This window comes from Scomber japonicus, chromosome 9 (assembly GCF_027409825.1).
Source record: "Scomber japonicus isolate fScoJap1 chromosome 9, fScoJap1.pri, whole genome shotgun sequence".
Lineage (NCBI taxonomy): Eukaryota > Metazoa > Chordata > Actinopteri > Scombriformes > Scombridae > Scomber > Scomber japonicus.
Genome location: NC_070586.1, coordinates 39,356,403 through 39,500,581, shown reverse-complemented (window position 1 = coordinate 39,500,581; position 144,179 = coordinate 39,356,403). Strand labels below are relative to the sequence as shown.

Sequence of the window (144,179 nt, the reverse complement as noted above, 5' to 3'; positions counted from 1 at the left end):
AAAGACACAGTAGATGTAGGTCAGACACACCGCTCACTGCTGCTGCTGCTGCTGCTGGAGACTGAAGCTGAGCAGTGTGTGTTTGCATGCAGCACTCTAATCAACATTTAGTGTTTATCTTCTTCATGGAGACAAACAGGTAGAAAAAAATCAACGGCACTGTGATAACATTATAGGAGAGTTACTGGGCCCCCTTTGACTTAAGTCCTCTCATTAATCATAGGCGTGTTTTGGGTGTAACATGCTGTAAACCAATCAGCATCATCTCCCATTCCTTTTAAAAGCCAGGAGCGCTGTCACTTTGGCAGATTGCTATTATAACAGCACATTTGTTAAGTAATGTGTTTGAAGAATAAAGTTGGCTGATGAGCTGCTAACCTGACATTTAATTCATAAAAAGGAAGAATATGGAGGTTATACTGTAGCAGTCTGGTATCATCAGCTGATTTAATAAACAGACGATTTAATCCATTCTACACAAATACACCAACAACTCACTTTGTGCTGCATATTTTAACGTCTCCTCCCATCAGGTCACTGTGCATGCAGCTGTACCACACAGACATTGTGGAGCTGTTTTTATTTATCCATCTTCTAATTACAACATTTGTTCTTTTTCAAATCCATGTCATCTCAAGAATGTGTTAAATATTGTTCAAAAATATTTAAATCATGTTAACCCTTCATACAGTTGCTCTCCAAGGTGCTGAACCCCCCCCCCCCCCATTAATAAACATACATAGTAGTGGAAGGCTCATTCTCATTTAATCTCTTATTTTTACAATTAATTAAATTTGATAAATATTATGACAATATGACATGTATTTTTAATATGTTGATGTATCCACACTGCTGCCTGTCCCTGTGTGTGTAACAGGCAGAGTGTACATTCATTGTGACCCCGCCTATTAAAATCTTGATAATGCATCCTTAAAATAACAGTGAAATATGCACCAGTGACTTCAGACCTTTTTTTGGTCAGTAGCACAATAGCTTTCCTCTGCCTCAAAATAGGAACGTGCCTACAATGAACCTGACCACACCTCATTTAGAGACAACACGCCTGTGGGTGCACAGACTGATGCAAGTGCATTTGCTATTTAGACAATGCGGGCGCAGGGTGAGAAAATGACAACTGCATCATTCTGAAAGTAACAAAGATACATGAGCTACGCCTCCATCCACTGTGCTCCAGGTGTAAGATAAGGCCGGGTGTGCTTTTTATTGAGCTTACATTTGCAACACCTCTCTGTTCCACTCTCTGTTCACTTTGCAACGCATCAGGAAAACATTGCTGCTAAATACACAGTTTGATATGTGATGTACTAGGGTCTGACCAATACTGGGGTTTTGGGGCCGGTGCTGATACCGATATTCGAGAATAAAAAAATTCTGATAGATATGAGCCAATAATCTTAATAATTATAATAATAATAAATACAGAATTTGTTTATGAAATGCACATTTTTTTCAATATGGTTATCAAACCTTTGTGATAAATATATGTAATGCAGGCATGATAGTTAACAGTTTAACTATAAAAATAGTGCACTGAAACTGTACACTCTTTAATAATTACAAATTCCTATAAATAATAAAATACATGCACCAAAAAACTTATATTTAAACTGATTTAAGAAAAAGGATCAAATACACACAAAACGCTGCATATATAACATACAAAAAATATCTGTGTATATCAGACAACATATGCCGATACCAATCTATCTATGATAAGCCAGTATCGGCTGACCGATATATCGGTCTATTATGTACCATGTAGGTCATGGTTCGGTACGTTATCAGTACAGCTGATCACAGAGAACACTACAACAGAAATATATTTTTGATCCTTTATTATGAACAATGTAAACATCCAACAGTTACTGACACGGTTTAGTTGTGTTGTAGTTTAAAAGTGTTCTGGTTTATGCTGATTCATAGTATAACTGTACAGAGGCAGCTGTTCTCATGAAGAAGAAGAAGAAGAAGAAGATGATGAAGATGATGATGATGATGATGATGATGATGATGATGATGATGATGATGACGACGACGACGACGACGACGACGACAACACCTTGGGGGCTGCATTTTATATAATTAAACAAGACATTACAACCATATTTCACTAGCTGGGTAGGCCTGTCACAATAATTACACTAGTTAACTTATCATACTGAACAATAATGTAATTATCAACATCATCATGTCTAAATATGGACTTATTATATGATTCATGGACATGACCTTTGACCTATTGCCACACTTCACATTAGCAGCTAAGAGGCTATTCATGTCACATTGGCTAAACAAGTAGTGTCCTCCATTCCTCACTGTGTACGTCCTGAGTGGAGACTGCAGTAACCACCCCTAACCCAATAACTCTGTCCCCAACCATAATGACAGTCTGTGTTTATACACAAGTACTTCCCACCCCCCTTACATTATTATACTATTATATTATCATTATATCAGTGGTATAAAATGATCTTCAAATGACAATAATATTGTTTATTGCGATTATTTCTAAGACAATATATCGTCCAATAAAAGTAGTTCTAGTGACAGCACTAGTTGTGGATGTGACTAAGAGCTGTCATAACATCTTCATAGTTCCAGCTGTCACTGCAGCTTTCTTACTAACTTTACCATCAGTGGTTTTCAGCCATTTAAAGACTGTGTAAAGTGAATTCAGACATTTTCTTCTAAACACATTAAATAGGTCATAAATGTATTTCTAAAATATGTGTAAAAAGCATTTCAACCATTTACATTTGAATTGTGGTGATTTTTTTAATCATTCAAATTTGGCAGGGTGGTTAACAACACACTTTTCTGTGGTATGTCAAACTCAGAACACATATTTATTCTTACTTTACACAGACTTTAAGCATTTTTTGACTGCAGGCTTTTCGCTACATTGGGGCTTTGTATCCCAGAATGCATTCACATACAGCAGGTGATCTACTGCATATGGTGACCCTTTGGATTCAGTAACCTGCAGTGCTGGTTAGGTTCATTTAAACATGAGAGGTGAGGTGAATATCAGTGCAGGTCACAGAATACTGTGTAGCACCTGCTGTATTTTTGCTGTAACTTTATTTCAGTTTTAACATTATTTTGGGCAAGAAACTAACCACTTAGATTCCCATAGGTCAGTTTATCCAATTAACAGCTATTTCTACTGTCCCAGCATTGTCTCAGACACACATCATTGTGTCCTGGGGGCTATTTTTACTGTCCCTGGGACGTCTTTAAGGTCAAGAGCTGAAAGTATAACTGTATATTGTCTCCTAGCTTACTGCTCTGACAGTCTCTCCAACCCCCCCAAGATGATTTATGAGCTCCACTACAAGCTTCCCCTGTGCTACAGATGTTTCTTAGTTTAGAGAATGTCTTCTCATGCCAACAGCCATAACTGTAATGTTTTTCTAATTGCCCTCACATTATTATCATACTGTATTTTTCAATGTTGTAATCTAAAGACTGCTATTTTATGTGTTTTATTGATCCTCTACCTGTACTGTACTGTACTTGTCTTTGTTTGTTTAACCGCTGAGCAAACAAGCAGAATTAAGGAAGTGACAGCGATAAAACGACAGCAGCGAGATAACAGATGAGCTGAATAGACCTGTCGCCATGACGATTTAAAAGCCGAGTTCACAGACAAGATGAAGATGTTAAAAACCTGCACTCACACGCAGTCGGTTCAGTTGTGAAAATGTAATTTAATTAAACTGAAATAGAAATTAGTGGAGAATGAAATAATGTAGCAGCATGCTGCGCTATTCTGTCTTATCCTTATTCTAAAACTGTCAGGATTTGAAAGTTCAGGTCTTGTTAAACGTCCTGTTGCCGTTTTAATTATGTTTTTATAAATCAGAAATATGGATTTATTTAATCTAAATGCCTGAAAATCACATGGATGGTTCCATATTACATTCTTTACAAGTATAATCATCTCTACTTTTATTGAATTGGGTGATCATTTGTACTTTATGCTTTATGCCTGTGCAAAATCTGTTTTTGTGTGTGTTTTTACTACAAAGTAATCTGGGCTATTCCAAGTGTTTTCAGTTTCATCCATTTTTTGGAGTGTCTGAGGTGTATTTCACATTTTATCTGCCAAAGCTCCGCTGCCTCTCTGCGCCACAACGCTATCAATCTGCAGCATTTCGTTGAGACGTTTCTAAATCGGGTCAGGAAGTCAGACACAGAATCGGCATAATAAAACAGACAGATAAAGACACCATCTAGCTACATAGCTTACTGACACATGAGATAAGCACAAAAACAAATAAAAAGACCAAATAAACTACATTTGATCAAGTTAACACAATCGGGCCTTTTAGTTGTGCTGCTACTACAGTAAACACGGTAACCTAAAGGCACTTGTTCGTATTTTATTGGACTGCCGCAATTAGTGTATTAACAGTGCAACTTCATTTTAAAGGCAGATTTCTCTCCCAGAACAAGCTCCGTCCTCTGCCCGATGTGAGTTAACACCAGGCAGAGGACAGAGCTGAACCGTGGCGCAGGCGTTTCGCGCCGCTGACGGACCGGTGGAAGTCCTGGTAACTCTGGTCCTTGTAGTCTAACTCTGGTCCTGCTCTGTGTTCAGTGTGTGAGAGGGGGAGGGGCCAGCGGCCAGAGCGGCAGCAGCAAATGTGTGCTTCTTTTACCAACATATTTATCTATGTCTTTTACATTTCTTATCCAAACAACGTCAAACTTGGCACTGCACTTACTCGTGCCCGTAGCAAGACACCTGTCACGTTTGAAATCAATTGGATGAACGGTTCGAGAGATATGCGAATAAAAGACAGACAGACGGACAGATAGACAGACAGAGAGTCAAACCAAACCAGGTCAATTTTGACCCAGGAGGACAACAGGTGTCAAATATTTGAATGTATCATCAGGGTTCTTTGAGACAGTGTGAGTATTTTAACAGCTAGGTGCAAGTATGAAACCTGCAATTGTGCCAAATTGTTTCTTTTTAAATGTTTTATTTCTTGTTGAAAAATGAGGAGGGAGTGAGTCCTCCAGTGTGTGTGTGTGTGTGTGAGTGTGTGAGAGAGAGAGAGAGAGAGAGAGAGAGAGAGAGAGAGAGAGAGAGAGTTTAGTCAATTGCGAGAGTCACGTCACTTTGTGGCAGCAGACTGTATTTTAGTACTTTCCAGTTTCGATAGCTGGAAGGTTAGTCATTTGTAGTTCATACACACACACACACACACACACACACACACACACACACACACACACACACACACACACACAGTTGTTATGACCCTGATAATAATAATAATAAAAGTCTAAAAATCAACAATTGTGAATAATTGTGCTAAATTTCCAGTAAGGGGAACCAGTGCTCCTAGTAAATAAAGCTAGTCTGGAGCCAGGGATCTTACGTTTAGTTAAAATATTCATCATTTCTGCTTCTGTTTTTTGTACTGAAAATGAGGTATAATGTCATTTAAATGAGGCCTATTGACCTTATTTACTAAAATAAGAGTAAAAGTTAGAATGAAGTTGGCTGAAAAAGGTCTAAGACAGAATCAGCTGGTGATTTATACTTTATTAACTGTCACATTCTTGTTTAAATGGATATTATTTTATTATATTCACTGCAGAAAAAATGTAGTGTGTACAGTACACGTGTAAAAGTCTTTTTCTATTTTTTGGGAGAAAATCAACTACTTAATGCAACTGGGCCATAATGCTCCTTTAATTTATTCCTGAGCTTGTGTTTGTCAGGAGGAACCATCCTGCAGGATTGATGCTATGTGAGCAAAAAGTGATGACTGGACGGTTTGGCTGTGATCATCAATCTGACGAGCAGCTTCAGTGAAGCCAAAGCACGGAGAGTTTATAAACCTAAATGACGCAGCTGTTACTATTATTGTTACAGAAGCTCCCCAGTGCCTCTCCTTCTGAGTCTGATGTCTGAAGGTAGTGAGGGCTAAAAATACACCACACACACACACACACACACACACACACACACACACACACACACACACACACACACACACACACACACCCCAAACCCCTCTATCAGGACACCAGCAAAGACATCAAGTGCTGATAAAAATGCGGCTGTGTGAGGTCAGAGCTTATAAAAACACAGCAGCTGACAGGAATGAAGGATTTTCTGATGGCTAATAATAGAACCTGCAGGGATCAACACATTAGATAATCATGAACATCTGGAGGAGAGCGTCTGAACATCTGAGTGATGAGGCCAGATGTGTACAGCGAGGCTGGGCCAAGCAATGTCAACGCACACACAGGCTGCAGGTGTTTTTTTTTGGATGGACACACACACACACACACACACACACACACACACACACACACACACACACACACACACACACACACATCAGACAGGTTGCACCATGCTGCTGTATATCTAGAGCTTTGTGTATCACGTTGACTGGAGCCACATGGCTACGCAGCCAACGTGATATCTTCTCTTAAAAAAAAACAAAATACAAAACAACAACAGCTTTTTCATGTGAGGCTGCCTCCAGCTGCATCTCTGCAACATTTGACTCATTTGTTTGTCTGCGAGTAAAACCACGCTTAGTTACATCAGCGCTGATGAGTTTTCCATTACTCCGAGACATTTTTTTCATTCTGTTTAGGAACAGCTGAGATGACATTAAAAGGAGAATAGCAGGTCCACCTTAAATGTCAGTCCACCTTAAGTGAGCCTCGTCAGATTTCGCTAACCCCCTTTTTTCTAGTAGTTGGGGAAAAAACAGACTAGGCTTTTCTTTGTGTTGAGAAGCTGCAGTATTTATGAACTGCTCTGTATATTTACTGAAACTGAAACATTCACTGAGGCTTTCCTGCTGCTTCCTCTACTACAGTAGGAATGCACTGGTTGTAAAATTCTGGGCTGATAACGACACCTATTTTAAAATAAGGATTTGGCCACTAACCAACATACACTCACCGGCCACTTTATTAGGTACACCTGTCCAATTGCTCGTTAACGCAAATTTCTAATCAGCCAATCACATGGCAGCAACTCAATGCATTTAGGCATGTAGACTTGGTCAAGACGATCTGCTGCAGTTCAAACCGAGCATCAGAATGGGGAAGAAAGTTGATTTAAGTGACTTTGAACGTGGCATGGTTGTTGGTGCCAGACGGGCTGGTCTGAGTATTTCAGAAACTGCTGATCTACTGGGATTTTCATGCACAACCATCTCTAAGGTTTACAGAGAATGGTCCGAAAAAGAGAAAATATCCAGTGAGCGGCAGTTCTGTGGGCGCAAATGCCTTGTTGATGCCAGAGGTCAGAGGAGAATGGCCAGACTGGTTTGAGCTGATAGAAAGGCAACAGTAACTCAAATAACCACTCGTTACAAACGAGGTATGCAGAAGAGCATCTCTGAACGCACAACACGTCGACCTTTGAGGCGGATGGGCTACAGCAGCAGAAGACCACACTGGGTGCCACTCCTGTCAGCTAAGAACAGGAAACTGAGGCTACAATTCGCACAGGCTCACCAAAATTGGACAATAGAAGATTGGAAAAAGGTTGCCTGGTCTGATGAGTCTCGATTTCTGCTGCGACATTCGGATGGTAGGGTCAGACTTTGGCGTAAACAACATGAAAGCGCGGATCCATCCTGCCTTGTATCAACGGTTCAGGGTGGTGGTGGTGGTGCAATGGTGTGGGGGATATTTTCTTGGCACACTTTGGGCCCCTTAGTACCAATTGAGCATCGTGTCAACACCACAGCCTACCTGAGTATTGTTGCTGACCATGTCCATCCCTTTAGGGGAGGCTGTGGGCAGGAGGTAGAGCGGTCGTCCTCCAATTGGAAGATTGGTGGTTCGATTCCCGGCTCCTACAGTCCACATGTCCACATGTCGATGTGTCCTTGGGCAAGACACTTAACCCCAAATTGCTCCCGTTGCTGTGCCAACGGTGTGTGAATGTGATGAAATGGTTAGATCCCTCTGATGAGCAGGTTGGCACCCTGCGTGGTAGCCCCTGCCATCAGTGTATGAATGTGTGTGAAAGGGTAATATGACGTGTCATGTAAAGCGCTTTGAGTGGTCGCACAGACTAGAAAGGCGCTATATAAGTACAGTCCATTTACTTTATGACCACAGTGTACCCATCTTCTGATAGCTACTTCCAGCAGGATAACGCGCCATGTCATAAAGTGCGAATCATCTCAGACTGGTTTCTAGAACATGACAATGAGTTCACTGTACTCAAATGGCCTCCAGAGTCACCAGATCTCAATCCAATAGAGCACCTTTGGGATGTGGTGGAACGGGAGATTCGCATCATGGATGTGCAGCCGACAAATCTGCAGCAACTGCGTGATGCTATCATGTCAATATGGACCAAACTATCTGAGGAATGTTTCCAGTACCTTGTTGAATCTATGCCACGAAGGATTAAGGCAGTTCTGAAGGCAAAAGGGGGTCCAACCCGGTACTAGCAAGGTGTACCTAATAAAGTGGCCGGTGAGTGTATATCGATGATGTTATCATGTGTTTTTGTTATTTATTCCACAGGGAACCAGAGAAATCATTCTAAAAAAAATAACTGAATTGTTTTAAAGTAATTCAACCCATCACTACACTGACTTTGAATGATGCTATATGATTACCTACTTCATAATATAATTCCATAAATACTGCTACTGTTGCTACTGTCTGAGTCTTATCCAGGTGGGGAGTTCTGGTCCTCTGAAATGAAGCCAACGCGGAAGTAACTTAGAGCTGCATTCTATCAAAAGGCCACCAGGGGGCGACCGTCTCTAGACAAGTCAATGGAGAATTCACCAACTTCTCACTTGATTTCTAACCTCAGTAAACGTTTTCAAAATGTGTTTATGGTCTCAATCGCTAGTTTAAAGCCATCTTCAATGCAGTATGATGTTCATTTGGGACATTTTGGCCTCCCTGATTTTATATTTGATGAAAAAGCAGGGCAGTGTTTCCCCTAGAAATTTTTGTAGCAGCTGTGCTGTGTGTCGGTAACCTAGCAAGACTAGGAGGGTCCGGGGGTATGCTACCCCAGAAGAAAAATGTGAAAAATAATAGAGCTGCTATTTTTGAGCTTTTTAAGCTATTTTTATTTTTCCCAGCACGCACCTGAAATTTTCAAGATAGCGCTGCTCAGATTCGGAACTATACTTCCAAGCAGCAGTCCACAAACCAATGGGTGACGTCACGGATGTTACGTCCATTTCTTCTATACAGTCTATAGTCTGACCGTCCAACTGCAAACAACCAGAAAATTGGCCAACTGTATCTTATCTACTGATAGGCTGTTGCTAGTCAACAGGGGGAATATTGGCCGATATATCCGTGCATCCCAAATGATCACAGCTGAATGGAGCTATGCTGCTCAGCCTTGCAGACGATTCCCAGTGGTCACTTGCCTTATAAAAAAGTATCGACTGTAATAAATGGATACAAAGTAATATGGAAACATCTCCATCCTTTTTGCACCCACAGCTAGAAAATATGACTTTTTGTATGGACTTGCTCACAGCCAATCAATACAAGCGCTCCTCGATTTAATGCGACATGTGATTGGCCCACTTTGAAGATTTGAAAAATGCATTTGTGTAACAAATCATTTAGATGTGGAGGAGTGGTGGTATTTGATGTAATGTAATACTTCTATTCACACTACCTACAGCCCAAAATGCATTTCCCTCATACACCACCATTATAAAAGAGAACTGCAAACAAGTTCAAATATGACTTTTTCTTTTATGAATTTATGATTCACGTAGGTTTTATATAACTTTCCTCAAGCCGTATGCATGTATTCCATTATGTGACTTTACACTAAATATAGACAATTCTACATTTTATATATTGTATATTTGTATAGTCAACATTACATATTAATAATAAAAGAAAAACAACCAAATCTTCACTGTTGTACATATCATAGACAATAATTCACCAAAATGATGGAAAAAAGTCACTTTCCTGTTTTGGCTGCAGGGCCATAAAACTGTACAAGGGGCCAAACTCTGTTCTACTGGGAGAGAGTGAGCAAAAGAGCTTCCATTGAAACATGTTGTAGAGGATTGTAGAACAACATCTGCATCATTGACATGACCACAACTAGTCAGACCTGTGCTTTTATTACTGTTATTAGTAACAATGCATCTGAGCTTGACCACAGGCTCAGTCATGTTCATGTACTCAGTTAACTCTGGTTCAGTCATTTAAAAAGATACTGCCTTCATCTCATAGTCTTCTTCACCACTGATCACCGGTTATCATTAAGGCATTTTTTAAAGTCTTCAAAGTGAGCCAATCACATGTCGCATTGAATCGAGGAACGCTTGGTGTTGATTGGCTGTGAGCAAGTCCATACAAATAGTCATATTTTATAAATCTGGGTGCAAAAAGGATAGATTGCAGGTATCATTTGACAGGAGATGTTTCCATACTACTTGGTATCCATTTATTTCAGTCGATACCTTATAAGGTATGGAGTATTGATACGCAGCCGTAGCTGTCATGTGACAGAAGTTCATGATAACTGAACAATGTCCTTTTTTGTCGAACTTTACATGTAGAATCCAAAAGATGTAGCCGTTTAATACACAAGGATAGTCTAATGAGAAGATGATGAGCAGCATTATGGGAAATGCAGTCTCCAGTGATTCTTTAGCTTGCAGGGACTAAAAATCAGCATATCGCAGCTTCTGCTGCTTCACCATACTTCTTTCATCTGTCTGAATGTGACATTCTACTGTACATCACTGCGGTTCCCCTTTCATTTCTATAAGACATTAGACTTCCTGTTATATGATCAAATACTCTAAAATTAGTATATTGATATCTAACCTTAGATTCTACAGTCATAACTGAAGTGACAGAAGTCATATTCTCTTCAGGTGATGTTTAGGGTGGAGTTTCACATTAATATCATGTCATATATTTTGATGTAAATGTCTGTACTGTCACATTGTTTTTGCATTTTATGGCTCATTAAAGGTTTTTATGGATCTATGATCTAGGCTAATAAAAACTTCATTACATCAGAGCACCGGCTTTATACAATGACTTCAAAACTGAGATAAGAGATTACACAATGGAGTTCAACTGTTGTTTATCTACAAACAACAACCTGTTTGACAGTACGAGCAAACAAACAAACACATACACACAAACACATACGCGCGCGCACAGAAGGCTTCTGCTCCCTAACAGCAGCCCGGCAGGAAACGCTTCTCACTGCGGTGTTCTCCTAATGGAGCTGGTAGCGTTTAGACACAGACAGGTGCTGCTAGAATAACCTGAAGGAACTGAACAGCAAGCTGCAGGCAATGCAGCAGCGGAGCAGAGCAGACTCAACCTCCGCCCGTCTGCCTCCCAAAACATACCAAACACACACATCATTTCATATTTAAAAAATCAAAAATGTCAAGGCTTACCGGTCCCCTCCTCTTCAGAGAGATGTTCTTCCACAGCAGGAGATGCAGCTGGTGCAGGAATCCCATTTTTTTGCCTCCCACTTCAGCTTCAGTGTGTACGAAATGTTGTTTTTTTTTTTTTTTTACCAAACGAGCATACCGGCGGTAGTGGCCTGTGGCTGGGTTTAAATTACCGGGAGATTTCTATCCCATTGCCAGGTGTTACCGTCCCGAGTCTGTCCCGATGCTTCAGTGTGTCGGTCCCGTATGAAGCAGTTTTTACTGAGCGCTGGCAGTAAAAGGCGTGACGGGTCCGTGTGTGTGTGTGTGAGCCGTGTGTCGGTGGACCACCGAGCAGAGTGGGAACAGGAAAGAAACGTTAACAGCTACCGTCAAGAGAAGTACAGGAATATCAACACACTTCCGGTCAAAACCCATGAAAACAAAAGAGTGGCAGCGCGTGTTACATTAAAGGTAATCAATCCAAATAAATGTGAAATAATAACAATAAACACATGAAAGCTGATGAAGATTGGTCAGTGTTGTGTATCCTCATTCCTGCTTTGCAATGTGTGTGTTAATAAAGGTCTATTAGCAGAATTACAAAGACTTTTATGAAAGGAACCTTACATTATTTAGTCCATTATTCAAAGAGATTAAATACATATTTAGTGGATATCATGTAATATTGTCAATGCATGCTATTTTCAACTGTCACTCCTGTGACATTAATTCTCTCTCCATCATCTGTCCCACATGACATGAATGCACCATTAGATGACTTGTGTGGCACACCTGTTCTAATTCGAGCTGACCGTTAGCCTACTGGATTTTTGGGGCCGATACTGATACCGATATTAGGGAGTAAAAAATTCTGATTGTTGATATATCAGCTGATAATCTTATATATACTACAGAATATAACACTTTTTAACAAGCTATGTAATGGAGGCATGATATTTAACAGTTTAATAATAAACTTAAATACCTAAAATGACACTGCACTACTCTTTAAAAAATATATCAGCACATATCAGATGGAATAAACAGATAGGCCTACTGATATATCTGTGATATGCCAATATCAGTCAATGATGTAGGTTGACTGACTAGTTTTAATTATCACTTTAAGCATCTGCCTCACAACACAATCTCAACATAAAAAAAAGAAAAACATTTTCACAGAAGCCTTCCCTAACAACATAACACTGTCAAACTAACTTTATATGTGTGACATGACTGATAAAGATCAGACAACTGAAACACTGCAGTGAAGTTAGTGGAGAAAAAAGGCTAAAGCACACTGGCACACAAACAATATGATAATGTTGGGAAGGGAGCCAAAGTGGAAAGAGAGAGGAGCAACCTTTTCTTCCATTTTTTGTTAGTCTGCTTCCTGTTTAAACATGAAAATAAAAGTCTCTGTGCATGAAGAAAAGCTTTTCCTGGTTTGATGTGGAAAAACTTGACCTCATCCTCATCCAACACCTTTGTGATGAACTGGAACATGGACTGTGATCTGTGAGCCAGATCTGATCAACCAGCATCAGAGCTGGTCCTCACTAATGTTCATGTGTCTTGACCCCTGCAGCCAGGGTCCAACATCTGCTGAGAGCCAGAACCAGAAGAGTGAAGGTTGTTATAAGAGCAGATTCATACCCATGGTTGTGATGGCATGTTTCATACAGAGATACTGTATGAATGTCATTTTCTGGCATCCAAATACTTTTGGCCATATAATGTACATAAAGTGTATCATAGGTCTCTTCTATCTGATGCTGCCTTCATTTTAAAGATTTTACTGTAATAATGTAGAAGAGTCAGTCAGCCAGAAGAATGAGAAGAACAAAGACACGGATTATTTCTGATGATTTCAAGCTTTTATTTTAAAAAGATATTATTTTCTTTGTTCTATGGCTGACTTGTTTCATTCTGTTGTAAGCAGCAGGTGGAGTCAAGCATGAGGCAATGTTTTAGGTATTATTTTTGTATTATTTTAGCAGATAAGCAACAATAAATGTCAGTACAGAAATGCCAAAAATATTTCTGAGGTAATCAACATCATAAAAAGGTGAATTAATTCCCAAACCAAAACCAATCAGGACACAGCTGCCTTATCAAAGTACAAAAGTAAAACATACTTTATTATAGTGGACACGTGACTTTAACCCTACTGTTGTCCTAACTGTTGTTATATCAGTAACATTGATTTATTTCATCTATTTGCTCGAAAATTACATGCATGGTCCTATACTATATTCTTTACAAGTATATAATCATCACTACTTTCATTAAATTGGGTGATAATTTGTACTTTATGCTTCATAAAAACAGTCTAAAGCAAACTGACTGACATGTGAGTCACACAGTGGGGAAAGTAAATTGAGTACAAGTTTCACTCACACACAGAATAAAAATGTCACAGCCACATCCTGCTTCCTCACTACACCCATGTTCAATAAACACTGTCACACATGATGATAATAAAAAAAATGTTATCACTATAGAACAGATAATAAGGATATGTGTATGAATAAACTCTATATCCACCATCATATTGAACTATAATTGATGAAAATAGTTGCCAAGTTGCCTAATGTAATCAACTCTGGCAGGAAAAATGTTTCAGTTGTCAGACTGTCAATGGCCTGAAACTTCCAGTCAGGCTGTACTGGCCTCACAGTTATATCTGCAGTCAGGTATTCTAGCCCAGAAGAGGCGTACAGACCACAGAGAGAAGGAGGCAAAGGGTTAATGGAGGCCAGCAGCTTGACTCAGAGGCTGCTTTTAATATCTCATATGGATACTCAGACTCAGACTCAACCAAAGCAGTTGTGTAATGTCGTCTGTATGTCTGCTGTGAGATTTAAAAGCCTGACAACTTGCTCGTACACACCTGTAAATTCAACATTCTTCCTTATGTGAATGTTCATGAAAAAGAAATATAGCATTATTTACAGTATTTACACATCATTAGACAGAAGATGTAGAAATCAACAAAACTTTCTGTTAATGTGGACTGAGTCAGACTCTTTGCTGCCCCCTAGTGCATCTGAAGCATTAAGGTAATGAAGATGTACTGTATAGTGGATGTTTAATGGTTTAAATTACAGAATATTTCAGGATATTTGTTCTACTGGATAACAATGTAAATTATTTTTAGGGGCATTTAGACTCCAGAGATCCAATTATCTAAATGTGTGTGTTCTTTATGCATATTAATCCATATCTGTGTGGAAGTGTGCAGCAGTGAAGGATAAAGACAAACAAATAATATGAAATGAGTCATTATATAATACCATGATGAGTGTCTGCAATCTTTCTTTTTTTTCATCTTTTCTATCAACATCCAGCAATAAAATACAGCAGTCTGTATGTAAGCAGAGAGGGAAACATCTGTGACAAAAGTGGTCTGCAAAGCATCTGCAACAAGTAAAGGTGAAAGACTCAACTTCAAAGCTGATTTTTCAGTTTCATGATCTAATCTGACTCAAATCTGAAATACTAAAAATCAGGGATATGCATGGCTCTGCTGTTTACACTTTTTATTATTATTTGACATATGCACAGTTCAGTACTGAGTCCACATCTTTAACCCTCACATACTGTTCATATTAGTCTCTACACCAATTTACATTCATATATTCCCCATCAGTCATTAATAAATGGTTGATTAATGTTATGGGGGAAAAAGACTTTATTTTAATAAATACAGGTCAGATTTGTGCATTTACATGTATTAAAATATGTATCAGCTGCACATAAAAAAAAGTTTATTATGGGTCATATTAGACATGGGTCTGGCTAAAAGAAAGGTATATATGGTGTTTTTACAGCTCTGAAACGGACCAAACCACACTATGACACATTTGCTTTGTTGTAGCACAAAACACATTAAATGACTACAGCCTTCAAGTTTCCTAAATACTTTTGAACACATTTACTGTACATTGTCACTTCAAAACTCAGAACTCAGGTTCAAACACTAACACGTTCATTCAAAAAGTGATCTACCAAATCATAACCACACTGAAACACATATATATATTCAATCAAAAACAACACATGCTGTCAGAAGTGAAACCACTGAAAGCTTCCTGCTGCATTTCTATGACTAATTCCTATAGCATGGGTCGGGAACCTGGGGCTCGCGAACCACCACTGGCTCTTTTGCTCTCAGACGAAAAAACTTGCAAATAAAGGGATAAGCATAGGCCTAGAGAAAGGCTAAAACAACAGTCAATACTACTTATATTAAAATGACAAGGTTTCTTGGCACATACGTAGGTCTATCTGAGAAATTTAATTTCACTTTTCATCTCATTTGACTCCGTAACCATAGCCTGCAAAATATTGTTACATTCGCGTCTCGTTGCCATGACAACATCAAACAAAATCAGATTTCCCTCCATTTCCGTCAACAAGAACATTTGTTATCGTTGATGTGTGCGTTCGTTGTAGATAAGAAAAATGTCGAAAAGGAAAAAAAACAAAGAGGAAGTCCGCTACTTTCAGCTTGAGCGGACAGATGAGTTTGTGTTCGTGGAAAGAGCTGGGACTGCCACCTGTTTGTTATGTCATGACAAAATTGCATCGATGAAAAGATGCAATATTAATCATTTGCAGTAGAGATAATCATCTGCGAGAGATAGTGGCAAGGTCTGTCAAGATTCAAGGTTCAGGTCGGCCAACATGTATTAAAAAACTGTTGAATAAAAGTAACTGTAAGTTAAATATCCAAACTTTTCTTGTAACTGTCTTTATGTGGCTCTTCTGAGACTTAAAAAAAAGTGGCTCTCCAGGAAAAAAAGGTTCCCGACCCTTGTCCTATAGAATACACTGTGACTCAATCTAGGCCCCAAAATGCAGGACACAGACTTGGTTTGATATCACCAGAGTCTAATGTTGAAGCAGGTGGTGGCTTCTGAACTGTACAAGCAGTTTGAGGGAACCTATGAAAAATGTGCAAAAAACAAACCACAACAAAACAAACAGACCTTGACATCTATACCGTGTGTTAGATTGAACGATGTGGCAGAGTCTTGATGAATGAGCCGGGGTTTATGCTGCAGTGGCTTGCTGAGTTGATTAGGTAATCAGCTGCAGGTGCAGCAGTTGAACAGCAGGAGAGGGAAACCAGGAAATCACATCCACGCAATACACACACACACACACACACACACACACACACACAGACTGTGAACAAACTCACACACAAGAGAGGGGGAAAAACAGAGGAGAACAGAGGGAATATAGGAGACCTGATTCTCTAATAACGGTATGTTCTATAAGGAGCTACACATCTGACTGTATTCAATTCAAATTTATTTATATAGCACCAAATCACAGTTAAGGCACTTTACACATAGAGCAGGTCTAGAAAAAGTCCCCTTTAACAGGAAACCTACAGCAGAGCAACCCAAACCAGTCAAGGTTGGGCTGAGAGAGAAAGAAGCAGAGAGAAGGAGTTGATGATAATAATAATAATAATAACAATAACAGCAGCAGGGGAGGGGTCAGGCAACGTATGAGATGAGAGAGTTCAAAAACTCTGAGGAAGAAGTTAGTGAAATGCATTAATGGTACATGAATGTGAACAGAGGGGGAGGAGGATCATGGGAAGTGCCCTGTAAGTCTAGGCCTATAGCAGCATAAACTAGGAGCTGGTCCAAGGTGAGCCTGGGCTGGCCCTAACTATAATATTTATCAAAACATAAGGTTTTAAATCTTAAATCTCTTAAACATAGAGACAGTGTGTGTCCCTGGATTTTTGATGTGTGTTCCATCAAAACTGGAAGGTAGTTTCCACAAGAGAGGAACCTGATAACTGAAGGCTCTGCCTCCTATTCTACTTTTGGGGGGAGGGGGGTCACATTAGTATATTTGATGCTATTTTGATTTTAAAAATACAAAATCAGTTTGTACAATTCAAACAGATTGAAACTGAAATAGGATTTTGAGAAAACTGTGAAAGAATCAGAAAATGGGACATTTTTAGAGCAGAGGATCAGATGCAGATGGCTTGAGAGATTAAAATTTTGACTCTATTCCAAATTGTTTTTAAAAAATGTGAACTTTATTATTATAGCGTCACCTTGAGGTCAATGAGTGTCATTTTTGTGCCTGAGGGGAAGGTGGAATTTGCAACCCAGTTGCCAAATTTGGTGTTTCTAGATCTTTTGGGAGTTTTGCTGCATAAACACTTTCATCAGAGAAAAATAATCATAAAAAGACATTTTCACAGGCCTGTAACATAATATGACATCAATAACACCTGAAAACATACTACATAAATTAATTGTTTCAATTTCGGGTACCAGGGGATTTGAAATCAAGCCCACAGAGAAGTGGACTAACTGACTTAACCACATGCTTTCTATAGTATTGCAAAATACTACTATAACTATAGTATTTTATGTGTTTTTTTTTACTTAAACAGCTGACACAGTCAAAGTGAAAAACACAATCACGTATTTTTCTGCTGGTTTTGGGTGTTGTCAAATATTCTGACGACTTTGAATGCAACACTGAGTAAAAAGAAAATATGCAAATGTATACAGCATTCTGAGTATCACTGCAGACTCGCTGTTTGACACATTGGAAACACTTAACCACACTGAATCACCATATTGAACATGTCTGAGTCATGTTCTGAAAACATTTGTGTGAAAGGTTAAAGTTTGACCCAAACTTTGTTCACAATTCAGTGGATGTGCTGAAAAAATTCAGCTCTGCAGGACTTACAGTTAAACTTGAATTTTAAAGATTTTTTTTGGAAGTTTCGACTTCAATACTGACAAAAACATGAGTTTCTACTGATCCATCATCAACCAATCAGGACCGAACTTTGTACAATGAATTACAGTGAACATGACAATGGAAAAATGTTCACTTAAAGTACATTAAGTTCACAGGTAACTATGAGATATAAAGTTATTGAATTTGTGGCACCCCTACTTGCAAAAATGTGTGTGTGTGTATGTGTGTGTGTGTGTTTGAGATTTCCAACCTATGTGCCAGCTTTAGGACCTGTAGCTGTTCTGAGATCCAGATGGGGCACAGGAAGAAGCAGAAGAATCCGAAACAGATACTATAGGGTTTCAGCAGCTTCATTGGGCCCCTAATTAAATGAAAACTGTGAGTTGAGGCAGTGCTTGAGCGAGTGAATCAACAGGAAAAGTGTGGGAGTATGGAGAGGGCACCTGTTTTGCATGGGGTTATGCTTTAAAAACCAAACATGAACTTGGAGGCTGAGGGTGAAACAGCTTGTCGTAACGGTTAAGGTGGCATCAGAGCTGTGTGTAATCCTGTGCCCCTTTCCTCTGCAGAGCTGCAAGAACAGGAAGAGGAAGACCAGCTTGTGGTTTACAAACGTAAAACTGACTTGTGTTTTTGAGTGTCACTTGCTACTGGCTGTGCTAACCCTGCAAAAAGCAAAGGCATTACATAGGTAACTAAATGAGTGTAAAATAGGGTGGCACAGTGGCTGTGGTGAAGGGTGTGGTGATGGCCAACACCACAACGTGTCAGTGAACACACCCTAACCATCATCAGATGATGCAGTGAATAAACCTAAATGATGTTCATTCATATTTCAGTTTTTTCACCATTAAAAACCTATCAAGAATATTATTTGCAGACATGTAAGGTAATAATTAATTTAATTTGAAAATGCCAACAAATGCTAGTCAGTCACTGTCACACCCTGTGACAGAAAAGCTGTGTGTGTGTGTGTGTGTGTGTGTGTGTGTGTGTGTGTGTGTGTGTGCGTGTGTGTGTGTTAAGCAAGAGCTTCAAGGGGGGCAGGGTTTCCTATATAGGATGCGTATAGCTGGACAAACTTTATGGGCAACAGACAGCCTGATGCCATTTACCTCAGGTAAGTACCAACATCCCACTGCTAAATTCTCTTTTGTTTTATTCAGACTCTCCTGCTTGCCTCATATAATAACCTGCAAGCACATACAATAATGTATTCACATTTTTATGTCTTTAAAATGAAGTTGAGTGTGTCGTGCAACCAGTTATCAGGGTGTGCCATCTTTAGAAATCTTCTGTCAGGCTTATTTCACAACATATCTTACCCATAACATTCAGTGTAAACCTAAAAAAAGGGGAATCTATTTTCTACAGTAATTTATCATTTTGATCAGATGTCTCTTGTAATTTTGCTGATTAGTTATATGTACACTTTATAGTTTTACTTCAGTGGTTTAAACAGATGATAGTTATAAGATTATATAAATGCAAGATAAGTTTTTATTAATGTACACAACTTGTTAACAATTATACATTTTTCTATGAAAACACGTTATATTATTTTAGAAGTTTAATTGTCGACTAAAACATTAATTAACACTTACATCTGCTAATAGCTACATTATAATGGATTATAAACTATTTATTAAATGTTTAAATAGAGGGATTTAAAGTGTAGCAGTTTTATTCAATTTAAAACTTTGAATATTCATTGTGTTAGCAGTTAGGAATGATCAATACCAATGACTAAATCCTACGAAGAACAAACATCCAGCAGAAGCAGAACTTAGACTGAGCTGAACACAGAGAGGAGGACAGAGAAAGCAGAGTAGATTTCATCAAATGTTTCAGTCTTTTTGTGGAGAAAAATCTGTCATAATCGATAGTATTTTCTTAAACATTTTGCAAAAATTTGACCATTTTAATTATTAAAAAACCTACTGATCCTTTTTTGTCCTTTTTTGTTATATATATAAATATGTATCACTATAATACATACGTATTATGTATATATCTGTTCACTTGTAATAAAATCACCCAGCTGACCAACATCATCTAACCTTTGTCTGAAGAAAAAATAACATTAAGAGTTTAAAACAGACTTTACTTTCATCTGCAGTAGATATTTGTGCAGTTAACACCTTACTCACTCTAGTTCCTGCACTGCTGAGAACATGTGAAGGTGTAATAACACTTCTCTGATCAACCCTTACTTCCTCCCTTGTTCCATTCCAGTGATCTGTGCCCTGTTGAATACACTTGACAGCCATGGCAACATGTAGATCCAGAGCCTTCATCCTGGCCCTCCTTTTCCTCAGCTCCCTCTCATCCCTTTATTTCAGCCTCCTGGCCGACAAGCTCTTTCTGCATGAACGTAATCCAGATGTTCCTCAGAGGAACATCAGCATCTTGCTTTGGCACTGGCCGTTTGGACACCACTACAGACTTGATGGAGATATATGCCATAAGATGTACAACATCAGCCACTGTTTCCTCAGTGACAATACTTCTGCCTTCCCCACAGCTGATGTGGTGGTCTTCCACCATCAAGAACTGAGCAAAGGTCTGTCCTCACTGCCTTTTGAACTGGATCGCCCAGCCTCCCAGCATTGGGTGTGGCTGTCCTTGGAGCCTCCTGTCAACAACGAAAGACTCAAACATTTCAATGGCGTCTTCAACTGGACTATGACCTACAGACGAGATGCAGACATACACATCCCTTATGGAAAGACCCTGCAAGGAGGTGATGATCTCAGCTACCCGGCTGCTGCAAATCGTTCCTGCCTGGTCAGCTGGGTGGTCAGCAAATACCGACCTCAACAGTCTCGGTCTAGTGTTTACCAAAGGCTAAAGAATCACATCCCCATAGAGTTGTATGGCATGTGGAATAAGAGGCCCCTGTCTAGGAAAAAGCTGTTGCCCACCATTGCAAAATGTTTTTTTTACCTGGCATTTGAGAACTCTGAGGTGACGGACTACATCAGCGAGAAGCTGTGGAGGAATGCCTTCCAAGCAGGAGTTGTACCGGTGGTTCTTGGTCCCAGCAAGGCTACCTATGAGGCCCTCGCTCCTCCTGGTTCCTTTATCCACGTGACTGATTTTGCATCCACAGCTGATCTGTCTGCCTATCTGAAGCATCTGGCTTCAGACAGGCAGGCCTATGAAGCATACTTTCAGTGGCATCGCACTCACAGGATCAAAACCTACACTGATTGGAGAGAAAGGCTGTGCCAAATCTGTTTAAGATACCCCCATTTACCTGCCAACAAAGTCTATCAGGACCTGGAGAGCTGGGTTTACAGTTAGGATTTCTGTCACTGAGGTGTTTGATGTAACTGCTGTAAATGTAGCAATATGATGATGTATTGTACAGATCTCATGCAGTTTCAGTAAACTGTGAGGAACTGCACACCACAGAAACAAATCTCTAATGGTTGGTTGACTTCGCTGTGCAATGTACCAAAAAGCGGAAGTGGGTACTTGTGTAACTATAAATAAGCATGCCTCAGCTTATTTATGATCCTACTTCTCACCATAGACCAAACTTTCTTTTGACAAGGAAATAGAAATTATATTTCTGAAATTATATTTTTGTTAAATGTATTTCTTTATACTCCAGAAATGTCATGCTCATTAAAAACCAACAAAACAATGATTTATTTCTCTTTATTTGTCCCCTGTAGAAGCAAATCTGTCTGACCAGGTTTTGAAATTAAAAGCTATTAAATTTATTGGTTTATTGGTAAATTTATTTATTTTTGGCAGGGGGGTTTGTATTAAAATTCCATCCATTTTCCAAACCACTTATCCTACATAAGCTGGGCTGGAGTCAATCCTAGCTGTCATTGGGCGAGAGGCAGGGTACACCATGGATAGGTCACCAGTCTATCACAGGGCTGACATATTGAAACAAGCAACCATTCAGGCTCACATTCACACTTACAGGTAATTTAGAGTCACCAGATAACCTGACCTGAATGTTTTCGGTCTGTGGGAGGAAGCTGGAGAACCCTGGGAGAACCCACACAGGTACGGGGAGAACATGCAAACTCCACACAAAGGTACCAGCCGGCAGGTTCAAACCCAGAACCCTCTTGCTGTGAGGCGACAGTGCTAACCACTGCATCACCGTGCTGTCCTATTGAAATTATGTATCGGAATTTTTTGCCTCTGATTTCAACACTTCAACTTTTCACTTTTATCATTCAGTGTAACTGTAAATGGTAAATAGACTGTACTTACATAGCACTTTTCTAGTCGTTATGACCACTTAAAGCACTTTTACACTACATGTAACATTCACACACATTCATACTCTGAATGCAGGAGCTACCACACAGGGTGCCAACCTGCTCATCAGGTTAAGTGTCTTGGCCCAAGGACACATCGACATGTGGACTGGAGGAGCCAGGAATCAAACTGCCAATCATCCAATTGGTGGACGACTGCTCTCCCTCCTGAGCCACAGCCGTCACTGATTTCATTACAGGGTGTGGAACTTAAAAAATATATTAATGTCAAAATGCAGCGTTACAATGTGTTATCTGTTGAGGTGGAGTTTGTTATTGGGGCTAGGTTGTTGCACTCCAAAAAACAAACTGATTGTGATCAGGTGTGGGTTAGGGACATTAATATAAAATGTATGCCTGCATTTCAGGAGGAACTGTGCAAATTAGCCTAGCATTTACTAAGAGGCTATTGAAAGTATATGAAAAATGTTATGTGTGGCTTCAGTGAAGACTAAGCTTTACGATTGCATTTATATAGTTTAACATTGTTGTCCTTTATACTTAGAGAACTTACTAAATGTCACTCATGTGAATATGGCATGAAAAATATTCAAAACTAAATATAGGAAATACAAAACAATGAATACAAAGACAGAATATGATTGTGATGTCCACCACCTTTTTAAGCTAAAATAGAACAGTACAGTACAAAGAATCAAGCAATTTATTGGTTTAAATTTAGGTATTGACTATAGTAGGCTACATTAATACACATACATTCAATTACAATATTTTACATAATACATAACTAAATACTTGAGGGCACAGTTTGCGAAATTGCTGACACACCAGTTGTTGTGGCCACAATACAAAACATGATGGCTCATATGACCAACAACATATAAAAATACCCAAAATCAAGTTTGCCAAACTGAGTTTTTATTCACAGATAATACCTAAACTAAACTAAACTATGAGAGTCAGGAGCCATGGGCTCAAAATATAAGAAAATGCATAACCTAAACTAAAGAAACAAAGCAGACAAAACTGGACTACCAGGACAACGTCCTAAAAAAAACACCAAAAGGAAAACCCAAAAGTAGTATCAGGTGGTCAGGGCTGCATGCCAGGAGGAAGAGAGAGTGCAGTGGTGGGTGCAGGTGCAGAGGTGAGGTGAAGAGAAAAAGGAGGGGGAGCGTGTAACAACAATGTAGTTCAGTGTTCCCATGATGCAAAGGGCCAAATGAAGATTTTACCAATTGAGCAACATAACACATTACCAACTGTCACATTTCAATGCATAATGCATCGAAATGTGGGAGACGCAACGAAAATGCTGGTCATGTGACGATAACAATAATAAAATGTGTAATCCCATTTTGTTGACGAATAAAAACGAGACGAAAATATTTTTTGTTTTTATTGTAGGTTATTAAAATGCAAGATATTTTTTCTGACTGATTTATTGCCCAATATCGCCGTGTATCTCGCTTCTTCCCCCCCCCTCCCCCCGTGTCTTTGTTGTCACTTTGTAGCCGCTCCACAGAGGGCACATGGCTAATTAATATGCACGTGCTGACCATATATGGTCGTGTCCAGGCGGGAGCGCAGTATGAGGTGTGTTTGGCACCTGGCTAAGTAAGCTCGTGAGAAGGGGTAAATTCACTAATAGATGAACCCTTTGGCTTTGTTTAGCTAATATATTGAAGCCACTGGGGTCTTCTATTATCAGATTTACCTAACCCTAACCCTAACCCTCTAGGTTAAGTTTGTCACTTGACCACTTTTATGTAATACCTCTCTGGACTATTGTTTTTGTTGTTGTTTGTGACAACCAGTCTTAAAATAACACCTCCAGGAGGTTACAGTTCCATCTCTCTACCACTAGGTACTTATACTATATTGACGGGGTTAGATAGAACAACATTACTGAAAAGAGATTAATACAGTTTTCTTTGACTAAAACTAGATTAAAATAGTCAGGGACAATTCTGACTAAAACTAGAGTAAAATGCTCAGACTTTTAGTCGACTAAAACTTGACTAGACTAAGAGTATGAACATGACTAAAACTAATAACTAAAACCACCGCTTGACACAGACTAGACTAAAACTAAGTAAAATAGGCCGCCAAAAACACTAAATGCATTTAATGCCAAGACCCTCGATCATAGAGACAGATCAGTTAAGATTTTCTAAATGATGGTTCTTAAAACATAGCTTCAATCATAAATACTGTTACACATCTCTTTATTTCAAACTTACTTAACCCACATACTGCTCATAATTCATTCAGAAATTAGTCTAACATTAATAAATGTTGGATTAATCCTTAAGAGTGTATTCTAGACAATCATGATTCAGTAGAACATTTTAGATTAATACATGTTTGAATGGTGATTTAAATTTTTTAATGTGCATCAGCTACACAATTAACTGATGCATTTTATTTCCATTTTGTATATTCAGGTTCACATTAGTCCAACAAAAAAAAAGTGTATGTCTTTAAAGCTCTCTTTTTAAGATTTATTTTCAGGCATGTTTTGCCTTTGATAGCAGCTGGCAGAGAGGCTGACAGGAAGCAGGGAGAAAGGAATGACTTGCAGCAAAAGTACCTTGCCGGAGTTGAACCAGGGACGCTGTGGTTATGTGGGCATGCGTGGTGGTAACAACCTAAGTGTATGAAGGAGCGCTTCTGCAGGTCCTTCATTCACACTGCAGTCAGACTGTACAATGCTGCACTATGATTTGCACTTAAAAAGGTCTTTTTAGTTTAAGAATTTTATACATATATTTTCAATATTTGTCATATCCCTATCTTTTTGAGCTGCTGTAAGGATGAACTTTCCACATCAATTAATGTATCTTTATCAAAATGCTCCAAAGTGGGTCAAATTTGACCCTGAACACTATGTAAGGGTTAAGTCATACAAACCTTTAATATGGATGTTTTCATGAATCCAATACTTCCATTTTTTAATATGTGTAAACTTGTGGGGTGGTTATATATTTAAATAAATATACACTCTGTAAGAGGTGGAGGTGTTAGGACCCAATTAAAGCACAGAACACCAGTGAGTAGTTTTAAATGAGCTTTATTATAGTCTGCAAGGTAACTAAACAGGGTTTTTAAAGAGAGTTGGCAGCAGGTAAGATCATGCCAGTAGCACTCACAGACATGAGGTTGACCAAGCTGGAAGTCCTGTGCTCTCCTGACAGGATCGAAGCCGGAGGACTCCATACAGCCACAGGCAGACAGGAACGGGCAATACTCGAGGTCAGGGACAGAAGGCTGGTGCGTTCACCGGGGAAGACACGAGTAGAGGAGGTCCAAGGCAGGCAGGCTCAAAACCAGGGAATCAGTCCATGAATTAGTGCTGGAAGGTCCGGCACGAAGTAAAAGTAAAATGACGATCTGGCCAAGAGTGAGTGGACAACATGAGAATATATATGCTGGCTTGATTACAGATGGGGTGCAGCTGAGAGTCCAGGTGATTACTGATGAAGCCCAGGTGAACAGAGTTAACTGATGAGGTGGGTGTGGCTGATTAGCAGGAGTAGAGCAGGGGTGTGGTGAATGGAAAGTTACCAGCAGCAGGAGAAGAGCAGAACAGACTGTGACACTCTGAAAAGTACATTTTGAAAAGCTGTCATTCATCAGTCTCTTGTGTTAATTGGAAATAAAGCGTTGAGCTAAACTTGTAATAGTTAATCTATTACCTTCTATTCATGAAGGCTTAAAAATAGTATTTATGTTAACATTGATCAGATTTTGCATAGAGGTCAGCAAAAACTAGTAAATGAAAAGCTGATGTTATATGCTGGTTTTGTGTGAACATTCAGAAACTTTACTTCTGTTGAGCAAAACAAAGAGAAGAGTTTCAAGGAAGTATCATTTCTTTGTGACATTGCAACATCTGGAGTGAAAAACATTTTTATTCTGCTAAATGAAATGTAAGCACGAGTCAATGACTTGACCTTATTCTGTACTTGGATCAAGATATACTAAGTATTAGTACTTTGTGGCAGAAAGAAGTAAAAAGTATACTAAAGTACAAGTATAAGCTTTCTAAGTGTAAGTCTTAGTATTAATGTACTTAGTCTTAGACTTTTCTTTATACTTTTCAGTATAAGCCAAGTATACTTCACTATACTATTCTTAAGTATATAAAATATATTATATACAAAGTAAACTTCAAGTATACTGCCTCAGTTTTAGTATAACATAAGTAAAATACTTGCAGTTGTGACATCCCTCTCTCCCTTTTTCCTTGGGCTTCTTGGCTCAGGAGCCGGTGGGTGGGACTAGAGGACATCAGGGAAACTACCTACACCTGTGTAGCTTAGGCCTCAGCCTATTTAGCTGGCTGCTTTGTATTACTTGTTCTCTTCTCTTCCTTCCAGGCCTCCACCAACCAGATGGGTTAGACTTTTGGGTTTCGGTTGTGTTGGCACATATCGCACCACACATTTCACTCATCCACACACTGCATTCATGACTGATATAACTGATTAACATTGTTATTTAACTTATGTTTGTAATAAATATTATTTTAGATGCGTGTTGTCATGTGTGATTCCCATTTTTGTTATGGACTTTGAGCCGGTTCGTAACACAGTACACTTGAATAAACGACTTTTTGCCAAGGGTATCTAAAATAACTTACTAACTTAATACAGAAGCATATGTCCATAGACGCAGCTGTAGCAGCAGTTCACTGAGGTTCAGTTAGTGAGGTTGAGAGTTTAACACTCAGTCTGTTAAAATCATCATTTTCTCTAGTTGTGAAATATCTTTAAAGATTAGCCCAAGATGCTCATGTGTAATGTGAGACATTCAGCACACTGAAGTTGATCCCCATGGTCTCTGCAGCTCTCTGGGCTCCACACCGGATATAGCTGTCACCAGTGATCCATAATAAATGAGTGTAATAGATGCTTCAGGTAATGAAAAGTACAAAGTTAATTATAAAGGCTGGCTCAATTTTGTGTCACATCTGTAGGATAAAAATGGAGCAACAGCTAAAAATATAGATGAGAGTTTTAAAATAGAGACAATGTAATATCAACTGTGTAAAGTCAGGTAGCCAAGACTGTACTACCAAGAGTTTACACTGTGTGAGGCAGGTGTGGTAGAGGCGTCACACACCTGAACAAGGGCCGATCTACTGAAAGAAATAAACATCTTGTAACTAATATAAAAGTACTTTTCATTCTCCAATGTCATTTTTTAGATAATTTCACACAGCGCTCTTGACAGTCACCTGTGGACTTCTATCAGTGGAAAATCTTTGGTGCGTGACAGTTTATCAACTGTGGCATCTTGCTCGAAGGTTAACCCAAGGCTAATCCATTACCTGGCTAGTTAGCTATTGAACCAGCTAAGCTAACAAGCTAAGTATCAATCAATCAATCAATTAATCTTTATTGATATAGCACCAAATCACAACAAAGTCATCTCAAGGCACTTACACATAGAGCAGGTCTAAACTGTACTCTTTAAGTTTAGTTTTAAAGAGACCCAACATTTCTACATGAGCAAGCACTTGGCAACAGTGGCAACAGGAAGAAACCTCAGGCAGAACCAGACTCAGAGTGGGTGGCCATATGCCTCGACCGGTTGGGGTAGAGAGGAGAGAAAGGAAAGATAGAAGAGAGAAGCACAATGAAAATCAACAATGAAGCCAGAAGGTCCGGGACTGGAATCTGTCATCCGGACGTCTACAGGCCCAGATTACCTGTGAGACGAGAAAGCACAGACAACTCCGGGGAAGAAGTTTAGGTTAAGGTACGGTGACTGCAAACACCCATAGCTTCTAATCAATGCTAGACTAGTCTAGTTAGTACAGTCCAGCATAGAGCAAGAGTTAGCAGGTTTAATAACACTTTATTACTGATGCTCACATTTCAGTGCATTTAATACCAACTGCCCCTGCTTGGTTGGAATGAAAACCTGCAGCCACATGGCCCTTTATGGAATAGTTTGGACAACTCTGGTCTAGCGCAAGAGATAGCAGATGTTGGTCATTTCAAGCATCTGGGTCACATGACCAATGGATTTTAACTTGACTGGCTGGATGTTGGTTCAATTTAAGACAGAATCCGTTGCTTATCCTCAGAGTTGCAGATGTTTGATTGACCTACTGAAGTTGAGCAACTTGAAAATATATTGTTTGAATTATTTTTAAATTAAATTTTCTAATGTATAGCAGGGACTAGGGCTGGGTATCAGTACTCAATACATTCAAGGTAGCGACAAAAATAAATTGATACCAAGTAGCATGGAAATGTCTCCCATCAAACGATACCTGCAATTGTTCCTTTTCACACCCAAAGGTGGAAGGCATGACTATTTCAGTGTTGCCTCTCCTGAGACAAATAAGCAACCAGGCCTGTGAAAACAAGCCCAAAACAAGCACATTTTTCTACGGAGCCCCCGTCAGTTTTGCAAAACTGTACCCACGATACACAGTTAATTTATTATTCTCTCCTCTGAGCTTCAAGACAATGACCACAAGAGGGAGTTAAAATCTGTTAGAAAACAGATGGAATATCAATAGACTGAGTACATTATTATTATTATTACTTAGCTCTGTTGTTGGTGCAGCATCTGTCCTCTGAAGGTCACATGTTTCATTTCAGTGAACACCTTTGTGACGTGGGGTGTGGTGACAGAATCAACAGAGAGGAACATTTCAGCCACAATGTTTTTCTACACTATATATATATGACACTGATCAGCACAGGCAGCTAGCAGGCAGCTGAGGGTGGGAAATGGAAATGCAGCTGTAGGAAAAACAAATAAAAAGCATGTGATACATGATGTTATATTAGTCTGTGGTTTGGTCCCACAGCGACTGCACTCCTACACACTGACTGATGACAACTTAATATAATATACTATAATGGGAAAGAGGTCATAACTTTGATTTAAGACTCATGACACACATAGAGGCCGCCTTAAATATCAATAATCCCATGAGTGGTGGACACACCGTGTACACACCTCCTTTTAGCTATAGCCTACCATATATCTCTCTGAAATGATTTGAAGTAGAAGTATGTATCTCAAAAATCACACCACGGTTTGATTTTTGTAAATGAACCATGACAGGAACTGAAAGAAAAGATGAAAGAAGTGTGAGAGTGCATGTTTATATGTCTATCTGGTCAGGATCAGGCTTATTGTCAGGACTAGCCTGAGTTGCTGCTTAGCCTGAAAAAAAGAGATGATTTAATATATTATATGGCAGCAAGACTCACTGTCGGTCCCATAGTGTGTGTGTTCAGTTTTAGGTCACTTAAGGGTGGATGCATCTTTTTCTTCCTATGCCAAGATACAATAATACTTATCTTAACCCTTACATTTTGTTCTGGCCAAATTTGACCCATTTTGACATTTGACAGCTGTAAAAACACCACAAATAATGTAACCCTGAAGTTTGATGACTTTTCCTAAAGTGGCCCAAAATCTACAAAAAAGTGCTACACATGTTTGTCTATTGAGGCTGTTCTGGGTCAAGCCTGAGCTGTATCTATTGCCATGTGTTTTAGTGAAATGAATAGTTAATAGTTTTAATAAGATAGTAGTTATGAGGATTTCTTTTTATGATGTAGCAGTGAAGACTGATGGCTCTAATGGTTCTACAATAAACCCCACACTTCCATAAAGTTATAAAATACATTATTGCTATTTTATATTTTCATGTCTGAGGTCAAATAGGACATGATATTGTGTGATAGGAGCTGTTTTTGGTGTAAAAGCTAAAAACTACACTCTCTCTGCTCTCTGAAACATGAATCAAGGTTTAATCACATTTATTGATCAGTCAGATCAACTATTGATGCTTTCTAAACACATCTGTGCTTCAACATTTGGTATAAACACTTTTTATGAGGTGTAGAATATGAACAGTATGTAAAGGTTAACCCATCCTTAATTTTGATGTTTTATTATAATTATATTTATGATTATTATATATTCATTTTGTCATTATTATACATTTTTCGTGCTGTTAACAGACCGTTGGCCCTCACATCACCTGACAATCCCCTCAGTTGAGTGGCTGCTGCTGTGAGATGCAGCTCTGCCATCTGGTGGTTGCAGATGCACCAGCAGCTTCTAACTCCTGTCTTGTTTTTTTTCATTCTCACACAGTTCACCTTGTACTGTATGAGACTTCTGTTCTTACTCTGTAAAAATAACAACTGATTTTTAAAAAAAATCCTCAATACAGTATAAGTCAAAAAATGTCTTTGTTACAGTAATAAGAGAATATATAATGTGTTACTTCCACATGTTTATTTCCATTTAACTTTAAACCTTATTTCAGACATTAACGGAAAATTTGTACTTTACAGTATAACAAGCTTAAAAACAACAGTGTTATAGATGAAAATATTCAAGAGGATTTGAAGTAACTCTACTTAACTAATCTAATGCAACTATTGAACCTGGTTTTGGTAAATGATAAATGGACTGTGCTTATATAACACCTATCTAGTCCCCCATTCACACAGAGATTCACTCACACACACACACACACACACATTCATATGCTGATGGCGACAAGCTACTATGCAGGGTGCTGGCACAGCGATCGGGAGCAATTTGGGGTTCCGTATTTTGCCCAAGGACACTTTGACCTCATCAATACTGGACTGGAGGAGCCAGGAATTGATCTTCCAGTCAGTGGATGACACACTCTTCCTCCTGAACCATCTGCTTTCAAGGCCATGTTGATTTGGAGGCTGTTAATCAAGTCCAGTCTAATCAAACTGTTAACATTTTCAACATCAGTAAGCTTAAAATGAATCTTATACATATGAACCTTTTACTTGAGCTACAGGATCATTGTATACTTGATCATTAATGCAGACGCAGGTGCAGTAAGTATTGAATGAGTATAAATGTAAGTCTAGTTTAGTTTTATGAACGAATGAATGCAGAGAAATGTTTATAAGTTGGTGAACTTCAATCCTCTCTGACTATAATTAAACATTCAGTCAAGTGAATAAATCATGATCATTAACTGGTATTAAATCACATCAATTCATATTATAGACCCATTTAAACCAGAACACAATGAGTTTAATGAATGTGAATAAATCATTCAAACTCAAACATAATGCATAAAACTACATTTCTGTCTTTTTCTAACCTATGCTGTAATATTTTTCAACTCATTGTCCGCCAAAGCCAAACAGTGGAGACAGTCTAAGGCAGGGGTCTTCAACGTTTCCATGCCAAGGACCCCCAAAGTGATGAAGAGATGGAGCGGGGACCCCCTACTTATATATATTGTATAAAATAGTGTTTTATATTAAACTGGTCCTATAGTGCCATGTATAAATGTACCAAGATATTCAAATAATACCAGACATCCCAACCTGAAAAAAGTCATTACAGGGAGGTCTGTTCTGGGGGTGAGGGGTAGGGTTCCTGTTACACTTTGTATCGGTCTAATAAGCGGCAAGACAGGGCTATAAGGACAGTTTGCTCTCACACGCTCTGCATTTATAGTCACAAACACACACAAAAGCGCTGCATTGATAATCACACACACACACGCGCGCGCGCGCGCTGCATTTATAGTCACACAAACACACACACACACACACACACACACACACACACGGTGCATTTATAGTCACACAAACAGCAACACACACACACACACGCGCGCGCTGCATTGATAGTCACACAAACACACACACGTGCGCGTGCAGTCACTCTCTAGTTCGCGCTCTTGCTCGTTCCAGATTCCAGGAGTTTGGATCTCATTTGCAGGTGTCAGGGAGCCGCTAACAACATGCGGGAGACAGCAGCGATAGGGGCGGGTCCTCCTCGTTGGTGGGACAGGTGTTATGAATGAACTGGTGCCCAGCTTGAAAGAGCTCCTGTGTGTAACTGAATGTGTGCACTGCTGACTGAAAGACGTCTTCTGCCTCCAGTTATCTGTTCACTACAGTGTGTTGGATTCATGTTAATGTGTATTTTAAAGACATTTCAATTTGTGGAAAAAATTGTGAGGGAGAATATAATCAACCAAAATTTTCGCAACCCCCCAGTAGTACCTCCGTGGACCCCCTAGGTGTCGCGGACACCGTGTTGAAGATCTCTGATCTTAGGCATAGGGTGAAAATCTTTGGTTGTGGTGGTAAACTTTAAACATGTATCCCAATGATTTAGTATTGTACTTCCATAACACTGGACAGAAGAATGGTTTTAGTTCTCTGTATGAATCGTTTCAGTATTTAAACTATAATATTATAGTAATCCATTCACTAGTGAAGTAAGTTGGTCAACAACCAGCACTGCTCCCAGTAAACCTCAACCAAATATTGGACACATAGTACTTTTCATGTCCAATGCTGTGCAATATTAGTGTTTCATGTATAATACCAATTTCAATTCAACTGTGCAACATATATACAATATACATATTTTCATCACTTTAATCTGTGCAATAAGAATATCATCTCTGGTATATTACCACCTAATACCAATATAACTTGTGCTGTAAACTATGTAAATAATGTCACAATTATTATTATTATTTATTCTATGTTTCTATTTTTCATACTTATTTATTGCTCTTCTATTTGATTTTACTGTCCACTTGCTGCTGTAATACTGCACGTTTCCTCATTGTGGGTCTAATAAAGGAATATCTGATCTTATCTAAAATGAAAAACAAGCAATACCCTGCACATCATGCTATTATAGCTGCATCTCATCTTTTCATTCTGTGTCATCCCTTTATTGCCGTTTTATTGCCGTACAAGCTAGAACTGCCACTGAATGTAATCAAGTGTCAACAGCTTTATATGGAACCACTTTGTACTGAAGAAACGGTCCTGTTGAACTGTTGACTGTGTGTTCTGTTCTGTGTTATTCTGCTCAACTGACTCTTTGATACAAAACATACAGATAATTAGAACACATTTTGACAGAGAAAGAACCCCACAAAAGACCACATTTCACTTCAGATTATATAAATATTTATTTCTTTCATTTCAGCTCTGGTATATCCACATGCATGCTAAACATGGTGGTAAAGACATTTGTCTCACTGTATATAACTCATCATTTGTAGTCTGAAAACAGTCTGTATCAAAGATAGCTAGTCTAGGTAGTTACTTTTTCTAGAGTTCCTTCACAAGACAGAGAGAATGATCAAAACATGACACCCAGCTTTGCTTTTTGTTTAGCTCTCAGCACAGGTGAAGGGAAAGCAGAGCTTTGTAACATTTCAAAAAAAGGCAAACAACATGAGAATTGGATGATATCTGGTTGTCCCACATCTCCAATCAATATATTGTCTTTCATTTTGTTCCTCAAGCTCAACAGGTTTGAAAAAAACAATAACGGTCATTACAAGACAGTTTAAGATTTCCAGTATTAATACTCCCTGGTATCTGCTGTAGATATATTAGCTAAATATTGATACTTGTGTATGTGTATGTGTGAGGGTCAAGTAGAGAAACATCCTCCTCCACTGTGGGAGAGCTGAGAGGCTGGAACAGTGGGAGCAGGCTGAAGAGGAGCCACAGAGAGCAGCTTTCCTGAGAGACAACAGCAAGAGAGGCCATGGTTACGTCCATGGTTACGTCCAGGGTTACGTCCATGGTTACGTCCAGGGTTATGTCCAGGGTTACGTCCATGGTTACGTCCAGGGTTACGTTCATGGTTACGTCCAGGGTTACGTTCATGGTTATGTCCAGGGTTACGTCCAGGGTTACGTTCATGGTTACGTCCAGGGTTACGTCCAGGGTTACGTTCATGGTTATGTCCAGGGTTACGTCCAGGGTTACGTCCAGGGTTACGTCCATGGTTACGTCCAGGGTTATGTCCAGGGTTACGTCCATGGTTACGTCCAGGGTTACGTTCATGGTTACGTCCAGGGTTACGTTCATGGTTATGTCCAGGGTTACGTCCAGGGTTACGTTCATGGTTACGTCCAGGGTTACGTCCAGGGTTACGTTCATGGTTATGTCCAGGGTTACGTCCAGGGTTACGTCCAGGGTTACGTTCATGGTTACGTCCAGGGTTACGTCCAGGGTTACGTCCAGGGTTACGTCCAGGGTTACGTTCATGGTTATGTCCAGGGTTATGTCCAGGGTTACGTTCATGGTTATGTCCAGGGTTATGTCCATGGTTACGTCCAGGGTTATGTCCAGGGTTATGTCCAGGGTTCCTCCATTTCTACACCATGGGAGCAATATCACTGTCTCCAAAATACATGTACATCCAATCCTATATGTAGGCCCGGTGAGGATAGCAGCTTCAATAAAGAAAAAAGCTGAGGTGCTAATGGTTGGAGATGCACCCATCATCTATCTACCATCAGCTGACAGTTCTATCCTTTCAGTCATGGCAGGTATTGGTAGGAGAGAAAAGGTTGCATTTGGATTGGTGCGTCCCTTATATCTATACACATAAATGTATACACAGTATATGATATATGGAAGTTCACAAATGCCAATATAAAAATAAAATATTTGACTCATATTAGTTTTCCTTTTTCATGTGATTGTGATTAAAATCATTTTCTAAAATGGAAATACATTTTTTTAAGTGATATATAATAATTTTAGATGTAATGTGATTTTTTTGGACTTCCACCCCCCTGGTTTGGGGCTGGGTGGGGTTATAATGTGTGCTTACATCACCACACCTGGGTTTGTTTTTAAAGAGGCTTTACATTTTGACTTTGGCAGCTGTGGATTTCCATATATTCATAACTCCTGAACTTTCATTAGAAATGTGGCAGGATGTCTTTTCACCTCTTCCCTTCCCAGTCCTATTTAGTGTTGTATGATGTTATAAAGTATTCTTATTTACTTTTTCTGGTCTGTACACTAAATATTAAATGCAAACAGCAGCCAGTTAGCTTAGCATTGCTCTGTCCATAGACCCATAGACACCACTTTAATCAATCACATCTCCAGGCAACAACAATGTTCCTTTTTATTTACTTTTACTTTGCACATTCAAGATAACATAGTTGAAACATCTGTGCAAATTCTTATCTTTGGACAGAACCAGGCTAAGTTTTCCCTCTGTCTAGTCTTCATACTACGCTAAACTAAATGATGTCAGCATGAAATAATGTATTTGGGACTAGAGTAAACAGATCTTTTGATTCGTCATGTTAACTATTTGTCTGATGAAGACTTGGTCAGGTTAAAAAGGTTGTTCCTGTTCACTTCAATGAAAGTTCAGGAGCTACAATCCAGTGCACACAAACGCTCGACTGTTTCCTTCATCTCTAAACATATTATGTTAGTTAAAGGTTGTTATGCACAATGACAAATAGGTCAAAACCCAGAAAAATCACCACTTCTCCAGGAAATTCCCTGCCCTCTCCACATGTGTAGGAACCCTGCAAATATAGTCAATGAAAAAGGAAAACATACAACATTTCAATATTTGACACAGCACTCAGGAATTTAGAGGAACATGTGAGAGGTAAGATCTCTTTCCTGTACAAGTTAGCAGCTATATACAGATCACAAAACCTTAGTGGACAAGCCATGTCAGTCAGATAGCACATATACAGGATGAGCTCGCTCTGTTTCAGAGTTCTAGATAAAGAAGTTTCAAATTCCTTTGAAATCATTCAAGTTGTAGATATTTTATAGAATCATCATCAGCAAGTTTGCACAAGAAACTTGTAAGACCTGTAAATGCATATTGACTCCCAGGTTTCATAACACAGCGTCATCCATTCATGCATAGAGAACACAATGGCTACACAGCATACTGATACAGATCTGCATGAAATATTAAAATCACATTTCTTTAAAAAAAAAAAAAAGAGAACTCATAAATGACTGTGGTATTTACTGATCAATAAACTTGGATACCAATGGATGGCTATCAATGAACTGATAATACTGAATACTTGTTATAGCTCAGTGGTGGCATAAAAGTCTCCAAGTATCCAAACTCCATATCATATTCAGTAAGTGTGTGTCTGTTACCTTCTTTTAGATAATGCCTGATTGTAACATTGCTAATAAATTAAAAAAAGGAAAAAAGAGTGATGACATAAAAAAAAAGAAGAGAATGTATCTGAAGAACAGGAGACGTTGGTCCCAGATTCAGGCCTGTGACATCCTTTGAATGTCAGTAAACGCCTCACTTCTTCTTCTCTTCCCTCTGCGCGTACCTTACACTCTCTATCCTGTCCATTAAAAGGGTTGGACTGAGCGCAGCAGTGTATGTGGAGTGTGTATACGTGTGTGTGTGTGTGTGTGTGTGTGTGTGTGTGTGTGTGTGTGTGTGTGTGTGTGTGTGTTAATTCAACTCCATACACACAGGTGCTGCATTCGTTGTGTGGAACCTCTAGAGGATCAGGTTTACTTGTGGAACCTTTGAAGGTAAAGGGTGGAGTCATCAAACAGCGGGTTCTTCACCTCCATCTCCCCTGTCTGCAGGAGGGCAAAGAGGGGGAGGAGAGGATTCTGGATAATGCAGTTCAGTATAAAAATGCTACAAATGATGTTATGTTTATTGTCATGACATGTTTGTACATATATGAATTTCATTTTATGCATTTTTTAATGATGTGTCTTTATGAAGTGCACTGTAACTGCACCTTAAAGTTTAAATGGATATTGTGCACCTATTTAACAATACATGCACACAATGTATGGAAGATGATTAGGGCCACTGTGGAAAAAAGTGAGCTCTGACTTTTTTCTCAGAATTCTTTGAAGTCAGAATTTACTCTAAGAATTCACTTTTTTTCCCACAGTGGCCCTAATCCTCTTCCGTATTTTACAATGATTCAGCATCTCATTCATATTTGTGTTGATGCAAAAATATATAAACTATAATTTTCAAAAAAAAATGGAGATCTTAATGCCTAACTCACCGGTGCCAAACCAGGACACTCATACACTGTGAAATCTCCGTCCTCATTCTCCTCGTCGGTTGATGCTCCTGAGTCAGGAACTTTTGGCTCGTCCCTGTGTCTGCAGAGGTCACACACACACACACACACACACACACACACACACACACACACACACACACAATCATAAAACATTCAACAAGGAAAACACAAATTGAACAAGGCAGCGAGGGCAGGAAGGAGACAGACACACGTGTCCCTGGAAAGATGAGCGTGTCTGGGCTTGGAGGGGTGACTCACTTCTCCAGAGAGAGCATCTGCTGCTTCTGATGCTGGTAGTGGTACATCTGGGCACTGTGGGCCAGCCTCTTGTCCCCAGGCTGGACGCACACCGAGGGGGCAGAGGGAACACGACAAAGTCAGCGGTATTTATCCACATGGCATTCACTTTGCAGCATATGTTGATACTGCACGTGTACACTGCTAAAGGACAGGTGTGTGTGTGTGTGTGTGTGTGTGTGTGTGTGTGTGTGTGTGTGTGTGCTCTCTGAGGATCATGTCCAGGCTTACCTAACATCAACCAAGGCAAGCATAACATTTACATATCATAATGTGTGGACCTGGTGAGTTTGAACCAGTATCACACACATTTAAAGACTGTGTAAAGTGAGTTCAGACATTTTCTTCTAAACACATTAAATAGGTCATAAATGTATTTCTAAAAAAGGTGTAAAAAGCATTTCAACCATTTAGATTTGAATTGTGGAGCTAGGCTTCACAAACTGTGTTTCAACATTTCTGTGTTCAGGATTTAGTGGGTGGGTTTATGCAAATCATTGATTCCCTGCTGCTGTAGAGATATAAATACATTCAGCACACACTACTACTACTAGTCTACAGTTAGCCAGTTAGCTGAGTTAGCCGCCGAGCTAGCTGCCAAGTTAGCAGCTGAGCTAGCAGCAGAGTTAGCAGCATACAGCTCTCAGACATAGCGTCCATGGTTCTGGTAGAGGTGGTGACTTTGATTGGCAGGTGACACTTGGTAGGGGGCGGGGCTTCAGATGGCACTCCCACAGTGTTTGGGAGCAGAGAAAGAGGCTGATTTTTACACAACTTTGAAGCCTAATTTCATATATTTGGTGATTTTTTTAATCATTCAAATTTGGCAGGGTGGTTAACAACACACTTTTCTGTGGTATGTCAAACTCAGAACACATATTTATTCTTACTTTACACTGACTTTAATAACTATGTCACTTTCATTAAAGCTAAACACACTACACCATAATTCACATTTCTTAACTAGCTTAGATCAGAAATGGAAATGACTACTGATATGTAATATAATCTATTCTTACAGTAATAATTACTAAAACATACAGTTTATACAGATATATACAGCATTCATGTACATTTTAATTTTGACTTGAAGACAGTTTAACAACCTGAAAACAGATTGTGACATGTTATCACCTTAATAAGCTGCTGTGGTGAATATACTGTACTGCTTATTTACACAGTCAGCACACACAGACCTACAGTAGCATTCATTTGGAGTCATGTCTGTGTTCACCTGATGAATGTAAGTGTATTATTTCATCTCTTTTTAGCTCTGCTTTGGTCTATTTTCTGGTGCTAAATGCTTGACTGTGCTCACATGCTGGTAGTGTTTTTATCTGTGGGTTTATTTTAGAAAAGCAAAATGATGAGCGAACAAAAAGATATAAAAAAAAGTTATATCTTATAAAATATAACTAAAAGAGAGAAGTGATAGTCATTTGATATTTGAAACTTTTTTTTTATTCTTACTAAAAAGTGATTTAGCACATTTACTCAACTACTGTACTTTTTAGGTCAAATTTTGAGGTATTCACACTTTACTGCAGTATTTCCATGTGATGCTACTTTCTACATCTCAGAGGGAAATATTGTACTAGATCCACTACATTTATTTAACAGCTTTAGTTACTTTTCAGATGCAGAATTGACACAATGGATAATATAACAAGCTTTTAAAATACAACACATTGTTGAAAATGAAACCAAAAAGCAGTGTGTAGTCGGCTCACATTTCAGATGTCTGAGTTGTTAATATCTCACCAAATAGTGATTTTCCCTTCTCACATGCTTTTATTTCAATAAATGTTCAAATGATCCAATATTTCAGCAAAAATCAAAAAATAGAGAAAAAGTCCAAAAACTGAAAATACATTTGTGTATCAGAACTTAGTTTTTCTTCTTTCCTCACATTGATCTGTATGTAATTGTACATTTCTTCCCTTGTGGCACTGCTGGGATCTGTTTTACTCACCATATTGTCAAAGGTTTGGGCTCTCATCAGCCCATATACAGGGTAGTCCACCTTCTGTGTCAGGCGCACTCCTTTCTGCAATCTGTAACAAAAAGTTACAGTTGTATCAAACTTTTTACTTTTCCCTCCCACAGTAAAGGTTGCTATTTCTTTTCTCAGCATTTCACCTGCTTTTAACAGATGCAGAACACTCTTGACTTATTACAATTCCATTTTTGACCTTTGATGAATTGATGACATGCATTACTGTCACTCTTTTTTATAACAGCACTGCAAAGTTTTAGTTTTTAAGCTGCAGTTCAAATTATTATTAGTGGCAGTCCTAGATTGAAGTAACCCCTCAATATTCAACATGTACTGTATTTGATCATTTTAATAATTGGAGTTTTAATATATTACTGACAGAGTAAATCCATCCTGACAGGGGACGGACAGAAGGAATAAATGTCTTACCTGACCCAACAAGCCCCCGCTACGATCAAAGCTAGCGAGCCCACCACGATGAAGACGCTGCTCATGACTGAGAAGAAATACATAAAGACAGTCAGAGGGAGAGAGCGCTTTGTATATCTGGAGTCAGATGAAGACATGATCCCTGACTGAAAGCTCTGAGGATGCTCAGCTCAGCGAGGAGCTTTTGAGCGTCAGTGATCCTGGAACAAGATGTTTTGGCTGTGTGGTACCAACAGTAAAAACAAAACAAATAAAACCCAGATAACAGTAATGGAGCATGGCACAACTAATTGACAGCAACATAAAAGTTCTGTTCTATATAAACCCAGAGTAAATTTGAGGTCAGTCCTGAGATTTGAGAGCACCCAGTCCTGACTTTTCACCAGACAAAGGAGTTCTTTTAACTCAGCTCAATCACATTTCCAAAGTTCTTTAAATGCTTATTAAGCAGCACAGATCCATGATTGAAAATAAAGAGAATATGAGTAGATTCCTTCAGCCTGTTCTGCAGATAACCTTTCTCTGGGGAAAGAGCAACGCATTTCCAGGAAGTTTTAATTGTAAAATCACCTTCATCTTCTAGTTCTGCTGAATTTATTATGTACATTACATAATGTGTGTCTTGTGGTACCGTTTGTCTCGTCAGCTGATGGTTCTTTCTTTGTATATTCAGACACACCCTGAGGCTAAATAACTGTTTTCTAAGCCCAAGCGTTTTTAGTTGCTGCTGTCAAGCATTCTAAACTTAATCCAGCAGACATGCAGTTTGTAATAAACAGTGTTAAAGTATTTGGATGACTTTTCTGATGTAAGGAGTAACCTAAAGCGTTAAGTTCTCAGTTGTTTTGTTATGTTTTCAAAAAAAAAAAAAAATTAACCAACTATTCCTGTAGCTTCCTTTTTACCACAAGAAAAAGAAAATCTACCACAAATTCACACTGTTACTACTTTTTTGGCAGGCAGACACCTGGCTACATGCTATGGTTATCACTGCACGCATGTACGGCAGCTCAGAAGGGACAGCATTCACTTGGTGTAAATATTCACATTATTTGCATTACTTGCATTTATGGGAGGAAATAAGAGCAAGAACATTACAGTAACATGTAAACATGTACATTTAAAGGAGGTCTGGACCAAAACAACACAAGGAATCACAAAGTAACACTAAAGTAGTCTAACCAGTTACTGTTCTCACAAGATAATGCTGGAATGGAACTAGTTACTTTTTAATGGCACCAACTTTTTAATGTAATTAGTTATAGTACTCTGAAATGTAACATTCCCCAACACCGCTAATGATAACAGTGGCAGATTAACCATCCCAGCTGATTTCAAACAATGGGTCCTTTATACAGAAGTAAAAACAAAAAAAACTGTTTCTCATTTCTAGTTGATGGATTCAGTCTGCTGAAATGAGATGTGATCAGCTGTAGCTAACTGAAAACACACCACAACTCTGTGACTTGGTTAGTTTTAAATAACTTGTACAGTTGTAGGTGATGATGTGCCAAAAGTATTACAGTATTACAGTGTATGGCTAATTAGTCCTAGTATAATAAGTGTGATAAATAAATGAACACCATCCTCCAAACTATATACTATATAAATAAATGTATTTCTAAAAGGTGTAAAAAGCATTTCAACCATTTAGAATTGAATTGTGGAGCTAGTCTTCACAAACTGTGTTTCAACATTTCTGTGTTCAGGATTTAGTGGGTGGGTTTATGCCAATCATTGATTTTCTGCTGCTGTAGAGGTATAAATACATTCAGCATACACTACTACTACTACAGTCTACATTTAGCCAGTTAGCTGAGTTAGCCGCCGGGTTAGCCGCTGAGCTAGCCGCCGAGTTAGCAGCTGAGCTAGCAGTTGAGTTAGCAGCAGAAAGCTCTCAGACATAGCGTCCATATTTCTGGTAGAGTGGAGCTAGGCTTCACAAACTGTGTTTCAAGATTTCTGTGTTCAGGATTTAGTGGGCGGGTCTGAAAATCACTGCCACGTTAGCATAAACCCGCTCCTGCTGCTGTAGAGGTGTAAATACATTCAGCGCACACTACTAATACTACAGTCTACAGTTAGCCAGTTAGCTGAGTTAGCTGAGTTAGCCGCCGAGCTAGCCGCTGAGCTAGCAGCAGAAAGCTCTCAGCCGTAGTGTCCATATTTCTGGTAGAGGTGGTGACTTTGACTGACAGGTGACACTTGGTAGGGGCCGAGGTTTCAGCGTTTGGGAGCAGAGAAAGAGGCTGATTGCTACACAACTTTGAAGCCTAATTTCATATATTTGGCGATTTTTTTAATCATTGAAATTTGGCAGGGTGGTTAACAACACACTTTTCTGTGGTATGTCAAACTCAGAACACATTTATTCTTACTTTACACTTACTTTAATCTCCTTCTTGTTAAAGGTAGAGTCAGTTATTCTGGAGAAAGCTAGTTGATATTTGAACTAAACACCCCTCCCTTTGTACTCCCTCCAAATGGAAAAAAATGAATCTGATGACCTCTCAATGTCCTGTTCACTAGATAGATAGATAGATAGATACTTGTGGCTAAAGGACTTAGCCAGAACTTACTGATGAAAACGTGGTCGTTGGAGGGGTATGGGAGGATGATGGGATCTCTGAGCAGAGCGGGGGTTTGGTTTGTGGTGTTGGTGGGCTTCGCCGTGCTGGTAAAGGTCTCACTCTGGCTGGTGGGCTGCTCTGTGGTGGACGCTCTGAGGGTGGGGCCGGACTCTAAGAGCTGCTTGGATTTGGGTATGGAGACATCCTGAGAAGGCGGAGCTGAAATAATGAATGAAGTTAGTCATAGTGACAGCAGTGACAGGGTGGTATGTATGAATTTGGACAGTATAGAGGTCTGTCCTGTACCTGGCAGCCTGGACTCAGTTCTCTGTTCAGTGATGACAGCAGAGAGGAAGTCAATCTCCTCATCCAGCTCTGGGTACGTGCTCATCTTACCTGGAGGAACACAAAACCACAGTCTGAACACTACAACGACACAAGGGGTTAACAGGTTTCCGAAGGCCACTATCGATCAATTTCTATCAGTTCAAGAGCATAATAATCAAATATTCATACAATGTGGCTATACAAGGCCCATCTGACACTGTCTTAGTGATCTTTCATTGTTCCAGGATTGTTCATACAAGCTTTCAAGACCTGAAGAAAGTGCTGCAAGTCAAATAAAAGTCAGGCAAGTCTAATAGAAGTCCATTCTTCACAGCTCTTGGGTCGGCAACATCAAGTCTAGTGAACATACTGACACGGATGAACAGATGTCAGCGCTGTAGCAGCTACTGCAGGAAGTTAGAGCCACTTGTCAAGTCAGTGGTTAGAAACAAAGATAACACCACCATCATGTGGCTTAAAAAATAACTGCTGTCTTTGGGGCGACTGACTCCATAGATTTACACAACAGCATGTGTTGGTTTTGGGGAGTGCCACTGCAGAGGGAGCTGTGTGAAATCTGATAAACTGCCTCATGTGCCCTTAGTCACCATCGCATGGGCTGAAGACTACAAGTTCTGAAAAATCTGAGGGTGTTACAAGACCTCAGTTAGCCCATAAACCTAGTAGCTCCCGACTACATTAGAGAGTACATGTAGATGCTACATTTGGTGCTGCTAGTCATTGTATGTATCCATTACCATAGCTGACATATTGTCCTCATCTAGTCCCCCCTCTGAATGCATACAGATATTATCAAGTAGATCAATCAGTCAATTAAATTCAATCCATTCATTTTCTAGTAATTTGGGTTCATGGAATACAACATATTGTAATATTGCAAAATACATGTATTACACGGTTTCCATACCAGAATTTAATGCAAAGTAACTGTAAACTAATATTACTATTATAAATTGATGTTACTATGAAGTTCCTCTGATGAAATTAACCCTTACATATGGTTCAGGTCAAATTTGACACTGAAATTTGATGACCGAAAATGCAAAAAAATGAAAATATATTAAAATGTTACGCTTTTGTTCAGGTGCTACAAACCTGAGCTGTATCTATTGTCATGTGTTTAGTGAAATGAATAGTTAATAGTTTTAATAAGATAGTAGTTATGAGGATTTCTTTTTATGATGTAGCAGTGAAGACTGATGGCTCTAATGGTTCTACAATAAACCCCACACTTCCATAAAGTTATAAAATACATTATTGCTATTTTATATTTTCATGTCTTAGGTAAAATAGGACATGATATTGTGTGATAGGAGCTGTTTTTGGTGAAAAAGCTAAAAAATACACTCTCTCTGCTCTCTGAAACATGAATCAAGGTTTAATCACATTTATTGATCAGTCAGATCAACTATTGATGCTTTCTAAACACATCTGTGCTTCAACATTTGGTATAAATACTTTTTATGGGGAAGGATTCTGAGGGTGTAGAGTATGAACAGTATGTGAGGGTCAACTCATAAATTCACTACAAAGATGAATATTAACATTAATTGCCTACAGTGATGTCAGTACATTCAATTCAACATGGTGCTGTCAGAGCGTTTTGATGGTGATCAGATTGCATTGTGGGTAATGTATCATTAACAAAAAAATGCTAGAATTGTCCATTATGGGTCTGACAGTGTTATAGTAGAGTGATGCTAAAGTGAAGGAGTTAATGAGTGTTCATGTCCCCTCCACCTCCTGCCTTCTGCACTGCTACACTGCCTGGGAGTTCATAACACTGATGAGCTGACCGAGTGACGCAGTGTGTGTGTGTGTGTCTGTGTGTCTGTGTGTGTAAGGGTAATGTACATTAAAGGAGGCTGAAGTCAGAACAGCACACTAAACTGCATCGTAATCGGAGTATGAAGAGATTTTTATATATCATAGTACTGTATGGTGTGAGTATGTGTGTGCTGCAGTATGTAGGTGGATGGCTCAATGCTCTGCTGTCACGTCTGGAATACTGGAGCGTGGGAGGATGGCAACAACACAGAACAAAAAAAAAAAAGACAGCAAGAGAGAGGAAGAGGCAGATGCGAGTGAGGGAGTAGGTCTTACTCAGAATCATCAATGAAAAGCATCACCACGGCAACAGGGTGGAGAGAGAGAGGACAAGGAGACGGAAAAGGGATTGTGAGCAAGAAATCACCTACTGTGTAGTGTGTTGGATGAACAGTGTGTAAAACATTTTTTTCAAAAAATCCATGTTCTAAAATCTCCTACATTCCAAAACCTGCACATTTTCTCCCTCATCCCTCCTTCCAGCAGGTTTTCAGATATCTTTCTATGAAATTGAATTAGTGCTGCTTACCGCTTTGAAAACACATTAAAACAATTCATCAGCAACATTTCTTTCCAGTAACAATGTCTCCATGTTTCTGTCTGTCTACTGTCCACAGGGACTATTTCCTCATTAGAATAAATGCTTTGGGATGGAGGCAGAAAGCTCATAGACAGACATCACAATACTTACAACTACAACTAAATGCATGAGTAGACACTATAGGGATAAGTGATACAGTTTAGGTGGAATGACCCTTTAACCCTTATACATTGTTCAAATTCTACACCCTCACAGTATGCTCAGTCTAAGAATCCCCTCATAAAAAGTGTCTATACTAAATTTTTTGAACCACAGAGGTATAAATACATTCAGCGCACACTACTACTACAGTCTACAGCTAGCTGAGTTAGCCGCCGAGCTACCAGCTGAGCTTGCCACCGAGTTAGCCGCTGAGCTAGTAGCCGAGTTAGCAGCTGAGTTAGCAGCAGAAAGCTCTCAGACCTAACGTTCATGTTTCTGGTAGGTGACACGTGGTAGGGGGTGGGGTTTTAGCGAACTCGGCGGGCACTCCCACAGCGCAGAGAAGAGTTTTACACAACTTTGAAGCCTAATTTCATATATTTGGCAATTTTTAAATCATTCAAATTTGGTAGGGTGGTTAACAACACACTTTTCTGTGGTATGTGAAACTCAGAACACATATTTATTCTTACTTTACACAGACTTTAACTATTCATTTCACTAAAACATATGTCAATAGACACGGGTCAAGTTTGTAGCACCTGTATAAAAGTATTTTTGGCCACTAAAAGGACAATATTTGGGTTGTTACAGCTGTCAAATGTCAAAATGGGTCAAACTTGACCCAAATCCATAGACTGTATAAAAGAAATGGACGTAACATCCGTGACGTCACCCATTGGTTTGTGGACTGCTGCTTGGAAGCCAATCGTATCAAATCTAGGCAGCGCCATCTTGAAAATTGCAGGTGCATGCTGGGAAAAAAAGAACACGGATTCTACTTATATGGGCATGAGGCGGAGTCATGGACGGGAGTATGGGCTGGGCCAATGGGGGAGCGGGGAGGCTGCGATTGGTTGCGAGGGCTGGATCTCAAGGACATTGGTCAATCAACCTGTCAATCACAACGTAGCCATGTAGCCTGCTTTATCATCAAATATAAAATCAGGGAGGCCAAAATGTCCCAAATGAACATCATACTGCATTGAAGAAGGCTTTAAACTAGCGATTGAGACCATAAACACATTTTGAAAACGTTTACTGAGGTTAGAAATCAAGTGAGAAGTTGGTGAATTCTCCATTGACTTGTATAAAGACGGTCGCCCCCTGGTGGCCTTTTGATAGAATGCAGCTCTAAGTTACCTCCGCATTGGCTTCTTTTCAGAGGACCAGAACTCCCCGCCTGCCCAAACATTATGTAAGAGTTAGAAAAATATACATCTACCAAGGCTTACACTGTTCAGAATCAGATAAGGATACAGTAAGTTTTGAAGCATTTTATTCTAAAATGGATGAAAACAATATTAGGTCATCCCTCAATGTTACTCATTTGATCTGTTACTCATTTTATGTCCATGATGTCAGAGACAGCAGATATCTGATCTCTAAAGGTCAGGCTGTTGTTATTGCGTTATATTAGATTTTTCACTGCACTCAACAAATCCCATATAAAAAAAAGACCAGGACCACCAATACGTTTAGTCCATCTCTGAATACTGTTTGTGGCTCTCAGCCCAGAGCACACTGGTTTCTTGACATAAACCTTTAAATATATAATTTAATTTTTCAAAAAGATTCAATCATTTCCGAAAACAGCAGATGATTGTACTGTTCAGCAAATGTTACTCAAACAGGAAAAATTTGTGAATTGGGAACTATGTTTTATTTTATTTATTTTTTATTTTAACTTTTATTTATTGAGGGTAATTATAACATGAATATAAATACACCACTACAACTACATTATGATCTGCTGGCCACTGCAGCAGGTGGAGTTAAGGGCCTTGCTCAACGGCACCTCAGTGGTGGTAATGAAGGAAGGGCGAGTGCTGCTGATTCATCCTGCCAGTCTGAGGTGTTGAACCTCATGGTGGATAAATTCCTATTGTTGCTCTAGTGGGCAGGTAGCTAGTTTTACCTTTTCACTTCATTGTTGGTTTAGCTTTTTGATTTTTTAACTATAAGAAAAAGTATAGAATATTATCCTCAAATTAAAGGTCAGCCTCTGTTGTTGTAAAGCACAGACAGGACCTGTTTGATTGGAGCTATGAAGAAACCACTTCATTTGATTTGAATGTTCAGTACACTGTATATTCATTTCACAGCCTTTTGTGTTTTTACAGACAAGGCTTCAGACCTGAGCAGAAACCCTCTGAGAGGAGCAAAGAGAACATACTGAAGTATAAGACGTGGCAGGGTGGAGGAGGACAACGTCACTGTGACTGTCTTTCCTCCAGTGGAGTGTTGAGCTGGCAGCAGGGCACTCAGTCACTCAGTCACTCAGTCTAGCTCAGTCAGTGTGTGAGACTGACAGGTAAGTCCTACTTGGCACAGAGTACAGCCTTTCTGTCTGGGTGCAGAAGGAGATAGGCAGTAAAGCTGTCTCATCCCATAAATGTCTACACAAACACAAGCTAAAGCTAAGGATGACACTCCCTCTGCTTCTTCATCAACTGAGGGCTTTGCACGTGCACGCACACACACACACACACACATACACACACACAAAGTTCTGAATAAATAAATAGGTTATTGATCAGGACAACCATACTGATACACATTGTACAGTAAAGTAAAGTGTAGTCTAGTATAAGGTAGTATAGGGTAGCATAGTGTAGAAGAGTATAGTATAATATAGTATAGTATTGTGTACTATAGAGTAGTATAGAATAGTGTAGTATATTATAGTGCAGTGCAGTATAGTATAGTATATTATAGTATAGTATGATATGGTATAGTATAGTATATTATAGTACAGTACAGTAAAATATAGTATAGTATAGTATAGTATAGTATAGTATAGTATAGTATAGTACAGTACAATATAGTATAGTATAGTATGGTACTGTACAGTACAGTACAGTACAGTATAGTATAGTGCAGTATAGTATAGTATATTATAGTATAGTACAGTACAATATAGTATAGTATAGTATAGTTATAGTATAGTATATTATAGTACAGTACAGTATAGTATAGTATAGTATAGTATAGTATAGTATGATATGGTATGGTATAGTATAGTATAGTATAGTATAGTATAGTATAGTATGGTATGGTATAGTATAGTATAGTATAGTATATTATAGTACAGTACAGTACAATATAGTATAGCATAGTATAGTATAGTACAGTACAATATAGTATAGTATAGTACGGTACAGTACAGTACAGTACAGTATAGTATAGTGCAGTATAGTATAGTATATTATAGTACAGTACAGTACAATATAGTATAGTATAGTATAGTATAGTATATTATAGTATGATATGGTATGTTATGGTATAGTATAGTATAGTATAGTATAGTATATTACAGTACAGTACAATATAGTATAGTATAGTATAGTATAGTATAGTATAGTATGATATGGTATAGTATAGTATAGTATAGTATAGTATAGTATAGTATAGTATAGTATAGTATATTACAGTACAGTACAATATAGTATAGTATAGTATAGTATAGTATAGTATAGTATGATATGGTATAGTATAGTATAGTATAGTATAGTATAGTATAGTATAGTATAGTACGGTACAGTACAGTACAGTACAGTACAGTACAGTACAGTACAGTATAGTATAGTATAGTATAGTATAGTATAGTATAGTATAGTATAGTATGGTATGGTATGGTATGGTATCGTATGGTATGGTATGGTATTGTATAGTATAGTATAGTATAGTATAGTATAGTATAGTATAGTACAGTAGAGTACAGTACAGTATAGTATAGTATAGTATAGTATAGTATAGTACGGTACGGTACAGTACAGTATAGTATAGTATAGTATAGTATAGTATGGTATGGTATGGTATGATATGGTATAGTATAGTATAGTATAGTATGGTATGGTACGGTACAGTACAATATAGTATAGTATAGTATAGTATGATATGGTATGGTATGGTATGGTATAGTATAGTATAGTATAGTACGGTACAGTACAATATAGTATAGTATAGTATAGTATAGTATGGTATAGTATAGTACGGTACAGTACAATATAGTATAGTATAGTATGATATGGTATGGTATGGTATGGTATGGTATAGTATAGTATAGTATAGTATAGTATAGTATATTACAGTACAGTACAATATAGTATAGTATAGTATAGTATAGTATAGTATGATATGGTATAGTATAGTATAGTATAGTATAGTATAGTATAGTATAGTATAGTATATTATAGTATGATATGGTATGTTATGGTATAGTATAGTATAGTATATTACAGTACAGTACAATATAGTATAGTATAGTATAGTATAGTATAGTATAGTATAGTATGATATGGTATAGTATAGTATAGTATAGTATAGTATAGTATAGTATAGTATGATATGGTATAGTATAGTATAGTATAGTATAGTATAGTATAGTACGGTACAGTACAGTACAGTACAGTACAGTACAGTATAGTATAGTATAGTATAGTATAGTATAGTATAGTATAGTATGGTATGGTATGGTATGGTATGGTATGGTATGGTATGGTATGGTATGGTATTGTATAGTATAGTATAGTATAGTACAGTAGAGTACAGTACAGTATAGTATAGTATAGTATAGTATAGTATAGTACGGTACGGTACGGTACAGTACAGTATAGTATAGTATAGTATAGTATAGTATGGTATGGTATGGTATGATATGGTATAGTATAGTATAGTATAGTATGGTATGGTACGGTACAGTACAATATAGTATAGTATAGTTATAGTATGATATGGTATGGTATGGTATGGTATAGTATAGTATAGTATAGTACGGTACAGTACAATATAGTATAGTATAGTATAGTATAGTATGGTATAGTATAGTACGGTACAGTACAATATAGTATAGTATAGTATGATATGGTATGGTATGGTATGGTATGGTATAGTATAGTATAGTATAGTATAGTATAGTATAGTATAGTATGATATGATATGGTATGGTATGGTATGGTATGGTATAGTATGGTATAGTATAGTACGGTACAGTACAATATAGTATAGTATAGTATGATATGGTATGGTATGGTATGGTATGGTATAGTATAGTATAGTATAGTATAGTATAGTATAGTATGATATGGTATGGTATGGTATGGTATGGTATAGTATGGTATAGTATAGTACGGTACAGTACAATATAGTATAGTATAGTATGATATGGTATGATATGGTATGGTATGGTATGGTATGGTATAGTATAGTATAGTATAGTATAGTATGATATGGTATGGTATGGTATGGTATAGTATAGTATAGTATAGTACGGTACAGTACAATATCGTATAGTATAGTACAGTATGATATGGTATGGTATGGTGTGGTATGGCATAGTATAGTATAGTATAGTATAGTATAGTATAGTATAGTATAGTATGATATGGTATGGTATGGTATGATATGGTATAGTATAGTATAGTATAGTATAGTATAGTATAGTATAGCATAGTATAGTATAGTATAGTACGGTACAGTACAGTACAGTATAGTATAGTGCAGTATAGTATAGTATGATATGGTACAGTATAGTATAGTATAGTATAGTACAGTACAGTACAGTACAATATAGTATAGTATAGTATAGTATGATATGGTATAGTATAGTATAGTACAGTACAGTACAATACAATATAGTATAGTATAGTATTGTATGATATGGTATGATATGGTATAGTATAGTACAGTACAGTACAGTATAGTATAGTATAGTGCACTATAGTATAGTATAGTATAGTATGGTATGGTATAGTATAGTATAGTATAGTATAGTATAGTACAGTACAGTACAATATAGTATAGTATAGTACAGTACAATATAGTATAGTATGGTATGGTATAGTATAGTATAGTATTATACAGTACAGTACAATATAGTATAGTATAGTATAGTATGATATGGTATGGTATAGTATGGTATGGTATGTTATGGTATGGTATAGTATGGTATGGTATGGTATGGTATAGTATAGTATAGTATAGTACAGTACAGTACAGTATAGTATAGTATAGTATAGTATATTATAGTATGATATGGTATGTTATGGTATAGTATAGTATAGTATAGTATAGTATATTACAGTACAGTACAATATAGTATAGTATAGTATAGTATAGTATAGTATGATATGGTATAGTATAGTATAGTATAGTATAGTATAGTATAGTACGGTACAGTACAGTACAGTACGGTACAGTACAGTACAGTACAGTACAGTACAGTACAGTACAGTATAGTATAGTATAGTATAGTATAGTATAGTATAGTATAGTATGGTATGGTATGGTATGGTATGTTATGGTATAGTATAGTATAGTATATTACAGTACAGTACAATATAGTATAGTATAGTATAGTATAGTATAGTATAGTATAGTACAGTACGGTACGGTACAGTACAGTACAGTATAGTATAGTATAGTATAGTATAGTATAGTACAGTACAGTACAGTACGGTACGGTACGGTACGGTACGGTACGGTACGGTACGGTATGGTATAGTATAGTATAGTATAGTATAGTATAGTATAGTATAGTACAGTAGTGTACAGTACAGTATAGTATAGTATAGTATAGTATGGTACGGTACGGTACGGTACGGTACGGTACAGTACAGTATAGTATAGTATAGTATAGTATAGTATGGTATGGTATGGTATGATATGGTATAGTATAGTATAGTATAGTATGGTATGGTACGGTACAGTACAATATAGTATAGTATAGTATAGTATGATATGGTATGGTATGGTATGGTATAGTATAGTATAGTATAGTACGGTACAGTACAATATAGTATAGTATAGTATAGTATAGTATGGTATAGTATAGTACGGTACAGTACAATATAGTATAGTATAGTATGATATGGTATGGTATGGTATGGTATGGTATAGTATAGTATAGTATAGTATAGTATAGTATAGTATAGTATGATATGGTATAGTATAGTATAGTATAGTATAGTATAGTATAGTATAGTATAGTATAGTATAGTATGATATGGTATGGTATGGTATGGTATGGTATGGTATAGTATAGTATAGTATAGTATAGTATAGTATAGTATAGTATAGTATAGTATGATATGGTATGGTATGGTATGGTATAGTATAGTATAGTATAGTACGGTACAGTCCAATATCGTATAGTATAGTACAGTATGATATGGTATGGTATGGTGTGATATGGCATAGTATAGTATAGTATAGTATAGTATAGTATAGTATAGTATAGTACGATATGGTATGGTATGGTATGATATGGTATAGTATAGTATAGTATAGTATAGTATAGTATAGTACAGTACAGTACAGTACAATATAGTATAGTATAGTATAGTATGATATGGTATAGTATAGTATAGTACAGTACAGTACAATACAATATAGTATAGTATAGTATTGTATGATATGGTATGGTATGGTATAGTATGGTACAGTACAGTACAGTATAGTATAGTATAGTGCACTATAGTATAGTATAGTATAGTATAGTATGGTATGGTATAGTATAGTATAGTATAGTATAGTATAGTATAGTATAGTATAGTACAGTACAGTACAATATAGTATAGTATAGTACAGTACAATATAGTATAGTATGGTATGGTATAGTATAGTATAGTATAGTATGATATGGTATGGTATAGTATGGTATGGTATGTTATGGTATGGTATAGTATGGTATGGTATGGTATGGTATAGTATAGTATAGTATAGTATAGTATGGTATGGTATGGTATGGTGTGGTATGGCATAGTATAGTATAGTATAGTATAGTATAGTATGATATGGTATGGTATGGTATGATATGGTATAGTATAGTATAGTATAGTATAGTATAGTATAGCATAGTATAGTATAGTATAGTACGGTACAGTACAGTACAGTATAGTATAGTGCAGTATAGTATAGTATGATATGGTATAGTATAGTATAGTATAGTATAGTATAGTATAGTATAGTATAGTACAGTACAGTACAGTACAATATAGTATAGTATAGTATAGTATGATATGGTATAGTATAGTATAGTACAGTACAGTACAGTACAATACAATATAGTATAGTATGATATGGTATGGTATGGTATAGTATAGTACAGTACAGTACAGTATAGTATAGTATAGTGCACTATAGTATAGTATAGTATAGTATGGTATGGTATAGTATAGTATAGTATAGTATAGTATAGTACAGTACAGTACAATATAGTATAGTATAGTACAGTACAATATAGTATAGTATGGTATGGTATAGTATAGTATAGTATTATACAGTACAGTACAATATAGTATAGTATAGTACAGTACAATATAGTATAGTATGGTATGGTATAGTATAGTATAGTATTATACAGTACAGTACAATATAGTATAGTATAGTATAGTATGATATGGTATGGTATAGTATCGTATGGTATGTTATGGTATGGTATAGTATGGTATGGTATGGTATGGTATAGTATAGTATAGTATAGTACAGTACAGTACAGTATAGTATAGTATAGTATAGTATATTACAGTACAGTACAATATAGTATAGTATAGTATAGTATAGTATAGTATGATATGGTATAGTATAGTATAGTATAGTATAGTATAGTATAGTACGGTACAGTACAGTACAGTACGGTACAGTACAGTACAGTACAGTACAGTACAGTACAGTATAGTATAGTATAGTATAGTATAGTATAGTATAGTATGGTATGGTATGGTATGGTATGGTATGGTATAGTATAGTATAGTATAGTATAGTATAGTATAGTACAGTAGAGTACAGTACAGTATAGTATAGTATAGTATAGTATAGTATAGTATGGTATGGTATAGTATAGTATAGTATAGTATAGTATAGTACAGTACAGTATAGTATAGTATAGTATAGTACAGTACAATATAGTATAGTATGGTATGGTATAGTATAGTATAGTATAGTACAGTACAGTACAATATAGTATAGTATAGTATAGTATAGTATGATATGGTATGGTATGGTATAGTATAGTATAGTACAGTACAGTACAGTATACTATACTGTACTATACTATACTATACTGAGTATAGTATAGTATACTGCACTATAGTATAGTATAGTATAGTATAGTATGGTATGGTATAGTATAGTATAGTATAGTACAGTACAGTACAATATAGTATAGTATAGTACAGTACAATATAGTATAGTATGGTATGGTATAGTATAGTATAGTATAGTACAGTACAGTACAATATAGTATAGTATAGTATAGTATAGTATGATATGGTATGGTATAGTATGGTATGGTATGTTATGGTATGGTATAGTATGGTATGGTATGGTATGGTATAGTATAGTATAGTATAGTACAGTACAGTACAGTATAGTATAGTATAGTATAGTATATTATAGTATGATATGGTATGTTATGGTATAGTATAGTATAGTATATTACAGTACAGTACAATATAGTATAGTATAGTATAGTATAGTATAGTATTGTATAGTATAGTATAGTATAGTATGGTACGGTACGGTACAGTACAGTACAGTACAGTATAGTATAGTATAGTATAGTATAGTATAGTATAGTATAGTATAGTATAGTATAGTATAGTATAGTACAGTACAGTACAGTACAGTACAGTACAGTACAGTACAGTACAGTACAGTACAGTACAGTATAGTATGGTATGGTATGGTATGGTATGGTATGGTATAGTATAGTATAGTATAGTATAGTATAGTACAGTAGTGTACAGTACAGTATAGTATAGTATAGTATAGTATGGTACGGTATGGTATGGTATGATATGGTATAGTATAGTATAGTATAGTATGGTATGGTACGGTACAGTACAATATAGTATAGTATAGTATAGTATGATATGGTATGGTATGATATGGTATAGTATAGTATAGTATAGTATGGTATGGTACGGTACAGTACAATATAGTATAGTATAGTATAGTATGATATGGTATGGTATGGTATGGTATAGTATAGTATAGTATAGTACGGTACAGTACAATATAGTATAGTATAGTATAGTATAGTATGGTATAGTATAGTACGGTACAGTACAATATAGTATAGTATAGTATGATATGGTATGGTATGGTATGGTATGGTATAGTATAGTATAGTATAGTATAGTATAGTATGATATGGTATAGTATAGTATAGTATAGTATAGTATAGTATAGTATAGTATAGTATAGTATGATATGGTATGGTATGGTATGGTATAGTATAGTATAGTATAGTACGGTACAGAACAATATCGTATAGTATAGTACAGTATGATATGGTATGGTATGGTGTGATATGGCATAGTATAGTATAGTATAGTATAGTATAGTATAGTATAGTATAGTACGATATGGTATGGTATGGTATGATATGGTATAGTATAGTATAGTATAGTATAATATAGTATAGTATAGTATAGTATAGTATAGTATAGTATAGTATAGTACAGTACAGTACAGTACAATATAGTATAGTATAGTATAGTATGATATGGTATAGTATAGTATAGTACAGTACAGTACAATACAATATAGTATAGTATAGTATTGTATGATATGGTATGGTATGGTATAGTATGGTACAGTACAGTACAGTATAGTATAGTATAGTGCACTATAGTATAGTATAGTATAGTATAGTATGGTATGGTATAGTATAGTATAGTATAGTATAGTATAGTATAGTATAGTATAGTACAGTACAGTACAATATAGTATAGTATAGTACAGTACAATATAGTATAGTATGGTATGGTATAGTATAGTATAGTATAGTATGATATGGTATGGTATAGTATGGTATGGTATGTTATGGTATGGTATAGTATGGTATGGTATGGTATGGTATAGTATAGTATAGTATAGTATAGTATAGTATAGTATAGTATAGTATAGTATGGTATGGTATGGTATAGTATGGTATGGTATATTATGGTATGGTATAGTATGGTATGGTATGGTATGGTATGGTATAGTATAGTATAGTATAGTATAGTATAGTATAGTATGGTATGGTATGGTATGGTATGGTATGGTATGGTATGGTATGGTATGGTATGGTATGATATGGTATGGTATGGTATGGTATGGTATGGTATGGTATGGTATAGTATGGTATGGTATGGGATGATATAGTATAGTATAGTACAGTACAATATAGTATAGTATAGTACAGTACAATATAGTATAGTATGGTATGGTATAGTATGGTATGGTATGGTGTAGTATGGTATGGTATGGTATAGTATGGTATGGTATGGTATGGTGTAGTATGGTATGGTATGGTATAGTATGGTATGGTATGGTATAGTATGGTATGGTATGGTATAGTATAGTATGGTATGTTATGGTATGGTATAGTATGGTATGGTATGGTATAGTATGGTATGGTATGGTATGGTATGGTATGGTATGGTATGGTATAGTATAGTATAGTATAGTATAGTATAGTATAGTATGGTATGGTATGGTATGGTATGGTATGGTATGGTATGATATAGTATAGTATAGTACAGTACAATATGGTATAGTATAGTACAGTACAATATAGTATAGTATGGTATGGTATAGTATAGTATAGTATAGTATAGTACAGTACAGTACAATATAGTATAGTATAGTATAGTATAGTATGATATGGTATAGTATGGTATGGTATAGTATAGTATAGTATGGTATGGTATGGTATGGTATGGTATAGTATAGTATAGTATAGTATAGTATAGTATAGTATAGTATGGTATGGTATGGTATGGTATGGTATAGTGTAGTATGGTATGGTATGGTATGGTATAGTATGGTATGGTATAGTATGGTATGGTATGGTATAGTATGGTATGGTATGGTGTAGTACGGTATGGTATGGTATAGTATGGTATAGTATAGTATAGTATAGTATAGTACGGTACGGTACGGTACAGTACAGTATAGTATAGTATAGTATAGTATAGTATGGTATGGTATGGTATGATATGGTATAGTATAGTATAGTATAGTATGGTATGGTACGGTACAGTACAATATAGTATAGTATAGTATAGTATGATATGGTATGGTATGGTATGGTATAGTATAGTATAGTATAGTACGGTACAGTACAATATAGTATAGTATAGTATAGTATAGTATGGTATAGTATAGTACGGTACAGTACAATATAGTATAGTATAGTATGATATGGTATGGTATGGTATGGTATGGTATGGTATAGTATAGTATAGTATAGTATAGTATAGTATGATATGGTATAGTATAGTATAGTATAGTATAGTATGATATGGTATGGTATGGTATGGTATGGTATGGTATGGTATAGTATAGTATAGTATAGTATAGTATAGTATAGTATAGTATAGTATAGTATAGTATAGTATGATATGGTATGGTATGGTATGGTATGGTATAGTATAGTATAGTATAGTATAGTATAGTATAGTATAGTATAGTACAGTACAGTACAGTACAATATAGTATAGTATAGTATAGTATGATATGGTATGGTATGGTGTGGTATGGCATAGTATAGTATAGTATAGTATAGTATAGTATAGTACGATATGGTATGGTATGGTATGATATGGTATAGTATAGTATAGTATAGTATAGTATAGTATAGTATAGTACAGTACAGTACAGTACAATATAGTATAGTATAGTATAGTATGATATGGTATAGTATAGTATAGTACAGTACAGTACAATACAATATAGTATAGTATAGTATTGTATGATATGGTATGGTATGGTATAGTATAGTACAGTACAGTACAGTATAGTATAGTATAGTGCACTATAGTATAGTATAGTATAGTATAGTATGGTATGGTATAGTATAGTATAGTATAGTATAGTATAGTATAGTACAGTACAGTACAATATAGTATAGTATAGTACAGTACAATATAGTATAGTATGGTATGGTATAGTATAGTATAGTATAGTACAGTACAGTACAATATAGTATAGTATAGTATAGTATGATATGGTATGGTATAGTATGGTATGGTATGTTATGGTATGGTATAGTATAGTATAGTATAGTATGGTATGGTATGGTATGGTATGGTATGGTATGGTATAGTATAGTATAGTATAGTATAGTATGGTATGGTATGGTATGGTATGGTATGGTATGGTATGGTATGGTATGGTATAGTATGGTATGGTATGGTATGGTATGATATAGTATAGTATAGTACAGTACAATATAGTATAGTATAGTACAGTACAATATAGTATAGTATGGTATGGTATAGTATGGTATGGTATGGTGTAGTATGGTATGGTATGGTATAGTATGGTATGGTATGGTATGGTGTAGTATGGTATGGTATGGTATAGTATGGTATGGTATGGTATAGTATGGTATGGTATGGTATAGTATAGTATGGTATGTTATGGTATGGTATAGTATGGTATGGTATGGTATGGTATGGTATGGTATGGTATGGTATGGTATGGTATAGTATAGTATAGTATAGTATAGTATAGTATAGTATGGTATGGTATGGTATGGTATGGTATGGTATGATATAGTATAGTATAGTACAGTACAATATGGTATAGTATAGTACAGTATAGTATAGTATAGTATGGTATGGTATAGTATAGTATAGTATAGTATAGTACAGTACAGTACAATATAGTATAGTATAGTATAGTATAGTATAGTATAGTATGATATGGTATAGTATGGTATGGTATAGTATAGTATAGTATAGTATAGTATAGTATGGTATGGTATGGTATGGTATGGTATGGTATAGTATAGTATAGTATAGTATAGTATAGTATAGTATAGTATAGTATAGTATAGTATGGTATGGTATGGTATGGTATGGTATAGTGTAGTATGGTATGGTATAGTATAGTATAGTATGGTATGGTACGGTACAGTACAATATAGTATAGTATAGTATAGTATGATATGGTATGGTATGGTATGGTATAGTATAGTATAGTATAGTACGGTACAGTACAATATAGTATAGTATAGTATAGTATAGTATGGTATAGTATAGTACGGTACAGTACAATATAGTATAGTATAGTATGATATGGTATGGTATGGTATGGTATGGTATCGTATAGTATAGTATAGTATGATATGGTATAGTATAGTATAGTATAGTATAGTATAGTATAGTATGGTATGGTATGGTATGGTATGGTATGGTATGGTATAGTATAGTATAGTATAGTATAGTATAGTATAGTATAGTATAGTATAGTATAGTATAGTATGATATGGTATGGTATGGTATGGTATGGTATACTATAGTGTAGTATAGTATAGTATAGTATAGTATAGTATAGTATAGTACAGTACAGTACAGTACAATATAGTATAGTATAGTATAGTATGATATGGTATGGTATGGTGTGGTATGGCATAGTATAGTATAGTATAGTATAGTATAGTATAGTACGATATGGTATGGTATGGTATGATATGGTATAGTATAGTATAGTATAGTATAGTATAGTATAGTATGATATGGTATAGTATAGTATAGTACAGTACAGTACAATACAATATAGTATAGTATAGTATTGTATGATATGGTATGGTATGGTATAGTATAGTACAGTACAGTACAGTATAGTATAGTATAGTGCACTATAGTATAGTATAGTATAGTATAGTATGGTATGGTATAGTATAGTATAGTATAGTATAGTATAGTACAGTACAGTACAATATAGTATAGTATAGTACAGTACAATATAGTATAGTATGGTATGGTATAGTATAGTATAGTATAGTACAGTACAGTACAATATAGTATAGTATAGTATAGTATAGTATGATATGGTATGGTATAGTATGGTATGGTATGTTATGGTATGGTATAGTATGGTATGGTATGGTATGGTATAGTATAGTATAGTATAGTATGGTATGGTATGGTATGGTATGGTATGGTATGGTATGGTATGGTATGGTATGGTATGGTATGGTATGGTATGGTATGATATAGTATAGTATAGTACAGTACAATATAGTATAGTATAGTACAGTACAATATAGTATAGTATGGTATGGTATAGTATGGTATGGTATGGTGTAGTATGGTATGGTATGGTATAGTATGGTATGGTATGGTATGGTGTAGTATGGTATGGTATGGTATAGTATGGTATGGTATAGTATGGTATGGTATGGTATAGTATAGTATGGTATGTTATGGTATGGTATAGTATGGTATGGTATGGTATGGTATGGTATGGTATGGTATGGTATAGTATAGTATAGTATAGTATAGTATAGTATGGTATGGTATGGTATGGTATGGTATGGTATGATATAGTATAGTATAGTACAGTACAATATGGTATAGTATAGTACAGTATAGTATAGTATAGTATGGTATGGTATAGTATAGTATAGTATAGTATAGTATAGTACAGTACAGTACAATATAGTATAGTATAGTATAGTATAGTATAGTATAGTATAGTATAGTATAGTATAGTATAGTATAGTATAGTATAGTATGATATGGTATAGTATGGTATGGTATAGTATAGTATAGTATAGTATAGTATGGTATGGTATGGTATGGTATGGTATGGTATAGTATAGTATAGTATAGTATAGTATAGTATAGTATGGTATGGTATGGTATGGTATGGTATAGTGTAGTATGGTATGGTATGGTATGGTATAGTATGGTATGGTATAGTATGGTATGGTATGGTATAGTATGGTATGGTATGGTGTAGTACGGTATGGTATGGTATAGTATGGTATGGTATGGTATAGTATAGTATGGTATGGTATGGTGTAGTATGGTATAGTATAGTATGGTATGGTATGGTATGGTATGGTATGGTATGGTATAGTATAGTATAGTATGGTATGGTATAGTATAGTATAGTATAGTATAGTATGGTATGGTATGGTATGGTATAGTATAGTATGGTATGGTATGGTGTAGTATGGTATGGTATGGTATGGTATAGTATGGTATAGTATAGTATAGTATGGTATAGTATAGTATGGTATGGTATGGTATGGTATGGTATGGTATGGTATAGTATGGTATGGTATGGTATGGTATGGTATGGTATGGTATGGTATGGTATGGTATGGTATGGTATGGTATGGTATGGTATAGTATAGTATGGTATGGTATGGTATGGTATGGTATGGTATGGTATGGTATAGTATAGTATAGTATAGTATGGTATGGTATAGTATAGTATAGTATAGTATGGTATGGTATGGTATGGTATGGTATAGTATAGTATAGTATAGTATAGTATGGTATGGTATGGTATGGTATAGTATAGTATGGTATGGTATGGTATGGTATAGTATAGTATGGTATGGTATGGTATGGTATAGTATGGTATAGTATAGTATAGTATAGTTATTTCATAGGAGGATGTTTAACAATGAAGAAAATAGCTATGTGAAATCCAGTGTTCATAGTGATGAACCAACAGAGAATACTTACATACAGTTTGTTTTACTTTATTTTTTCGATGCAGCTACATATGCTTCTCTTGGGAGTTGAAGGAGACCAAACCAGAGCTAAAATGTGACTGAATACTGGACTCAAACACAGATGGTGCTAAATGAATGATTATGTTGCTCTGAGTCTGCTGGATGTGTAAACTTGGAACAGCTTGCCAACATGCCAATATGTCAGATGATGTGTTTTAGCATATTCTGCCTGTTTTCAGCTCATTCAGCTGCTTCCAAATGGCCAAAAAACAATAAAATGCTGCTTTAATGGAACTGCTTAATAAAAGAATACTTAATTCTGAAATGTTAAATGTTGTTTAAATACAATCAGCCATACAAAGGGTTGTAATATAAAGAGATTTAAATTAGGCACTGAGGGATCAAATAATGGGCAAACTAAAGATTACAAATATGAGCCGGCTTCTAAAACTTAGAGATACAATGCTTCCTGTCTATTGAACAAAGCAGCTCTGTCTCCACAGACATCCTGCACTGGTTCACTAACACTTCTAAAAAGTATTGACAGCAAGACAGGAAAGCAGCGACTCATAAGTATCATTAGTGTTGGACATTAACTGTGACACACACTGAGTGACACCAGCGTTGCACCCACTGGGAGTCTCTGGAGTCATGCTCATGACTCATATGTAGAGGAAACACACATTAGATATTTAGCACATAGTTCAAGCTCTACTGGCTCTTCATATTGTCTTCCTATGTCTATCCTAATAATATATTAGTAACTCTAAAAAAAACTCTAGGGTGCTAAGGCAAAAAAATATATACGACACAGTCATCATGGGTGAGTACTGTAGTCTATTCACTATGAGAACTATGGAGCCTCTAAGGGGACAAACAAAACATTTATATTTATATGTTGAGTAGGGCTCTACCCATACATTTTGATATTGATATATATTGGCCGATAACACCTCCATTACATATCTTTGTCACAAGCATTTGAAAACCATATTTGAGGAATCATTGCAAAAAAAGTACTGTATTTACATAAACACACATTTCCCTGATGATCCCTCAAATGTGGTTTTTAAATGCTTGTGACAAATTTATATAATGGAGGCCATGATATTTTACAGTTTAACACATTTTAACTAACAAAAGCTGAATAAAAAAAAGCAATACGAAAAAATCATATGCATATATTTTTCTGTAGCTGCTCCTAAATTATGGAACAAGCTTCCTTTAAATATTCGACAAGCGTCCTCACTGTCCATTTTTAAAACTTGTCTTAAAACCCATTTTTATTCCTTGGCTTTCAACCCAGTTTGAGACCCTGTTTTAGTGTTTTATGGTTTGTTTGTTTGTTTTTTAATTATTGTTTTATTAACAATAAACAATTATTTTAGTATTTGTTTCCTGTTAATTGTTTTATGTTCCTGTGTTGTTTTATCTATTTATGTACAGCACTCTGTTTCAGCTGGGGTTAGGGTATCAGGGCTAATATCACCTGACTGATATATCATCAGGGCTCTAATACTGAGACCACATTTCACTACATTGTGCGCATGAAATACAGTTCATTCCCATGTTCTGGCATGCACACAAGTCATTTTCTCACCTGGAAACATATTTAAACTTAATAAAGTGCAGCAGGTGCACTGCATCTCATAGTCCAGAGAGAAAGGCTGGTCTGTTGTGCTGGCTTACCTGTCTCTCAAAATGTAGAGAACTAATTGTATTTCCTTTCCTTGTATTGCACACAATGTTGGTGTTCCTTATTGTTTATGCCCACATCCGCTTAGGGGCTTCATAGAAAACAGTAGAAACTGTAGAACATTGTTTAACTCTGATGATATCTTCAGGCTCATCTCAGCTGGACTTTGGAAACATATGAATTAGTTTCTAACAGAAGGCCTGCACCATAGAAACACAGAAGTACAGAATGGAGTTCTCATGAACAAACACTGAAGTGTAGTATGGGTAGTGAAGGAATGCTAGACCCATAGTAGAGACTAAAAGTTTACTGTTGTATCAACCGTGTCAATTCTAGTGTTGCTTTGCAGGCTGTACTATGTATGTGATACTATGGGCAGCAGTATACACTACCATATATTTAGAGGTACATATAAGTAGGGCTGGGCAATTAATCATAAAAATAATCTAAACAAAACATTTAGAGACTCTAATGGACTTAATCTTGCTCATGTCAATTAATGGTGGTGTTCACTGTTGCCATGACAGCAAAGGTTGCATATCTTTGAGTAAACTTGTCTCCAGTGATCATTTGAACCCAAACCATGATCTTTACATAGTTCTAATCAAGTAAACTAGACATTAACCCCAGCGGCACACCTTAAAACATCTTTGTTTTCACTCCCTAAAGATTCTCATGTGTGAGGAAAATACTAAACTAAAGAAACTGTGAAAATACATCATTGTTCATCAAGGGAGGAGATAATCCTTCATTAATCGTAATCCAGGTTAAAAATTCAATTCATCGTGGGTTGGATTTTTGCCATAATCACCCAGCCCTACATATAAGATATAATTTAGAAGATATACATCTTCCTTGAGCGGTTGTTGGGTCATTATAAACCTTCACCAGTAGCAAGCTGTCTTGACAGTGCTGACCTTTGAGAGAACTGAGAGCAAAATGGTCTAAAATGAAGGAAGCTACTGTAGCTTAATAGCTGTGATGCATCATCCACTTTTATTTAAAGTGCACTTTGAATATATAGAGGTTAGCACTGTTATTCTGAAAGTCTAGATTCAATTTTCAATTTAAAAACTCCCTATGTATCCTATACTGACCCTTCATCATTTAATGCAATAATTAATCATATCTAAAATAATGATTAATCAATTAACTGTCAGCTATTTAAACCATTATCACTTCATACAATCTACGAGCTAATAACACTAATGCTACAGTGCTGGAGCCTTTCAAATAGAATAATCACTGGTATATTGTTTTATAATGTGGGGTTTAATGTCTTGTTAATAAGAGGCCACCACCAACCTTTAATGGACTGAACAGAGTGAGCAGCGTGCCTCCTTTTGACCACACAGCGGCCATGGGAGTTCTCCACCAGATGGCGCAAGCAGGGGCCGCAGTGTGAGCTGCCCGGCTGACAAAAGTGTCGTCCCAAGCGGGCACAGTCTAAAGTTCGAGGGCACAAATGAGATCCTGTGGAGAAAGACACAACAGAATGACTTTACACGAAATACACTGGTCAAATCTGTTTTCCATTTTTCAGTACAACAGTCAAAAAGAAAAGCAAGAAAAAAAGAATGAATCTGACAAACAAAAAACTACTGAAATTAATTCTTCAGTTTTCTGCAGTTAATTTGATAACAATTTATTAATAATGCTTATTTGCTATCAGCAAATAAATATATTTCCTATTTATTTCTTTAAAAAGAAAAGTAACCTGATGTCACATGTAAAGCCCGACCAATATATAGGTCAGCTGATAATATATTGGTATTAGTGAAAGTTATCCAATTATTTTTTGAATTATTAAGTTATTAAGTTGCATAGACAGCATTTTATGTATATTTCACCCTTCTCTTAATTCAAGTTTGTATGTTTAATATATATCATATATAATTCTAATTATTCAACTCTGTAAAAAATCATACTGCCATTACATTTGAGGCTTCATCAAAAAAAAAAGTGTGTCTATCTATATGTTCTGCACATATAATATTATCAGCCAATATATGGATATCGGAATTTTCTACTCTCTAATATCAGTATCGGCCCCAAACATCCAGTATCGGTCAGGCTCTAGTTACATGTTACATTGACCATGACATCAGTTGTCCAAATCTATTTAATTATCAACATAAGTAATATATATAGTTTAGTATGGCTGCTAAATCAAATACACAACAAATATTCAATAGTGTTTTTATAGGCAGTCATTACGCAAGCCATGTACCACATATTTTATAATGTGACACACTAACCCTAACCCTAACCCAGGCTGTGACCCTATAGGACACACTGTGAAGTCTTCCTTTGCATTGCATTGTTGTTATTTTTTAGCACTGCAAGATATTGAATATACATTGTGCATTTGGGGGTAAAGAACAACAGAGGTGTTTGTTATATGAGTGATATATACAGGCAGGGTTATGGAATCTGATATTCACTCATTACTGTCATCTTGAACTAGAAAAAGCACAGACTACTCACAGACAGCATTTTTATTTCATTTATTTTTCTGCTCTCTAAATTCATTATTATGGAGCAGAGTGTATGTCAAATGTTTGCTGCTGTCATAATAACTGAATTACCTGCAGTGAAGATTAGATAGGTATCATCCTCACATCGGGATGACGTACATGTTTTTATTCTGAGAAGTCTTACAACCATTTGTCTACTAAGTCAACACTAGCAATGTAACTCTCGAAGGACTCACGAGTCAAAGCAACCATTTCAAAACCGAGCAAAAGCTGTTTGTCTGAAGGCCAGAGATGATAGCTCAGTGTTATTTCAAGGCTTCTCAAGGAAAATGCCAGCTTTGGAAATAGTCTCTGAAACTTGGGAAAAGATGAGAGTGGGCAGCCTGACCTCGTCTGGCCTGCCTCTGTGATTTTGTTTTGCTGCGGCAGAGACCACAGCAGCCTGTCTGGTGTGATATATGACAGTGTAAGAACGAGAACGGACATTCCTGGAGGTTCTATGGGTTAGCAGGCAAAGACGACAGAATGAACACACCTCAAAGGGATAACAGTGTGGAGGGACATAGTCAAGGCTCAAGCTAAAAGTAGGCTGACACATCATGTGTTTCTGCTTCCTAAGGCCATCCAGCATTACAACATTAAAAGTGAAAGCAGTAAAGAGAAAGTCTCTTGTCATTGTGGACTAAATCTGGGAAATTGTCCAAAAATATCTGACATGCAACTTCTGTAAATTCAGTTTGAGGAAATATGCCTATTGGCTTTCTTTCTGAGTGACACGAGATGATGGATATCTTACGTGTGTGTGTGTGTTCAGTACAGACTTAGGATGTGGTCAGCCCAGTTTAGCATAAAGACTAAAAGTACATGCTGTGTCTCAAAGCACAACCTTCTGTTAGTACACTTCTGTTAGCACACTGTGAACACTCTTTACTTACTTGTGCAGTGCGCATGTATAATCCACTTGAATAATGCTAGGAAATATTGTTTGATTAAATTCTGTTGTTATAACAAGGCCGGCTAGCCATGAGGGTCCATTAAACTCACAATAGTCTGGGGCCCATTGGAAAGAATGTTTAAGGGACGCTAAAACAGATTGAATAAAAAATATCAATCATTATATAATGGACAATGGGTTCTCTTACATAAATCACTTTCAAATACATAATATATATTTATGAAAAGAGCTATACAAATAAAGTTCATTATTGTCATTATTATCTTTATAATGGGTACATGATTACATTCAAGCAGACGTCAAAAGGCAAAAAAGCAGTACAAAAAAACAATATAATCTTCTTATCCACTAAAATATCATTGTAAGGTGAATAAAATAGGGTTAGTTTGGGTTTATCTGCCCTGCAGGAGGGTCACCAGAGAATTACAGTATTGCTGAATGCGCTCCCCCTCAGAGAGTATCCATTGCACTTGTTGTTTTGATGTAACACTGCATCCATTCACATCTCAGTTTTTTTTTTTTTGGTTGACAGAAGACATCTGAGCTCGACACCAGCATGCAGAGAAAGAAGAAAAATGTACTCCTCATCCTGCAGTGCTCCCGATGCCACAGGGAAAATAATTAGACCGAGCTATCAATATTAACCCCTTTAGCCTCCTTGTCAGTATCGCTCTCGTCTCCTGCTACTGAAACCTAGACAATGGTTGCCATGACAACTACCATGGCAACTGAGGTGTGACATCATCAGGCGGGTGAGTCACCGTACGAATGCACAAGTCAAGGATGGAAGGTTTGTCTCAGCCTGTTGTGTCGAATAGAAAAAGGCAGAGACAAACGAATGAAGAAAGTAAAGAGGGCGGCTATGATTGTTCCTTTCAGTGAATAGACTGTCAATAATGATTAACAATGCTTAAAGCCAGAACACTATAGAGCTGTGCATGACTGGAACTCTTCTTTGCTGAAAATTAGGACTCAAGCACAAAAGTGCCAGGGGCCAAACAAGGAACCTGTTGTTTTATGTGGAGATTATTATTATTATTCTCCTACCTACACCATTACATCCTGCTAAACACACTGCTTGGGAAAGAAATCACCACAATTAGCACACACACACTTCAGCTGGAGAAGTCCTCATCCTCATGCTTGATACATGTCCAGGCCTGAACACATCTATATTGAGACACGGTCATAGCGCCACCCACTGATAAAAGTCAGCCTTATGTGACAAACATCAACCAGTTTACAGGGAATTTTCATGGTGTGGTTTACACGACATACAGCAACATTACATATAATAAGTGGATGTTCTCTAGCACCACACAGTGGACAGACGAAGTGACATTTAACTTCTTTGTGCAACTTATTGACTGATGATCATGAAAAAAGTCAGGTGACCTCCACTAAATGTATTGCTGCATTAATGACTCACTTGTGTAGCACTGCCAACTGGCAACAGGAAGTGAAGAATAAGTAACACATTGCTCATCAAACACATGCAATTTCCAATATATTATATCCAGAATCACATAGTCCACACAGCAAATAACATTTTACCCATTCACACAGTTTCTGATAATCCTGAAAATTCAGACACATGCAGGGTGTTAGGTCTTTATTGCAGTTTGCGGCTTTAATTTTCTTAAATGTTTAATGCTACACTTTACAACAGCAGTGTAGATGTGTGTGTTCTTGTCATGGTTCCTGCATGCACTATAATTATTGCCACAGATGAAGCAGCTATCAAACTGTACCTGTATGTCATTCAGACCCAGATAATGGCCTACCCAAGGAGGCTCCAACAGCAGAGGCTAATCTATGCAAAGCTTTACAATTGATGGTGAGCAGAATGCAATGAGACAATATACTCCTCTGTTTCTCTCATCCACACTGTTAAACCACAGATACTGTGTGCATGACATGAAGTCTCTGCACTACCATGACATTTGTCGATACTATGTGATATCCTGATTGTGAGACTGAATTATCAGCAGTGATGTATCCATCCCAGTGACATCTTCTTCACTTGACACAGAAGTTCAGATTCCAGTTTTTAGCAGCATTTACCTCTCTCATGTCTATCAGACATATGTCAAGCTAAGAGATGCTATTTCTGTAAATTAACTTTTCAACAACCCATACAGCTGCATTGGTCTTATCCACCTTTGCCCTCTGAACCTGTGTGTATTATCCCAATGCGGGCAATGTTGAAAATCAATGAGCAAGACCACTTTAAACTGAATTGCTGAGGGGAAAATCAAAGATGTAGTTGGTCCCCAAGAGGATCTAATAAAAAGATACTTGAGTTTCAGTACAAATACAAAAACAAAGACTTTTTTGGACAATTTACTTTTTAATTGCAGCTTTTTTCTTTTTCTAAAAGTGCTTTACAAATTTGACCTCATTTAGAAATTCACACCATTATTTACATCTCCAGTGGAAACAGCTTAGTGCTGAGAGCCAGACACAGTATTGCTGCAGACAAGTATTGAGTGATACATTGTTTGTTTGGGTGTTTTCATGATATGTAATGAACAGTTTCACCAGCTTTATCCAGGGTCACAGTTTCAACGGCTTTTTTGGGGCAAAAACTGAATTCTCACATTACACACCAAACATTCAATTGTTTTTAAAAGAGAGATTCAATATACTGTTTACCTACACACTAAAAACTCTTCACTATATAACTGTCAATGGGCCAACATGAAGAAACAGTCAGTTCTGTGTGTGCCTGTTGCACTTGGCAGACAAAGTGGAGTGTAACTGTGAACACTGTGTGCTTTGAATACTCCCACATTTAAATGAACCTGACTGCAGAGAATCTTCATCAGCCCTGCACAGTGCATTAGAGTGCATGTATTATATCAGGTTTTTTGTTCTTCTGTCAGCAGCATCGGAGTTCAATGAGCACTAATGACATTCCCACTGTGTCGCATGCACTTTCTTCGAAACTCAGTTTCCTAGCAACCTCTTGTCCTGTGTTTGATCAAAGAAGAGGAAGTGTGTTCATTCTCTCTTTTCCCTTTCACTTCATATCAAGGCTGCTTAAGAACTACTAAGGAACTAGTATAGGGTGTTAGCAGATGGGGGGTTATACTATTGCACATATACTGTGTGTTTGGGCCTGCCAGCTCAGACCGGTACCTTCCCCTATAGGTCAGGATGAGTCGACCGAAGACATGGAAGGAACCCCTCCTATAATCCTGCTTTCTATTTCTGGTTGATTGACATCTTGGTGAAATGAAGTTGTTTCATCCATTAGAGGCTTCATGTCCAGGTTCACCGGAAGTCATCTTAAATTAGAGTCAGACCCAGAAATAGAAATCTTATTGCGGCATCTGCCAGAACACTTTGATCAGTGATTATTACAGGACCGTGTCCGAGTCACTCATCTTTTTAAATAGCAGGTCACTGAGTGTGCATTGATGGTTATAATAAACTGTGTTTTAATGAGTCATTATTGTTACCGTACGCTGCTGTCTACTAAACCTATTAAATGTGGAAGTATAACAGTTTCTTACGGCTGTGTTGCTGCTGCCTCTAATATCTGCAGCTCCAGACAAATTGATCTGAGTCGGCTCGACATTATACGGAACAGAAAATCATACTGACTACCAGCAGCACTGACATTCACTGGGATGATCCCTAGGGTGCACAGATACGGAGGTGTCGAAGTGTGGGTGTGTGCAAAGGCTATGTGCAAGCTTGGCATGCAAAGTCCTAATCACTATCATGTCTGCAGACACACTATGTGTGCAGCATTACAGCACATAGCTAACAGCTATGCATGGTACATTTCATGCAAATGTAGTTTCAAAATGATTTCAAAAATTCAGTGCTGCATGATTCCAGGAATTTAAGTGTGTGTGTATGTTTTGCATATTGAAGACATACATACATACATAGCCAACACATTTGCTCCTCTGGTTTCAGTAAATTCAATTAGAAGTTAAATAATGGGTACTATATGAAAACGGTGCATGGACTGCATGTGTTGTACATGCTTCAGAACATATGCCAATGTTCATCCATCCACACACACATACATACAGTGATGGCAGAGGCTACCATGCAAGGTGCCAACCCAGTGTTTCTAGTGCTCTCTCTCTCTCTCTCACACACACACACACACACACACACACACACACACACACACACACACACAAAATTGTGTGTGATAATTTTAGTTAAGCACAAAATAGCTCACACATTCTTCCTGTTTTTCCTATAAATTAGTTATTTTGTTGATAAAGTGAGTGTTGCCATCAGCAGAACTCCTCATGGACTGGTCATAACTGTCTTTTATTCTCATTGCAATGTGGACATTCAATTTGCGATAATGCAACTGAAATGAAATTGCAGAAATTCTTGCAAAATTGCAAGCTTCTTTCTCTGGCTGTATTTACTTTTTCTGATCAAGACATGGATTATTTTTTATTTTCTTGACTGAAAGGAAAAGGTAAACTAACAAGTGATGTTAATATATGAAGACTGATAGTGGTGAACATGTACCTTTAAGTGTGACCCCACAGTCTCTAATAACATTATGTTGGCTGATGGTGTGGTTGGTTGGTGCTCCCTGTTGCTGTCAAAGATGTGAAACATTACTGTAGTGTTGATTTGCCTCGGCTTTACTTTTTGTACAGATTGCTGGTTATAAGTTTTTAGCTAACACATCACTACTGTTGAGTGCCAGCAATCAGCAGAACTCAACTGGTTCCTTACTTACTAGCTAATGGTAAAGCTACGTAGTTTATTAACTTTTTGTAGTTTTAATTGACCTAATGCATCAAGACTCATGGGACCACATTTAAATTTTTAGCAGGACAACCATCAAAGCAACCAAAGAGCTTTTCAGGGTGGAGAGATGGAATATCCTTAACTGGCCAAAGCAATCACCGGATCTCCATCCCATTAACTTTATAGTAGGGCTGGACGATTAATTGAATTTTAATCGCGATATCGATTTTGGTCTCCCGCGATTATAAAAACGTAATAATCGACATAAAACGATTATTGTTCCGCCCGGCGCGGCGCACCTGTGACATAAATCCAGCGCCCCCCTCTTTCCCAGCAAGTTCTGTGTCCCGCCCCTTATGTTAGACCCGCTGGAGGAACGGCGTGTTTCTGCGCAGATCTGAGAGATTTAAAGTGACAGAAAGGCCTTTGGTTGACAAGAAGAAAGGTATGACTGGGACCTCTTCACTGCTCTTAAGTTTCATGAAAAGTTTGGCGTGAGATCACACAGCTATCAGGACGCTGCGCTCTCACACGCGCTGCATTGATCGTCACACACACACACGTGCCCGCAGTCACTCTCTAGCGCGCTCTCTTGCTCGTTCACTCCAGACTCCGGGAGATTGTGTCTCATTTGCGGGCGTCAGGGAGCCGCTATCAATATGCAGAGAGTTGGGATGTATGGATTACATAATATATTCATTTCTGTGCGGTGGGATCTATCACTTCTCAGCGTGAGAAATGACAGGCGTGGCGTGAGAGCGTGTGAACTGCTTGACACAGTGCAGGGCAGCCAGGGGATTTTTATTTTGGTAGGTTTTGGCTATTTATTTTAATTTATTGTTTTTACATATTGCTATTATTATTTCCATTTATCATTATATATATTTTTCTTGATATTAATTTATTTCTGGTTGTGCTGTTCAAATATATTTCAAGTTGAGTTCTGGTGGTTCAATAAATGCTTATGTTTAGATCTATGAAGAATCGTGTTTTATAATCGCGATTTCAATATCGATCAAAATAATCGTGATTATGATTTTTGCCATAATCGTCCAGCCCTACTTTATAGTGTTATCGTTATAGTGCATTCATTTCGATGCTTTGTGGTCAAAATGTCAGCCTCATGGCGACGCTAAAGGAAAAGAGGATGAGATTGCTTCATTCTCATGGGACAATAAATGTCTGCACAAAAATCCACTGCAATCCATCAATAGTTGTTGGGATATTTCAGTTTGGACCAAAGTGGCAGACTGACCTCCTTACATACCAACATTGCTAGTACAGCTAAAAAAAACAAAAAAACAGATTATATATTTTTTCCTTTGTAGCTAACTCAGTGGGCTCTTGTGTCCCTGTGTTGTCCCTACCAAACAGATAGCAGATGGACAGCTTGACACTCACAGTTATGTTGTCCCTGTTGAGAGCAGCGTGGGGTTTAGTGTCCGTCAAAGGCTTATAGCTGGGCTCAAGGGGCAATAGAGGATCACTGCTAATAGATGAGAGGTGTGTTGATAATGCTGATCCACCTCCCAGGTGCAATGCTTAAGAAAATCCTGAGAGTGAAGTCCAGGTCCAAGCATGACTGTGTAAAAACTTCTGCTTTGAGAGTTAACTAAGAAGATTCATATCTATCTCATGTCTATGTGTTTAGTATAGAGTTGGATTTAGGATGCTGTTAGCTTAGCATAAGCAGTGAGATATGCTAGCCTAACAACATCTCTGAAGCTCACCAATTTGTTTAATCTCTACATATGGAGTGGATGTCAATGAAGACCTTGATAAGAGCAGTCTCAGTGCTGTGGTGTGGTCCAAATCCTGACTGAAGGACATCAGTTTAGTGCCAAGTTTAATTTTACTTAAAAATGAGAGGACCAACCTAGCTAAGTGGTTACAGCCCATGCTATATACCTGCAACATCTGGCAAGGGACCTTTGTTGCATGTCATACCCATTTCACAGACACAACACACAAATGGTGATATGGACCTATAAGTATTCATTAGTAAAGGGTCTAGATTGTTCTTTTGTAAGAGCAGCTTAATGACTGCAGTTCTCAGGGCCTGTGGGAAGAAACCTGAGAGGAGAGACATGTTGAGAATCTATAGAAGATCTAAGGCTGTGCAATTTGAAACATTTTGAAAAAGCCTGTTGACAGAATATCAAGGCTGCAAGAGGAGGATTTCAGATGTTGCAATTTCCTCCAGCTTTTTATGGCTGACCAGACTGGTTGACCAAAATTGTGTCATTGTATTTGAATTGATTTTAGGTGGACCCAGGGACAACATATGTTCTGTACCTGATATGAAGACACTGACTGCTTGTCTATATTCTGAATTTTTTCAGTGAAGAAGGAGGCAAATTTATGTCTTACTGACACAGGATGGTTTATTAAAAATAGCAAACAAGGCAGGTGCATTATTGTTTTTAGTGATGATGTCAAAAAAGGACTACCTGGTTGAGCATAGCTCAGCGGGTAGCGCACCCGCCCCATGTGTTGAGGCTACAGTCCTCGTTGCAGGCGACCCCGGTTCGAATCCCGAGCCGAGCGGTCTTATCCTGCGTGTCATTCCCCCTCTCTCTGCCTCCTGTTTCCTGTCTCTCTCCACTGTCCTGAACATTAAAGGCAAAAAAAAAAAAAAAAAAAAAAAAGGACTACCTTACAATTCTCAGTTCCATATTATAAATACAATGTCTCTCTTCCTAGATGTCATAATGAACCTGAAGATGAACTGCGTTCAGCATTTTTCCATGGAGATCTTTTCTTACCTCCACCGCCACCTTTACCTTAGTGGGTGCAATGCCATCAATAACATAATGTATGTCGCTTTAGAACGGAAATGATCTCCAAGCTCAATGACTGACACCAAAGAGAGGGCAGCTCTGGAAGAGAAAGCCTGAATAAATATTTCACTGGTGTTTTCAGTGATATAACATTCTGTGTGTTCCTCTGTTTGAACATTTGTGTGCACCTGAAAACACCTGTATGATCAGAGAGAACATCTGTCACTACAACTGTAGGAATGTTCAGACACTTGGAGATGATGAAGTTCAGTTGTGCCCTTTGTTGTCTGTGGGCTCCATTACATGCTAAGTCAGTCCATACAGTAGTTATCAAGAACTCAACACAGTTATTTAGTCCTTCTGTCCCGGAGATTGTCAGCATGGATGTTAAAATCACCAACAATAACTACACAGTCAAAGTCAATACAGATAATAGACAGCAGTTCAGCAAAGTAGTGGAATTGAGAAAGATTGTCCCCCGAAAGGTCATGAGTGCCATTAGCCTTGTATCCTGGACACAGATATCAGTTAGAGTTTGCAGTATTTAATACACAGACAACTGGACATGCTGTGCTTTAATAAGGCTGGGGAGGAAGGGGGGAGGTGGTGGGTGCCATAGTGGGCTGAGGACTTAGAGCCAGTATTGGACAGTTAGGTGTTTAGGGGAGAGAATATGAGAGCACCACAGGGGATACGTTTAGTCCTAGCAGTGAGCAGCTCTTTCATTTGGTCAGTGGAGTCCAAGAGGATTGAGGAGGAGACATGGATTGACTTTGAAGACAGTTGAAGAAAGTGAATCGTCAAAAGGTGGTTATTGGTGAGGGAGGTGGAGAGGCAACTCTGTCTAGTTTCTAAAGTGTTGCGTTATGTCTTCTTGTTTTGATTCCTCTTGTCTCTTGTCCTTGACAGACAGAACAGATGAGTGACGCAGGAAATAAAATAGCTTAGAAAATTATATTACCTTAAAGCACAGTCCATCTTCCTTAAAAAGCTGTGTCCAGTCCCAGAAAAAGGTGAATAGTGCACTTAATGTACAGTACATGCAGTTGAAAGCCAACTATCTGTTGATGGTAGAGGGTCACTAATAAACACCTCAGAATTTAGAGAGCTGACTGTGTACAACACATCAATAAGATCTCTTTTGACAACTTCAGGCTGTTTCGCAACATCATTTATTCTTATGTGCACCATGATGGTTTGGAGTGATAACAGTTTTTTCACAGTGCAGGGATAGTGTGAGAACACTGAACATAACACTGAGAGAGTGGAACCAATCGGGAGTCTTTAGGTTCTTCAGCACAGGTTTTTAAGAGATAGGCCAAAATCTGACTGCTCCCTTAGATTTCTCAGTGCATATCTGACTGAACAGTTACTGCACCTTGTAGCTGTCCACTTTAGGCTTCATGCTCAAGTTGTCCATGGTACAGTCTAAAACTTTATTGCACTAGATGGAAAACTCCTGGGTTGGGTCATGAGTCTTTGATATGTCTTTACTTCCATATTGGTAGTGGTTTTCATTGAATCCCAAAGTTTCTTAAAGTTCATAGTTGTAAAATGCTGTTCAGTAATGCCATTCTGTTGTCTCGTGGCCTCCTTTTACAGCCGATGAAGTACATTTTGTGTCATTTGTAACTCAAGCTGGCTACTCATACATTGGGTAAACAATTCTGTCTCTTTTGGTGACACAAAATTGTCTGCATAAAAATGAATATTGCCCGTTGTCGACTCTGTAGCCACATTGATATCAGTATAATTTAAGTATTCCAGTCTGTCTTCTGACCACAAAGTCACAGGTCAAAACTGACTTTGTGGTTAGAAGACAACATAGAAAAACTAACCCTAACATCACACACTTGGGCAGGTCTATTTGAGATGGTTTGGCGGTATACAAAGCATCAGCAGAGCGTTTCGGGTGCAGGTGACAGGTATTTGAGCCTCTATGCTTGCCAGTGGATGATTGGCATATTGTACCCCGTTAACTCAGAGATAAGTGGACATATAGGGTGAACATTATGTGAACTTAGCATGTTTGTTCTACATTAATTTTAAGTAGATGTCACATTCACCCATTCACACACATTCATACACTGATGACAGGAGCTACCACACAGGGTGCCAACCTGCTTATCAGAGAGAACTAAGACATTCACACACCGTTGGCACAGCCATCGGAGCAATTTGGGGTTAAGTATCTTGCCCAAGGACACATCGGCATGTGGACTGGAGGAGGCGGGAATCAACCCGCCGATCTTCCAATTGGTGGATGACCACTCTACCTTCTGAGCCACAATGCCCCAAAGAAGATGAGAGGTCACCAAGATCATCAGACAGAGATGTTCATATATTATTGTTCCTTAAATGCAATCCATAAAAGTTGGTAGCAGTTGTAGCTGCCAAATATGTTTGTCTGAATGTAAAGTGAAATTTATGGCTCCATATGTACAGATATCACCACAGTTCAACTCATATCCATGAATATAAATGCATAAACACTGCTGTTCCAATAGCAGACAGTCGTACCATGTCCTCCTCCAATTTGACAAGTTTGACTCCTCAAGCAGGCAAATCCAAACTTGGCATACTCTGTATTGAGAAAGACTGATACTGTAGCTAGGGGTGTGATGAGATCTTGTGGCACGTGATCTCGCGAGATGAAAACGCAACAATATTTCTCGTCGAAGTGAATTTTGTCTCACGAAGCTATAATTATATATTTAGAAAGTAGAAATGAAGTGATTCATTTAGGCGTGGGCTGGTATGAGATTCTGACGGTATGACAACCTTAGGTAAAAATATCACGGTTTCACGGTATTATGATTACAGCTATAAAACGTGATATTTTGAAATGTCTGTATTTAAAACCAAAAAAAAAAGAGAAAAAAATTCCATTGAACGGTCTTTTATTTTTAAACATATATAGAACATGATCGAACATTAGTAAATATGTATTTAAAATAAATAATAAGAAATAACCAAATTCTTTCTAAATGAATATAATTTAAAAAAATAAGTGCAGTCCTTTAACTGAGGCTAAACCTGCAACTCAAGTCATGACATAAATAAATTATTTGTTGAGAAAAAAAAAACAACACAAAATGCAAATAAATGCAATCACTGAACCTGTGGCTCAAGATCAGAACATAAATAATTGAAAAAAGTAAAAGTACTTCGAAGATAAATATAAATAAATAAATGCAGCAGGAGCTTAAAACTGAATCTCAACAGTTTTTGGAGACTTGTTCATCATCATATTGGATGTATTGCCTCCTCGCGCTGCTACTGTCCGCAAGCATGTTTTACACGTTGGGACCGTCTTCCTCCTCCGAGCCGTGGCCGTCTGTCTTTTTACGGTAGCCGAAGTATAAATACAGCCGACTTGGTCCTTTTAAACGGGGGGGGGGGGGGTTTGGGGGGCTCGCCTCCTTCAGCCAACATACAGCCTGCAGAGCTACCTGCTTGTAACAGCAACCGGAGGTGAGCCGGAGGAGGACTACTTTAAGCTGCAGCTGCACACGACCTGAGAGACCTCCACTTTCTCTCTGATGAGACGTCAGGGCCGGCCCGTGGCATAGGCAGTATAGGCAAATGCTAAGGGCGCCGTCCATCCAGGGGGCGCCACAAACGGGGGAAGAAAAAAAATGTAACTTCCACTATTCTTAAAACTACTTGGTATCATGTCTTAATATGAAGATAATAAGCCCACATTAATTTAACTGCATAGCAAAGCCTGTTAAATAGGAATACTAATAATAATAATGATGACACGTTACTTTCCTAAGACGCCCCCCCCCCCCCCCCACTAATTAGACTGTACCTGCTACCTGGGGGAGGATGGTCATTTTTTAACGTGACCCCAAGGCAAGCTCGACAACAATATGTCATAACGTCCCAAACTGTCTGGTGCCCAGGGGAGGAAAAAAAGAAAAGAAGAGGAGGAAAAACGAGACAAAGACAGAGGTAATGTTACAATAAAGATGATGTCATGACATTATTTGTGTGTTGCAGAACGACGATAATGTCGTTAACCATTAGCATAACCATCCAGTTAATGTTATGGAAGGGCCTAAGTATTGGATGGATAATAGTAATGTAACTACTCCCACCTTACTTCCCAGCAAGACGTCTAAAAGACGTGTATCTATGGTAACCGGTGAAAAGACGTTGAAAATTGGTTGAAAAGTGAAAGTTTTTTACCGGCTATATGGAGACATTTATTCAACTTTCACATAGAAAACATATTTCACCGGGAAATGCTGTATAGAAAAGTCCCAGCTTTAGTGTAAAGACATAACCTATATAGTTTCATATTTATGATATTTTATTCAACATTAAATGCTTTGAAATTATGTTTTGTTTAGACGTCATTTCACCTCCTCTCATTTATAGAAAACGCGTCAAAAATAATCAATACAATCTCTGTAGAGAGATACAACTGAGCTAATTATTAACTGAAAGCAAACAAATGTGTGTTTTGTGACACGTTCATGTTGTAACTGTTTTTAGACGGTTGAAAAGACGTTCAGACCTCATATCAACCTGTTTTTAACCGGAAATCAAACGTTGAAATTAGGGTTTGTGCTCGCTGGGTTTCCTCAGGGTAATGTGTAAATATTAGATCTATTCAGCATTTTTATTAACATCTGGTTAGCTAAGGTTTTCTTAGCTTGTAATAGTCAATCAAAATGCTATTCCTTTTCCACCCTTTTATTATAGTTGTAAGCCTACAGTAGCTGTATGTTGTGTTACTGTTCATATTGTCTAAAGTGTGTTTATAGTGTTAAACTTTACATCAGTGTTAAAGTGCACATAATTCATGTTATAGCATAACTTATCATTCCCACATTCTATATTATACTGCAGTTTACTACTTCTTTGCATTCTGCTAATCAGCATTTTGTTGTAATGACAATAAAATTGAATCTTATATAATGTGCATATCAGAAAAAGTACATTGTATATTATACATGTACAGTATAGTGAACATCATGCATGTATCTCTTAGATTTTTCATTTATATTATTTCATTTCATTTTATTCTTGAAATCATGTTAGCCTATGTATCATATCATATTTATTATTAGACTGGTGTCACATACTCCCCTTCTCTCTTCAGATGCACTGTTGAGGTTTCTCAGTCCCACCCCTGCAAATCTTGGGCCACCTACAGCATCAAGCGCTCCTCCTGTTGCCTCCACCTCAGCAGCACCACCCAGAAGTGATGCAGCAGCATGTCACTTGTTTACACTTTTTATTTTGTGGGTATTTAAATCTTATACTTTATGTAAGCTATTTATATTATATTTCATATATTCATATCATATTTTTTTGTATTTCTTTCTAATTTGTTCTAAGTATTTTGATTGGGCAATTGCTTTCTTTAAATAAAAGAATGTCCAAGATAAAGCTATTCAGTTTCTTGTGAGTATGTACACCAGCAGTGGAATTTACTTCGATGCGAGGGGGGCGCCACCTAAAATCTTGCCTAGGGCGCCACATTGGTTAGGGCCGGGTCTGTGAGACGTCACATTCAAAAAACCTGCTCATACCGCAGGAACGATATGACGGAACATTTTAGTGGTTTTGAAACCGTGACTTTTTCATACCGTGGTATACCTTGAAACCGGTAACCGGCCCATGCCTAGATTCATTACAAGATGATTAGTTAAAACATTTCAATTCAATTTCCATTTTGTGAATTTCAAATAAAAGAACAGTCATTTATTTCCTCATTGAAGTTTTCTTATATTTAAAATCTCGTCTCGATCTCATGAAACCAATATCGTGTCTCCTCTCATGAGCTGAGTGTATCATCACACCCCTACTGATAGTCAATATATTGTACAGAGTTTGCCGACATTGAGTCTAAACATGAGATTTTTTGATGTGACTACTTGCAATTTGTGCACAGTATAAAGTTTGCTCTCACTGATAATTACATACAATGTAATGTCATGTCATAGGTGTAAGGTGTAATGTCAGGTCTGGTGTTACTGCTGGATGTCGTACTGATGGAATGATTTGATTTGTGTATATTAAGTGAAATTGAATGTAGAACAATGTTAAATAATATGATATGGTGATTCTTCTGATAGGCCGGTCAGACTCGTAAGCCCTGATGACTACGAATCAGGAAACTCAAATAGAATATGAGAGTATTAACTAGAAATATTATGCAGAACTTGACACTTCATCTGAGACGGTGACCTCGAGCCAAAAGTTCCCTGTGAGAAGAGACTCTGCTAAACAGAGCATCCTCATGTTGTTGAGCCCTGCAGAGCAGCAGCACACTGTGTCTGCAGCAGAGCCTCTCTCACACAGCACAGGCCATTATCAGGTTATGTGGGTTTTAACAGGCTGAGTGGAAGCCTGCTTTCAACTCATCAGGGAGCACAGCCAAGCCAGAGGCTCAAACCTCCTCCTATAAATGCTGCTTCAATGAATTTCAACAACACTCACTCCTTTGACCAACAAATTCTCTTTTTGTTACAATCCCCCCCACTGCAGCTCAACAGTGTAACACAGAGAATTAAACTACATGTACTACAATGTCAGTGAATTTGACACACTTGATATAACTGTGTTGTAGAGTAGCTTCAGATAAACTTTGGAATAAATTATTATCTCTTATTTTGAAATGCATGGATCTTTTAGTGGTATGGGGAATTATTACAGACAACAGTTTGAATGTATATATGGGCATCAGACTGTTGTTTTAAGACATACAGTTAAGGGGGACAACAAGACGTTATGTGCATTAGGGAATGGCCATACCTATCCTGTGGGAATGTAGACCTCAGGGAGGAAATTTACTTAGAAATAAGGGAACATAGGTATGAACCCATCACGACCATTCTAGGCATGCCATGGGGTGTTCCAGAAGCATCTAGCTAAAAATATGTACTTGGTATTTTGTACAGAAACAGCTTAAAGCATTTGGTCAGTTTTCAAAATAAAATACAGACTGTGCAGAAAATTTCAGGTGCATGCTGGGAAAAATAAAAACACGGATTCTACTTATATGGGCATGAGGCCGAAGTATGGGCGAAGCCAACGGCGGAGCGGGGAGGTTACGATAGGTTGCGAGGGCTGGATCTCGAGGACATTGGTCAATCAACCTGTCAATCACGACGTAGCCACGCCCTAATGCATACCCTGCTTTATCGTCACATATAAAATCAGGGAGGCCAAAATGTCCCAAATGAACATCATACTGCATTGAAGAAGGCTTTAAACTAGAGATTGAGACCATAAACACATTTTGAAAACGTTTACTGAGGTTAGAAATCAAGTGAGAAGTTGGTGAATTCTCCAGAGACGGAAGTCCTTTTGAACACAAAACGGTCGCCCCCTGGTGGCCTTTTGATAGAATGCAGCTCTAAATTACTTCCATGTTGGCCTCATTTCAGAGAACCAGAACTCCCCGCCTGATACGTATGGAGCCTTCTGTCCGTGCTTCGCGTTCATTTCGTCCGTATTTCTGCACGTTTCCATAAAGCTTACGGATACGGACCAAACGGAGCAGTACCACCGGAAACCATAAGGGGGCAGTGTTGCTGTCACTACTCGATACGTAGCTCTAATGAGACACAAAGAAGTAAATAACAATGGCGGACCTTTTGAGGAAAGGTGGTTGGTTAGAAACTTTAAACATATCGTTTTTGTCTTTTATGGGCCTTTAATTTAAAAGTTGATAGGCTGAGCTTCTGAAATGTTCCCAGTGGGCTAGGATGTCAGGGGGGTGGATGGAGCAAACTGCATCAGAGCTGGAACGTGGCATACACACACCCGGTGGGATCTCTGGGTTATCCTTTCCTGCACTCAAGCGGTTCAACAAAATTCATGTTCATTTATCGAGTGACCTTATCTTTTACTTTGCAAAGCAATGCAGTTTTACTTACATATCCATCCATGAAGGGTTGCTTTGTTCTGTATTTTAACCGCCAAAATGTCCTCCAGTGTGTCAGGGTCAGACAGTGAGAGGAGGCTGAAACCTCTCAGAAGAATGAAAGGAAGAAAGTTGACATTGAGTCACTCTAAAATTAAATGCCTCCTGAGTTTTTATTATCACTTTGACTTTTGCCTAAATAACACCAATCATCAGGACATTATAAGAACACACACAAACATGGAAACACACGCAATTTAGGCTTATAAAGTCAGTTGAGACACACACACACACACACACACACACACAGCACAAATCTCTTCCCCATCACAGATAGTGCAGCATCAGCGTTTGTGCATTGAAGGTGAGGAAGCTGAGAAGGCTTCATCAGGCTGAGGGTGAGGATATCATCATGATAAGAGCAACAGTGCAGTGAGCCACAGAGAAGAGGGCCGGCCATCAGGGACACAGCTTACCATCACATATTCTAACAGGTGTGTGTGTGTGTGTGTGTGTGTGTGTGTGTGTGTGTGACACTACAACTTGGACTGGATCCTTTCTCTATGAACTATTTTTATTTTTGTCTCTACATTAAATGAATCCATACACGAACACATCCTAAAAATATAAGTCCAACCCTTATTTATAGAAACATGTTATTACTTAAAGCTCTACTAAAACTGAGCTTTAAGCTACATCTCTCGGCCTTCATGGATAATGTGACAAGACTGCATCAGACACCTCTTACTGTATAAACCACCTGTTGTCACATGATCAAGTTCCATACTCAGGTCACCTGATGACAACATCACAACTGAACAAACTCGGTCTGATAATGAAGATGTTGACGCTGTGGATCAGTAGTTTTGTCAAAAACGTTGTTTTGTTTTCTATCTATGTGTGTAATTTCATGCAGGATGAGACAAAACAAGAATACAAGCTGTGTTTATGATGGGATGATATCACAGCACCACTCTGTACTGTATCTGCTGGGTTTATGAGCAGTCATGATGAGATGATATCACAGCACCACTATTACCCCTTTTCCACTGAGCTGGAGCTGGTGCTGGTTCGGAGCCAGAGCCTGACTAAGCACCGGTTCTTTGCTTTTCCACCGCCCAAAGCTCCAGCCCCGAGCCTCAGAATGGTGCCAGAGCGAGCACCAACTCTTTGCTGGTCTAAAGACGCGCGTTGGCTACGTTATACAGTAATGGCGTGGCTCCTTGCGGGTGGAGAAGATTCACGGGCAGGTTCGTAAGAGGTGCTTGGATTAGCACCAACTGAGCATTGGCTCTAGCACTAGCTCCGAACCAGCACCGGCTCCAGCTCGGTGGAAAAGGGGTATAAGTATCTGCTGGGTTTGTGTGGATATCAGAATAAACTGTGACGTCAATGGTTTTTATACAGAGCTCTTCAGCTCTGACAGCAGGAACTTGTTTCTGAGCACAACCAGACCACAGCCAACACCTCTGCTATGATAACTGAAGCTGTGACCCCCCCCCCCCCCCCCCCCCAAACACACACACAGATACACAAACAAACCCTAAAACATCTTGTTCCATTCTTCTCTCTGGGACTGAATCATCCTGCTTCCCTGACTTTCAGCCTAATGTGATCTCAGCTGTACACTCAGACACAACAGCACACATCAGGAGGAGGAAAAACCATGCGCACACACACACACACACACACACACACACACACACACACACACTGCTGATCATTTCAAATGAACAGTATGTTGTTTTTTTACTTTATCGCTATAATTTATGTATATTCGTAAACATTAAAAGGCAATTTTAACTACACACAACAAAATCACCTTGAGTTAGGCTTCAATCCACACAGGCTACATACAAATACAATAACACTGCATAGGGTCCAAATAGACACTATAGATCCAAACATCACTTAAAGTCACTAAAAGTCTTAACCAAGGTAGACAATAACAGGTGTCCATCTCCTTATATTACAGCCTTATGTGCAATATTTAGCATATTAAGTGCAATACTTTATCAGCACTGTTTCACATGTAGCACTCCTTATCTCTTTGTATGTTCTTGTACAATGACAGTAAAGGCTTTCTATTTCTATCTCCAGTTCTATAAATATAAATGTAGGTATATTTAGCTGTAGGAGTGCAGTCATATGTTCCATCACATAGACGGGGTTAGACTTCAGCCAGTTAATAGTAATGTTTCTATAGCATAGGATCATACTAACCTGTATAGTACTGTAATACTTTCATCAGGTTAAGACTACTAACTGGAACTTTGAGGATTCTCACTAATGCCAGTGACAGAAGGCTGGCAGTCACATCTTAATCAGCTTCATCTATACAGCACTGCATAAATAATAATTACTTTCATATAGAGCAGACATAATTATCTGATTATGATGATGTGACAACTTGTTTCACCCTCTATTAATCTGTTGGGTATTTTCTTGATTAATCAATTAGTTGTTTGGTTTATAAACAAATCAGAAAATTAAGAACATTGTTCACTGTTTTCCCAAAGTCTAAGATGATTTCCTTAAAGGTCTCAACACAAAGATATTCAGTTTACTGTCATGAAGGACAACATTTTTTTAAATATTCACATTTAATTTTTTTTCTCCTTAAAATGATAAGATGAAATAATTATTTTTTTTTAACTGATTCCAGCTTCTGGATTTGCATAATTGTCACAGTTAAACCTCCGTAATGCTAAACTGAGTCTCTCTGGCTACTTCAACACATCACCTCTATCTACTGTGTAGGAAACTACAAACATGTTTCACTATTTCATGACAATTCACAGGCCAATCACTTTAGTGATCAATCAAGAAAATAATCATAAAAAATGTTTAGATGTTTTTAATCAAATAAAATGTTTAGTTGAAGGCATGATAACAATCATTTGCTCAATAAGAATCAGAGTGATTTACAGCTGAATGATTATTTGATTCATTATCAGAATGAGCAAAAAATGATGAATTATTTGAGCCATTATTTAAGCAAAACTGATGACTGGATTATGACCCTGTCTGAAGCTGCTCTGTGAAACTGCTGCTGGCATCTGATGTTTTATTAACACACACACACACACACACACACACACACACACACACACACATCAATGTACTGACAATATCATTAAGCATTAACTGCAACCCTAAAGAAATGCAATAATAACAATAATCTATACAGATATGAGAATTATTATTGTAGCAAAAGATCACACTACCATAATACAGTTAGGAATGTTACCTCATTATAAACTCACTGTGCTGAGTACCACCACTGATACAAATAGCCTGTGTTTAATTCTAGGATATGATGAATGCTGTGAAACACACCATGAGGTCATCTTAGTGCCATTAACACACTGGAGAAAAGTATATAGTACAGGCACACTACAGAGGAAGGAGGAGGACACTACAAGTCTATATAGCATCACAACAGTGACAGTACGGGATCTTCCTCTGAGGAGGAGGAGGAGGAGGAGGAGGTTGCTTGCATTATAGAAAGGGTTAAAGGCGGATGCACATCAGCTCTGCAGGCCCTTTGCAGCTTCACAACAGCAGCCTGTGAATGAAGGACATCAACCAGCAGCAGTGTCTTACCTGTCAGGCAGGTGCTCAGCGCCAAGAGGGCCGCAAACACCGCAGCCTGGCCGAGCAGCGGGGCCCGCATCCTGGCCAAGGCTCCGACGACTGACGGGGGACACGGAGACCGATCGGAGGAAGAGGAGGTGGAAGAGAGTCGTTGCTGATCATTCCCCCATCCCCTGCTGCTCAGGGAGGAGGGAGGAAAAAGGACTCAGGAAGACACTAAAAAAAAGACAACATAAAAAAATGAAAAGAAAAAAACAACGTGTGGGTTTATCGTAGGGACGCTGCTGTGTTCGCCGCAGAGTGTGTGTTTTCCTCCCGCGGACCTGCTGCACGGAGCACCGACGCACTGACTGCCGGTAGTTTCCTCCGCCGAGTACTGATAGAAAACGTAAGCCTGTGACGTCACACACTGCGCTCCCTTCGTGTTGCCTTCAGGTGCATCTGATGATCAGACAGTCACCAGCATTTAACATGAATCACCAGCACGTAGTAAAACCTCACTAATGTAACCCATAGATCATTGACCACAGACCTGCTTCTACTATACTTTAAACTGCACTGTTTTACAGCCAGACCGATATATCGGTCTGCTGAAATTATCGGCCGATATTGACCTAGCTTAGATTAGGGTAATGTGGGACACTTTTTGCATTTCTGACTTGTTCACCATGAATCCAATACATTATATCAACATCTAATATTATGAAATCCGTAAGATGCTTCCTCGTTTAATCAGAAGACATACTCAAAAGGAAAATGGCATATTAACGTTGTGTCAAATGGTTTCAGAATTTGTAGATTTTGTAAGGTAGGACTTTTTTTGCTTTCTGCGTCAGATAGGTTAAAAAACTAGTAGCCTGGATGTTAATGTGTAATGTTAAACAATATAACTTCCACATACTAGTTAGCTTTAAAATAATTGAATAGAAAAAGAGATAAATACACTGCAGCCTAGTTGTCCCACATTACCCTAATCCACCCTATCACAAATACAGTATAATGGTATCAGAGTTTGATAAGTAGGCTATTTATTTTTCTGACGACTTTTTACTTTTACTCCATACATGTGGGATGTATCATAAAGTTAATGACATTTAATTTAATGATCAAGTCACTATGACTTCATGTGACTAGTTCACACTAAGTAAATCATCAATTGAGGAATGTAAAATAAGTTACTTCGTACGTCAATCGATGTGCAACAAGTTAGCTGGATTCCAGTCACATACATTTATTTTGTGTGAACACTTGACACATTAATAATTGAACTAGCCTACTAATGTCATATATAATATTTGACTGTAATATTTCTTAAATGAGTGTTTGAGAGGTTGATATTTTTCAACATTTATTTCACAAGACTGACACAAGCTGCAGTGCAGTCAGACGCGCTGCTCTGAAGACCTCTGTAGAATCTTGTCCAACGTGCTCTGGATGCTGGTCAGAAACACCTGGTTTCCAGCTGTGGTCAGGTGCACTCCATCAGGCAGAAATGTGTTCTTGTTGTAGAACTTCAGGTAGAGATGTTCGATGAATTCACCTCCCATGTAGTCAACGTTCTTCTTCATGAACCTGTTGACAGACTTCCTGTCATTATTTATCTGCACAGGTTTTCCATATCTCCACTGCTGCCGCTCACTGATGCAGGAAAAAGCTATCTGCATGGAGGGAAACTGTGCACGCAGCTGCTGTAAATCCCTCTGCATCAGGAATGCCAGTTTCTTGGGGGACATCAGTCCAAGGTCGTTGCCACCGGCATGGACCACTAAAATGTCTGGAGGACTCTGGTTGGCTAACTCAGCATAAAAACGAGGAAGAACACCACCCCAACGCATCCCTCCTTTACCAAACCATTGAATGTTGGCATGAAGTCCAAGATTCCTGCCGTATTCTTTCTTGGCTGCTTCCTCCCCTCGACGAATGTAACTGTCGCCGATGATCCAGATGTTTGACACTCTGGATGTCACCGTACAGGGTCTGGTTCCTCTTGAAGATACCTTAGCCACAGTGCAAGGAGTCTCTTTGGAGGTACTTGGCAGTACTATGACTTTCTCCTCTGTGTCGGTGGTAATCCTCCTTCTCTTCCTCTCTGGGGAGGACATCTCTGGGTCTCTGTGGTCATCTTGTGACACTTCAGAGAAGGGCCTTTTCATGGCAAGTCTTCTCTTGCAGATTTTTATCTTCTTCCTCTGAGGAGAAGAGAGCTGTGCAGTTCTGCGGCTGTCCTGTGTTATTTCTGTGTAGGACCTTTTCACAGCAGATCTTCCTCCACAGAGCCTCCTCTTGTCCTTTTTAGAAGAGAACATCTCTGGGTTTCTGTTAATGTCAGAAGCAACAAAACAACTGGAACTCGCCATTTTACAATAGGAATCCTGTTCTATGAAACACTTTCTGAACTTTTTCTAAAACTCTTCTTGATAAGTGATCAGGACCTGGTCTTGTGTTCTGTACTCACAAAGTGGAACAAAGCGGTTATAGAACTTTGATGTATGATGTTATAATGTATGATGTCATAACATATGATGATGTCATAATGTATGATGTCATAACATATGATGATGTCATAATGTATGATGTCATAACATATGATGATGTCATTTCTGTCAGGTTGTCATGGTGACAGAGCCAGCTGGCAAAATGCAGCTTCACAATAATCTGAATAGTAAATACAGATGTCTGATGGTCTACTGATATATACTGATTATTAAAATGGACAATTTGTCTTGATAACAACCTAGAGTGTTTGAACAGCTTTATGACAGGAAGTAAACTTTGTCACACATTCATTTTGCATTTAACATTAAAGGTTTGCACGTAACTTTAAGTCCTCCCTATTTACAGCTAATAAACGGTTCATAACACAATGTAATGTACTTGTAAGCAGGTATAAGTGTATATAAATGCATTTGTCCACAACAACCATAAATAGAGCTGGTGTATAAACAGTATATGCATGTTAGAAGGGAAAAGGGAAAGGGAAACAAAAAAATACATTGAAAAAAGCACTATAAATATCCACAGTGTTGGAGAGTAACTAGCTACATGTAGCGGCGTTTCATAATTTAATTACCAAATAAATGTAAGGAGGATGATTACAAAGGAGGTTCTATCTGAAGTCACACCTTTAAGATTTTACTCAGGAGGGTTTTTTCCTCATTATTTAATATTTAACATGTTACTGAATACATATATTGCTGTTTTTAATTCTTTGAAATCAATATTTTGTTATATTTAGTAAATAAATCATGATGTGGGATTATTTGGAGCACACGTGGACTTAAATGGTGTCACAGTACCAATTAAACCCACTTTATTCATCAAATATCTTTATTTTATATTCCAAAATGTACATGAACTAATGAATACATTTTTTTTTTTTTAAAGATTTTGTTGGCATAGACACCTTTATTTATCAGTAGATAGACAGGAAACATGGGAGAGAGAGGGGGGTGTGACATGCAGCAAAGGACCTCCGATCGGGATTCGAACCGGGGTCGGCTGCATATATGGTATGCGCTCTAACCACTCGACCACCTGCGCGCCCCATGAATACATTTTAAATGAGAGATAAATGTTCTTTATAAGAAATGATCTCTCTTATAAATCATGTCAGTATCCATGAAAAACAGCTGGACTTAGATTTTGGTGTTTAATGGGAACATTTACCCTAACAGCTGAAGACATTGGTTAGAACATTAGAAAAGTCATCAAATGTAATTAGTTACATTACTTTGATGAAGTTGTTGAAATAACCTAATGTAATATAATATAATATCACAGGCTGCTCAGACAGTGTTTCCTGTTTCTCTGTGGTGGAAGTATAGTAACAAAAAGACTTTGCTACTAAAAACATTGTAACGTTGAAACATAGCGAAGCTTCATATTAGCTTCACATCTACTTTTAAATCCATGTTTCCACAGAAGGAGGACTGTGGATTTAGTCCTCCATCACTTCCATTGTAAACATTATGAAGGGATCTTCTAATGGTCAGTGTGAACAGGAGGAATCATTACAGACAGAAAAACAGGTTTCAATATTCATTTGGGTTCCTGACAGACTGGTTATAGTCAGGATTTTATAAAAGCAGGTCATGGATCAAATTAATCTGCACACCTATTCACTCTCTGCTTTATGTATTTTATTCAACTAAGTTCTGTATATTTATCCCTAGCATTAAGCTCTAAATAATGTTCAAAGCCTCAACACACTGGCAAGAAAACTGCTCTTGTGTCTGGATGTGGTTTTTATGGAGGGACACACTGCATCTTCTTCAGCTTGTTCATGGTCTGCCTATAAATCTTCACTCCTGTAGGTCTTATCCTTGGCTCAACAGACCTAGTAAAACATGGCTTGTTGTACGTGACCTGGGTCCTGGTGGGAATGCAGTTTGTCTTCACAAAAACTGACATGACATGATATAGTGTCTGCATACTTATCTAGATCATCTTTTCTTAATTCTCACCACAGGCTTCATACATTTAAACTACTGATTTAGGGCTGCACTAGTGGGAAAACAGTGAATGCTCTAAAAAGTACTCAAATTTAAACTGGAATCATCATCTAACAATCATCTAACCCTATTCCCACAAAGGTTTCAACTGTAAAATGTTAACCCTAACCCTAATGTCATCAAGCGGTGTGGAAAAGTTAAATGTTCTCCTTCAAAATGAAATTAAACACATTTCAGATTGGGTAGAGAATAACAATTTAGCTTTGAATGTGTCTAAGACCAAATGTATTGTTTTTGGATCAATGTATGCACTAAGGGAGGAGAAGCAGTTATCCATCTCCATCAAGGGCAGCTGTATAGAGCAGGTCAATGAGGCTAAACTTCTAGGGGTCACCCTTGATAGTAAACTATCATGGCAGAATCACATTGATAAAATTATTGGGAAAATGGGGAGAGGAATATCTGTTATAAGAAGATGTTCCTCTTTTCTTACTCCAAGTACCACATTGCAAGTTATTCAGGCTTTGATACTGTCTCACCTAGAATATTGCTCAGCTATCTGGTCTAGTGCAGCTAATAAAGAGCTGTATAAGCTTCAGTTAGTACAAAATAGAGCAGCCCGTCTTGCACTCAGGTGTTCAATAAGAAAAAGTACAGACCAAATGCACGCTGATCTTGCCTGGTTGAAGGTGGAAGATAGATTAAGACGAAGTCTTTTAACATTATTCTGGAATATATGTGTTTTTAAACAACCAACCTGCTTATACTCAAGAATAACGTTTTCTAGGGACAGACATGACCATGAAACAAGACAAGTGAGGAGGGGTCATGTTGTAATTCCTAAACCTAGATCAAATGCAATGAAAAAAACTGTTCTGTATAGAGCCAGTTTTCAATGGAACAAATTACCAGACTATATTATTCAAACTGCAAATAAAGAACGTTTTAAAAAGCATATAAAAAGGTTATTCTTGGGTGGAGGCCAGCAAAATATTTATGTATCATTGCTTGGTTGTTGTTTGTTTGTTTGTTTTCATAGTTTTTTGTTTGTTGTTTATAGTGTTGTCTCAATTATTTGTGTGTTTTGATACCAATTATGTAAGCTGGTTTTAATGGAATTGTACGAAGTTTGAAGTCACTGTTTTAAAGGGGGTGGGGGGGGTGTCACTCTTTTTATGTATGCATTTATGTTATATTGTAATTGTAATGTAATTGGTTGTATTTATTTTAATATGGAGCCCAGGAAGAGTAGCTGTTGCCTGAGTAACAGCTAGTGCTGATCCAAATAAACTAAACTAAACTAAACTAAACAACCAGAACCTCAGTGTTCTCAGTAGCTAAATTAAGTGATTTGGGATTTGACGGTGTAAAATGAGCAAATGAGTCAAAGGGCTGTTTCTACAACAGAATAATTCTACTTAAAAGAATTTCAACCAGTACAAATAGATTTCAGTTTTATTGTAACTGCCATGTCACAATAAGAACTTCAGTAGAAAACTGTATAAGCAATATATATACACACACACCATTTGTGACAAATCTAACAGTGTGCTATTTCACAGCTGGAACACCATACAGCAGCTTTCACATCAGTCAGGAGCTTCAGAACCAACTCAGCTCCATCTATAGACATAATACAGCTGCTGCTTCCACATTGAAAAGTCAGTAGGAAATTCCAGTATGTAATATCTATCATTTGGCCCATGGAAAGCCTGCGTACATCATATCCATCCTGTCAGTAGTGGACACACACTGGCTGAATGTATGTGTAAAAGCAGGCACACATGGTCTGAGTGTGTGTTTCAGTCTCTGTGTGACAGCCTCTCAGCTTCAGGGGGCGCTCTGACTGTGAATACAGCAGGGGCAGCAGTGCAACGAGTCATGGATGAAAAGATCACACTCCACACAGAAGACTTTGTGACACGACGGACAGGTGAATACCTAGAAGCACAGAGAGAGAGAGAGAGAGAGAGAGAGAAAGAGACTAGATAAATAAAGACAAATAGACATAGTGAAGTTGAAATGAATGAATGAACTATTTTTTACATTAAAAAAAAAATTGACTCGCAATTTAATGTCACTTCTATACAGTAAGGGGACACATGGAGTATTGGTGCAGCAGGAGATGACATATTCTGACTTTTTTTAGTTCCTAGCATGAGTCCTACACTTCCCATGATGCAACTTCTAGACCTTAATGTCTCGCAAAAAATGTCTTCCAATTTCCACAACTCTGCTTTCAGTCTTCTCGTTAAAACGGGTTATCTGAACGTCTTCATACGCAGGCTATTATTGGATGTTGCATGAAATGGTGAAATAACACTTCCTGTGTTCACTATGTAGACACACACACAGCTGCTTCAAAGTGTGTTTTGAGATGTTTCTAATCATATAGCTGGTATGAAAAATGCCCAAATGTGGAAAAATTGTGGCAATCATCACATGATATCTATGCGTACTGAATTTCATACTTCTACGTCGATCTGGAGTGATTTTAAGTGTGCCTAGGTGGTGCTGTTGAGACATTTTGCCCCGCCTTTTTGCAAGGACCCATAAAATATTGAATTTTTCACCAGACCTGACGCACGTTTCTGGGATGTTGCTACTGCCTAAACTTTAAAATGGAAAATAATAATAAGAATCCCTTCGAAAACAATAGGGGCTTCACTCCAGTCAGCACTCGGGCACTAATTACATAAACTGAACAAATATAATTACACTCAAATCAGATTTAACTCCTTAACTCCTACAGTTCGAGACATTTTAACACATTTTTAGACCTTGAATATCAAATTTAAAACTAAATTTAAGACATCATCAAGGATCTGTGGGGAGTCGGGACGCTGTTAAAATAACTCATGGCAAATCTGCTCTAGAGCCATGGAATTTCACAGTGAGTTCTCATAATGATTACCAAACTGAAAGAAACCCTTTATTGTAACATCATGTTGACCTGAGAAGCCTCCATTGATAAAAACACTTACACTTTTATCCTTCAGCTCTCCTTCACAGCCTTGACAGAACCTAGAACCAGATCACAACAGGTTAAGATATACAGTAATGAGGCACAGTATCTGTGTGTGTGTGTGTGTGTGTGTGTGTGTGTGTGTGTGTGTGTGTGTGTGTGTGTGTGTGTGTGTGTGTGTGTGTGTGTGTGTGTGTGTGTATGTGTGTATGTGAGTGTGAATGTGAGAGAGAGAGAATTGGGAAGTGAGTGAGTGAGAGACTGAGAGAGAGATAGAGAGAGAGAGTGTGAGTGAGTGAGTGAGAGAGAGAGAGAGAGAGAGAGAGAGAGAAGTACCTGTCTCCTTGGAGCTCTTCCAGAGGACTCTCTGTAAAGGCTTGGAGGGGGAAGAGGTGATGGAAGGATCTGGCAAGATGAGGGGCTGACACCAGAGTTAAACCTTGGAGACAAAACCACACACCCCCCCCCCCACACACACACACACACATACACACATACAGTCAGAATCCATGGTGCTTGTACTGGTTTGAAAGATGATGATTCTTGTAATATGACAGTGAATCGTGCTGCTATCAGACATACCACAGACTTTACACTCCACAGGAAGCTCTGTGTACTTGGCGTGACACTGTGGACAGAAGTATCCTCCCAAAGACAGACCAGGAGCACCACTGCTGCTGTCTAAATGACTAGAAACACACATCAGAAGCAGCACGTTACACAGAGGATTTACAACAAGTGTAAAACAAAGCACCTGCTCACAGTACGGGCCACAGTGCTGTTCTCTACTTACGACATGCTGAATGAAGGCTTGGAGTCCTGGTCAGTCAGAGAGGCGATGGTGTGCTGAGGAAAACCTGAACATACACACCATTTAAATCAGTCTCATACAAAAGATACAAAAATCTGCTCTGACCTGCTAAACTTTGTTATTTCATGACCTATTTAATGAAACTGATGGAACATATGAATTCAGATCAAGATCAAGTGATTAAATAAAGGCTTGCATTCAAATATCTAAATAAACAAATTCAGCATTTGTAGGATTTTCAGATTAATGTTCTATTTTAAATAAGACAACAATATAATAAAGTGTTATATGTATTTCTGACTTTATATTTTAGTTGCACAAGGACACTAATTATTACTCCAGTACCTCAAATACTCTCAAAAACATAACATTTTGGCGTCTGTAAGGACAAACAACCCAAAATTAAACAAACCTGAAAAACTGAGCTTTGTGTTACCGTGACAACTAGTAACAGTGAGCAGTCACAGGGATTTAGATATTTATTGCTTGTATCTATCTATTTTGTAAAGATTACATAAATATAGTAATGTGGTGAAACTTTATAATAGAACGCACAAAAATGGGAATCAACAAATAGTGCAGCACCCATGGGAGTGCTGTGCAAGCTGAGCGTTGATTGGTTACTGTGCATGCCACATGACTGTTAAATCCATGATTTGAATCTAGCCAGTGATCTTTTTCACATGTTCTACTCGTCTCTCTGCTCTTGTTTCTCGTTAGCCATCTCAACATCCTCTGTCCAATAAAGGCAATAAATCTTAGAGAATAAAATAAAATACTGCAGCACCCATAATCTGTCCTTATGCCCCCCACGGTGTTGTGGATTCACTGTTCACCATTTTATAGGTGTTGCTGGGCTACAAAAACCAACTGGATAATCTCAATAGTGTTTCTTCACTATTGCTCAAGTTCATATGAACAGTAAAGAGGTTTTCCTCTCTGTAATCATTCCTCCTGTTCATACTGACTATTAAAACATCTTCAAATGTGCTTTCAGTGGAAGTGATGGAGGACTAAATCCACAGTGTGTCCACACAGTCATTTAAAAGTAGATGATCAACTTCTATTGAGCTTCAGCAGTGTGAGTTAGTCATATCAAGTGATATCTGACACATTTACTGTCTTTTTTATCACTTGTTGCTACTTAAAAGGACGAGGAGAGACAAAAAGTCTAATAAGAGATTTGTTAGTGACTAGACATTTTGTAAACCAGATTTAAAACATTAGCAGCTATTTGAGCCCAACTCATAGACTGTATACGTAGAAGAAATGGATGTAACATCCGTGACGTCACCCATTGGTTTGTGGACTGCTGCTTGGAAGCCAATAGGTGTATGCTGGGAAAAACAAAAACACGGATTCTACTTGTATGGGCATGAGGCAGAGCCATGGGCGGAGTCATGGGCGGAGTGGGGGAGGTTGCGAGGGCTGGATCTCAAGGACATTGGGCAATCAACCTGTCAATCAGGACGTAGCCACGCCCTAATGCATACCCTGCTTTATCGTCACATATAAAATCAGGGAGGCCAAAATGTCCCAAATGAACATCATACTGCATTGAAGAAGGCTTTAAACTAGAGATTGAGACCATAAACACATTTTGAAAACGTTTACTGAGGTTAGAAATCAAGTGAGAAGTTGGTGAATTCTCCATTGACTTGTATAGAGACAGAAGTCCTTTTGACACCAAAACGGTCGCCCCCTGGTGGCCTTTTGATAAAATGAAGTTCTAAGTTACTTCCGCGTTGGCCTCATTTCAGAGGACCAGAACTCCCTGCCTGGCTCAACCACACAATTGGCTCCTTCCATGCTAAACCTTGCCCACACAGTGCCACATCTCAGCAATACATAGATAACTATCCCTGTATTGTTTCAAACAAGCTAAAGACACAGGGCAGGTGTGATGGTGTTACATTAGCTGCATCTGTACACTGACCCATGCGTATTAAAGAGCATTCGGACGAGGAGCTGGCAGGTGGAGGTTTGACGTGCAGCATCAGCAGCTCTTTGAAGTGGCTCTCATCCAGGATGACGTGGTATGAGCCACCCGTCTCCCTGGTCAACACCGTGCACACCCGCACCTCCGCTGACAGGCCGATCACAGACACCCGCACCTTCAGAGACTTCAGGGTCTGACAGTGGAGGACACACAGGAGGAATAACACATTACAGGAGGAAGGATTTCTATGGCTCTTATTTAGAATTTAGAGTTCTTGATGTCTGTAATTTATCATTAACACAGTTGATTTACTTCTGTGCATTTTTATTATTATTTTATATATCATGTACTATTACTTGTGTGTCTCTGTCTTTACCTCTGTATTCTCCTCAATCTGCCTTGTTCGGTATTAGTTCCTCTTGTAAATCACTTTGTAACATTGTTAAAAGTGCTATATAAATACAGGTTGTTATTCATTATTATTATTATTATTATTATTATTATTGTTACCTGCCATTCTCTATTGTGATAAGCTGTCAGAGGCTGCAGCTGTGCTTTTCCTGGGTTTATGATATCCACTTATAATTCTTCTCTATACATAATTGTGTTTGTAATTTTGTGTATCAGCTGCACAAAAACAGTTTTAGAAAGTTGAAATATTTCCATTTTCCTATATTCTGAGTCACAGTCATCACATTTCTGGCTAAAAGAAAGGTTTTTAATGTTTTTTTTCTCTCTTGAATGTTCAAAATGGGTCAAATTACAACCTGAACAATAAGAGCCTCACTCACATAATGCATCCTGAACTTAACTATTTTACATTTTACTTTTACCTATGTATTTATTATGCCTTTTATCCATATACTTAGTGTTTTTATACTGGGCTCTAGCAATGCTGAGGGTGAGAAGGTGTCTTTGTGCCATGTTTGTGCTATCTATCTATCTATCTATCTATCTATCTATCTATCTATCTATCTATCTATCTATCTATCTATCTATCTATCTATCTATCTATCTATCTATCTATCTATCTATCTATCCAAATTTGTAAAACTAATTGTTGGGTTTTTTTGTATTTGTATTTGTATTTTTATTGATCGGTCAGGCTCTAATCTTGATCCCAAACTGCACTGAGGAGACTTGTGACCAGTGTGACGACGGTGTGTGACTTCACCTTGATCAGCTCGTAGATGTTGGCTGGGTCACATGTGGTGAGGCTGCTGAGGACGATCAGGATCTCCCGGCTCGTGTGTCCAGGCATGTGTCTTCATACAAATACAGGCGACAGCTGAGTGACATTCAGTATCGATCAATATCAGAGAGGCTGATCTTTATAAACACAGTGAGGAACCTACTTGAGAGTCTGTATGGCGAGGTTGAGAGAGTTGTAGAGGGACGGCTCTCCTACACACACTGTGTCCACTGCTTTCTTCAGAGCAGCAGTGTGCTTCTTTGGATTCCCTAGTGGTGAAACATAAACATTACATCATAGTACAATGAAGATGTGCAGATAACTTGACAGACTGGAGACTGTGGCTGGCTGCTAGTCTGAAGCTCAAAACCCAGAATACCAGTAAGGTGCCATAATCACAGACACGGACACTGCAATGCTTTAGAGAAAAAAGGCAGTAAAGGTGTGACAGAACCAGAAGATGGCGATGTATGTCACAGATAGAGATGTCTATGGCAAGTAGCAGGAATGAGAAAATCTTAACATGGGTTTTAATGACAAACCCTTAAAAAGCAGAACAGAGATTTCTGGCAACAAATTGACTGACTTCAAAGTTGCTCAGAGAAGGAAAAAACTGTAAAAAAGTCGAAGTAATACTTGTAGTATAGAACAACTTTTTAAATATATCAATGTTTTAAATTATGTATTTGACGTTCTTAGTTTTGGGGTGAATGTAGTACAGTAAAAAAGATGTGGCTTACATTTAGAAGATTTCTCTGCTTGCATATAATTTCTGCACATACAAGCCAATTTTCTAGGTCATTTCTTTTTCTAATTTTTTTCTTGGTTAACTAATATTACAGATATTTATCAGTATTGGTGTTTATACCATCCGATATGTGTCAATATTTTTTTTAAAGATATATAGGCAGCACTTTATGTATATTTAATCCTTTTTCCTCATTCAAGTTGAAATATAAATATATATATATATATATATATATATATATATGTGTGTATGGGTGTAACGGTACACACAAGTCACGGTTCAGTACGTACCTCGGTATGGGGGTCACAGTTCAGTATGAGTTCGGTACAACGGGAAAAAAACAACAACAAATCACATGTAAAAGACTAGCTTTTTTCATTTATTTTGAACACCAATTGGCTGCAAAATAAAAATACATCTCCTGTTATAAAAGTAAAAAATAAATAGAATAAAACATAAAACAAATATATTAGGAAGCTTCACATTCTGTTAATACAGAGGAGAAGATAGACTGAGGTAGTCAGGTAGCACTTTGATAACATCATTATAAAACATTCTCAATGCATCACATGTGTGATTAACTGAGTCAGTTAGGTCAACTATGCACCTCTTGAGAAGGTACTAAAGTGTCATTCAATTTTAAGGTTTTTGTTCAAAAAAATGAGTTTGTCTACATTGTCTGTAGTGAGGGCAGACCTGCTGGCAGTAACTATATCACCTGCAGAGGAGAAAAGCCTCTCACTGGGGACTGAGGTGGCAGATACAGCCAGGTAAGGCTTTGCTAACATGGCTAGGTTAGGATAAAGAGACTCATGAGCCTTCCACCAGGCGAGCGGGTTGGAATCAGTTGAAATGCTGTCCTTTGCCATGTAGGCGTACACTTCATCCTTTGACTGCTGCCTCCAATCAGGCTGGTTACTCTGCTCTGTTCTAAAGAGTGGGCTAAAAAGTTCTGCTATGGCGGACTTCTTTGGTGGAGGGGGAGATGCTGCCTTAAACTGTGCTGTCTGTCTGGTCTCATCCTGCAGGACAAAATGATAAAAACAAGTCATAATAAGTGAGTGGAGAGTTCAACTAGGGCTGGACGATTAATTGAATTTTAATCGCGATATCGATTTTGGTCTCCCGCGATTATAAAAATGTAATAATCGACATAAAACAATTATTGTTCCGCCCGGCGCGGCGCACCTGTGACATAAATCCAACGCCCCCGTCTTTCCCAGCAACACACACACACACACACACACACACTCTCTCTCTCTCTAGCGCGCTCTTGCTCGTTCGCTCCAGACTCCGGGAGATTGTGTCTCGTGCGGGCGTCAGGGAGCCGCTATCAATATGCAGAGAGTTGGGATGTATGGATTACATAATATATTAATTTCTGTGCGCTGGGATCACTTTTTAGCCTGAGAAATGACAGGTGTGGCGTGAGAGCGTGTGAACTGCTTGACACAGTGCACACCATGGCAACACGACCAATTTGTTTAATAAGCTCGGTAGCCAGGGGATTTTTGTTTTGGTAGGTATTGGCTATTTATTTTTATTTATTGTTTTTACATAATATATTTTTCTTGATTCTAATTTATTTCTGGTTGTGCTGTTCAAATACATTTCAAGTTGAGTTCTGGTGGTTCAATAAATGCTTATGTTTACACATCTATGAATAATCGTGAATTATAATCGCGATTTCAATATCGATCAAAATAATTGTGATTATGATTTTTGCCATAATCGTCCAGCCCTAAGTTCAACCGTTCAAGTTAAGACATGAGAGAAGTTGTTATAAAAATATGAAAACATCATCATTAGTGTAAAATCAATACATACCTGTTCAGCTCTGCTCAGGACTTCTGTGATGAGATCCTCATAGATTTTTTGTTGGCAGGTAGGCTCCAGGTGGGGAAGTGTCTTGAACCTTGGATCCAAAGCAGTGCACTTGTGAAGGAAATCCTGAAGCTCGGGGTCAGAGTATCGGTTTTGCAGATTTTCTCTGATCGCATGCTTGATTTCCCTGACAGTAGGAATGTCCTCATCATTTTGTTCCATAGATTCCAAGATCATTGTTTTCAGTGGTAAAATCATAGAAACTGATGGTGCTGTTTCAGTGCTAAATATTGTGGTGATTGTCTTCAGAGGCTTCATGATCTCAACCACACACTCTGCGACGCTCACTTCCTGATCAGTCAGATTTGCTATTTCCTTGTTCGTGAGGGACTTCTCTGTTAGTGCTGAGTAAACACCCGTTTGCTGTTCAAGATACCTCTCAACCATCTCATAGCTGGAGTTCCAGCGTGTGGGAACATCACTGGTGAGACAATGTTTTGGCAAATGCAGCATCTCCTGCTTCTTCTCCAAAATACGTGCAGTCGCTGTGCTCCGATGGAAAAAGAAAACAGCTCTTCGAATTTTTCCCAGGAGTCGAGATACCTGGTTGACTGCCATAGCTTTCTGTGATGCAGAGTTTAAAGTGTGGGCAAAGCATGCAATCTGTGGACCCAGTCCTGCTTCGTTAACTACATTAACAATTAGGGCTGTGGTCAAAAAAATCGATCCGCGATCCGATATCGATTCACGCTGAAAAAGCACGATATCGATCCAAAAATGTCTGGATCGATCTTTTCCAGGTGACTAAAGGCACTATTTTCTTTGACGCGCAAGGCGCACTATAAAAAGCGAGTGCCGGCTAAACGAAACCGAAACTTAAGATAGCGAGATGGCTGAAGCGGCACCACTAAAATCACCTTCTGGAATGAAGGCTGATGTTTGGCAACACTTCGGATTCAGACGTTACGAGGACAAAGACGAACTAGACAGAACAAAAGCAGTGTGCAAACTGTGTCAGACAGAGGTAAAATATAGTGGCAATACCACAAATCTCCGCAACCACTTATCCAGGCACCACAGCGACCTAGCTAAATCTGCCGCGAGCCAAACAGCACTGGAAAAGGCATTTGGTGTTAAGTTTCCCTCGAATTCTACGCGTGCATTGAGCATAACCGAGGGTCTCGGAATATTTATTAGTAAAGACCTCCGACCCTACAGCGTAGTGGAAAATGCTGGATTTAAACTACTGATCAAGAGGCTAGAACCACGCTATGTCCTGCCCTGTCGCAAACATCTGAGCGAAACAGTGATTCCACAAATGTATGCGAAAACAAAAGATGCCCTTGTGCATTCGCTGAAATCTGCCGAGAGGGTGGCGTTGACATGTGACTGCTGGACCTCGAGAAATACTGTGTCCTACCTGACAATCACTTGCCATCACATCGACGAGGAGTGGAGACTAGCCTCTAGTGTCCTTCAGACCAGAGCAGTTGAAACGAGCCACACTGCAAGCAATCTCTCAGACCTGCTCGCTGAAGCCATAGAAGAGTGGGGAATTTCCGACAAAAACCCCGCTCTTGTAACGGATAACGCAGCCAACATCGTGAGAGCGGTGCATCTGATGGGTCGTTTTCACATGGGCTGTTTCCCACCTCCTCAACCTGGCATCCCAAGCAGGACTAAAAACTCCTGCTATCACACGCTTACTAGGGCGGGTACGGCGGATTGTTGCGTTCTTCCACCGAAGTTCCACTGCGAGCCAAGTACTGAAACTACTTCAACTGCCGCGACATAAACTCACTGTCCACCAGAACTTGAGTCCAAGGTATGTTCATTTAACATGGCTGTGTAGTAGTAGCAGCACTGAAATGCATACGTAGTTTTAAAATAGTTTTGTCTCTGATTTTGTTCTCACATTCTTACATAGAATAGAGCAGTGATTTTAAACTACTATTCATAATGTTTGCATGACTGTTCCTGAATTTACTGTAGACCTACCCTGCTATCTATCTAAAGTGATATGTGTTCCTCTATATAGATATGAAGGCCTGAAGGAGACCTTGTGTGTAGCATCATCCTTGGATCCACGTTTCAAGACGCTACCGTTCCTGTCTGATGAGGCACGTGATGCTGTCTTCTTGAAATTGACCTCTGAAGCTGCTCATCCAAACACATCAACCGATGTAAGTTTGCAGATTATATAGTGTGCCCACTTGAATATTTAGACTATTTTTCTCTTAATTGAGCTGCAAAAGACTGAATTCAGGTTAACTTTACTGGTTGGACCATCACTGTTACTTGTCCTGTCTTGCACTTAATGTCAGTCTGTAAATGTCAGTCCCATACTATGTCTGTCAATGTCCTTCATGGTACAGAGAGAAAACGTAATTTCAATTTCCTTGTATGACCTGTGCATATGAAGAAACTGACAATAAAAGCTGACTTGACTTGACTAATTTGTGTATTATTTTCTTTTGTAATATTATTCTGCATCAGAACACTACACCAGAGCAAGAGGACACCCATGGTTCAACGGATGTGACTGCACCTGCACCAACTCAACCAAAGAGGCCCAAAGACTCTGCTCTGATGGCTTTACTGGGGTCGGCGTACACACCACCAACTCCACTACAGAACAAAACAACAACTGAAATGGCAGAGGAAGAGGTCACCACCTACAGGAAAGTGCCAGCTATTCCTCTTTCACAAAATCCACTGACATGGTGGTAGGTGCATGCAGAGGATTTCCCTCTTTTGGCAGGCCTTGCAAAGCAATATCTTTGCGTACCTGGGACCAGTGTCCCATCTGAACGAGTTTTCTCAACAGCTGGAGACATTGTTAGTGCTCAAAGGAGCTGCCTCACTCCACAGCATGTTGACCAGCTCCTTTTTCTCCAGAAAAATTACACAATTCCTGAAGACTAGGACTCTTCTCAGTCAGGCATATTTTTTCCCTTTGTTCTTGTTACTGAGCTGGTTGGTTAGTTCATGTCTATTGTTTTACTCCTGCCATGGATAGGCCCATGTTATTCTTTAGCACACTTTTACATACATTCAGCCCAAGGTCTCTCTCTCTCTCTCTCTCTCTCTCTCTCTCTCTCTCTCTCTCTCTCTCTCTCTCTCTCTCTCTCTCTCTCTCTCTCTCTCTCTCTCTCTCTCTCTCTCTCTCTCTCTCTCTCTCTCTCTCTCTCTCTCTCTCTCTCTCTCTCTCTCATATAGAGGGCCACTTAATTTAAATTTATTTATATTTTATTTGGTCATTGTTTTAATGCCATGGATATGTTACTGAAATTTCAAATAATACTTTATTTATACTTTATATAAAATTTAAACTAATACTTGATTCTTGACTCTTCTCTCTCTGTGTCCCTCTTACACGTACACAATCACAAACACATGGAGCTGTTTTGTCTATGGGACAGTATTTATTTGCATTATGGCATTATGTCTGTAAATAGATCGATATTGAATTGAGTCGGATCGAATCGTGGATCGAATCGGATCGTGACCTTATGAACGGGATTGGACCGATCCAGGAAATTCGGATCGATTCCCAGCCCTATTAACAATGTTTCCTGCGTTGTCTGTGGTTACCGCAATGGTTCTGGGCTTTTCAAGATTCCAGCTAAATGAGTGCCGATGTGTTGTTCGTACACTTGCCGTGTTAATAAAACTGCATTTTTCATTTTCCACTCAGGAGTGATGAAGTGGGCGGTAACCGTGAGGTAGCTTTCAGTGGAACGGGAGGTCCACGCATCAGTTGTGAGTGCAACAGCTTGTGCAGTAGACAGCTCATGCTCTACCGCTGCTCGTATACGCTTGTAAATGGCAGGGACCACAGACTGGCTGATGTGTGCACAGGATGGGACACTGTAACGTGGCTCTAGCACCTTTAATAAATACATGAAGCCGGGCTCCTCTACTACAGTATATGGGTGCATAGATGTTGATATGTATATGCCAATTGCTTCTGTGATGTTTTTGGCCCTGTCTGTGTTAATGTCAAGAGGAGGCCTAAAAGCTGCGGGGATAAGTTGTTGCACCAAAGATGTTTTTTTTCCTCCAACCGGTGACAGATATGTCGGGGTGATGCCGTCTTATGTGGGTTAGCAAGTTTGAGGTGTTGCCAGCGACATGCAGCACCTCCGTGAAACATCGCCGGCAGAAAGTGGCTTGCACTCCAAATTGCATTTATATATTGTGTATCCTGAAAAAGAAATGCATTTCAAATGTCAAACTACAACATTTTGTTTCCACATGTTGATGCAACATTTGCAGTTAGCTACACGTGTCAGTGGTCAATGACAGATTTTGCCCCTCCCCCCATGCTTTCTGCCTTTTGGATTTTAAATTATACAATAAAAATTAGTGTAAATGCTAAGCTTTAGTTCATCCTCCATGACTGAGATTGGGACACGTGTAAAGAATACAGCAGAGAATACAGTTACTTTTATGTTGCACGGCACGCTTTGCATGGCCTTGCAGATGTTTGTGGACTTTACTCCAAACTGTTGGTTTGAAGATCTGAGGCCTGCACTACGGGCAGTGGACAGAAGTGCAGCAACTGGTGCATCTCTGTGGTGTTGGTGTGACACCCATAGGCTGTATGGTGATGTGAGGGACAGACTGTAGTAGAGTACATTACAGTGCAGAAAAGTAAAGTTGGGAGTATTGGAGGGGAGGAGAAGGGAAGAGAGGTAGAATGTTGTTAATTGAGAATTGTGTAAAAAAACTGAATGAATATTTTGTAATAGTATCCATTAAAAAATATAAAATTACATGAACAGATACTATTTCTATGGCAGTCTTTGAGTATTATTTTGCGCTCAAAGAACTTCAACGTAGCATTTTTGTATTAGATAGTACAAGGGTTAAAGTGAAATCCGAGGCTGGCTTGTCTTTTCATCATTGTGGTGCTCGGGGTTTTCATTAACCCTAACCTTTACACATCCCACAGGTTGCAAAAAACATTTATCAAATAAACAACCATCTCTTACTGTGAACTAACGTTAGCGTCATATCGGCCGAATGCTAGCTAGCTCGTTAGAAAACTCGCTAGCCAACACTGGGTAACGTTTAACCATAAACAGAGGCTACACAAAGGCAACATTATCGTAGCAAAGCTTACCTTGTTTTTAAATGTCTCCATTACTGAGCACGGAGTATTGCGCTTTCCATCACTTTTCTTCTTTGTCCTTTTTTGTAACTACTACTTCTTCTTCTTCTGTAATGACTGTTTCTGGCAGCTTTTCGGCTCATTACCGCCACCTGGAGTAAAGTGAGGACTCGACTTTTTTTTTTCAAACTCACTTAGACGTAATCGTCATATGACGGTTTGGGACGTATACAAATACCGTTACACCCCTGATATATATAAAATGTGAAATTATGATGAAAATGAAGTTTATTCTTATAATGTAAAATATCACAGCCTCCATTACATATCTTTGTCAAAATGCTTGGAAAAGAAGTGTGTTAATGTACATATTATGTGTATAGAAGATTATCGGCTAATAAATTGATATGGGAATTTTTTTAACTCCCTAATATCAGTATCGGCATCGACCCCAAAAATCTGTATTGGTTGGGCCCTAGTTCTGTATACTACAAGTGTTGCTGACTTTCTAAAATGTTTTAAATCCTAATAATTTACCACACCCCCTCTTGTGGTTTGAATAAAATACAAAAACGTTATAAACATCTGTACAGAGGAAATGTTACATCTTTATATTCAGTGTTGAGAATCTGATCAACAGTTTCTTTTATCCTCACCTGCCAGATCAGTCAGCTTCTCAGCTCTTTTATTCTTTGTAGTGATGATGCCCACCTGAGGACACAAAACACATGTTCTTCAGTCACATAACAGTTGCTGGGTTCAGTTCAACCAGATGATGACAGAATATTAAAGTCTCACTCTACTTCTTTGTCATCTTTCACCTCAAACTGAACAATCAAATAGGCCTGTCACTATAACTACTTTTGTTGGACGATAATAATTGAGATGAATGATATTATTGTCATTTGAAGTTACCATTATGGGCCGGGACACAGTTATTTAACATTATTGGCAAAGGCTAAAGCTGAAATGTAAAGCTGACAAGATTGTACAAACTTACCTGACTGATGGGGTTTTGGTCAAAATACTCTTCAACAAAAGCTTCCATCAGCTGAAGGTAGAAGGAGAGAGGAGATGATGTTTTATAGCTGAATGGCTGCTGGTGTTAGGTGTGATGAGTCTGCAACAGAACGTACCTTCAGAGTAGAGGTGAGACGGTTTGGCTTCAGGTCTTGGTCTTCCATACTTCTTGAACAGTCAATCACCACATAGAGATGACGCATCTACATCAAATGTAATCAGAAGTTATTTGCTTATAATAATCTAATTCTAAATGACTTTATCCCCAAACTTAGTGTAATGTCATGCCAACACTGTGTGTGTCCTGAAGTGGTCCTTTCATTTAGATTCAGAAAGTGTATTGTCATATGCAAGGTAAAAACATGGCGGTTTTTTGCTGCTGTCCTTACACACAACAAACACATGACAGATGAAAGATGCATAAAACGATAATACATTAAAGTTTAAAAAGATAGACAGGCTAAAAAAAATAAGATTAAGAGAGATCAAGAGAAGTGCCAAATGTGCTTTCTGTCAGTGTGGATGCTGGAGAGTGAGGAGTGTAGTATTAATGTGTTGTATTGTTCAGGAGCCTGATGGACTGTGGATAAAAATTGTTTGTGAGTCTTGTAGTCCTTGATTTGACACTCCTGTAACTTCTACCTGGCGACAGTACTGTAAAGAGACTGTGTTGTGGGTGTGTGTTGAACTTAATGATGTTATGGGCCCTCCTGATGACCATGGTGTTATAAATGCCCTGTAGTGATGGGAAAGCTGTTCCACAAATGGAAGTGAACTGAAGACATTCACTGTGTAATAGACAGTAGAATATAAACACTGTTGCAGGTGGTAAGGTTGTACATGTATCTAGTTCCATGTATTTAGATCTGTGACTAGAACTACTAGTTGGATGATATATTGTCTCAGAAATAATCACGATAAACGATATTATTGTCATTTGAAGATCATTTGATACCACTGATATAATGATAATAATAGTATAAAAAAGTAAGGGGAGTGGGAGGTAATTGTGTAAAACACAGACTGTCATTATGTTTGGGGACAGAGTTATTTACCTTTAAATCCATATAAGCGACACCACTCGTGAATAGCCTCTTAGCTGCTAATGTGAAGTGTGGCAATATTCAGGTCAAAAAATGGTCACGTTCATGTCCATGTATCATATGATAAGTTCATATATAGACATGATGATGTTGATAATTATGTAATTGTACAATAAGTTGATAACATATTTATTGAGACAGGCCCATACAAATAAACTCACCTTGCAAGTTCAAAACCCACTGAATATTTAGTGGTTCTATCTAGCAAGTCACATGATCTCCAAACTATTGAAACAATTTGGTCATATACTACATTGACAAAAAATGCTCATTACAAACATGTAAAAGAAGAGATGATGTAGTGTCAGTGATTAGGAACCCTGCAGATACAGAGTGGAACTTTAACCCTTACATACTGTTCATACTCTGACTCATAATTAGTCTCTACACCAATTCTACCAATTCACATTCATAAATTCCCTGTCAGCTACACAAAAATAAAACAAAAACTAATATTTATGTATATTTGGAGTCACATTTGGAGAAATGAAAAAGAAATGTGTATATGGTGTTTTTACAGCTCTTAAATGTTAAAAAACCCAGTTTGTAAGGGTTAAGGTTCTGTGTGAGGAAAGCTGAAGTCACTCACCATGCCCAGCCTCACTTGTCCATGGCTCTCTACAACCCTGTGATGTAAACAAAGACCATTTCCATTCATTATTTTATTCATTTTATATTTATTTAATATTCTGCTTACTAACATGTATTTAATGAGTTACAAATAATAACACTATTACTTCAGTGAAAAATGAACTAGAAATGATATTATATATATATAGACTGAACACACCACAACGACAAACTACATTTTAAACATTTTTGCTCATTTATAAAAAAGTAAGACTAAATGATTGTCGCATCATATCCAAGAAGACTTTAGGCTGTAATCGCTGCCAAACATGCTTCAACCAAATACTGAGAAAAGAATATTTCTCTTAATGTCATATTACACAGAATGTTTATATGTCATATTGCATATTGTCAAGAAAGAAAGAAAGCTGTAACATCAACATCTAATGACACACACACACACACACACACACACACACACACACACACACACACACCTTTTCCTTTTGGACTGGAACAGGATTTCCTCCACTGTGGCTTTGAGTGAACCGGACTCATCCTCCTTCAGTACTTCCCTGTGAGAGAACACACACAGTGAGTTCCAACAACAACATGTGATCACATGATCAGACCTCCATGCTTTCTCCAGCAGTCTCACCATGTCCTCTCATAGCCTCCTTCCCAGCGCTTGGCTCTCTCTGGTTCTTCATCCATTCTGACTTTCTGATATTCAGGAAGATCTGGGAAACAACAGAGTCTTCACTTCTGAAAAACATTTGTTACAAAATTACACGACTTCATCAAAAAGCACACTGTATGAACAGCATTGAGAGCTGATAGGACTTTGTTTGCAATTATAGAATTTATGGGAGAAATATTAAATGCAATAGAAAACAAAGAATATGCAGCAAGGCTATTTCTGAATGATCAGAAAAGCATGTGACACACTCAAATATTTGTGTTTGTTGGAGTTTCCCAAATAAGGACCAAGAGTAGTTGTAAACTGCCTTTAAAACCTGATTAAAAAGTTACATTGTGGTGTTTTCTTGTAAAACAAAAAAAAGTTATGTTGTTGTTGTATATTACATATTAATCAATCAATCAATCTTTATTTATATAACACCAATAGTACAGATACGGATAGTACTTCCTTGGCTGACAGTATTTGGGAAAAATATTGACGCAAGTTTCAAGTTACTTTGGAAGGATGTATTTTTAGGTCTCATGGAGGAAAAATTCCAATTAATTCATGATATATCTTACTAATTACTAAAATGAGCAAATTTCATATGCATACATGTAAATCTAAAGATTAGAAACCATGCTGCTTTATTGCATTTAGCAATGAGATCAAACAATGCATTCATTCAATTATATACTCAATTAAAACTGTAACACATTGTGCTATGTTAAAAACCTTTCACAGATCCTTATCTGTTGAAATGTGCACATTTGCTTTTATGTGTACTGTAATTACTTTTCTTTGTATTTGTTGTATGTACACAGAGTGGATAAGGTTATGCACGTTGTGTTTTTCCCTCTTTTTTGTCAATAAAATAATACCTTGTCACCATTATGAGATGGTTAGCAGAAAGCAGAGTACATGACATTGACACTACTTTTTTGTTCTATGGTTTAATATTTGAGGGCATAATATACTGGTTATAAACACTCAGCATACATAAATAAATCGGAGGCTCTGCTCTGTATGACAATAAACTGAATTGAATTGAATATTATCATAGACAGTACAGACGGTGATGCTGTAACGTACATGGGTATGACTGGGTGAAACAGATAAGACTCTCTTTCTGTGTCCATAAGCGCTCAACTGTTGCTCGGTCAGTCATTAATATGAGGAACGTTGCGTATTTAACATTAGAGAATCGTACAGACTGCTCCACACTGTTTACACCAACGTGAGAAAAGAAATACTAACCACTATTGTGCACTTCCTTTAGTTTTTTTTTTAAGTCATTTTCAGACATCAACGTTAAACACGTATACCCTACAATGTCTCCATAAACCATACTAACAGTGTAAAAAAACTTTTGCAGAATATTTTGCCATAATAGAAAAGCTCAATATTTCAACGTAACGTTGCAATTATATGAAGTAATATCTTAAACAGAAGCGACTGAGTCTTTAACACAGCTAAAGTTCAGCGAGCTAGCTAACAGTCGTGTGAAGCAGATTTAATGGAGAATGTTACAGCTATGATATTTCCCATCTATTTCATTCCTTTTTCTACTCAGTAATACAACTTAATAGCCAAATATTTTAAAGTCAATCATCAGTCATACCTTCAACACCGGTGCCTAGTGCCAACTGGTGCAACAGATTTTTCTTCCGGAGAGATACAAGCTCTACAGAGAAAAGATTCCGCCCTGTTAACTACTAACCTGGTTTGTTTTACAGAATCGTCTCAGGGATTTAGAGATGGCCAAAGAGGTAAAATTACTCTGATTTCTGCTTATTTCTGAAAGTTAAAATATAATTTATTTTGCTTCAAATGTTCATCATTTATAATTGCCTCTTAGAGCAATGCTGTGCTGGGCCAGAGGAAGGTTGAGGCGGAGCGGAGTCAGGAGAAAAATGAACTGAGAGGAAAGGTGCAGGAGCTGAACAACAAGGTGGATCAGATGAACCAGGCTATGCATGAGTGGAGAGCCACAGAGGGACAGCTGTGCAAAGGGCAAAGCAGCTGGAGGTTGGGAAACATTAAAAAAAAAAAAACTGATTTCCTCTTTTTTTTGATCTAGGTGTTTTGAATCAGACTTTCCTGTTCCTGGTTATTCTTATTTTGTCCTAAGAGGGAGAAACAGCAGCTTGAGGAAATGTTGAAGGATGTGAGATGGAACAAGGAGGAAATTAAATAAACAGAACATCACATGCACTACAATAACTGCATCATTATAATAACTTTCATTATTTTCTAACACAGAAACACAACGAACTCTGAAAAATAGTTTTTTTTATTGGAAGCTTATATCCCTGCCTTCATATACAAACGGATATGACCATGTGAGTATATTGCACAAAAAATATACACTTTGTGTAAATAATTTCAGAAAAAATAACAAATACATCAATGTGTGGAACAAAAAGACAAATATGAAGGAATTGTTCATTTGCTGTAGAATAATGGAAGTGGAACTGAAACCACTACAATAGAAGACCAATGTTATGGCGCACATACAAGGAACAGAACCTTACACTTAGGCTTTTCCTTTTAATATCCACCATTGGAAAGGTCTATAATAAGAATATACTGTCACAAGGGGGGAAAAAAACTTTAAAAATTAAAAATATTATCTCTTACTTCAGGAGAGAATGCTTATAATATACATTTTATACACCTTCATTGTTCTTCATGAAACTCACAGAGGTTGAAGAATTTATCAGATTATAGTTAAAAAAAAAATATATATATATATATATATATATATATATATATATATATATATATATATATATATATTCTTCAGCACTTCTCATCTAGAAAAACCTCTCAGTTGATTGGATTGATAAAAGTAACAGGCTTGTGATTAGTTAAAACACAGTGGTGCCAATTTGTCTTCTTGCCCTTCATGAGAGGGGTAAGAGTCGGTTCAGGGCCGGCGGTCGTATTCGCTGATCTTCCTCTTGATGTGCGACAGTTTGGACCTCAGATATTTACATCGCCTCTTCTTAATCTGGTAGTCTGGGGACTAAACAAGAAAGTTCAAACTATTAGATTATATTCATATAACCTTTGATGTGTTTCTGTATGGCTCTGTCTATGCCTTACCTTCTTGAGATTCTTTAGTCTGTTGTAGTCATCTATGGCATCCTGAGGTTAGAGACACAGAGGTCAGTGATGTAAAGTGACCATTCAGAGAGAAGCATCAGTGGTAACCTGTCATGTCCTAAATAAAGATTTCTCAACCTTTTCAGCTTCTAACACCATTAAAAGTTCCACACACAAAAAAACTATGAAAGAAAACATTCAATGTCTGCAATAAAAAAGGTGTGATGTTGGAATTTGATTATGGCACACTTTGTCATCACATTGTCTGTAACATTGGGGAAATTCCCAATTCACTAAATTATATAAATTAAACACATACTGTAGGCATGGTCCTAAAACATCCTTTGAGAAACGTCGGTCTAAACTGAAAGTAGTGTTCACCTTAACTTATCCTAATGACAAAGGTAAATATATACGGTACCAGACACACTTTCCCATTCACATCAATGAGAAAGTGTATCCAAACCTTTGACTGGTACTGTACATCATGTTTCTGACAGAGGTTAAGTTTAGGCCAATGTTCTCATGACTCACAGAAATTCCTGACTGTAACTCTCCTCTATCTGTCTCATTCTACTCACTTCAAAAGACCCATACTCACCAGGAACTGTGGACTGCCCTCAGTGAGTCGATCCAGCTCTTTGTCCAGGTCAGTCAGGTCCTGGTTTATGCTGTCCAGCTCAGCCTGCAGGCCCTTGTACTCCTGGTGGTCACGGTCAAACTCCCGTTTGTAATTCAGACGTTCCTGCTCATCCACAACAGAAGGAAACAAACTGCAGAGGAGAACAGAATGAAATTAACATCGCTCATTATCATTCTAATTATTACCAATCACTGATTAACATCTCTTCACATCTACTCACGTGCTGAAGTCCTCCTCCTCCAGGTCATCTCCAGACTCTGCACCAGTGTCATAACCATTCATTCTGGGCTTCAGGACACTCACAGAGCTGCTGATTTCTGAGTCTCTGCAAATAGATTCACACATTTTTGTAGCAGCTTATCCAGTATTCTTTTTGCTGAGGGTGATGCTTTCTTTCCAGGAATACTCTGTTCATGCTCACACAGTTACACACATTGACAGCTGGAAGCCCAGTACAACCAGTCTGATCTGTCAGCCACTCAGCTTAATCATTTCATTGTTAATATTCATTATAAAACAGGTGTAACTATAATTCATACATTTAAAAGTATTAACTAAATATATAGACATTCTGCACTCTGGCATTAGAATAACTAACATACATAATAAAAGGCAACGCTGAAGAGTTCTATGGGATGTGGACACCTTTACTGCAACTTATATGTAACTGGACTATAATAATAATAATGATAATAATAATAATAATAATAATAATAATAATAGTTAGTTTATTTTTCCTCTTATTATTTATTTTTAAAGTTTATTCTATTTGTTTTTTTGTTTAACCCTAACCCTTTTAAATGCTGAATTCATACATATTTGAATGTATGTATATGTATAAATGTGTGTAAGTAAGTGTAGGTATGGGTGTACATATGTGTATTTATTGTATATATATTAGTGCTTATATGGTTAATTGGAGTATTTTGTGAATACTTATTTTTAAATGATGTGGATACACTCTTAATTCTTCTTTTTGTTTAGATTTTTTTTTCTTTCCTTATTGCTGAGACTGTTATGTGGGGATGTTATATGTTGTGTTTGTTTTAATAAACACAGCACTAAAAAAAACTACATATAAAAACAATTAACATTCACTATTAATGTACACTCATTTTTACTGGCAAAGAGTCTGATTTCAATTCAGCTTGAATGGGAATGTCTTGCATATTTTAGCTGGACTGTTAATACAGATTACTAAACATTAAAAAAAATCAGATTGATAAACTGAGACAATTTGACTATCATTTGAAATATTCAGAGATACATACTGAGTTGGACAAGCATTTCTTTCAAGAGCATTCAACCCATATACCAAACTGTGTTTTTCAACAATCAGGAATTATTTAAGTAAGTAAGTAGTAAGTGAGTGGGGCTGGTCCCAACTCAGCAGAGCTGGTGACTCGGACTTGCGACTCGTACTCGAGTCGCACTTAAGTCGCACTACACATTGACTTCAGACTCGACTCGGACTCGACCTCAAAAGACTTCAGACTTGACTCGGACTCGAGGCTGGAGACTCGCAAATGACCATTATTTTCATGTTATCATTTATATTCTCATTATTTATTATCTGTCATTCGTCCTCTCTGTTTGCATTTGGGAAGTGATCTCTGGCTGTTACTGAGGATGACAGTAAACACCAACATCACGCACGCGCCGTGTGTACGCGCGAATTTCGAGCAGAGCCCGTCTACTACTATATACTGTATTAGAAACTCTCTGATTTCAAGACAATGGCGAGTGAAAGAAGCCCAACAGGAGTCCCTTGGATCGTTACATTTGGCTACAATGCCTTCACGCAGTCAGCCAACAAACGGACAGCAGTGTGTGTTATCAATTACAACATTACTAAGACACAGTTATTTCTTGTTAAGGAAAATATTTGTTTGTTTTTTTTTCAGGAATGTGAAAGAGGTTTTAAAGAACCAGTTTTTCATTTTTAAGTTAGTCAGTCAAATGAGTACAACTCATAATTGACTTGCACCATTGTGGGTGTGTTTCTTCATTTATTGTTAAAATGCAAAATATTGTGTGCTGCGTGCCTGTCAAAATACATTGTTGGTGCGATATATTTCTTTTATTGTATTTTACAGCATTGTTAAAAAAAACTCTTGTTAAAGAAAAATACAGTTATGAAATTGAATTATTTGTTCCACATCACATTGCTGTAGATTCTAATGAAACAATCATCAATACTGTCTTATATAGAGGATTTTACAGCTTATAGAATTTGATTTAGTGTTTGCGAGAGACTTGAAACTTGACTTGGACTCTTAACCAGAGACTTGAGACTTGACTTGGACTCTCACTCAAAGACTTGAGACTTGACTTGGACTTGCAAAAAATGACTTGTGAACACCTCTGCAACTCAGTAAACTGGATTCACAGTAAAAACCCAGAAATGTGTATGACTAGTTTAGTAGTCAATTGTTTATTGGGAACATGTAGAGTGTTAAACATAAACATCTGATGTACTATACCACAGTTAGCTTGTTGCTCATTTATATCTGCAGTCCCTTCAGTAGGTCAATATTAAAACATATAACAGCACAATAATAAACAGTGAAAAGCAAAGTCATCAAATCTAGTCCTGATGAACTGACCTAAACTGCCCTTTAATCCATATCCAGGGAAACAGTAGTATGGCATTTCTATTACAAAGCTAGCAGGCTGCATTAGTAGTGTTAAAAATACCATAATATACATGACCAATGATAGTCAAAATTAAAGTGAGTGGGAAAGTGTGTCCAAACTTTGGATTGGTACTGAATTAACTAGTACCAAGCTCCTGAATTAACTTCAAACTCTAAGTGAGACAGAAACCTTTGTTCATTCTTTCCAGCAGTTGTTTTGACATGTAATGACTTGTTTCAGCCACATGGGGTCAGAGCAGCCTTGTTTCCTCTTACAGGTGGATTCTCTGTCCTTCTTGAAGTTGTCAGGTAATACACATGCGAATGTCAACTCATATGCTCTTCACACTTTGAGCTACCATTGTCACCTAGTTTCTGTCAATATTTATATGGATGTGACGCAGGTAAACTGGCTATTTTCTAAACTTCATATTAGAAATATGTCTTTGTTGCAATAGCTCTCCAGTGCAGTGATTCTTAAATCAAACAATGACAATGTGGTTTAAATGCTGACTTTTTAATCTGAGGCTGTTAATATTCTCATAAAAATATACTTCTTAGTTCACTCTGGTTTAATTCAGTTCAGTATAGCCTACCTAAAACACAAGATCGGGCTCATTTTAAACCAAAAAAAAGTCTTTAAAAACACAATGACAGACCCTTGTGAGGCTGTACTGTATAGAATACATGGCTTACCCTGGTAGGTAAAGAGGCCTGTTGTAGTCCAGCCGGTCCAGGTAGTCCCTGGAGCCTCCAACTTTATCATTATAGTCATTGAGAGGCACTTCTGGGTCACCTGACACATTTTTCACCTGGGGCGAGACACAAAGTCAAACAGTTTACACAAGTTTTCAGTTTTGACTGAACAAAAATACTGTAGAAAGAAATCTGAGGCTCTGAATTAAAAACATTATTTCTTAAAGGGGCACTAAACCAATTTTACTGATAAATATAATTTGCATACACGCACTTGTCTTGTTTTCATAGGATTTTTAAAATTTGTTCTTCTAGATTTCGCCCATTAACAATAACAATATTTTCCAGCATTTTGTCCTACACAATGCCTGAGGTTTCACTACATTTTTCCTGAGGCTCCTCTTATACTCTTCCTACTTTATACTACAGCAAGCTCTTCTCTCCATATGATAAACACTCTGGTTTTGTGCACCGTTCACCAGGATCAACCGGTTCCACAGCTTCTCCCTGCATGCCATAATACTACTGATACCATCACGAACATCAACAGGAAGGTTCACACACCTAGAATGACAACTATGCTGGTATGGAAATAGTTTTAAGGTTAACACTTTAGTTTCAAGTTAGCACTGTCCTCAGAACATAAACTATGGAAATGTCATTGGTGGAAATATAAAGGCACTGTGTCATTTTTTCCAGTTGGATTCATATTAAGATTGTTGGGTACATTCACTCAAGATGATTTCAAAGATTGATCTATATGTTGTTCATTCTAACTGTTGTTGGATACAATTTTATTTATTTACATCACAGGACAACATGCTGGAACTAAGAATGGCAAACAGGCCACACCCAGAAACTACAAATGAAACTGTCCTTTCCTGCTCTACATCTCACCTGACATACATACACACACACACACACACACACACACACATACACACACACACACACACCCACCCACACACCACTTCTCATCTATCCTCACAAACACTGTGTCATTCCTAATTTTCTTAAGGAATGTGCCACTGAGTATCTACTCTCACTGTGCTCCTTGCTTCCTTGAAGTAGAATATTTTCCTATGTAGCTTACATATGGCCTTGGGAATTCATACGTGTATTTCAAGGCTGTATGAAAGCTTCTTGAAAAGCTGTATGAAAATCTTGTTATTAATTACACAAACTTATTTATATTTTTAAAGTAACATATTACTTCACAACATGTTTGTCTGAACAAAAAACTTTTTTTTTTTTTAATACAAAATTTTCTCCCTATATTTTACATGTCCACACTGTAAAAAGACAACAGTAATGGATTGAAAAGAAATTAAGATTAACCTCTAATCATCCATGTTTCCCCTTTCTGTCCTCATAAGTAGCTTTAAGGGTTTTAAAATAATCTCTTATCCGACTTTATGGGACAGTATCACATATAATGTGCATCATTGTTTGATGTCTTCATTAAAGTTTCGTCACTGAGTGAAATATTCAAACCCATGATTGCAGAATTTTCTGGATGTCTTTTGCATTAATTTGGACACATTTCCCAAAATTAAGCCCTACATACTGTATTTGGGGTTTTTTTCATATGATGATATGATCTCAACTAGAATTTTAAATAAAGTTCTGGAGTTATGTGCAATGCTGCACAGGATGGGTTTCTACTAGCTGATTCATTTAAGCAGGTATTATGCAGATTGATAGAAGGTACATGCTTACAATTATAACAGTATTACACTTTTAATGTATTATGTATAACTGAGCTAAATACGTAAAAAAACACTGACTAGAATTTGTTAAATGAACCTGATGTGTTTAGTTTAATCAGTGTCATATGTTGGTGAATACAGGTGTTGTATATTTAGTTAATAGTGCTGTAGTTAGTTTAGTTAAACACATCATGTGCTGTCATACAAATACAAACACGAACACACACACACACACACACACTCACCCATTCTCCGACACTGTTGTTTGTAACATCATTGAGGGTCTTCACTTCTTCCCACAGAACGCGGTCTCTGCCCCAGCGCCTGATAGTGGAGCGAGTCTTGACTGCAAACACCAGCAGGATGATGAGGGCTACAAACACCAGGAAGCCCAGGACAATAGCTATAGCCTGCAGTCAGAAGACTCAACATAAGCTGCTTGAAGTAACATCCACTAACATGGATAGTACATGACAATGTAAGTCTGAAAGTGCAGCTAACACAAGACTCAAACTCAATACTAAGTCACAGGATAGCTCCATCAGCTCCACACAGGACTATGTTAAAGCATTCAAGTTTAAAAAATGAAATAAAAAATGCAAATGAATTGCATTTGGTTGAAGAACAAGTTCACAATTTTGCAAGTCTGTCAGGAGCCCATATAAGCACTGAAGCCTGTTTTTCATTCCCCCTGTTCATACTGACCATTAGATCCCTTCATAATCCACTTACAATGGAAGTGATGGAGGACTAAATCCACAGTCCTCCTTCTGTGTAAACATGGATTTAAAAGTTGATCTGAAGCTAATATGAAGCTTCAGAGTCCAAATGAGTCAAATCAAGTAGATATGTTTAAACGTTACAGTGTTTTGTTTTGGCTTCCAGTGCAGTTTTTCTTGTTTCAGGAATTTTCAAGAAACGAAAATCTTGAAAAAAAAAGACTAAATAAAGCCTGACTGCAGCAACAGTATACAGTATCTCTAGAACAAGTTGATATAGAACTGAGAACAAGCTGATTTGGCATTCAGAAAGGGAGAAATATTCTTATCCTATAGGCAGAATTTTGGTAACATACACTCACGTAACATAAAATATGACTTTAAAATTCATAAACATAGAAAATGAACAACATTTTGTAGTATTTGATATTCTTTGCACCACTCAATTCCCTTAAACTGTTTTGGGGTTTTTTTGGACAGATGTTTTTACTAATCACAATTACTCAAAATTATTAATCAATTACTGTTACTATAAGAATTAACCTGAATAATAATAATGATCTATCTTTGATATCTGTATACACACATCAGTGGCTTCCTGTAAGAAAATATGACATACAATACACTCTGCCCCACTATAACCCAGACACCACGATGAAGAATAAACTTATTTTACCTCTTGGGGCTCCACCACACAGTAATGGTAGAGGTACTGGTTGAGGAAGATGCCCTGGGCCTGGTTCTGGTTCTGGTACTGGGCACAAAGCTGGACCACCTGGCTGTAGTAGACAGACCCTGTGGACTGGGCTGTTGGGTTCACCGCCACTAGGTACACAATGGTGGCAATGATCATAAGGAATGCTAAGATAGCACAGATGATGATGGTTGCTAGGTAGAACTTCGGTGAGCGGGCGGTTTTTTGCCTCGATATAACCAACACAAAAATGACGAGCACAGCTATGAAGGTAATGGCAGCCATGGCGATGATGAAGCCTTTGCCAGCTTTGGGATCCATTCTGGTGTTTCCACCGTAGGAACCACCGGCAACACCACCTCCGTAGGAGCTGCCATAGGCACCACCATATGAGCCACCATAGGAGCCACCATAGGAGCCGCCACCATAACCTGGCAACATGCTACTACCGCCCAGACCCATGAGGCTCATATCGTAGTCCCAGGCCAGTGTGGAGGCCACGCAGGCAAACACAGCCACGCACATGACGATGATGATGATACACATTATCTTCATCACACCCGGTGATGATGTCCAACGATAGAAGTGAATCATCCTATCATCAGGGTAGTAGGAATAGGCTGGGTTGGACATGGGCTCACTGTGCCTGTGTCTGCCACTGTGGCTGCAACAGAAAAGGAAAGCTGAGGTCAATGTTATGTGTAACAGAAGATCTACAACCTGCTGTTTCACATGTTGTACATATTATAATAAGTTGGATTTAAAAGAACTGGAACACAACTACGCACGTGATTCTAGACAAAACTGACATGAAGCTAAACTAACTTCTTACTTATTACGCCCAAACTTTATTGATATGTCTTTTCAGTCCCTGGAGTACTGCTCAACCACATCAGTCACAAGCTAAAATATGGGGTCTAATAAAAGTGGTCTTGTTTTCACATGACATCTTGGCCACCAATTTCAGAATACCCTGGGTTTACTGACAGAGTGTGGCAGAGCTAAAAATCCTGGCAATCTCAGTGAGGGCAGGAGTCACTGAGCCAAGCTCCAAGCCTAATTATTCAATTCTATTTGTACACTCTTGTTAAATACACAAGTCGAGAGTAATATTCCAGAGGAAGATAGGTAATCGTTACCATTGCTCCTAAATAACTACACTCATTGTTCCAAACAGCACTATGGGAGGTGGTTCTGTAATACACAATGATGTTCCACAAGAAGATCATGCGACCTGTCATCGATCAAAATATACTGTGTGTCTGCAACATAAGGGTTTTAAATATAGGAGAATATAAAATGTAGCTGTCATATGACAAGCCTGGTCTCATAATGGCTTTTTTTTTTAAATGTATTCCCTTCATTGTGTATGTTCCCAAATAGAGATATTAGGCTGGCAAGAAACTTCACAATAAATTTGTCAGAAAATGTTTAAGCAGATTATTTACCATATTTCTGTGTAGACTCACAAAGATTTAATGATTGATCGTGTTTGCCTAAACCATGTTTTCCAAAATGTCAGACTGTGAATGTTTGTAGCTCTCAGTATGTGTGGTAAAAAATGAAAAAGTGAAACAAACAATCAGCTCAGTCAATAAACAAGTGGAAAAGCATACAGTGCATTCAGAAAGTTCAAATTCAGACCCTTTCACTTTCTTCACTTTTTTTTATGTTACAGCCTTATGCTAAAATACCCTTATGCACAATATACTCAACACCCCATCATGAGTAAAAATCAGGATTTTGGACATTTTTGCTAACTTATTACATATAAAAAAGTTAAATATCTCATTCACTAAGTATTTAGACCCTTTAGTTGAAGCACCTTTGGCAGCGATTACAGCCTCAAGTCTTCTTCTGTCATTCTTCTCTGTGGATTGTCTCAAAGCTCTGACATGTTGGACAGGGGAAGTTTTTGGACAGTCCTCTTCAGGTCTCTCCAGAGATGGATGTTTGGTTTCAAGTAAGAGCTCTGGCTGGACCACTCACTAAACTAGTCCTGCATTGTCTTGGCTGTGTGCTGAGGGTCATTGTGCGGTCGGCAGATGAAGCTCAGGGTCGAGAGAAAGCTCAACGTCCTTCATGGAAACCTCAGGGCCTCAGACTGGAAGCATCGTGTTGTGGATGTTTTGCAGCAGCAGAGACTAAGGGACAGCTGCCATTAGGGTTGCAAAGGGGTGGAAAATTTCCGGTAAATTTCCGAAAAGTTTCCAGTAAATTTCCATGGGAAGTTAAGCTGGGGAATTTTGGAAATATTCCAAATTGGAAACTTTCCATGGGAATTATGGAAATAAATGGGAATTATGGGAATTTATGGCAACTGAGGGTAATTTAGTGGAAAGGTATCATTTGATTGATTAATTGGATAAAAAAAGTCCACCCGTTCATTAAAAAACATTATTTTAAGTTGATGATGAAAAAAGGTGCACAAACAATGTCGCTTGATGTGCCTGAGCTGTTGAAGTTATATTAAATTATAAAATTATTTATAATTTAATATAAAAAAACAACTAAATGTTATTATTCTTAATGGTTTCACACACAACTCTGAAAAAATACAACAATGTGTCTGTGAAGCTACACATCCCTGAGGGGGGGGGGGGGTTTCCAATGTATCCTGGTGGAGATACAACTCATAAAATCCAAAATATACAAGATGTTTTTAAAACTATTAGTTATTGTTATTTACTTAGGTGCAAATGATATAACTAGTAACATCAAAGTTCCACTCCTGTCTGTTAAAGTGATATTTACTGTATAAATTGTGGTTTATTTGGTTTTGACCAGTTTTATTTTTTCCACCATGAGGCTAAATATAGCACTTACTCATAAAAATATCCCTAAATATATATTACCATATAATGTCATCAAAACCACGGGCTCAAAAGTCTGGCTTCAAGTTGTGTGCTCTGAGCTCAAAAGTGTGGTCTAGGATTGTAGAACTCATCTGTGCATGTGATGGAGGAATGCACAGTGCATGTAGGGGCGTGGTCTCCGTATGCACAGTGCATGTAGGGGCGTGGCCTCCGTATGCACAGTGCATGTAGGGGCGTGGCCTCAGTATGCACAGTGCATGTAGGGGGCGTGGCCTCCATATGCACAGTACGTGTAGGGGGCGTGGTCTCAGTATGCACAGTGCATGTAGGGGGCGTGGTCTCAGTAGCCCTGCAGTAAACAGTGTGCTATGTGAGCATGTGATAGCATAGATATTCAACTGTACTGCATGATATCTGGTAGTTTTATCCAGGATTATGCTAAAATATTATTTTACACAACTATATTTAAGTTCCCTAATAAGAACATACCTTCAGTTTAGTAAATTCCTGGTTTATTCCCATTAATTCCCGTTAATTCCCATTAATTCCCGTTAATTCCCATGGAAAGTTTCCAAGTTTGAAAATTCCCGGAATTTTGCAACCCTATAGCAAATATGAATATTTATGTGATGTTTCAGTTTCTCCTTTTAAATACATGAGCAAAAAGTTCGACAATTCTGTTTTCTTTGTTTTGAATGTAAATTCATATTAGTGTAGGCTGCAACATAAAAAATGTGAAAAAATGGAGCTTGGTGAATGCACTGTATCTGCAGGTAGGGAATGCGATGCCTCCCCTGAAACCCAGGTCTGAATTGGAATGGCTTTGCATTAGTAAGACAACACAGTATTGGTTTGTCTGTAAAGTTTGGCTTTTTTATTGTTACTTGAAGGAACCAGCAAATGAGATCAGCACAGCATGTACACACACACACACACACACACACACACACACACACACACACACACACACACACACACACACACACACACACACACACACACACACACACACACACACACACACACACACACACACACACACACACACACACACACACACACACACACACACACACACACACGGCAGCTGAGCAGAGAGAATGAAACCTAGTGATGTGAAAGACACCTTTATAATCAAGCTGACAACTACATCAGGAATGCAGGTGCAGTACTGAGGGACACAGTCGATATAGTTTCACTTACGGTTTGCTGCCATTAGAATGGTGATGGGATCTCTGTTTATTGCTCGGCATGCTGAAATCCAACTGGAAGTCCACCTGCCACAAAAACACACAAGCAATGATTTTACAAAAAACATTACACAATGAAGTCTTTCATCTTTTGTTATTTATCAACCAAACCTCATTCAGTGGCATCAGATTTTTTGCCAACTTTCACAATTAAATTCAGACTTTTAGAACAAGCAGGGGCTATATTTGAGCCAGGCAGCCAAAACCTTACATTCATTTCCATACAGTTTGAGAATTGCTTGAATAAGTAGAAACCACAATGATCATCATGTCTGTCATTAATGGAAGCAAAGTTACAGTAATGCAGAATTTGCCAATAAATCTGCTCCTTCATATCACTATAGAATACTGAGATGGACTGGGTAAAAATATTCAATACTCAGCCAATACTGGATTTTAGGGGCTGATGCCAACACCAATATTAGGAAGGAAAAAATATCCAATATATAATTGGGCGATAATGTTATGATCCCTCAAATCAAACACTTGTGATGGATATTGATAGTTTACAATTGAGCAATAAACTTTATTGTATAAAATGCCATCAGTGCACTGAAACAGTAGGAATTTAATAATTAGAATCAGCTATGAATAAAAACACAGAACAAAAACACACACACACACACACACACATATATATATATATATATATATATAAATAAAACTTGAATTAAGTAAAAGGTCTATCTGTGATATGCCAATATTGGCCAACAATATTGGCTAATTGATATATTGGTTGGGCCATACACTAAAGCCATCATTTATTCATGTCTTGTTTTTGAGAAATATAGCGAAACATGTTTTTCTGATGAAAAATTTGTTTCCATTCGACAAAAAAGCCAAACTTCTAAAATGTTAAAATGTACAAAAACAAGCAGCCAAACCTACATTAAATTGTCATTCATCGTATGAATTGTAAATGTAAATGAAATCAGTACATTTCTTATTAAAGAATAATTAAATAAAACTATTTGATACCAGCTTTCATACCAATAAAAGCATTTCTGTCAGTACCAACGTGTTCCTACAGATATTAATGATAACCGGCGGCTGCCTGGAGGCTACGGAAAACATTCACAATGTAAAAGCCCTTGTGTTAATGTTACTGTTCTATTTGTTTGTGAGAGGTAGTGAGAGGTAGTGAGCGGTAGTGAGAGGTAGTGAGAGGTAGTGAGCGGTAGTGAGAGGTAGTGAGAGGTAGTGAGAGGTAGTGAGCGGTATAGTAAGTCAAGCATCACAACATGATTGATATCTCGTCAGTGAAAACAAATCTTTGAACAGTTTCTGGAGAGGCTAGTCAAACAGGCCTACTGCTTGGTCTCCAGGTTTGTTTGTGGTGAAACAAAGAAGACAGTAGGTGGGAGGAGATCTGCTGCTGGCACATACACTACTGACACACACACACACACACACACACACACACACACTTCACAAGCAGCTGAGAGTCAAACAACTGGGTGAAACTGACTTGTATATACTGCATGCTGACTGCTATATTTTGACTAAAGCCCTATAATAAGTCAAGTAGTATTTACTGGGACTAAACATTCTCACATTCTCAAATACAGTACAGGCAAACGGTTGTTTAATGACGTAGTGTTAATTAAATCACCAATATTACTTTTAAGCCACGATTTTTTAACAATAACACAATGAAAAACATAAACGCGTTAAAGCTCAGCAGAAAATAACAAGTAGTTTTTTCTTATAACATGAAACATCAGCTTATAAATGTTTAAGTTGACCAACCTAGATTGCTGAACCGTCTGATCCACACGGAGAAGGCTGTACTGACGCTCAGGTGATGGACGCCAACAACACACACCAGAGGCGCGCGATTGCACCTTTGCAGTGACGCGCGTGCTCGTGAGAGTACAAAGAGACGCCCACAGGTGTGTGTGTGTGTGTGTGTGTGTGTGTGTGTGTGTGTGTGTGTGCGCTCGTCACGTGGTTTCCTCCCCAGGTATTACAGGACTAACCTGTCCCCTCCCCGCAGGAAAAGCTGAAGCCATGTTTGTGTGTCAGCAGGGTTTCACTACATTTGAATAGGCAAAATTGTAAATTGCAGTGTTTGTATTAACTTTAGTTACATGGCAGCGTCTTAATCATTTCAGTATCTTCCATATTCAACTAATCAATGTTTTAAAATCATTAACAATTTTGTACTAATTTTATGAGTATATATAAAATGTATTTATAAAATGTGAATTATTTTTACAAAAGAAACATTGGCGATGCAGTAGTTTAAGTTAAACTTAGATTATTTTTTATTTATGTATTTATTTGTTCTGATCATGGCAATTTTCAAATCATACAAACAAACAAGCAACAAAGAAGAAAAAAAAACACAACTATCATCTGAATCATTTTCCATGACCGACAAGGAGCAGCAAGAAGAAAATCTTTTGAAATGACTGTTAAAGTAAAGCCACTAATGAAATGTAACCTGAGGCTGAAAGGCTGTCATGCTGATCCAGTCTCACTGCTCAGTAAAGAAACAGGAAAACGCCTCCAGTGTTGCAAAACCTGACACCGGGAAGAGTTTTGAAAAAATACAAAAGCAGTCCTCCAGGCTGTTTACCTGAGAGACACAACAACAGCCATTTTATGAGTGTGACAGAGCTAGAATTATAACTCTGCATGCAGTCCAGTCCAGACAGGACTTTCTAGATTGAAAGAATATTCAGTTTCACAGGATTGATCATTCATCCCAGAGAGAAGCCACAACTATTCAGTAAAGAAGCTTCTTTGATGCATCACAGCAAATCTCCAACATCCAATTAATAATATGAACAATATTGAAGTATCAAACTCACATAGACTTCCTGTGCATTGTTCTTCTATGGTGCTTATTATTTTTGATTAGTTTAATATTTCACCTGTTTACTTTAATGGTTATTTTGAATACTAATTTCATGCAGCTATTGTAAACACTGATGTTCCAGAAAAATATTGTTGCTGTAATTATTTCCTCAAAAATAGAAAAAAATAATGTTACAGCAATAGAACACCACACATGTGAACTATACATTTGACTATGTACTTATACTTTATACTCAAGGGGGGAAAGTATAATAATAAAAGCACTGGGTAACATAATGAATTAAATTACAGGTCTCTGATGATTAAAGTGAAAGACACCCTTAATCCTATCTGTTGCACATCTGTTACATTTTGGTCTAATCTACAGTACAGAAGTTCAGTGATATCGAATGTGTAACCATCCCTTTTTCTTTTTTTTAATTTAGCACCTGCAAATGTATGAAAGCTGTAAAAGGCTTGTTTCTAATGCTGCAATGTTATCCTTATGGATTATCTTTATAATCCTGATTCTATTTTTCTGTAAATGTTATCTAGTGAAATGTTAATCTGTCTTTTGACCATCTTAGTTTTCTCTTTGTTCTTTGATGAATGTAACCCTTTCACTGGAGGGTGCATAGATTAAGCCCGCCTTTTTGCTTTTCATTATATCTTATGTTGTTTATATGTACTGTATATAAAATATGTGTTTGTGTAAAAAAAAATCTAAACAGAATTCACTTAAAAAACAAACAGGATCAGATATAATTAAGTGTAACATGACTTTGTTCTGATTGAACTGTTTTGGGGTAATTAGTTACTCTCATTTATTAGCCCTGCTGTTGGACAGAAACAGTGACAGGCTGATGTAACAGAAGTCACTTAAACTCCACATAAGAACTAAAGAAGGAACATCTTAATAATTGAAGTCAAAGAAGGCAAAATCCAAGCAGATAAAAAAAGTGATTCATTGTCAAATACGATACAGAGAATATGAATATGAGAATATAAAACATGATCATGTACAAAGAAGAGTTTACAAAAGGACTGATTAAAACTACTAATAAAAACACATTCAACAGATTTCAGTAATAAGACTAAGCAACAACTGTTGAGAGCTGCAAGTAAATATTCTCAGTTAGTCAGAAGAGTATTGGACAGAAGAACATGAATGAATCAAACAATAAGGATTATGACAAACAGCTAAAGCTCCATCTACAGCAGCAGGAAGTAGCCTCTATGTAGATATACATCCCATCTGAACAATGTCAAACTCAACCTTAAATCTACATTAATATTTACATCATTTACATTCTCTGTTGATTCATCTGAGCAGCCAGTGTGTCCGCATTTCTACCTGGTGTTAAAGGAACAGTCTGATATTTTAGGGAACTTGGTTACATATAAATAAAAAAAGGGTTGGTAAGCTGCACACATGATCATTCCAAAACAAATAGCTAAAAGTGATGAATACATTTGACTTTTAATTTCTAGAAGTTGATTTATTAGGTCCATTAAAAGTCAAAGTCAAAAAGGTCTCAGAAAGCTACATCAGTCAATTATTTTAATCCTATTCATATGTGCGGGAGGTCGACTTTCATTGGGTTGAATGGAGCACCATCTTGGAAGCTAGCTGGCTAGTTACGCTAGGAGTGTTTGTGCTAAGCTAGACTAAACACATACTACATTGGACACACAGTTGACATGTGTAAAAATGTATACCTCATCTATATCAGAAAATGCTATAATGTACAGTATAATGAATAATCCCATGATGCCCTTTGGTTAGGTTACAGCTGATAACACTCTACACACGCTTTTAGAGACGCTCACTTTCAAAACATGATGTTTCTATCTGACATGATGACATTTTTAACAACAGTGCTGCATTTCCACCTGGTTCTATGTGACAATGATGTATGTACAACAAACAACAATGTTGACAGTTATCATTCACTGTGTAGTTTGCATTTCTAACTTGCTGACCCTGGAAGATCCCACCATCACAATACATAATCTGTGCTCTGTGTAGCAGATATGTGTGTTTCCTTTTATGTACTGTAGACACATTTAGTGTGTTCATGGCAGTTTAGTCGCCATCATTCCAGTCCATGACCTTGTTGTACTCCTGAATCTTCTGTTTGATGTGAGAGAGCTTGTTTTTCAGGTAGTCACATCTCTCCCTTTTCTCCACAAATGCTGGGTCCTGACAAGAAAAAGAAAAATAGAGGCAATAAATTAGCTGTAGTTCATCTATTTCCTTTCTACTCGTTACAGAATTCCTGTAGATCAGGGACAGCCTCACAGGGCTAGCCAGGGAATATTAAGGACTTACACTTGTGGGGTCCTGTTCATTTCTTTACATGATTTTCATCAAACAGGACAAACATTAACAAACCAGGAGGGAAGAATATTTTGGGTAGTGGAGGCACTTCAACTTCTTACAAAAGCTATGTAGAAGTCATGTCAAAACATCACACTTACTGTACATATGTAGTAATTAAAGGTGCAATCCAGCGATTTACATCTCCATACAACTTGTGGGGGACTGAGGGATTTAGAAAAATCTAAATTGAAGCAGCTGGGGTAAAATTATCCCAACTTTTAGTCCAGAGTACAGCTCCATGACCCCACCATGCCTCATATGTTTAAAACTGTGCATGGCCAGTTTGTCATTTGTGCTTTGTCCAAATCTAAAACAAGATAACTCTGATGACATCACTCGGTTGATGACAATACAGTTACGTTTCTCCAGTGTGAGTCATTGGTTATGATAACAACATGGAGAATTCCTTCCTTAACTCTGACACTCAGGTATTGGTACCTGGTTTTGGTTGATGCAGCTGGGACAGTATGATCTGTTAAGAGTCTAGTTTCACTTTAAATACGTGTTTGGAATGATCAAGTGAATACTGGATCAGCAAAACATCTTACATAACATCATGACTTGCTGAAAAAGTTTGTTTAATATTCTGTATTAAAACTTAATGTGATTTTTATATTTATTTTCTCAGTAGCACCTATTTCAGATTTGTAAGTACACCTATCTGTACTATTGGACTACACAGGGAGAAGTCAGAGAATTCAAGTGAATGTTTGTATCTATGTAAAATGTGTTGAGACTTGAAAGGAAAGGTGGTATTGTATATATCTAGGTGTGTAATATGGTGTAGATGTGAGTGGACTGTAAACTAAAAAAAACTTAATGTAATACCTTGATATCATTACACATGTGACAGTGTTTCCAGTCTATCTCATGAGAATACTTATGCAAGTTCTAGATTTTCCAAAAATAAAGGCCACGTTTCCCATGATTCCCTTTGCTTCTTGTGCTCTGATTGATTTGGTAAATTATTGCTGCATTTTTTAATGAAATTACTTCTTTTTTTTAAAAAGGGACATATAGAATATATGTCAGAATTTTAGGGTTTATAAATGAACATTAATGAATTATACTATGGAAACAGCCATTTAGTGAGTGACAGTTGATGGATCATAAACACATCTTATCATGGATACTTACAGCTTTCTTTCTCTGATATTCCTGCAAAATGCTATTGATCCGCTCCTTTTCCTGAAAGAAAATCAGCAAATTATGGGACGTACTTATACAATGTGTATTCAATGTGTGTGTGTGTGTGTGTGTGTGTGTGTGTGTGTGTGTGTGGACTGGACTGGAATAGAGTCAGGGTTGTACCATTTGGCTGGAAGGTCGAGGGGGCAGGTTCTGCATCATCTCATCCATCTCTTCAAACTTCTTGGCCATGGCGTGAACCTCAGCATGCAGCTCTTTGTACTCAGCATACTGATCGTTGAACACAGCCTTGTACTGGTCCCTCTCCTCGTCTGAGCGGATGCTGGGGTACTTCCTGTGGAAACAGGGCCGAAACACACAACAGTTTATTGTGCTGCTGCCTACGTTCACAATGCAGCTGAATATGCCTCTATCTCTTTGCAGTCAGTCCAAAGGGTGACAACATGAGTCAGTTCATCTATGGTAGTATGCCTACAGGTTTTTGTTCCAACCCAATAAGAGCTGTCTGTTGATGAAATGAGTGAAGCCTGATGTGCTCCTGCTTGGTTGGAATGAAAACCTGTAGCTACATGGTCCTTTATGGAATAGGTAACCCTAACCCTAACCCACACTTCAGTCCAGAGTAACATATGCCGGCATAATTATCGTTACATTTGCTTCAGATATTTGTGTTTGTTGGGGTTTCCCAAGTAAGGACTAAGAGTAGTTGTAAACTGCCTTTAAAACCTGATCAAAGAGATATATTGTGGTGTTTTTTTGTAAAGAAATAAAAGTTATGTTCACATTAAATATTAATCAATCAATCTTTATTTATATAGTGCTAAATCACAACTAAAGTCATTTCAAGGCACTTTTCACAAAGAGCAGGTCTAGACCGCACTCTTTCATTTAATATTTACTCGCCAAATCACACTGTGAGTATACTTGAGATCTAACAAACATGTTAAATGCATTCCTTACTAATGTGACAGTGGAGAAGTGGATTTTTAAAGTGTTTGATTTATTGTTGAAGGCCCTGTTCCCTAGTTTACAGTCTGGTGCATTGATGCATTTCTTGGCACATAACCACCTGTAGATCTGTGGAATAGTGTGAAACCATTGGTGTGTTTTATCAAACATTTTACCGTCATTCACCTCTTTCACTGTCATTTACATACTAAATCAAAGTTGAACCAGATTAAACTCAACTCACCTCAGATTGAGTCCATTTGCATGTGACGGAAAATGTCCATCACTCTGTTCTACACAGACATGAATGGTTAGTGAATTTCAGTCTGTCTCTCAAAACTGTCTGACTCCTATCCCCCATTTGTGGCTCTCAGCCCCAAACCATTGGTTCTTTTTCAAAAGTCTTTAAATAGCACTCAAATATGTAGTTTTTTTTTATAAAGACACTGGCAGTTTTAAGCAAAAGTTATTCAAACAGGACTATTTTCAGTGGTGGATTAATCCATGTTTGGTGCTCTGGTGAGTATTCTGGCAGCAGGACATATGGGACTGAGTTGACTAGGGCTGGGTACTAGTACTTGATACCTTTAAGGTATCAACCAAAACAAATCAATACCAAAAAGTCTCCCGTCAAACGATACCTGCAATCGATCCTTTTTGCACCCACAGCTAGAAAATATGACTGTTTGTATGCACTTGCTCACAGCCAATCAACGCAAGAGCTCTTTGATTTACTGCAACCCTGATGATTTATCAGGCTTCACACATGGTACGTGTTAGGGTTGATTTTTTGTTGGTTTAGCTGTTTGTTTGTTTTTTAGAGATATTTATAATAAGTAAACACAAGAATATGACTAGACTTCTCTTTTAAGGACCCTATACACAACGATTTTGTGGCTTCCATTTGATTTGTCTCAAAGAGTGATTATTCTGATTAAATTAGCTTCTTTCAAGAATGTACTGATGTACAAACAAAATGCTGAAGCCCATTTTACTGCTGTCTCGGACATGTACTCGCCTGATAATCAAAATACTTTAAAGACAAGTACTCACGCCACATAGTCCGCTATGATAACAGGTTTGGGAATGTGTCCAGCTGGGATGTGACCTCGGAGGATCTCTGGCTCCAGCGATATCGGAGGATATCCTGCAGTGCTGTTCGGAGCGTCCATGATGTCTGGCTGCATGGTGGGGAGAGGTGTCTGCTCTGAAGCCCTGGAGCCTGAACCCAGCTGCAGTAGATGTGAAGAGTTGTGTGTTCAGTTCAAGTACACTGAATTTAATGCAAAATCTGACATGCAATCCATTATACTTACTACAGACAGAGGCACTGATGATCCAATAGTTTTCATCTAGGATTATTGTGATGGGAAGAGAAGATAGAGAGGGATTCATTTTTATTCACAGTGTGATCAAAAACAATTTATTCAATGTATTCAATGAACCATAGAATGCCCTAGACCACTTTTCAACTCTCCTCAGTTTGATCTTTATATTAAAGTTAACTGAAACCAGTAGCTGACTGGATGGTAGGAAAACAAATTGGTTATGTTTTTGAACATGGTGTAAAATATGCATTAAAAATGGGAGACAACATGCAAAATGATCATTATGATCCATTAATTAAACTGTTCTAGAATCAAGTTTGACCTGTTAGTCTGAGAGTGAAAAACAGAGTATTCAGAATGTGACAAATGACACAGGTTGGAAAAGGTTTATTTGTCTAGTGTCAAGGTCCCATTCACAATGAATGGCAGCCTGTTATGCCTTCAGTGTTCAAGTCCATAAGAGTGAAAGAGCAACCAACAATAGATGTATGGCTGACAAATGTCTGACAAGAGATGCAATGCAAACACATTATAGTGACCTGTAGTGGCTGCTTCTTTGATATCTTTGAAGTAACGAATTGGTCTTCATTGTCCTAACTGCTCAACTTCTCCTTAGCACCAAAATGAAAGACTACATCACTCTGTGCCAGACCCTCCTCATGAGCTTCCACTCTGGAAGAGAACTGATTATGACTTCTTACTGTTTGGTTTTAAACCTTACATGCTGGTCAGGTGAAACCTAACCCATTTTGACATTTGACAGCTGTGAAAACACCCCAAATGTATTTTAATCTGAAATTTCATGAAATTTCCATTCTTAAAGTGGCCCCAAATGCACAATAATGACAATATTTTGATATGTTATACTTTTGTATAGGTGCTACAAATATTTGTCCATTGAGGCTGTTTTGGGTCAAATGTGTTTTAGTGAAATGAATAGTTAATAGTTTTAATAAGATAGTAGTTATGAGGATTTCTTTTTATGATGTAGCAGTGAAGACTGATGGCTCTAATGGTTCTACAATAAACCCCACACTTCCATAAAGTTATAAAATACATTATTGCTATTTTATATTTTCATGTCTTAGGTAAAATAGGACATGATATTGTGTGATAGGAGCTGTTTTTGGTGTAAAAGCTAAAAACTACACTCTCTCTGCTCTCTGAAACATGAATCAAGGTTTAATCACATTTATTGATCAGTCAGATCAACTATTGATGCTTTCTAAACACATCTGTGCTTCAACATTTGGTATAAATACTTTTTATGAAGGAATTCTTAGACTGGGTGAAAACTTGCCCAGAACATATTGTGAGGGTGTAGAATATGAACAGTAAGAGCTAATAGCTGTCCCTCTCTTATATTACCTTTAAAGCCTCAAATCTCATCTTGGTCTTTGAGCAGCATATATAATACCATCAACAATCAGTGACTTTGTGTTTAGTATATTTACTTTTCCTAATGCTTTTTTCTTATGAAATGCTGAATAATTATACCTTTTCAGGCGTTTACTATTGATATAACCGTTCAAGAAGGGAAGCAACTGAACCATTCTAAAATCTTACATATGCAACCTGTCACAAAGGTTTGCAAGTAGGCAGTGTTTTATAGAAAGGGGTTACCAGTCCTATTTGTGATATCAGCAGTCAATACAGTATTTCACTCAGTCACAGCATTCCTTGCACAAAAATTAGGTGGAAAATAAAAAGGTGAGGAGATATTTTCATAATCCAACACATGTCTATTCTCAGCCTGCAGTGATAACAAGGTAGCCATCAGTGAAACAAAGATTTCAATCCAACATTTGAACACTTATGTTCTCCGCTCTGCTGGGCTAGCTATGGCAGGCAGGTGGATTAGCAGTCTATAGCCTGTAGAAATAATTCAATGTTGGTTTTTGCCGACATACAAACATTTTATCATTTCAGCCAGACTGTAGACAAATCAAGTTCCTTTAAGACAAGTCAATACTGGAAAACTTTTCCCCTATCGATTGTCTTTGGAACACTATGTAACTGAATTACGACGTAACTTAAGGGGTGCTGAGATCACATAGAGGCCCAAAAAGTCAAAGCAACATGAGAGAATGACTGCTTCAGGAATACATACAATGTTCTTTCTAAGCTTATTTGCAATGAAAGCTACTACAGGTCCATTTTTCATTCCATTCATATCCTGCAACAGTTGTAAATAGAGAAAAGTGTGTGTATGTGTGTGTATTTCAAACCTCCTGTGCCAGCTCCTCCTTCCTCATCCTTGCTGCTTCATGCCTCCACAGCTTCAGACACACTCCCGCGCTAATCAAGTAGAGCACCATGGTGATGAAGAGGAAGATGATGGCTGCAGTCTGGCCGGCCTCGGTGCGACAGAAGGCTGCGTTTAGTCCGTTACTGAAGACCGGTATGTTGCACAGCCCCCCACGGTTGGTGTCCCTCACATACACTATCCCTGCTGCTAAATAGAGCACTGCCAAGACCACGTTGATTGCACACTCTGTCAGCGGCCACCAAGAAGAGTCTAGAAGGATGGCTCTGTAGTATAAGGTCATTCCAAGAACTACAAGGATTACAGTCACTATCCACGCGAGACCAGCCACTACTAGGACAAAAGGTGTCTTAGGTCCGGTGTAGTAACTTCCAGATCCACCTACGCCCCCACCAAGCCCACCATACAGCTGCGGCTGGGAGTATCCATACATATTGAACCACTCGTTGTCCTTGTGTACATAGGCACAAACGCAGGCGAACACGGCTGCTCCCAGCAGCAGTTGCACACAGCCCAAGATCCTCAGAAGGCCGGCCCAGGACTTCATGTAGGCATAGCGCTGGTGGTACTCCTCCACCCGCTCCTGGTAGGTTTGGGCTGAGAGGTTGGTAGGCACAGCAGATGCAGACTCGAACGCGTCTGCACCCAGCATAAGCCCATCCTTCTGAGAACTGTAGGGGTCCCGGTAGGAGCCAGGGAGGGAAGGGGATGGAGGGGCAGAGTGGGGGGGTGAACAAGGGACCCCTGCTGTGGTGTGGCAGGCGGCACTCTTCACAGATGAAGGTGCAGAGGAATGGGTTCCAGGTAGAGATGGAGGACCGGGTATGGACCAACCCTTGCTGCCACGGTTACCACTGTTGCCACGGAAGAAGTTCTTGACAGAGTCCGGAATGAAGCGACGGACAGGCTTAATGTCCATGGCATCACAGTTGCCCTCCATCTGCTCATCTTCATCAGAAGGGTAGAAGGACTCAGGCCCGATAGCGGGTTGGTTAGGTAGAGGAGGAGGGGGGAGGGGGTCTAAGCTGAGGGCTGGTACTATTTCATGCATGGGCGGCGGAGGGGGAGGCAGCCTCTGGTCCCAGAATAAGGAGTCCACAGGGACCTGGTCATATTGTGGGATATCCCGCACCCGGTCGAACCTGGTGACAAAACCACCTCCTCCTGAAGACATGGGGACCTGGTGTCAGTGCTCTCTATAGAGAAAAACTGAGGATTAAAACACAGTCCGCTGTCAGTGGAATACAGTGGTTTTGAAGGATAGTTATAGTTTATTACTTGAGTTTTAATTCTGTAGCTTTGATAAAACATGGACCTAAATCCTGTTAGCATAGCCTGAGTCAGATAGAATGTTAAATGACAGATTCTCTGCCACAGTGAACACACATTCACAAACTTCCTATTGTTGTTCAGTTTGGCAGATATTCAACAGCAATCCAATCATTTAAAATACAACACACTGTTAAAGATAATACCAGTGGTTTCCAACCTTTTTGTCTTTTGACGTCTTACAAAAAGCAGTGTGTAGTCAGGCTCACATTTCAGATGTCTATGAGTTGTTAACAGCTCCACCAAATAGTGATTTTTCCCTCTAAACTTCTCACATGCTTTCATTTCAATAAATGTTCAAATGATCCAATATTTCAGCAAAAATCAAAGATTAGAGAAAAAGTCCAAAAACTGAAAATACATTTGTGTATCAGAACTTAGTTTTTCTTCTTTCCTCTCCCATTAATCATTTCACCAGCCCTCACATTTATCTGCTGACCCTTTGGAGGGCCCCCACCCCTAGGTTGGGAACCATTGGACTAAACTAGCTAACTGTATATAAAGTAGTGTAAACTAGCTAACTGTATATAAAGTAGTATAAACTAGCTAACTGTATATTAAGTAGTGTAAACTAGCTAACTGTATATAAAGTAGTATAAACTAGCTAACTGTATATAAAGTAGTATAAACTAGCTAACTGTATATAAAGTAGTGTAAACTAGCTAACTGTATATAAAGTAGTATAAACTAGCTAACTGTATATAAAGTAGTATAAACTAGCTAACTGTATATAAAGTAATATAAACTAGCTAACTGTATATAAAGTAGTGTAAACTAGCTAACTGTATATAAAGTAGTATAAACTAGCTAACTGTATATAAAGTAGTATAAACTAGCTAACTGTATATAAAGTAATATAAACTAGCTAACTGTATATAAAGTAGTGTAAACTAGCTAACTGTATATAAAGTAGTATAAACTAGCTAACTGTATATAAAGTAATATAAACTAGCTAACTGTATATAAAGTAGTGTAAACTAGCTAACTGTATATAAAGTAGTATAAACTAGCTAACTGTATATAAAGTAGTATAAACTAGCTAACTGTATATTAAGTAGTGTAAACTAGCTAACTGTATATAAAGTAGTATAAACTAGCTAACTGTATATAAAGTAGTATAAACTAGCTAACTGTATATAAAGTAGTGTAAACTAGCTAACTGTATATAAAGTAGTATAAACTAGCTAACTGTATATAAAGTAGTATAAACTAGCTAACTGTATATAAAGTAATATAAACTAGCTAACTGTATATAAAGTAGTGTAAACTAGCTAACTGTATATAAAGTAGTATAAACTAGCTAACTGTATATAAAGTAGTATAAACTAGCTAACTGTATATAAAGTAATATAAACTAGCTAACTGTATATAAAGTAGTGTAAACTAGCTAACTGTATATAAAGTAGTATAAACTAGCTAACTGTATATAAAGTAATATAAACTAGCTAACTGTATATAAAGTAGTGTAAACTAGCTAACTGTATATAAAGTAGTATAAACTAGCTAACTGTATATAAAGTAGTATAAACTAGCTAACTGTATATAAAGTAATATAAACTAGCTAACTGTATATAAAGTAGTGTAAACTAGCTAACTGTATATAAAGTGGTATAAACTAGCTCCACCTCCAGCAGCTACAACAGTAACATGCTGGTCTAACACTGATGCTTCACTATTAATAATCTAATGATGTCATATATAATAATATATCACTACTTTTACTGTAATACCGCATACTACATCACTCATAATACTGCAGTACTTTTACTGTAGGAGGATTTTACATGCAGTACTGTTACTGGAATTGAGTGGGCTTATTTTGACATGATTGTATTGTATGTTTACTGAAGTAAAGTATTGCATTACTTCCTCCACTACTGGGAATAGTTCTTCCTATGAATAAAGGGAGTTTACTTGAACAGATAACTTCTGACAGTCTCCCTATGTAGAGTTCTACATTCATCCTGAAAAATGTATATTTCTCAAAGTAGAAAAATTGTCAGAACAACTCCAGGTGTTCTCATTTTGTCTGTTTCAAGTTTGTCTGGAAATGAATGACTTGACCCCTATCACTTTCTTACATTCAAACAAGCAAGTCCACAATTACACCATAATCTGTGATGTGTGGTCACAACACATTGTTCTGTTAGTTGGTTGACCTACATCATAATAAAAAAAATAGGCAGGAAACAGGACAGGAAATGGAATGTAGCTCATTATTTTAACCATCTCTATGTCGACTTTACTGTCATAACATTCTCTGAAGTTGTAAAGAGCATGATGACACAGTTGTAGCAGTAGAAGAAAACAGCTCTCAGGTTTGGTTAACTGGCTCAAATTAGAAAGCAAGGAAATGAATCAAACAAGCGCGCTTTAAGTTTACAATGAATAACACGATGCCGACAAGCCTTCTCGTTGTTGTTTTTTATATGTACTAAATCTACAATCCTGTCCTGAACAGAGCAGTAAATCACATTTATTTATTGGATATTGAGACGCGGACTTACCTGCTGTTAATTCTCCGTGTGTTTTCCTCAGTGAAACAGGTGCAACATCCTGTCACACTGGCTTTGTTCTCTAACACTCTCACACTGATCTCACATCAGTCTGTGCCATCTCCAGTTTAACTTTAGGATAATAAGCGGGAAGCAAAACTGACCTGAGATGCCTGCCGCGGTGAAACTCACCTGTCCAGTCTAACCAGCCCCCACGATGCGTTCACGGCCTACATCCGCATATGAATTTCCAAACTCCAGTTCGTCAAAACTCAATTCGTTCATTATCCAAGTTGTGCAAAAGCTTATATCGGGCACGAGCAGGACGCAGTAGGATATAAAAGTGACATACACAGGTGATACAACAAAATATTAAGATCTCACAAATATACAAGAAGGGATAGGAATGAGTTAGAGGCAAATTTATTTGTATAGCACATTAAGCAACAGGGCAACACAAAGTGGTTTACATAGCCTATATAGTGCAAAAGGAGAACATAAAAAAGCTAAATGAAACATACAATATTTTTTTTTTTTAAAAAGAACAAGAGAAAGAATTAAAACAGCTGAAAATGAAAAAAAAACAAACATTTGAAATATGTCTAATGAAAATTTGAAGTAATGGATAAGGCTTCAAACCTTTGAATGACGTTTGATGACACATTTGGTTTAAAATCTAAGATTTTTTCAATCTGAAGTTATGAGCTGAGCCCAGATCACATTGTGTGTTGTAGAGTGAATGTGTGATCATGTTTTTCCTTGTTGGAAAATTCATTGTAACAAACTGATACATTAGAGTTTGATACATGGCATCTAACAGGCCTGCGTGTGCACATTATTCACACACTTACATAGTTCCATCAAAACATAAACAAACACGACACATGTTATACCTGATGCAGTTAGTTGTAGGGAAACAGGGTTGTCTTCTTCATTGTTGTTGTTGTCAGCTGTACCTTATGGTTGTTCTGTCTGAGTTATTCACTTCTCCAAAAAGTACTGTTTCTACTTTACCCCCTCATCCCATCCTGACTAAAGGTTTTATTGTCATATTCAGTCTTGCTGGTCATCTCTGACAATCAGTCTTATCTAAATCATCTGTAAATAGGTCTGAAGGCTTTCCTCTCTGTTTCTGAGCTGCAATGAAATATATCTCATACATCACATCAATACTGAAGAGTCTATCTTTGCTCTTGCTTGATATCAGACAGAATTTTCTTAATTCCTATCTTCCATTGTCCTTAATCATGATAATTATTCTTTAAGGGGATTTTAATATCTATGTCAGTGAGCTATGTTGCCACTTAAACATTTCTGATTCATTCAGTCAGGTGAAGCATGTCCGAGGCCACACCCTTGACCTTGTCTTTACTCTAGGCCTGGCTATTAACTCTCTCTCATTGATAAACCTTGTCTCCAATCTTAAATGTATTCAGTTTGACTCCTACATCCAGACAACTTCTCCAATTCAGAAGAAACAGTATGTTCCTGCATTTTTAATAGTATTTTTAATAGAATCTGTCTCATCTATTTTCTCTGATTTATATAACAGCTATATTCAATCCTCTAACATAAATGATTTTGTCATGAAAGAACTTTTTAACAAAGCCCTCCACCATCTAGCCCCTTCTTACCTCTGCAACCTCCTCCAGGACTACAGCCCCTCCCGCACCCTCCGCTCAACCTCTGCTGGTCTATTAACCATTCCCACATCACCCCTCAGCACCATGGGTGCCTGAGTCTTCAGCTGCTCGGCACCCAGACTATGGAACTCCCTCCCCCCACACATGAGACAGTCAGACTCCATCACAACATTCAAATCCAATCCTGTCTGCAACAAAAGGCTGGATGCCTCAACTTTCTTCAACTAAATTCTGATAAAATAGAACTTCTCATTTTTGGCATTGAATTGAAAATATTACAAAAGTCATCATGCAGCGTATTGACCCACTTGTCCCCATTTGAAAACATATTTCTTAAGCTTGGCTTTTCCATAAGGTTCAATAACTTCAATGATATGTGCTCTGAGTAGTGAGCTGTTGCTGTGTGCTTTCTGTGTTCATATGTGCATAATGCCTGTATGCATTCTTGAATGTGTGTTTTTCAATGTATTTCTTGTTCTTTGTTTTCTTTGTGTGCTGATGTCAATGGAAAGTATTTTGTAAAACCTGTTACAAAAAGAAGAACTTCCGACTCGTTACACTTTACTTGGTTTAGTGACCAGATTCAACACTCTGGACCCATTTAACCTTGTTTTTAATATCAATGTATTATCAATGTCTTACAATAGCTAATAATAATAATAAGACAAGGACATGCATGTCTCTGTGTTGGTAAAATCAGTGTGATATTCTAGAGGTCACTGTTGGGGAGGGTTTACAGCATCATTGATTTACATCAAGAAAAAAAAGTTGAGATTTGAGATTTGAGATTTTTCCAAATGCTGCAAAACATTAAGATCACATTATGTTGATCCTCATGAATGTCAACACTGCAACACTGACTCACTATCACCATCTACTGTTGCACAATGGTATAAGCCATAAAATATACAAAATAAAAGGTGAACTCACTGTCACTGAGCAATAACGCTGTAACAATATCATTCCCACTGTACCTATAAACTCTACATATTTAGTTCAAATACAAAATGTGCAATATAAATATATATATAAGTAACTTCAATGCGTAAACATACTTGGCCAATAAAGCTGAGTCTAGAAATGATCTGCTTCCCCAGTTTCAAATAAAAAGCTCTAGTCCTGACTGTAAACACTGTCAGTGTCACCATAGGTCGCATTACATTTGTTTGTAAGTGCAGAATTCATTTGACACAGGTCACTCCGTCATGAAACCTGCCTTTTTTTTAAATGTAGTATGTAGTCCAGCATTGGTGAGTTTATCACCTTATAAGCCATGAGCTTTTAGTGGTTTCATCAATACATGTTTGGAGTGACTTTTTGGGGAAAATTCTGTAAAAATTGGAAAATTCTTCAGAAAATCCATGTTTTGTATGTTAGCTAGCAAGATCATCACCAAGCATATCAAATAGTCATATGCAGAGTTATAGCAGACAATATATATTATGAATGTATCCCTGAAACATGAATGGACGCCTTACAAGCTACAGATGTTGTAAAATTAGTCTCTATATAATTTATAAATACTGAATACAATATTCAGTCTATACATTCATAGTAAAATGCACTAGAAATAGAAACGTACAGTACACACTAAAGAAAGGAAAGTGCAAACTACATATATAGGTGCAGTATATAAGTGTTTTGAAGTATAAATGGGGGAAAGCATGGATTATCTGTATGAAGAGATGCACCATCCTGCAAGTAGCACATATGATCAAATCAGCAGTGAAGGGTGTTTGAGATTGATGAACACTTGAAACTACAGCTTCCCTGTAGAGAGAGAGGAGACTGATGGCCAATGGGAGGAAGGGTCTCTTTTGGCATTCAGTAGAGCACCCTTAGGTGGGTTTCACTGTCAAGGGATTTAATGTTTTGAGTTCATATGTCTGAGATAAACTCACACAGATTCTACAACCTAAACACCAGACCTTTCACTGATTAAAGGACAGGTCCACACATTTCACTTCAGTCTTTGCATGTCAGTCTTAAAACAGCAGTCAGGAGCCCAGAAACCTGTTTTTCTTGCTGTAATCACTCTTCCTGTTCACACTGGTCATACAATACATTTAGGCTACAACAGGGCCAGTCCTCCTTCTGTGCAAAAATGTATTTAAAGGAACGTTACAGTGTTTTTAGTACCAAAGTCTTTTGTTACTATACTTCCACCACAGCTCAACAGGAAACACTAAGAGGGAATTTGATGGTAAAAAGACAGTAAATGTGTCAGATATCACTTGATATGACTAACTCACACTGCTGAAGCTCAATAGAAGTTGATCATCTACTTTTAAATGACTGTGTGGACACACTGTGGATTTAGTCCTCCATCACTTCCACTGAAAGCACATTTGAAGATGTTTTAATAGTCAGTATGAACAGGAGGAATGATTACAGAGAGGAAAACCTCTTTACTGTTCATATGAACACCTGACTGCTGCTTTAAGACACACTTGGAGAATCCTTGTGATCTTCTCTGATACTGAATTTGGTTGCAAACAAGTAGTCTATCAATGAGCCAGAAAGCTCCTTTAACTATATCTTCTTGATGTGTAAACCCTTTTGTGGCAACAACAGTACATTTTTCTGACCCCAACATCATTGCCCCTCAACTGACTGAATGCACATAGCACACAGCACTTAACCATGAAGCACAGAGCACAGAGCACTCTGACTGTGACGGTCACTTTATGTGATTTTATGTTGTTGTTGTTGTCTGTTTGTCCTTTTTAATGATGCTGCTCCTCATGCCTTTTAAATTGCCCCTCGGGAACAAATAAAGTCTTTTGAATTGAATTTCATCCTCTAACCTTCCCTTTGCTTTATTTCCTTTAAAGCTCTACAATAATGCTCTGATGTATGATTTATTGAGTCATTTCACATTCTGTCCAGCTGTCCTCCTGATCACATTTTGAACACTTTGTTCTCTATGGATTCTTTAATTCAGGTTACATGTATACAGTGTCCTATTAGAAACTGGAACTCCACATGTGAAAGCCGCACTTCCGGTTTGTCACTAACGCGCACGTTCAGGATTTCGACCAATCACACACGCCGACATGTACTTCCGTGTTTTAGGACTTGTCAGACTGTGATTGGCTGGAGCCAGTTGAGTGTACTTGCTGCTCATCCTCTCTGAATCAGATTCAGAACAACAGGGAGACACAAAGATGGAGATAACTCACGCCGTCCACGGTTTAGTCAGGTGTGTGCTGTTTGTGCTGCTGTGGTTCCAGTGTGAGGCCAGAGACTCAGAGCTGAGCGGAGTCACCTGCGGCTCTCTGGTCAAACTGCTCAACACCAGACACAACGTCCGCCTGCACTCCCACGATGTCAAATACGGCTCAGGTAACTCCTCTCATATATCCCTGCGTATCTGTGCTTATATAATAAGCACTAATGTAGCTTTTTAAATCCGTCATATCCAATGACACCGTGCTGCAACTTTAGCATATTATAGAAAACAGCGTGTTAGACTTCCTTCAAAAATCACGCAATTTAAAGTTTCTTTACTAATGTGTGAATATTCAAACACCACAGTACTGATTGAACGCAATACCTCTTGTGTTGAGACCCTGTGGTTAATTCGGCACACATATAATGAGTAAGTAGACCTGTATTTCTTCACAATATCAACTTGGACATATGATACTCTATAGGGACCGCCGCCCAACAGTTTCTATTCTGACGGTAAAATACTGCGGAAACAGCGGGAGAACAAATGATAGAATTCGACAATTAATCTAGAAAAAACGGCCTTCGCCCTAAATTTCTTGAGCCGAATTTACGAAGTGAAGTTAATAAATTGTGACATAATTGAAATAGTTTGTTAGGTGTTTTAACTTTTGCCTGGCAAGTAGAACAACATAAAATATACAATTCTATCAATACAGTTCAGCATCTTGTTTTCTCCAGCATGCAGCCAGCTGTCAGTTAAGCAGGCGAGTTTATATTGGAGCTGGCCAACTAACTATATCTATATCTTTATGCATATCTATATGTATTTTAACATATACCTAAACCTTACTGACATTTTCTCTGTCATTTCGGGTTTACACCAGTGTCACATTCACCAAAAAGCAGAACATTGCGCTTCCGGTCAAAATCTTCAATGTAAAGCCCATTTAATATTGAACAATGCAGCAAGTTAAACAGAATATGTTTGATTTAAATAAACAAACCAGATGTCATGATAACATGTCATAAGCCTGCGTAATGACACTATGAACTGTATTTACTGGAATGTCAAAAATGATCAATTGGGATGTGAATAGTTGTGAAGCTGCTGTCAATAATTCTATTTTTTTATATGAATCACATTTCCAAGCACGTTCTCTTCATATGCAGAACCCTGCACTATGTTACTGTTAACAGTAAGAGTTATGTAAGGGGTGAATACAATTTCAATCATTTAGAAGAAAAACAGCCTCAATTTGTGTATCACTGTGGCTCGTCACCAGTGAAACAGCACTTCCTGTGCACCTGTCTTATCACTCAGGCACTGAGGTGAGACTGAACAGCTAGAGTGAAAGAGCTGTTTGTTATATGCTTACTGTATCTATCTGACCAGCAAATATTTACATAAATCATTGTGTTCTGCATTTACTAACACCATAGGAGAAGTGCACATCTATTCAAATAGACAGAGAGCCTCAATATGACACAGGAACAATCTGAATGCAAATCACGATCGACTCAGTGTGCCACTGAATCACACAGGAGGAGGGTCAGGCCTGTTTATACTAACTGGCTTGTAATTCTAATAGTATATAAACAAATCAAAACGTTTGTACTCATACCTAAACTAACACGAACAGATTTGATTGTTGTGATATCAGGCATATTTTTCCATAGCTATAAAATAACCCGATATAACAAGTGATCAAATGACTGTGTATAGTGAAACAAACTGGTTGTAGTGATGAACCCACCTGCTCTGCACTTCCTCTCAGCTCTACGGAACCTTTGAGCCTCCTTAGTGCTCCAGCTGTATGAATGCCTCTTTTAGTTGTGTATTAAAA

At 37.8% G+C, this 144,179-nt stretch overlaps 6 protein-coding genes across 7 annotated transcripts in view; 2 read left to right on the top strand and 4 right to left on the bottom strand.

The window, feature by feature from the left end:
• The window catches only part of abca2 (ATP-binding cassette, sub-family A (ABC1), member 2), a 129,933-nt gene extending 118,131 nt beyond the window's left edge, over positions 1-11,802 (bottom strand). The window contains exon 1 of one of the 2 annotated variants that reach the window (XM_053326127.1): positions 11,448-11,802. In XM_053326127.1, the coding sequence (XP_053182102.1) occupies positions 11,448-11,513 (66 nt within the window). In that variant the 5' untranslated portion in view covers positions 11,514-11,802. The remainder of the gene's footprint in view (positions 1-11,447) is intronic. The other variant, XM_053326129.1, reaches the window with a different exon arrangement.
• Positions 11,803-20,453: 8,651 nt separating this feature from the next.
• Positions 20,454-21,491, top strand: LOC128365007 (fucosyltransferase 7). Its single transcript, XM_053325622.1, has one exon. It carries the CDS (start codon positions 20,454-20,456, stop codon positions 21,489-21,491), a length of 1,038 nt encoding a protein of 345 aa, XP_053181597.1.
• A 15,289-nt stretch (positions 21,492-36,780) lies between these two features.
• npdc1b (neural proliferation, differentiation and control, 1b) lies at positions 36,781-86,205 on the bottom strand. Its single transcript, XM_053324575.1, has 9 exons — positions 86,136-86,205; positions 65,001-65,168; positions 42,918-43,007; positions 42,621-42,830; positions 40,042-40,108; positions 39,589-39,670; positions 37,578-37,657; positions 37,299-37,398; positions 36,781-36,852 (listed from the first exon to the last, which is right to left on the bottom strand). The coding sequence occupies exons 1-9, from the start codon at positions 86,203-86,205 to the stop codon at positions 36,781-36,783; spliced, it is 939 nt and encodes a 312-aa protein (XP_053180550.1).
• A 6,059-nt stretch (positions 86,206-92,264) lies between these two features.
• Positions 92,265-110,186, bottom strand: gtf2h2 (general transcription factor IIH, polypeptide 2). The gene is made up of 15 exons (XM_053324572.1): positions 110,169-110,186; positions 108,524-108,630; positions 108,363-108,440; positions 107,885-107,921; positions 106,309-106,395; positions 106,173-106,223; positions 105,829-105,883; positions 97,648-97,753; positions 97,467-97,557; positions 96,290-96,485; positions 94,336-94,399; positions 94,125-94,231; positions 93,879-93,981; positions 93,562-93,601; positions 92,265-92,518 (listed from the first exon to the last, which is right to left on the bottom strand). The coding sequence occupies exons 2-15, from the start codon at positions 108,577-108,579 to the stop codon at positions 92,408-92,410; spliced, it is 1,182 nt and encodes a 393-aa protein (XP_053180547.1). The 5' UTR covers positions 108,580-108,630; positions 110,169-110,186; the 3' UTR covers positions 92,265-92,407.
• Positions 110,187-111,476: 1,290 nt separating this feature from the next.
• LOC128365006 (MARVEL domain-containing protein 2-like) lies at positions 111,477-134,868 on the bottom strand. Its single transcript, XM_053325621.1, has 14 exons — positions 133,657-134,868; positions 131,154-131,332; positions 129,315-129,486; positions 129,141-129,191; positions 127,715-127,823; positions 123,833-123,879; positions 122,772-122,845; positions 118,735-119,416; positions 117,585-117,749; positions 115,631-115,746; positions 112,519-112,623; positions 112,257-112,428; positions 111,656-111,697; positions 111,477-111,575 (listed from the first exon to the last, which is right to left on the bottom strand). Exons 1-14 carry the CDS (start codon positions 134,866-134,868, stop codon positions 111,477-111,479), a joined length of 3,225 nt encoding a protein of 1,074 aa, XP_053181596.1.
• A 7,385-nt stretch (positions 134,869-142,253) lies between these two features.
• The window catches only part of sdf2l1 (stromal cell-derived factor 2-like 1), a 4,166-nt gene continuing 2,240 nt past the window's right edge, over positions 142,254-144,179 (top strand). The window contains exon 1 of the mRNA XM_053324576.1: positions 142,254-142,506. Coding sequence (XP_053180551.1) covers positions 142,329-142,506 — 178 coding nt within the window. The 5' untranslated portion in view covers positions 142,254-142,328. The remainder of the gene's footprint in view (positions 142,507-144,179) is intronic.

What these genes read in the sequence shown, in the direction of transcription:
- LOC128365007 (XM_053325622.1), top strand. Translation starts at nt 20,454, where the DNA reads ATGGCAACATGTAGATCCAGAGCCTTCATCCTGGCCCTCCTTTTCCTC.
- npdc1b (XM_053324575.1), bottom strand. Translation starts at nt 86,205, where the DNA reads ATGCGGGCCCCGCTGCTCGGCCAGGCTGCGGTGTTTGCGGCCCTCTTG. An exon ending in CCCAAACCTTTGACAATATG is followed by an intron (nt 37,658 to 39,588) that starts GTGAGTAAAACA and finishes GTGTGCGTCCAG; the next exon opens with CCTGGGGACAAGAGGCTGGC. An exon ending in CAGATGCTCTCTCTGGAGAA is followed by an intron (nt 37,399 to 37,577) that starts GTGAGTCACCCC and finishes TGACCTCTGCAG; the next exon opens with ACACAGGGACGAGCCAAAAG.
- gtf2h2 (XM_053324572.1), bottom strand. Translation starts at nt 108,579, where the DNA reads ATGGATGAAGAACCAGAGAGAGCCAAGCGCTGGGAAGGAGGCTATGAG. An exon ending in CTCGCCATACAGACTCTCAA is followed by an intron (nt 97,558 to 97,647) that starts GTAGGTTCCTCA and finishes ATTTGTATGAAG; the next exon opens with ACACATGCCTGGACACACGA. An exon ending in GAGAGCTGAAGGATAAAAGT is followed by an intron (nt 92,519 to 93,561) that starts GTAAGTGTTTTT and finishes CTGTGCTTCTAG; the next exon opens with GTATTCACCTGTCCGTCGTG.
- LOC128365006 (XM_053325621.1), bottom strand. Translation starts at nt 134,868, where the DNA reads ATGTCTTCAGGAGGAGGTGGTTTTGTCACCAGGTTCGACCGGGTGCGG. An exon ending in AATATCAGAGAAAGAAAGCT is followed by an intron (nt 127,824 to 129,140) that starts GTAAGTATCCAT and finishes TTTTCTTGTCAG; the next exon opens with GACCCAGCATTTGTGGAGAA. An exon ending in ATATCTGTAGGAACACGTTG is followed by an intron (nt 122,846 to 123,832) that starts GTACTGACAGAA and finishes TTTTTGTGGCAG; the next exon opens with GTGGACTTCCAGTTGGATTT.